The 144179-nt window shown below is 41.1% G+C and overlaps 1 protein-coding gene across 2 annotated transcripts; it reads right to left on the reverse strand.

Moving 5' to 3' along the window:
* Positions 1-9277: 9277 nt before the first annotated feature.
* ABCC3 (ATP binding cassette subfamily C member 3) lies at positions 9278-98052 on the reverse strand. 2 transcript variants are annotated; one of them, XM_075177968.1, is made up of 31 exons: positions 97665-98052; positions 49539-49715; positions 48006-48131; positions 46752-46889; positions 45382-45504; positions 45207-45268; positions 42263-42391; positions 41681-41899; positions 40743-40920; positions 38392-38553; positions 38051-38143; positions 36438-36641; positions 34070-34216; positions 33532-33619; positions 32030-32096; positions 30757-30883; positions 27853-28029; positions 26601-26768; positions 26214-26397; positions 24178-24283; positions 23935-24082; positions 22954-23161; positions 22529-22839; positions 21033-21232; positions 17922-18048; positions 17730-17831; positions 15961-16107; positions 14431-14589; positions 13032-13198; positions 11604-11798; positions 9278-9675 (listed from the first exon to the last, which is right to left on the reverse strand). In XM_075177968.1, the coding sequence occupies exons 1-31, from the start codon at positions 97710-97712 to the stop codon at positions 9567-9569; spliced, it is 4596 nt and encodes a 1531-aa protein (XP_075034069.1). In that variant the 5' UTR covers positions 97713-98052; the 3' UTR covers positions 9278-9566. The 2 variants fall into 2 exon arrangements, with proteins under 2 accessions (XP_075034069.1, XP_075034070.1); XM_075177969.1 differs by lacking the exon at positions 97665-98052 and adding an exon at positions 56414-56530.
* Positions 98053-144179: the final 46127 nt, after the last annotated feature.

Below are 144179 nucleotides of genomic sequence, written 5' to 3' on the forward strand. Positions count from 1 at the left end.
AGTTTATAGTGATTATAGCACACCTTGTTAGATACTCTGTCATGTTTTGTTGTTTCATAGTATCTCTACAACATGCCTTTGTGTTAAGCTGCTGACACGGAAAAAGTGGTTTACCCTGATCAACGCCCAGTTATTTTAGCTCATGTATCAAAAATCCACCTACAGACATAAGGTATTGTGCAGTTATTTAACAAGCAAATAATGGTGTGGCAGGCTGGAGAAATGTATCAGGTATTGTGAATCTCAGCAACGCTCCAGAGAAACTATATCACTTAAATCAACACTTTTACAAGTGTAAGGGCTTAGATTTTATAGACGGCCTGATGCCATGCCACTGTCCCCTTTGTAAGGATTAGCATGCTTATAAATGGGGAACTGAATGACCTAAAGAGTCTAACATTTTTCTTGATGGCACTCTTCAGCAATAAAAACTTTTGGTGGGTTCTTCTGATTTTCTATCTGCTTTTGCCACTACCTTCTATAGAAGGCTGGTTCCTGGGTCCACTAGGGCCTAGGCCGCTCTCAGGTTCTTCTCTCACCCCACATGATTTGGGGAAAGTGGCACACAGTGTCCTCTAGGCTGTCATGCAGAGCCCCATGGTGGGCACCATAGTGTAACCCCCATTTGCCTGGGTGAGTGGTGGCAGTAGTGTGTTAGACTTGTCCTACTTTTAGCAGCCTTTGATTAAGCACCCTGCTGTAGCTCAGTATCTCTCATCTTAGCATCCTGATGGTCAAAATAAGCAAACAGGTGTGGCTGCACATGCAAATTCAATGCAGATGCAGCAAGAAAAATTATGCGCTGTTACCACTAATGAAAGAATGGGCGTCAGGTCATCTTAATTCAATAACTGAATTATAAGAATTTAATTATTTACAGTCTTTGTCTTTCACCACTTGACAACACAAACCATGTTGTTGCATCACATTAATGTAATACCCTGCAAATCACAGTTATATTCATCATCATCATCATTTATTTATATACCGCCAACATATTCCGTAGCGCTTTACAATCGGGGACAAACACAATAAACTAATAAACAAACTGGGTAAAACAGACAAAGAGGTGAGAAGGCTCTGCTCGCAAGCTTACAATCTATGGGATTGTAATCCTTAGATTGTACGCTCCTTTGAGCAGGGTCTTCTCTCCTCCTGTCTTTTCCTCTTTTAACTCTGCTCGCCAGCTTCCCTGTCTTCCTCCTTGAGGACCCTCTTCTCCCGTCCCCTCTCGCTCCCTCCTCTTCCCCCTGGGGGTCTCCCTCTCATCCGTGCCCTCCCTCCTTGGTGCCGTTGTTGGCAGACCTTCCCCTCTCCCCGCCCCGCTGGCTGTGCCTTGAGCTCACTGAGTTACTGTGATTATTGTTTACTGTACTGTGCTGTCTCACCTCGTATTGTAATTTCGTTTGTTCCTGTACGGCGCCGCGGACACCTAGTGGCGCCCTATAAATAAAAATTAATAATAATAATAATAATAATAATAATGGGACAATGGGAGTTTGATACATGAAGTTAAGTCTACATTTTGCATTTCGGTCCAGCCAGACTGGAAAGGTAAAAGTGACTCATAAGGTAAATGATCCTGTCACACAACAATGTTGGTCAGGGGGTAGTTGTCTTGTGTGAAATTGTGTAACGGGTGGTAATAGGGTAATGTAGTGAGGTAAAGAGGGTGGTTGAGGAATATTATAAGCTTGTCTGAAGAGGTGGATTTTCAGAGAACGCTTGAAAGTTTGTAGACCAGAGGAGAGTCTTATTGTGCAAGGGAGAGAATTCCATAGAGTGGGTGCAGCCCGAAAAAAGTCCTGTAACTGGGAATGGGAGGATGTAATGAGGGTGGATGAGAGACGCAGATCTTGTGCATAACGGAGAACGGAGTTGCCGAGTTGGGAGATATTTTGAGACAAGAGAGGACATGTATGTTATATTACTGCATGCATTCATTCAGAGAACTACATCTCCCACCCTGCCTCTGGCAAGTTAATTGCATATTGCTTCAGCCATTTTGGGGTGGACAAACTGCAAACTACAGCCCCAGGCTGCTCACTAGAACCCCAGACTGCACTAGAAGCATGCAGAGACAGACACTGCAATAAGTTACAAAAAGCCTGCCCAAAATGGGCATTTTGGTGCCAGAATGTAGTAGAAGGCATCAGGGTATTCTTAGGGGGAAAGGGGAGGAGCATAAAACAGACTGTTAGAGGCTAGTGGATGTTTTGCTGTAAAGTGTGCTGTGAATACTGTCTGGGATAATGAAGGATCTTCATATAAGGAACCATTGAATTCTGTTGCTGAACTGTCGTCCTAAGAGATGTTTTTAGCTAAAGTATGTAAAAGCCAGCCCAGAAGAAAGAATCTTTTAAATAAACGTTTTCATTACCTGTTTAGAAGAGAGAGATTGCTTGGCTGGGTTGACTCTTTAGAAACCAGTATGTGAAGGGTTAACTGTTTAACTACCAGAGCACAGAGTGTGCGCAATTGGATACTTAAATCATAGGTTTGCTAAGGGCCTTAAACGTAGCTGGTGGCAGTTGCTGAGAGGTGTAAGCGTGTTCTGTGTTGGGAAAGGGACAGCTAAAATATGTTTGTGACGGATACAAGGGATCGGAAGAGGTTTCCTGACAAATTAGAGGTAACATATTGTTTGACTGTGAGAGAGAGGGCTATTCCTGACATACAGGAAAATACCTAACTTGCTACTACCCATGAGATTTCAGCAAGACTCATATGAAGACAGGTAACTTTATAGTTTATTTTGCTTTGCTATATTCAAGTTATTTAAGTAAGACAAACTGTGTTATTAAAACCTCAGATGAGGACTGTAATATTGATATTGAGAGGTCACACTGTCTGTAGGGAGAGTGTACTCCAGCCAAATCTGCTGTATTAAAAGTTACCTGCAAGCTGATAAAGTGTGCAAGGGACATAGAGAGAAATCATTTGTAAAAAGAGTTTGTCTATATTGCATCAGAAGTTTGATTCTATTGTGAAACTGCCTAAAATGGTTGCTGAGGAGAGAATTGCAAGTTGGATTAATCCTTGTTGCATCTCTACTGATTTTGTGTGGAAAGTGTATAATTGCGCTAAAAGTATATTGTGATTGATTTGTCTAGATAATCTGCTGCAGCAGCATTTAGTGTAATGGTCTAATTAACTTGTTAGCAACCGGTTGTCTCTCAAAACTATTTATTCAGTGAAACTCATTTCACTGAAGCACAGTACCTAACTTCAAAGTGAGATATAGTAGTTTCAGTGACCTATGTGTTGTAGTAGTTTATCTTTGCTTAATGCTGATATTGTTGAAACAAGATTCCTAAAATGTAATTTATTTTGTGACTTGTTGAATAACATTTCATATTGATGGTATTGTGGTATTACTTTCCTATGCTACTGGTAAGTATCTGCCATCGTGGCAAGACCTTACAACTCAAGAAAGACAATAAACCCACAAGTTTATGCAGTTTTAGCCCTGTGTTCCTTGTTTTATTCCAAAACAGCTGGGGGGGGCGGAAGGGGCTTTGCCTCTCTACTATACCACCAGACCTGTAGAATCCTTCATTACACTACTTCTGGGGTGCCAACCATCCGCCCCATTTCAATATTTTGCAGCATAAATCACTTCATCACATCCCTTTGCAGCATATCACTGGGCTCAAGAGCTGACACTCGCTTGTAATCCCTGATTGATCCTGCTATTTAACAGCACTGCATTGGCTTCACACTCTCTTTAACCTCTCTCTGGATTTTTGGCATTTTCTCAACTTATCCCTGAACTCGGGAGCATTCCTTTAATTATGCACATATTGCGCTCTACATGCTACTGTGAACTTGACTCCCTCAGTCACGGAACTGTCAACTCATCTCACATCAAACGTCATACACACTCTTTCCTGGGTTGATAAACTTATTTTTTTTCTTATTTCATTTGTAGCTGTACTTTGGCATCACAAGTTTCTGCCAAAATAAAATATTTTATTTTTTAGTATTTGCACGATTGTGCTTATATTAAATGTAGATATAAATAGTAAAGCCTCTGTGCTCTTAATTTTTGCTTCAGGTCCAGTCTTCCGGCCAGTCCATTGTATGGAATGTGTTTGTGATTTTCCAGCAGAATGACTCTTGATATTTGTAGATTCAGCTAGTTCATACAGAGGCTCTATTGTAAGCGAATTCTAATTATTGTTGTTAATTCCTGGGTGATTGCTCCAGACCATGTTCATAAATCTTTTTCTTCCTGTGTACTAATGATACAACTCTAACCTGTGGTTGAAGTGGAAATTTAGAAGTAGTGGTATGTAAAATATGAATGCAATTTGATAGTTTGAAATTAAATTTGGAAACCTCCATCTCCCACATAACATTAACCCTCAAGTCCCCACACCAGTCCCCCATTACACCAGTGGCGGATCCAGGGGGGGGGGGGGGCGATCGCCCCCCTAGCAGGGGCTTGCTGCCGGCGGCTGCACACTGTGCAGGTCCGTTAGGCAGTGATAATGTGCTGCCCGGCTGCTCTGATTGTGTTTTAAACACAATCAGAGCAGCGGGACAGCACATTATCACTGCCTAACGGACCTGCACATACTGTGCAGCCGCCGGCAGCCTTAGAAGTTAGAAAGGGGGCGGGGCTTAAATCGCCCCCCCCCCCCCCCCCCCCCCCAATATAGCCCGGGGTAGAAAAAATTTCTAGATCCGCCCCTGCATTACACTAACCCACCCCAAGCCCCCACATAACATTAATCCACCCACACGCCTGTTTTAATCATGCTGATACTATTTCTCCTTATTGGCCTCCATCCCATCACAAAACTGCAGGTCCCCTTCCCTGCTGCAATCAGAAGTAACAGCAGCAACATGGGAAGCACACACAGAACCAGGAGCCATGGGTGAATTCACCTTTCCAGTCTGGCTGGTCTCTCAGTTGTTGCATGGCCAAGCCCTGGAATGTTGGGGCCCAGTTTGGAAAATAAATATGTACTATTTACTGGAAAGTAGAGCAATGAGTTACAACACTAAGCCTCCCTCCACTGACATTAAAGCAATAGCACCTACAGTTCATAAATATGTCTCCCTCTCCCATACCAGCCCCACATTTTATCTACATTTAATAATAAGGCCTCTCTACCCCAACTATTCACAAAATGATATCAGTAGCATTCTTATTTAATTAATAAGTATATTTCCCAATTTCTATTCCCCTTGTTGCAATTATATACATTGATGGAATTGAAACTGCCCTTGATCAGCAAGGTGCTCTTCACACACTTATAGAAATAAACCACTAACTTGAGTTCAAATTCACGGATCTCCAGACTGGATGCATTCTCCTGGTTTTCCATCCTCCATTTGTTCTCCTCCAGTTCCAGGACCAGGGCCGCCCTAAGAAATTGTGTGGCCCTGTACAAATGAAGCTGACAGGCTCCCACCCCTTCTTGCTTATCCCCTCCCACCCCAATTTTTTATTGTCGCTATTAATCACAGGAATGTATGCCTAATCTTCAGAGCATTTTTTAAAATGCTCCTCAAAAGGACCCTTCCCCAAACGGCATAAGGCCATGTCCTCATATTGAACGTCAACACCACCAAACTGGTCAGGCTTCCGTCACAACACAGTGAACACCAGTGTTCTTTACTTATAACATGGCGGAACTTACACCTGTTATCACACCAGTCTCTGGCAGGTTGCTGGGACCTGAACTGCACAGGGTACACATCCATAGCACCTGCCGGGCACAGTGCAGGATGTGAGCAGAGACAGTGCAGGGCTCCAACCAGCCACATGAGAGGTCTTGTAGGACAACTACTACACCTGCTCTGCACATTTACTAGAGACAGCGTAGTGTGCATGGAATGGGCTTGTGGTGTGTATCATTCAGACCTAACCTGACCAGTGCACAGTCACATACCCAACCTCTGCTCTGCATACTGTGTTCAGACTGCATGTTACACTGGTTTACTCCACCCCTCCAATATGGGAGTATCTGCATCATTAAGGGGTACCTTTTGAAAGATTAGCTACCGTATATACTCGAGTATAAGCCGAGTTTTTCAGCACATTTTTTTGTGCTGAAAAAGCCCTCCTCGGCTTATACTCAGGTGATGAAGATCCAGACCTCAATAAACAGTACTGAACGTCACTCGCGTTACAGGAGAGCTTCAACGTGTTGGACTGTGGCATCTATCGGGTGATCAGTCGTAGAAACAGCCAGTCTGACGAGGACTCCGGGTCCCTGCACAGTCAGACGCTGTCCGAGGACACTGAGAGCTCTGCAGGAGACAGTAACTCTGTGTAAAATTCTGCAGGCTGTCAAAGAGACATGCGGGGGGAGGTGGAGCGGAATAGCAATGAGAGCGCAAACGGGAGAATGGGCTCGGTCCGAGTACCCTCCATATTCACAGATGAATGAGAAACTGTGTCTGACGAGCAGCACATGCATGATAAAATAAAGGATGGAATGAGCAACACACAACAATATGTACGAACTGACAGCCCCATTGCACCACGGTGGAGAGTGTCTGGATGCAGGTATGGGATCTTTTATGCAGAATTTTACACGTTAAAGCTCTCCTGTAACGTGAAAAGGGTTCAGCATCTGGCTAATCGCTAAACTTACATTACAAGCTGCCCAATATGACGTTCAGAAATATATGAGACAGATATCAGACATTGAATAACACAGGTGTCACAATCACTGATGTGTGTAACTATTGCTAATGCTATTGGAGTGGTAGGACCAAACGGAGCTAGGAACTTTCCTTCATATGACTTTGTTTCTGGACGGCTATTATAGGCTGCGCACCCAATCTGAATGTTTGCTTGCAATCTTTAAGGAATACCGCGGACGGACTGAGCACGGCTATCAAGAAATCGTGAGTTAAACACTCCCAACACTGCTCTGCATTGTTCCTTATTGTTATGTCCTATACAGTTTGGAGCCTCCGGATATACCAACATTCCCTTCAGTACTGTTTATTGAGGTCTCTCAATTAATGTAATTTTACTGGTATCTATTTTTAATTTTTGAAATTTACTAGTAGCTGCTGCATTTCCCACCCTAGGCTTATACTCGAGTCAATAAGTTTTCCCAGTTTTTTGTGGTAAAATTAGGTACCTCGGCTTATATTCGGGTCGACTTATACTCGAGTATATACGGTATCTTTTCTTTTTTTTTTTTACTATAGTTTTCATTTTTGTATTTGTTTCAATGTGACTGGTAAAAAATGGTAGAATTATATTGTCAGAAAGATGGCAAGTGGTCATGTTGTACTTATCGCCACTGAAGTGTACTTTCCCCCAAACAACCATGACAGCTGTGGTGACAGGGGGCAGCTCCAGGTGTCCACAGTCCTAGAAGTGATGCAGTTCCAAATCTCAAGTGCCCATCCTTACTTCCGTCATCACTATCAATGGCAATCCCAGTGACGTCCTGGCTGGGCAATGCCATTTTTAAGTTCTCTATTCACTTTGTCTGGACAAAACCCATGGGTATTCAGCATCTTGAAATTGGATCACTACATTTTGATCTTGATCTTAGGTTTAAGTCATATGTAATGTCTTTCCAACTGACACACATCTTCATAGATGGAAACAGCTCCTTGTGAAGCTGTCGGCTCTAGTGGCACATGACACGTCTCCTGCTTCAGCTTCTCCTTCAAATGCTTCTGCCGGAAAAAACGTACCTTTTCTAAGAGTCACACTGATGATGAGCCAACACAGCACACCATTGTGAATGCCTGTGACCCGTCATGCACTGTATCAAACTAATGGAACAGTGTATTAAATACACCCCTTACATGGTGGGCTCTCCAAGTGGCTAAGACAGTTCCATTGATGCATAGAGCCAGTTCTGTGAGCAGAAGTTTATGAGTTATAAAAGGGGGCTGTGCTACATATTATATGTACTTCAATAAAAATTATTCATAATGGGCCCGATGCAGAATTCGAACGCATTTTGTCCAAGACGTAGTCGCAAAATGCGCAATTAATTGTTTATGCTTGCACGGATCATAAGTGGGGTGTAACCCTTACTAACCAAATAGCCAATCGGGAGCAGTCTCTTACATCACTCAGCCAATTACAAATAAGAGATCACTCCCGATTGGCTGCCCGGCTATTAACCAGCCGTGCTCATCTGAGCTATACATTTCGCATCCAGTGTTCCTCGGCTTCTGTCCATCTCTTCTATGTATTTTTATTTTCTTTCCAATATGGATAATACAATTTCCAATTAGATTACATCGGACCAAGATAACATTAAGATATTCAGTAAGTATTTATTATGGGCACAGCTTTTTTTACAATTTTAAAGTGGAAAAAGATATTTTTTATGGGGAGCATGATTCATTTATTTCATATGGGTACATTATGTATTTTAATACTGGGACAATAGTCATTTATCACCGGGCTGCTCATGCAGTGCACACTTTCGGCAGTACAAGTGCAAATATAAAATTGTGCCCATGTTGACGCTGGTTATACAAGTGCCAGCTTGCCAGAGCCCTCATGGGCTGTCAGAGCATGCATGGCACTTGTGGTGCCACACGTTCTTGCATTATATTTGGACAATACTACAGTGGTACCCAATAGCCATGGGAGGTCAGGTGGCAAGTGCTGGAGGGGGCGTGTTGATGAGATCGCATCAGCGTTGCCCCACTACCTGTTGTGCAACGCCAGTGTCATTAATCCAGGGATCCAGGAGGGTGCTTGCTCCTCCGGGAATCCAGGAGGACTCAGCAAAATTCAGGAGCCTCCAGGAGCATCCAGGACAGTAGGTAATTAAGCTCTCTTTGCAGTACTAAACTGTGTGGATTGGTTGCTTTACACAAAGGGGCAGGGCCAGTGATAATGCAGTAACTCAGCCTCAGCTTTATAAGTTATATTAGATCCCAATGGAGCAGTGTCCTAAACATGTGGGAGGGGCTTCAGCTCTGCATAATGGAAAGTAATTTTTAACTTTGTAACAGGGCTGCAGTGGAATGTCAGTGTAACACTGATCCTTTATTGTTTATAACTAAAAATTTAAATTTTGGGCTCTAGCGGCCCTTTAACGGATTTCCTGTCTTAATGTATTTCAACATAGTGGGTTCTTATCCATTGTATTAACTAAAAACGTAATTACGTACAACGCAATTATTCTAGCTTTGTTATTTAACTAAGCAATATGCAGTCCAAATATTTTCTCTTTAAGGCGGATAGTTGCTGAGAATGAAAATGTAACAAAACATATATATTCCCTATTTTGTAGTTACACCCTGAAATTAACGGAGGAACAACAGCATGTAAAAAAGTGAAAATAATTTATTTGGCCTTTTGTAAGTGGATCTGCAGACGTACAGTATCTTGTACAACATTTAAATAGACATAACTTTTCTTATTTGCTCTGATCAAAATACAAGTGTTTTCTGTAAATAAAAAAAGACACCCCTTAGAAAATATTTATAGCTGCGGTTACTGTTGGGATGTACAATGTGTAAAAAGTAAAACCGTACTTTCAGCTTTTTGTACATGGTGGATGTATAATTAAGGCAGTCTGTAACATAATAATACAAAAATATATAATAAAATCATTTTAAGCTAATCCGGCGTCCTTTGCCATTCCGTAAAATATTCCTTTTGATGATATGAGATTGCTCGGAGTATCAAATTCAGCTATTTGCCCTTTGTCAAGAACAAGAACCCTGGAACAGAGAAAGATAATGGATGGAGTAATAGAAAAAAACATTAAATAAATTACTTTAGGAGCCTTTAAAGCAGCACAGTGGGTCAGTGGTTAGCACTTCTGCCTCACAGCACTGGGGTCATGAGTTTAATTCCCGACCATGGCCTTATCTGTGAGGAGTTTGTATGTTCTCCCCATGTTTGCGGGTTTCCTCTGGGTGCTCCGGTTTCCTCCCACATTCCAAAAACATTCTGGTAGGTTAATTGGCTGCTAACAAATTGACTCTAGTCTGTATGTCTGTGTGTGTGTGTGTGTATGTTAGGGAATTTAGACTGTAAGCTCCAATAGGGCAGGAACTGATGTGAGTGAGTTCTCTGTACAGCGCTGCGGAATTAGTGGCGCTATATAAATAAATTGTAATAATAAAATAATAATAATAAGGAAATACAAAGTGAAAAAAGAGAGTAACAAAATCAACTAACAACACACACTAAATTCTCGCAATGACAGATCTGGCCAAGTATTGAGATGATTCCAAAAATATGAGTTCATTTTAAATATTTGTAGGATGTTTACTATTTGAGGAACTACAGCTGGAGGGAACCAGGGAGAGAGCAGAACATGATGGATAATATGCTGCATGGTAGTTCTATTTTCTTTGCTGACTACAAAGTGCTAAAGACACTACTGTTTCCTTTCACATGTAAGCCTGCCTGATCCATAACAAAGATTAACAATAACAAAAATTTTCAATAACAAAAATGTTAAATTTCTGTAATAGAAGTTGATGTTTTACTACCAGATTCTGCCACTCCAGTGCTCGTTGGGGAACATTGTACTGAAAGTAAAGAATTTTAATATGACCTTAACATAGAGATGGTCTTTCATTAAATGTCCAGATAGGGTTTAAAATACAGACCTAAGATCCTAGATCACCACTCTCTGATCACAGTATGATTGGCAAATTGGTGGAAGATTCTAATCCCGGGACTGCAGACAGGGAGAGTTCTGAATGCTTATTGTACAAGACATACATCAGGGAATCTCTATATAGACCAGCGGATGTGAAAGTAGGACACCTATATAGGCATTACAGACCCACTGAGGGTTGGCAAAGGGCTTCATGATATATTCATATAAAGCACACCTATAGGTTAGTAAGATTCTATTATAATTTTGTGTTTCTAACTTTGAGAACGTTACACACTATGGTTAGTTTTTCTTCTTTTTATTTTGGCTCCTGACTTGCGTCAGGGCATTTCCATGATTTTCCAATCTGAACTATTTGAGATTGACCAATGGATAACTGAAAACAAACCATTTTTGAACAGTGTTTAATTAGTATCATGACCAGAAAATCTAAGGCATAGCACATGCTAACGCCAAATAAAGACTATGAAGATGTCGTTTACGATAGGGCTCATCATACACAATCTGCTCTTTTGTGTTGCAATGTACATACAATACCCCATTGTAACATGTAAACCTTGATTGGATGTCCCTAGAGTCCAGGAAAAGAATTTACTTTGCCTATCAAACCATCAAACACTTTTAAGACAAGTTGCCCAATTATGTGTCCAGACTCCCCATCCACGGATCACACAACACTTATCACCTTAGATCAATTTCCAAAAGTTTGCTAATGGTTTCTAAGTTCAATAAAAACATCTTGTCAGTCTGATAAATCTCCCTCTAGCCTAAGATATTTTAAAACATTTGGCATTTCATATTATAAGCATTTGTGGTATTGTAATGCATAATTTTCCTTTTCTTCAGCCAGAAAAAAACTGTATATCATGTATCCAAGACATGGCTCTCATTTACAGGTAACTATATATTTTGTCCTGACAAAACATTCTTTAAATAAGAAAATAACAACATACGTTTGTAACGATCGCACATGCGTATTTTCACCAGAACCACATTAAACATATATGATCTACAAACCTGGTATAATCCATGATTGTGTTAAGCCGGTGTGCAATGGTGAGCACTGTACAGTCCTCAAACTGTGTCCTAATGGTCATTTGTATAAGATCATCAGTTTCCAGATCAATGGCGGCTGTGGCTTCATCCAATATGAGGATGCGAGTTTTGCGGAGTAGAGCCCGGGACAAACAGACAAGTTGTCGCTGACCAACGCTGGGATAGAAAAAGCAAAAAATGTTATCAGAATTGTAGTAAGTGATAACAGATTTACTTAGTGTATTGTAGACAGAATTATTTACTACATATGTATTTTATGTCATTGTTCCATTTTTGGAATGTTGTGAGACTTTTTAGTAACTTAATAATAGTATAGGAGATGACACTACTGCACCTCCCTTTAATATCTGTGTCCTTTACCATGGTGGTAAATATAGGTGTGAGATGTATTCAAGACACAGGTATAGATATACCATTATTGTACCCCAAAAGTTGTATATTTGGTCTAGGTCAGTCTTTTGTTGGGAAGGTTGGCACCTAGATATGTCCTCAACCTTTTCGCTTTAGCTAAGATTGCAATTGCCAGGGTGTGAATGGCACGGGAGGGACCGGACTTTGGTGCTTGGTTGGTTCTGGTGAATGCCGCGGTGGGGGACGAAAGATTTACTTATCAGTCCCGGGGAACCATGTCAAAATATTACAAGATATGGTAAAGATGGGCGAAATCGAGGTACGCGATTAGTTCTTTGGCGGAAGACTTTGCTCCTATATAAGTTGTCATTTAGGCCCTGGCTGATATGGTGAAGTGCTCCATTCAACATAAGTATCATTGTATGAGACATTACTAACTAGTTTCCCATACATATGTATTCTCCGGGCAGTGTTTATTACTCATATCAATATTAATATGTCGCTTGAGTAAATAGGAATTTGAAGACCCATTCAGTATATTATATTATATAACACAATGCATCTTAGCATATCCTTATAAATTGTTACTAAACCGAACCATTTGTGTGCCATTGTAATGTCTTTTTGATAGTTTAGATAAGTTACTGGTGTTGAAATGCTTTTTCTTTGTTATGCAGATTGTAGCCTTATGTGGAACTACGTCATTTATCTTTGTACTTTTATTTCTCTTGTTTGATTTTTGTTTTGTTTTGTTTTTATGTTAAAAAAACTCAATAAAAAATATTTGTTTAAAAAATAAAGGTGTGAGATGTTACCTTTTTAACTCATTTTTTGCTTTGTACTTACATTATGCTTTATAAAATTGTTATTTAATTGGTGCTCTCGTGCGGTAATAGATGCGGGTTAAGTTTCCGCTAGCATCAAGCAATATTTTGTAAGTCGTGGGCAGTAGAAAGTCAGACTATATCACTGCCAGTGAATTAAGTGTAGCTGACACCCAAAATTCTGACCTCATCTTATCACCTGTCATATTCATACCTTAGATTTTCTCCACCCTCTGAACATTCATAGTCCAGCTTTTCGGTCTGACCGGACACAAACTTCTTTAAATTAGATAACTCCAGTGCTTTCCAGAGCTCGTCATCTGAGTATCTACCAAATGGATCAAGGTTCATTCTTAGTGTCCCTGAAAAAAGTACTGGGTCCTATGAGGAGAAAGCACACATGAAAATGACATAACGTACACAGCCAAAACTTTTACTTATTAAAAAGAAAACAAAAAGCCAACTTAAAATCAAGTTTATAGAAGATAAATCTGTCATAAGTGATGAAGCAACTGAAAAAGCAGTCTACCATGTAAAAATCAGAAGTCAATAGTGCAACCTGAGAAAGTTATAATGTACAGTTACTAACACATTCTGGAGAAAATCAATTATAAAAATTGTGACTTGTTGTCCATTTCTCCTGATTTTCAGGAGAACAGTGAGCGTTGTACACTAATCAGCTTGCCGATGTCACCAGTTCAAGATGTTGTCACCCCCTCAAAAAAACTAACAATGGGAATACAGAAATACAAGGATACTGTCACAAGCCGCGGCGGTACGCCGCATCCTGGCGTGATCTAGCAGCCGGGCGCGTGCTCTAGCTTCTATGCTCTGTTTTCATTCTTTGGGATTGTCGTTATGGCATAGATGTAGGAGGGTGTAGGGACATCCTCCAACTCCAGGGGGAGCTCTCATATGATTTAAACTGGTTTATTTATATTTTTATACATGCTTCCTGGTTTATGTTATTATTACCTATGCTAGTTCTAGCTAGTAATTAATTAGCAGCCTCCTGAGGCTGATTGTCAGCCCTGTTCTCCTCTATCCTGATTGGCTCTTAGTACTATTTAAAGCAGTGAGGTCTGAGCCTCACTGCCGGTTATAGCGTCCAGTTCCCTGTCTGCTAACCTGCTCCTGTGCTGTTTGGTGCATACCTTCTGGATTGAACTTCTGTGTATGACCCCTGCCTGTACCTTGGACCTTGCCAGCTTGCCTGTGACCATGATTTGTTTGCATGTACCTTGGACCCCGCTGTATTGCCTGTGACCCCGGACTTTGGCGTGTTACCTGATTATTCTGCTTGCTAGTGACCTCTGACCGCTGCTTACGTCTGACCATCCGCTGCCATCTACGCTGCCTCCTGGCCTGCTGCTACGGTTTTGTATTACAAACTTACACTACATCTGGGGGCATCTGAGTACCGGTGAGCATGTAAAGCTCTATGGGAAAGGCGGCTGCTTAAGGTGAAGACCTCCGCCATCTAGTTCTGTGAGTGTGTGAACAGACCGTCAGGGTAACAGATACACTACGCGTATGATGGTCGGTTTTCTATTCTCTGCTTGCAGTAAATGTCATCTATACATGAGAATGTGTAAATATAGAGATCAGTTTACCTGTGGGATTATAGTCAGCATAGACCTGAGATCATGGAGCCCAATCTCTGAGATATTTATGCCATCAATTGTGATTATTCCCTCTGCTGCCTCCAAGATTCTAAAGAGACAAAGTGTCATTGAAGATTTTCCAGCTCCCGTTCTTCCGACGATTCCAACCTGAAAAATGGATTTAGCAAATCACTATAGAGACTTTGGGTCTGATTCATCTTTGGTAAGTCCTGTTGCATGCTGTATCTTGTGTGCAATAACTCTGAGCATGCTCAGAAGCGGCCCTTACTCCAATGAACGCAATTACATGCACTTCATGTCCACACGCAAATGACACACTTACTAAAAGGCGGGCATGGGGTGGGAAGGGACAGACTAACATAGGCAGTGTGTAGTAAGGACGTGCCGAGATCGTGATGACGCAAATGCGGGCGATTCAAGTCCTGAGCTCCTCTTAAGTGCGTTTGTTTCAGCCGTATCATTCGCACCAGATACAGGGCACGTGTACATGCCAACTGATTGCGAAGACTGGCACGGCATAGACCTTGTTTGCAAAGCACACGTATGTGTTCCACTAGCTAGCATAGGACAATTTTATGCAATTGTATGTATAGTACGCATTAAGAACATCTTGATTTATGTATTTAAGTAAAAAAAAATCATAAAAAAATAAATAAAAAGATTCAACCAAATTTTTTATCAATGATTATACTGTTTAGAGTTGTTCATTTTATTTTCTAAAATCATTTTTTTTACATGCATTCTGACTTTATATTGCACATATGTTTGTTCTGTCTGTTAACATGCGGCATGTAACCATTACACCCAGATTCAAATCGAAATGCATCCTGAGTTCTGCTTGGATTTGAATACATAAGGTACTATGTTCAAGTTGCGTGCTCTTTATTAAAACAGCAACTTGCATACATATTAAGTTCTGATTTGAATCAGGCATAGTATCTCTGCAAACCTCACCTATCAGAGATTAACCTCCAGTCATTTATCTGTAGGAGGACCCCGTTAGCTAGGGGACCAACCTATGTGAGCACTCGACTTTATTAGCATTTGACAAATCTACTGTGGGAAAAAAAAAGGCATATGATTACTTTGGTAAACATTCAAATTATCAATAGAAAATCCATAATAATTTGGTGTTTTGCCATAGTTAAAGGTTGCCAGAATATACTGATAAAATTTAAATTCCTATAAATTTCAGTGTTTCTCAGTTTGTGAAACTTATTTTATTTTTAAACAAATTCTATGAAAACGTAAGATATATAAACAAATTTACAATCTTTTGTATGGCCTTCACTTTCTAGTAGTTCAATTAACAGTAAAGCATCTATGAATTGATTTGTCAAATGTAAAACTATTGACCCAATATGATGACTTTTTCCAAAAGTTGAACTTTAAGCGGTTCGTCCTTCTCTAGCCATGGTAATACGTTACCAACTTAGCATTTATTATTTAAATCCGGCCTTCTGTTTTATCATACATAAATCCCACAGTAATGCGCGTCATCAAAAATGTTAGATTTACCTTTTCTCCTCCTTTTACATTCAGGCTTAAATTTTTCAGCACCAGATCCAAACCAGGTCTGTATCGGACTGAGTAGTTGGATAACACTACTTCCCCATTGCTTGGCCAACCTGCTGGAGGTTTCTTATCTTCTATGGTCCACGAAGCCTGGAGACAATATATTGTTAAAAACAGATTAATATTAAACTCATACTTTATAAGCACAGACAGGGAAACTTACATACATAGTAGAAGCATAATGGGTTAAAACTCCTTTATTATACTTTTGCGATCTGAAATGATTATAACATACCTTCCAACCTTGACTCTTTGTCAATCTGGAAAGCGGGTGTGGCATGTAACAATGGGGGCGTGGTCACTTCAAGATGGGAGGTGCGGTCAACCCCTGGGGGCATGCCTAGCGGTTTTGAAATGCTAAGCTTGTCCGTTGCCTCCTCCCCTCCAAACCCCCTGACATGTAGAGCAGTAGTGAACAGACATTACCTCCCAAATTTCCCACCTGCGGACAAAGTTGTCCCGATCTTGATGGCAGAACAGATCCTTCAAATTGGGACTGTCCTACCCCATTTGGGACAGTTGTTATAAACTACTTTTAATCTGTCCAACAACCACAACGTACTTTGCAAAGGAAGAAATGAAAGTAAAATGAAACTAGTAGTTATTGGTTGTAATGTCCTTTAAAGGTAAAAATGTGCTATCTGTTTTGATGTTGTTTGACCTATGTTATGTTACATGTGACTGTGCTCTAGGCAGTTCCCCCTCTCTCGAAGGCAGGAAAGTGCGGTATCTTCTGCTCCTCTCAGTCTGGAAGTGCGGTGCTGGGCAGTGAGACTGTAGGCAGTGCCACTTTCCCAGCCCATAACGGACATTGAGGCTCAGCAGCTCACAGGCAAGTAGCTGCCGGGTGCATCCCTCCATATCAGCTCCGTGCGGAGGCAGTGGCATTATGTAACTCATTAAGGGCCTGATTCATTCAGGCACGTAAATGCTGATGCGCTGCTTTATGCATAAAATCGCTCTGCGCATGCCCAGAGATGAACCATGTCAGAGAATGCAGCAACGTCCAACTAATCTTCGATTGCAAAGGACCCTTAGTACAGCCTACGATTTCAGGGTAGGGAAAGGGGCGTATGCTCATAGTCAATGAACAGTAAGGGTGTGCCAAGCCCGAGCGCACGCTGCAGCAGCTGATTCAAGTTTTGAGCACGTGTTTTTCTGTTGTATCCCTTGCACCAGCTACAGGTCTGGTGACGGCTGTCTATGCCTGCTAGAACATGTGTTTGCAATCATGCGCATTACTAACAGGTGACATTAATTGAATATTTTTTTGCTGTGCGTCCTTTTGTGACTTTATATTCCACATATGTATTGGACGTATCCAGCGAATGCCTGATCTACATGCATTTAAAAAAAAAAAAACGCACAATGCGTTTGTTTTGCATTCCTTAATGAATCAGGCTCCCCAGTGTTTCATGCTCCCCCTAGGCCAGTGATGGCTAACCTTTGACACTACAGGTGTTGTGAAACTACAATCCCCAGCATGCTTTGCCAGTAGATAACTAGCTGATAGCTGGCAGAGCATGCTGGGACTTGTAGTTTAACAACACCTGGAGTGTCACAGGTTAGCCATCACTGCCCTAGGCACTGGCACCTTGCCAACTAGGGACTATTCCATGGAGGACCCAGCACTTTTAATTCCCAGGAATAACAATCCTGTAGTTTACCAACTTGTTATTATCTTTGGAATGTATTTATAGTACGGAACTCACCTCAGTTTCTGTCTCGGAATATTCCTTTACACGCTCAACAGCTACGATGTTTGTCTCCAGGTCAGAGGTCATCCTCACCATCCAGTTCAATGACATTGTCACCTGAAAAACAAAACAGTGTAGAGATTGGATTGTAGTTGCTGCACATTTAGTAGAGTTTCCTTTCATCTTATATGCTGAAAATAGATGTACCTGTAATGCATAGGATACGGATAGACCCACGAGCCCAGGACTAAGGCTCTCTCGGCCAATCACAGCGAACAGAGCAGCAAACAGAACCACACAGTTTCCAACAAACTCGACCCGGATTCCGAGCCACCTGTAACAACAAACAATACCAGCTTCATTTTTACATTTTGTTGTTCTTTTTGGAAGGGATATTTTTTTCCCCTGTGGTACAAATTGTACTTGTGAAGAACCAGCGTTAAAACAGTTTTTTTATTTTATTGAGGTGTAAGCACAACAAAATGGTTGCCAGACATATTCATATTCACGTATAACACATATTCACGAAAGCTCATTATATTAGAGTGGGGGTTTACATTACAGCGGATTAGTAATGTATGATATTGTATCATATTTACCTTCCAGAATGTCAAATAATCAGATTTCACGGGACAGAGATATTTTTTTCCAAGAGACAGTGGGCAAGTTGCAGAAAGAGAGTAGCAGATGTGACAGTTCCCTCATAGAGAGAGAGAGAGGGGGATAGAAAAGGGCTAAACAGCAGCAAAAAAAGAGAAAAGAATACAGAGAGGTCAGGAAAAAGTAAAAAACTGAATTTGCCAGAAAATAATATTTTGTACAATGTAATAATAAATTAAAAAAATTATTGTAAAAAAAATTAGCAAAGCATGTGTGTATTATATATTGCATAATTCACCCATGCTATGAAATATAATGATAGTCGGAGAGGTATGGGCTCATAGAAAGTGCAGGCTGAGTGCTTTGTAAAGGGCACAGTACTAGTAGTGGTCTTTACAAACAAATGAGAGTAAACTACCACAAAGCTAGCTGTGTTGTATGAGGTGATTCTGTCTGTACAGGCTCCTACATGGAGGCAGGGCTGGAGATGGACTGGGTGAAGGCAAGGAGCTTTGTGTATTGTGATAAGGCAAACCGAGGGGGGGGGGGGGGGGGTCCCTAGTGCCTGGAAACCCCCCTCCCAGCCTGGGGTACTGTATGCTTGATGTGGCTGGACCAGTCACTTTGCAGCTTGTGTGCAGATGGTTTCTGTCTGCACTGTTCACAGCCATCTCTCCCCAACAAGTATTGAAAGCAGCAAGAACAGGTAGGAGAGAGCAAGACAGTCTGTCAATTGTTCTGACACACTCAGTCAGGACTTTGTCCTGACTGTAGGGACAGTTGGGAGGTATGTCCTGCTTCACACGGCTCTGCTCGAAAAGGGAGAGCTGTGTGCACCTAACAGTAGTGCACGCAGCATTGCCCATGTATATTATGGGGATAGGAAGAGTTGGAGAGCAGCCATGCACTGTCTAAAATTGTAGCCATGCCTCTAAGCATGCTGGCCACACCCACTGGCGGCGTGGTGTGGAAACCCCTTTCTACAAATCCTGCGTTTGCCACTGTTGTGGGCATTGTAATCTCTACTTGAGATAAATTTGATAGCAGAAGAGAAGGGTGGAACAGAGAAGCTCTAGGTATGGTTTGGTATATGACCTGTAATATAGATGATTTTTGTCACTATCTGGAACGGATGAACTACTAAAATAGACACCATAGCGAAAGATATTGTTATTTTTGATGACTAGTGATGTCAGGCTGATAATGATAAGGATACCTTTCACAACTACTTATATAAGTATCCACAACACTCCTGTATTAAATTTACATTTCCTACAAAGACAAAGGAGGCTACATGCGGATCCATGTTATCTCTATGCTAATGTCCAAAATAACATAAAACAACTTCCAATTCTACAGTGTGTAATAGTCACATGTTAATACTTCTTAATGTGTTTATAGGAAATCACACCAAAAATAGCATGAAAAGCACAGGTATTTCCTTAATAAGCATCGAGAATCATAACACAAAGGCAAAATCTCTTCAATGAAAAGATTTAACCAAACTATTGTGTATCTACAGTATCAAAATAGACGTAACATATCCCATTGGGGAGGAACTATCCAGTCATCAGCTTGACAGACTTCAACCAACCAATAAACTAACAGCTACAGAGATATTTTCAAGACTTCTGTTTAGATACAGGGTAAGCTGACCAAAATGTTTTAGTGATAGACTTTGGGCCTAATGATTTAATTCAAGCTACAAATCAAAACTATGAATGTAAAATCCAAACGTCTGTCTTACCCCGATCTTCCACTGCAGCTCTATAATAAAAGATCACCCCCCCCCCACTCCAGTACAGACATGGGGTGCTCCATCCATCTTTAGGACAGTGCCCTGATGGTAGTGCCCCAGTGCCCTCCCACTCCTTGAAAGGGCAAATGGCCAATTATGGGGTCATGCCTAGCCAAAAGAGAGCATGAGTAGCCCTTTTCAAGTGCAACCTGGTCCTCGACCACTTTCATTCTTCCTGTTGTGGTTTTTTATTAAACTATATGGACTATGAGTCCAGGCCGTGGCTGTCTATAGCTGTCTGCAAAACCACAGTACAGCTTTTTATTGCTTAATTGCCCCAGAATCGCCACTGGCCAGCAAGCACCTAGCTCTCCATCCTGGATGAGGGCAGGTGTCACACCGCCCTAGTTATGGCTCAGCCCGATCTGAAACATTTCCAAAAGTTTGGACTGAATTGCTCTGTTTTGTTGCATCATTGGTCTTGCCATGAGTGTAAATCCACACTATGAATATGTAAATCTGCTGTGTGTTTGCCGTGTTAGAGAAATACCATCTTCCTAACATGGGGAATTGCTGTAGAACAATGGCAGGGAATAAAAAGTACTTATATAGTTATGCATCACTCCATTTGTAGTATTTAGCTACGTACATAGTCTTTGATATATATCACATAGTAACTTCCCTTGCTCCTTAAGTATAAAGTCTTTATATTTATAATAAGTTCCCATTCTATTACGGAACCTGGGATGTTTGTGATTATATCTGTCTGTGACTATTGCACTCTGTTGCCTTGTTTAGGAATAGCAATCCTTTCATCATCAACATTTATTTATATAGCGGTAGCATGCTCTGTAGCGTAGCATTCTGAAAATCCGATTTTCTGATTTTATTTCCAGGAGAATTATTAGTTATAAAATAAGGCAACTTTTAATTTAACTTTAGTGGTCACTGAGCAACTCATTAAACAATAAATGTTGTACCTGTTTGATACAATTCCTGGATAATAGCTCTTTTGATTGTCATCCACTTTTTTGTCACTCAGTAAAACAAAGCTGCTTTGCCTTCCATAGGCCCGGATGATACTGGCACCCGTGATAGTTTCTGAGAAGTGAGAGTATATCGGAGACCTGCTGACCGATTCCAGTCTCTTTAATTGTCGGGATGTTGCCACATAGAACCTCTGCAACAATAAGAGTAAACACAGTTAACTGACGGCTTTCTTTATATACCGTATTAAGAATTGTTTGCAGTATGGATGTGCAGGAGATCTAACAGCCTAATGTATGCATGACAGTGCATATATAAATACTAGCTACCTCACTTCTAATCCAGTAGCGGTTTGCAGCAGTACTTTTCTGTGTACAACTGTTGTTAGTATTTTAAAATAAAATAAAACATTTATACATATACTAATTTTTTTGAGTCTCTTATCTGCATGGATTGCTGGAAAAATATGGCATATAAAAAACAAATCACAATCCTGAATTGCTGAAAATTCAATATCATACGAGTATCTCATCTTTGGGATCTTTCTTTAAGGCATGTCGGTTAATAGATATAATATTTTAATATTCCTCAAATCCCAAACCATAATTTCTCAGGTGTATGTAAACCAGGTGCAATATTTCAAATAGCCACTAGATGTCATCAGAGGATGAGTACAATGTGAATTGGTTTACTCATGCCATAAAGCAGTAAAGAATAGTAGCTGCAAGGCACATTATTCATGCTGGACAGGTATTTTATTTACTGTCACTGCAAAATGTTTAGTCCAGTAAATGTTAAGGTGTTTTAAGAGGACAAATAAAATCAGTTTAGCATAGAAAAGACTCCTATGGTAAATTTGAAGGAAGGGTCCCTTTTCTTTTCAATAGACCAATAGTGAATCAATAACTATTCCACAGGAACATTGAACATTTAGTTATCTCTAACATAGTTAAGCTCTGGTGTTTCCTCAACATTCCGCTCACTCATTGGGAGTGTCTGGTGTCCGAATGAAACACACAAACTTGGCACTCCTTCCATTCGAGATGAAACGGTGGTTGTGAGAGAGGTCTTAAAGGGTTGTCCACTATTGTATAACCCCAACAGATATTTTCAGGACCCTCCTAGGACACCTCACTGTCACCTGAAACAAGAAACCAGCTCATTCTCCCTGCAGGACCGCTAAGTATTACAATCCGTCTAGTCCTCTCCAGTAGAACTCTGTTGAAGAGGGCTGCACGGATTGCGCCCTCCAGAACTGCAAGCTGCTTTGTTGCCTTATGTTTCGGCTTCAGACAACAGCGTCCTGGTGAGGGTCAACCCCTAGTTGTTGCATTTTTGTCTAAAAGTAGAGTTGAATAGAGGCCAGCAGGAAGACAGAGACTCGCGGTTAGATACTGGAAGGAGCAGGGTCCTCCAATACCCCTGAGTAGCGAATAGAGTTGTGACTTGGACACTTACTTTATTGCCAGACAAGGAGTCTGTTACTCACCTGTACAAATACATAGACAAACGCTAGGGGCACAATAACCACTGCAAACAGTGGTGTGCTGGATACTATAACAATCATGGTTGAGACGGAGGTGAAAAAGGTAGCCAGGAACATGAGGATGGTATGTGGTATCATTTCATCAATCACGTAAATGTCTTTGGAAAACCGATTGATAATACGACCAATAGGAGTGGTGTCATAGAACGCCTGAGGCGTGTGCATCTTATTGTCCAGGAGCGATACGTGCAACTTCCGGGCGGCACCAATCCCAGCCATTGCCAGCGTGAACGAGGATGCCATTACTAAGATGCCTGTTCAACAGAGAACAAAAGGATCTGTATTACAAGACCATGCTGGGCTAATACACTGAGTAAACTATAATATAAACATTTGTCATTTATTATAATTTCCCGACATCCGCTCACCTTGTAACAATCCCAGTGCTGCGTAAACTCCGACCCGCTTGTCTGTGTTCTGCTGGGTTCCGTTTATAACAAGCTCATTGGACCAGTCACTGAGCCACACGTTGGCTCCAATGGCTGATGCATTCTGACAGCAGTACAGGAAGCAGATGAATAATGACACCGCGATGCCGACTGCCTTAATATATTGCCAGAAAACCGTCATTTTTACCTAAAAGGTAAACAACATTAGACAAAGAATAACAATAATGTCATTAGTTTAATTCCATTCTAAAAAACTACAATCTATTTTCATATTCAAAAACTGGAGTTTACCAGGCTTCAAATATTACTGGACCAATTCTAGCTCGTGTTAAAAGCTGGTACTTGGCGTTTTTCGTTACATCCTAGATTTGGTAGAGCCAGTCCCAGCTGGTAGCATTAAAACTTATTTGTTTTTTTTTATGTGCAAGAAACACCAAAAACATGCAACACGTTTTGACAAGGACCCCTGAGTAAACTCTACAAGATGTATCTGGCTTAACATCTAGGATGGTAATCTGAATCCTGGTATCCTTCCTTAACACAAGCTTCCCCCAAGTAATGTAAAGGCCAGAGAACAGTCAGGAACAAAAGAAGTTACCCAACCAAGAGCAGCATGAATTTTATAATTATACCATAGCAGGAGTGCACACAAGGGGGGGAAAGGGGGGGGGGGGGCTAGTGCCTGGAAACCCCCCTCCCAGCCTGGGGCACTGTATGCTTGAGGTTGTTTGACCCGTGTATATGATGGGGATAGTAATTGCCTGTGTATATGATGGGGATAGGAGGAGTTGAAGAGCAGCCCAGCACCGTCTTAAATTATAGCCTCGCCCTCATACATACTGGAAATGCCCATTGGCGGCATGGAGTGGAAACCCCTCTCCTGCGTTTGCCCCTGCCGAGTCTAAAAGCTGCACAAAGGTGTAGTAAATGTTATTGGAGAAGGTCAGTAATTATACCTACCCTGCCGGTCTCTGCCGTTTCAGTCTGAATGAGTTTGTCCACTGGAGGCTTCTTGGCCGCGACAGACTCTGATATCTTTCTTTCACAAATCCTCCTCCGTGTTGACATTGCGTGTGACGGTTCTGTGTCTGAGAGAACACTGATTTGCCTGGGGGACAAATAAGTCAATTGGTTATTTCATCAAAAAAGAAATCTCTATCTATCTGGTCGGTGTCCTTGAAAATTTCGCTAAATATCCCTTACCTGATGAACTTTTTGCGGGCCTCATTAGCTACGGGCTCATTGTCTACTAGATCTGTGTGGTTGCTCAGTGTCTCCTCTGCCAATAACAGTTCTTCCTCATCTAGAACTGGAAACGATATAAAACATAAGACGATAAAAATGATGGGATATATTTTAAATACAAGGTATAAATCTCAGCAGAGGTTGGTGTTATTATAAAATAGGTAACAATAGGTAACAATTATAATACCAGACTTAGGGGTAGATTTACTAAAACTTCTAAAAAGAAAAAGTGGGGGTGTTGTAAATAGCAGCCAATCAGATTCCAGCTATCATGTATCTAGTACAGTCTAGGAAATAATAGTTGGAATCTGATTGGTTGCTGTGGGCCACACCTCCACTTTTCCTTTTTAGATGTAAGCTACTAAAGCTGTAAACAACTAAATTTGAAAGTTATGCTCAACATAAAACAATAAATGTAAACAATATATAGCATCACTGAAACAATAAGAGAGTTATGGATGGATTCAAGCTGCTCCATAGGAAGAATGTACAAATTCATATTCAGGACAGACTTCTGGAAAATGCTATTTAAATGGCAAACAATAGTTTTCCCACTAGGTATTCAGAGCATGGCACAGACATGTGCAGAGATACAGCTCCCACCTACAGAGAAAGAGGCTCTGCTCATAGCAGTCAAATTCTTTAAATGATTGGGGTGCTAAAGTTAACATAATCCCCCCCCTCCTCCATCAAGATGTCCCACAAGCTGCCCCCCAAATGCACATACATAAATCCCAAGTAATAAACGTTTCTCTCATTGTGCCTGCGTCCTGCCAAGCAATCAACTATGATGTTTGCCACTCCCGAGGCAAAAGTTGGGCGCACACGCAGGTTTGCAGTCGCTGGGGAGAACAAGCACTTAGGACCTGAGTTATTAAGGAGAGCAAAGCATAAGAAAGGAGTAACTTTGCACCTGGGCAAAACCATGTCGCATTAGAGGGGGAGGTAAATTTAAAATGTGGAGACATAGTTGGATAGAGGGATATAGTTGGGGTAGGGCATGTCCTAGATCAATTTTAAATTTCAGTGTACAAATAAAGCATTTGTGTGCTACATAAAAAAACAGACAGGATTTAACTTATGTGCAAAGCAATAACCTAATTATCAAAATAATAATCTAATCTAATCTAATGATCTAATTTGCTCCCCTCGCATTGTAACATGGTTTGTCCAGAAGCAATTTTACTCCTTTTTTTGCCTTGCTGTCCTTAATGACTCAGGCCCTTAGAGTGCAGACAGGGGGCAATTCCCGGTGAAGACAAAATCAATTAGGGAGTCACTAAGTGACATCAGTGAAATGTAGCACTCAGTCGTTTCCTTTATGTCTCACGCTCTTTTCTTTTCCAGGCCTTTCTGCTTATTACGCTCTCATTTCTACCCCCAGCTGAATTCTCTCTTTTGTCCCCTCTCCTATTTTTTTCTTCTCTTCCTGTTCCCCTACCCAAAGCTCACTTTTCTTATGGGGCCCTGAAACCGAGATTGGAGCTACCCTTTTTTATTTACCCTCCCCATAGACACCAGCTGAATGCTACAATGCTCCTTCCTTATGTGCAGGCCGACATGTGATCAGCTGTTCAGGCCTATCAGAGGAGCCGCACATGGCGTAGAACAGAATGTCAATCATCAGTTGCGGAAGACACACACCAGCCAATGAGGTCAGGCTCTTAATACGGATATAAGCTCCTGATGATTGGCCTCCTGTTCCACCAATGACAAGCTAGTGCCTATGGCCCTTGTTAAAGATTGTCAGTATAGGATTGTGTTCAGTGTTTAAAAATATATTAGCAGCCGCTATTAAGACGTTGACCTCGCTAAATATATCTTAGTACAAAAGACAAGAACCACATTTTGTGGTTGCTCAAATTGTCCATCTGTACTTGACAAACACATCTCTCTGGCATCAATCACGTTAAGAGTATACAGAAATGCTATTGAAGGCAATACCATTTTTAACACAGAGCATGTTGATATTGCCCAAAAGTGTAAACAATTACTTGTCAGTTCTTCCTCTTCCACGTTATCGTCGAAAGCGTAGTTCCGCAGGAATTCAGCGAAAGCTCCATTCTGCTTTAAAAGCTCCTGGTAAGAGCCCATCTCTGACACCCTACCATCCACAAACACAACAATATGGTCGACTTGGGGCAGGAAGCTGATACCGTGTGTGACCAAGAGCCGCGTCTGAAAGAAACATGAAGAGGGGGTCAGCACCTGTGTTTCATTGTCATTTGTGACCAGTCAGATAACATGGCAGCCACGCAGGCATGGGTATACATCTAGTAAACATGGCATATCTCTGGTTGTTTTGCATGTTTTTGGAGTGTGCAAATGGCTTAGTTATGTCAAGAAACATTTTAAATGGACATACAATCAATAATACTTACTTTCCCTCGAAGCAAACCGTCCGGGCCAACGACATTGTCAAAAATGTGTTTAGCAACATGAGCATCCACAGCGGAGAGAGGGTCGTCCAGTAGGTAGACGTCTGAAGTGCTATACACTGCACGAGCAAGGCTGACTCTCTGCTTCTGCCCCCCCGACAGATTAATGCCCTGCAGGGTGAAGTGAAAATATACTGTTTAAACAGATTGCACAGGATTTGCTATATACATGTCTACAATAGGTGACCCCCTACACTGATCATGTCTCTATTCAACATATAATACTCCTGCAAGTTAAATATATTATTTGACCAACACTGGATTTGCACAGGCAAGGATATTTTTTACTTTATTCACAAATCTGGCTTTTTTGCCATGTTATTTTCTCCAACTGGTAGAGAATTTACAGTACATTCCATGTTTGCATAGTTCCATAAAAGTAAGCAGTAAAGAAAGCATTTTACTAGGTCTGCTGGTGGTATCATAAAACAGAACACCCTCAATGTGTGCTGTGAAAAACAGCAGGACAGAAATGACATTACAAAGCAATCATTTTTAACAAAGCATCTTTTAAGAACGGGGGGTACTTTTTTTTTTTTTTTTTTGCTACTCAGTAGGATGAGTAATGCAAAACATATTTTTGGGGACATTTTTGAAAAAAAGGTTGAAAGGAAAAAAGTAGATACCCATCGCAACCGGATTGCAACTGACTTTTTAACACAGGTTTAGCGGGTACACTTGTACAATGGGATGCATTAAGCATGGTGGCTTAGTGGTTAGCACTTCTGCCTCACAGCACTGGGGTCAAGAGTTCGATTCCCGACCATGGCCTTATCTGTGAGGAGTTTGTATGTTCTCCCTGTGTTTGTGTGGGTTTCCTCCGGGTGCTCCGGTTTCCTCCCACACTCCAAAAAAACATACTTGTAGGTTAATTGGCTGGTATTAAATTGACCTCTCTATCTGTATGTTAGGAAATTTAGACTGTAAGCTCCAATGGGGCAGGGACTGATGTGAGTGATTTCTCTGTACAGCGCTGCGGAATTAGTGGCGCTATATAAATAAATGGTGATGGTGATGATACTGCCTTATCTTTTGAACAGGAGAGGTCTGGCAACATGTGAGCTGAGAATAAGTGAAAGACTACATACGTGGGTATTCAAATTACCTTTTTTTATGTGACTAGTACGGTACAGGTTAAGGTGAGGGTCAACTGAACACCCCCACGCCGCGCCACCTATAAATTTGCATACTATACCTTTTCCCCAATCTCTGTTTGGTCTCCGCCAGGCAGCACCTCCAGATCGGTCAGCAGAGCACAAGCTTCCAACACCTTTTTGTAGTTTTTCTCATTTTCTGGCAGACCGAACAAGATGTTGTCCTTGAGCGTCGAGTTCTGTATCCAAGCCTGCTGCGGCACATACGCCACGGATCCCTGGGGATAGCAAACACAGACGTAGCAAATATAAACTAATGAAAAGTTCTCACAACGCTTTCCTTATTTGATATACTTGAGTTTTACAATTCTACAAAACTGTTGTACAGCAATTTGCTCATTACACCGCCGATCTGCAGCAAAAGGAAAACTTTTTCGTAATTACAGTTAAATATTTTTCTCTCATACTGTGAGCAGACGCATTGATAATGGCTTATGTTTCATCCCCTAGAATGCTGGGCACAGTGTAGAAAAAAACTGAGGCCTCCATTCTTATACAACCCTTCTGTTCCATCTCCTTCTCAATTTACCACTAGCCTAGCAAGGAGACAAGACTCACCAGAGAAGCAAAAGTGAACAGAGCTAAAACATCTATGTGTGGGTTGGTCTGTGCCACCCCACAGCAGGGAAGAAAAGGATTTGATGGTAAGTGCAAAAATCCTCTTTTCACCTACTGTAGAAGGGGGAAATAGATGAAAAGATGTCCCAAAACGAACCCATATGGAAGCAGAGCAATACCTTAGTGTTCCCATGTTTCGGGTACATGAATGCCACCACCGACTTCTGGTTGGTGCAAAGGTTATTTATTTTGGTTGGAAATAAAACACGGTGCAGAGGACTGCCTTGTGTTTATGAAAAACTAAGTACAGGGAATGGTGAAAAAGAAGACACAGCTAGCTAAGACCATGACCAGGAGAAAGGTTACCTTCCAAGTGAGGCATCACAGGGGAACCAGGGTAAGGAGTGCAAAAACAGCGCACTGTACTGTCTGTAAAACAAGATTAAGGTCTCAAGGCAAAAGTGGAGAGAATGGAAGGGCACCTGAACATGCCCACCCCTTGCAGAGAAACTTTAATGACCGGAGAAGGGAGAAAAACAACCTACACCTTGTGATAGCTCTGGACCAGACCTTCTTCCAGGCCCCATGGACAAAAAGTAATAGATGGGAGATATAAAAACTTCAGATGGAAAAACTGTTTTGTGCACCAGGTGAAGTAGTTTCTCTAGACTCTGTAATAAACGCAGGAGGTACAAAGCTTCAGAGACCAGTAGCATAATCTAAGTTGGCATGACTCTTTTTTCTTAAAAAATGTGCCCTCAACAGCCATACCAGTAATGCTAACTTCTCCAGACCTTGAGGAATAAATGGGCCCGGAGACAGGACATCTGTCTGCAAAGGAAAACAATGAGGCTGGACGACTGAGAGGTCAACGGTTCTACCGGAATTATTCAGGCCAGTTGTGGTGATGATCAGTACTCTCTCACCTTCCTACCCAGGATCTGGGGAAATAGAGGGATCAGGTATGAATTGGGAAAGTAGCAGGGCACAAGATATGTCTTCGACATAGTGCTGTAAAAGGGAAAATTGTGATGTAGTTGTAATGCCAGATGGTTGATCTCTGCCGGCCTCTTCATATAACACCTTGGGATGAAGAGAGTAGTCGCACGTGTTGAAGATTCTCAAGTCTCCACCTCAGGAATGTAGATTGCAGGGATAGTAGGAGCAAATAGCTTCACCAGCTGGGATAGCATTGTCCATCTGAACCACTTGGTTAAGATGAACAAAGTGTAGTTGCTCAGAAACAGATAAATGACCCAAGTGTATATATCATGACCCCTGGACTCAGTGGTGACGGTAACCTGCCCCCCAGACATGTGGTGACCACTTGCTAAGAAGGCACCGAAAAAAGGTCTTGAAACTGATGAATGGGACTGATCCATCCACCTCAGGGAAACAAGAAGTCTTGGAGGAAGACAGATTGTTCTCGCAAGTTGCCTGAGAGACCTATAGAATGAAAGAATTCTTCCCTTTTGGCTTTTGTTGATGTGTTCTCCAATGGCCAGGGCATTTGCCAGAGGACTCCCGGCATCACCAACACATTAGCTAAATCTATGGACGGCAGTCCAGTGGAGGGCAGAGCCTGCTAAGGTGACAGAACAGTGTCAGTTGATGGACACTGGACATCTATGACCACCGTGCATATGGCATGGCAGTATTTGGGTAGGGAGTGCTGCCAATGCTGCAGTGGTCACAGCGATAAAAATCGCCTCACTATCCCTGGTGTCCAGTGTCCACGTAACTTATGTCTTAAGGCAGGAACGGAGATGGAGGTACAGAAGTCCCAAGTAAGTTTTTTTCCCAATGCCTTGGCTCCTAGGAGACGGTACATAATCTGTCATCTGAATCCTATACTACAAAAGGTAAAATAAATATTATAATTCTTTCAATAACCAAGGTGCAGGTGTGTTATTTATTTCAGTGAAGATTATTTATTAACACAGTGTAACATTCACAAATGTGTAACGACCCATTGCTACCAGTAAGTTTTCTTTTCTGAACTGCAAGAAAAATTACTATTATACTTTAATGGAGTTGTTTTCTAACATACTGTAGATTCAAAAGTACGAACGTATAATACCCCAACTTCAACCAATCAGCATTCTGCTTTTACTCATCCGGTGGAGCAAAAAGAACAAATGTTTGGCTGCCAATGAATTACTCCTATTCTCTTGTTTAGTTCAGCATCATATTAGAACTGGAAGAATTTCATTAAAATATTTTATTAATGATAACGTTTCATTATTGAGAGACCTGAAATTTTAAGCAGTGGTTTTCACTTGTCAAATAATATATCCACGAATGTGAGAAATGACCCTGTTGTCAACAGTAATAACTACATGTAGGTTAGAAAATATTTTAGCCATATTTTATGTAATGCTACTAACCCGCACTGAGACCTCCCCTTCCAGCTTCTCCATTTCCCCAAGAAGAGCTGACACCAGAGACGACTTTCCACATCCAACATGACCAACGATGGCAACCAGAGATCCAGAGGGGACCAGCAAATTGATACTGAGGATGAGACAAAGGCTTAGAATGTTGCTGTCTTCCTATAATATAATGATGTAAGATTCTAAGGAACAGTCAGATAAACTAGGCTGAGGCTATCTGCTCCTTGTAGCAGCTGCAGTGGGATATCAGGGAAACACAGTGGCTTAGTGGTTAGCACCTCTGCCTCACAGCACTGGGGTCATGAGTTCAATTCCCAACCATGGCCTTATCTGTGTGGGGTTTGTATGTTCTCCCTGTGTTTGCGTGGGTTTCCTCCAAGTGCTCCGGTTTCCTCCCACACTCCAAAAACATACTAGTAGGTTAATTGGCTGCTAACAAATTGACCTTAGTCTCTCTCTCTGTCTGTGTGTGTATGTTAGGGTTTAGACTGTAAGCTCCAATGGAGCAGGGACTGATGTGAGTGAATTCTCTGTACAGCGCTGCGGAAGTAGTGGCGCTATATAAATAAATGATGATGATGAACACTGTGTCTATGGTTCATATCTAGAAAAAAAATGCCAATTTGGGGGTTTATTGTTCCTTTATTAAATATTGCTCTTCTATAGCACACTGCTAGTACAGTGTTTTACTATTTTCATTTAATTGGTGAGTCATCAGTCTCTCCAAAATCCAACACCTTTATCTTTCTGACGCTTCAAGATATCCCAATAGGATATAATCACTCAACTAAACAGCGTGTGACCTCCAGGATCTCAGAAGATTTCAAGATGTTAAATTACTCTGCTTGTGATCCTGAATTATTGAATGGACCTTTTTGATCCACTGTACTTCATTTTCCCCAACTGTCCCTCCCCAAATACACTACACAATAGAGAACTTAAGTAAGACATTAATGGTCATGATTGCGATATTCTAAAATAATGCACTTTTGACTCCACTTTCATAAAAATATCCCAAATATATGTAACCCACTTCTTTCTACATGTCTTCCCATGCCTGCATCATGCCCACACCTCTCTGTATGTTAAATCGTTTCTCTCCCTAGTTTACACGTGTTCTACATGTATTCAACCTTTCCACGGGTTCTCTTGTGACCTGCATATAATATATCGAGAAATCCATGAGGACGTATATGTATATAATTTTCAAGTGGTCATTCATACAGGAGAGATGCCACGTCAACTGGTATGTTATGATCGTTCTTACTTTTGAAGAATCGGTTCACTACTTTTTGCCCAAGTGAATGTCCCGTTGTGTATCGTGATGGCATTGCCTGTCAGCAACAAAAGTAAAAATATTGTTAAAAAATGAATTATTATATAATAATTAAAGACAGACTCTGCAAGAGAAATGAGTATATTGTTAGTAGAGATGCTCAGGCTCAGTTCCTCAGAAACCGAACACACCCGATCTTAGGGGATCCGACTCGGCTCGGTACTTTCGCACTTTTTCGGATTCCAAAACGAGCCAAAACGTCATTGTGACGTCGTCAGATCTTGGATATCGCGCATTTTGGAATTTATAAATACCGCCCTCCACGGCGATCTAGCGCCATTTGAGAGAGGGATACAGAAGGGGTAGCATAGAGTGTAGAGCAGTTGGGCAGGCAAAGTTAGAGAATTGAAACAGGAGGGTGGTAGCAGTGTTAAAGACAGCTCCATTGCTAATTGTCATTGCTAAAATACAAATATACTAGTCCTTGCAGACTTTTCTTCTGAATTTGCACCAAAAAGTGTAGGGTGTTATATGTTAGCAGTCCACAGGTTCCACAATATGAACATACAATATTTCATGACTGTAGTTTCATGAAGTCACACTAGGTGGCGCTACACTATCTACATTCAAATATTTCTATTTTTCAGATGTTCTATGTTAATGCACTAACTCACTTAGCTATTATACTTGTTTACGTCAGAATTTATTGGGCTTTGTACTATCCTACAAAAGAGGCTTTACTTGTTTTGTTCAATGCATGGTCTTTATTTATTTGCTTATATATTATTTTTTTTATAATACACACATGGGGTCTGAATCCTTAAGGAGAGCAAAGCATAAAAAAAGGAGTTACTTTGCACCTGGGCAAAACCATGTTGCATTGGAGGGGTAGGTAAATTTAAAATGTGGACAGAGATTTATAGTTGGGATAGGGCATGTCCTAGATCAGCTTTAAATTTCAGTGGAAAAATAAAGCTATCAAGTATTTGTGTGCTAGATGAATAAACAGACAATATATAACTTATGTGCAAAATAATAAACTAATTTGCACCCCTTGCATTGTAACATGGTTTGTCCCAGAGAACATCTATTCCTTTTTTTGTCTCACTTTCCCTAATGACTCAGGCCCGTGATGTTAATATATGAGTAATCTCCTGTAAATAAAATCTGTATAAACATTGAGTTCTGATATAATCGCATATATAGTAATTATTTCTCATGCCATCACATCAAAAGAAAATCTTATGTTTTACAAGGAATAACGCACCCCTTCCTATCGTCCTATAAATTATTCTGGATATTAGAAATCCCTTTGTAAATCTGTGACTTGTATAACAGCAGTCCTGGCGTTATATGGCAATGGACTTCCTTGTTGACTTACGATACCCTTATAATTTACAGTATAGTATACATATACCACCTCATTAAATGAGTTGCCTTTTACATAATGTATGTTATTCACACAAATTATACATACATTTTTATGAACTTACCAGGTATTGTTTTATCTTTGTTCACTGCGCTGGGGTCTAACTCGTCATTAGCCAAGAAATTCTGGATTCGTTTAATGGAAACACTGGCCTGATATAAACAAGTCAAATCATTTGTAAGAAAATAATCAGTAACTCACGATTACCATCGATAATCAAGTAAGATAGGATTGTACATGACTAACTGTTTTGTCATGGGTTGTATTGCTATTTTTACAACAATGATTATGAAGAACTCACGTTGTTATATGCTAAGTAAATAAAATATAATAGTCTTGGGGGGTATATTTACTAAACTGCTGGTTTAAAAAAGTGGAGATGTTGCCTATAGCAGCCAATCAGATTCTAGTTATCAGTTATTTAGTGCATTCTACAAAATAACAGCTAGAATCTGATTGGTTGCTATAGGCAACATCTCCACTTTTTCATACCCGCAGTTTAGTAAATATAGCCTTTAGACCTTTTTTGTCATAGAACTTGTATTTACAATGCCTTTAGTTTAAACTGTAGTTTTCTACAGATACAAGTTCTATTCTCTTACCTGTGCTAAGTTGCTTATGACTTGAGGAAGCATATTAAGGGGGAATCTTAATATATTGAATAGAGAAAGGGACACAAATGCTTTCTCAGCGTCCAACACATTTTGGTCATCGATGGTGACATACACAGCAAATGTAGTCAGGGCCACCTAAAAATGATGAAGAAACACAGTATATAAAAAAACATCTTATCGTGAGCGAATTTAGAAAAAAAACCCAAATGAATGTGACTACAATTGTAATAACTGTTAATTAGAAAGCATGGATGCCAGAGTTAGGTATTTAAAGATATATAACCAGCACATTGGGAGAACCATTGGATGTTTTCAAAAACAGTGAATATTAAGGTCACACCGATTTTCAATCTGACTGTTTAATCTTTGCTGGTAGGTCAATATATGTCATTATTGTGGAATATATTATATTGGGATAGAAGTGATAATTGTGTGGAATTTTATGCTGGGAAACTACAAGTCCCAGCATGCTTTTCTAGCTATCAGCTGGTTATCTAAAAGCAAAGAATGTTGGTGCTTGTAGTTTCACAACACCTGGAGGGCCACAGGTTGGTCAGGCCTGACCTAGAGTTTATATGTTCCCCCTGTGCTTTGTATAGCATACTTGCCAAGTCTCCCGGAATGTCCGGGAGACTCCCGCATCTGCCCACTTCCTAGTGAAGTGGGCAGAATTAGGTCCAAAATGCCGCGATTCTCTGAAAAATCGCGTCATTTTGGACCCGCCCCCGTAACGTAATGACGCGTACGCGTAATTTTACAGCGGCGGGCGGATCCAAAATAACGCGATTTTCGGATCCCCGTACGCTGCACAACCAGTATGTTGTATAGGTTTCCTCCGGGTACTCTGGTTTCCTCCCACAAACATACTAGTTGGTTAATTGGCTGCTGACAACAATGGACCCTTGCATGTTTGTGAGGTAGAGAATTCAGGCTGTAAGCTCCAATAAGCCAGGGACTGAAGTAAATAATCAAATATTCTCGGTACAGCGTTGCGTTATGTGGCGCTATATATATATATATATATATATATATATATATATATATAAATTCAGTTACTATATGAATATACTAGTAGTGTGTTATTGGTACAGATGCTATATATTTTATAATTAATATTAGCTGTAGGAGATATAATGTTGAGTTTTTAATGGATGTGTTTTCTAAATGATATTGAATGAATGAATAAGTAAGTCTTTCATAAGCCTGAACCAGATAACTTATTTTTACTACCATTATTATTATTTTTTGTAACATTTATTTTTAGCGCTGATCATAGTGTCTGTGCCTTTATGACTACTCTAAACCCTAAAGCCCCATTGTACAGGGTTCGAAGACAAGCAATGTGATTTATGGACTGGTTCCCATTTCCTGTACCTGAACTCTGGGTCCATCCTTTTTGTTGTAGGTGTCCTTAAAGAAATCAAGGCCCCTCAAACACTTGCCCAATTCTGAGTAGGTCGCAGCAGATCACTGTTTTGCCTCTTTCCCCTTCCCCATCATCACTCTGCTTCGCGCTACCGACGCAATGGTCCAGTTTAATACTGATTGGCGCTGAGACTTAAAATGTCAACGTAGCAGTACAGTATGATAACGGGAACATGAGGCAAGGCCGACTGAGATCTGTAGGAGCCTACATTGTAAAGACACCAGAGATGTGGCAAGGGTTTCAAGTCTATAACCACCAGAGAACCAAGATCTCCATTGTAAAACCACCTAGGCTGGGGTCTGCATTGTATAGAGGCCTCCAGAACTGGGAGAACATTGTATAGTAGTCGCTAGAATGCTTTCTGTCTTGTATAGAGGTTACTAGAATATATTATGCATTGTATAGAGGCCTCCAGAACTAGGAGAACATTGTATAGTAGTCCCTAGAATGCTTTCTGTCTTGTATAGAGGTTACTAGCATATATTCTGCATTGAATACTGTTCAGAGGAGCTGTGTTGTATGTGATTATATTTCTTGGAACTAATAATTTTTCATATATTTTATTTGCTAATAAATAAATGGAAAATAATACCTACATTGGGCAAATCACATCCACAGACATTTGCCCATTTTGCCATTGAAGAGTCTGTCTGACACTTAGACCAAAAGTTAACAACCCTCCCCTGCATTCCCATTTGTAAATGATTCAGCCATATGAGCCAACATGGCTGGTTTAGTTACCACTAGCTGAAACTCACTGAAACCAGTCTGGTATTACATCTCTTGTTTAGTTTTGCTTTTACTGGTGTCATAATAAGCCCTCTTAAGACTAATTAGGTTTCCAGTACAGGCAGTTCTAGTTGCATCATGTTTGTCTAGTATTATTTCTGATTGACTGAGTTTCACATTTAATGAATAAGTTATCTTTACCAAGAACGGTGCACTGGTCCATGCAAAGGTAGATAACGCATTGAGGTACGCCGATTTCTTAAGGACATTCAGTTCTTTGCTGCGTATTTCCAGGACTTTCTGGGCGAACGAGGGCTCCCAAGCATACAGCTTTAGGACTTTGATACCGTTTAAAATTTCATTCATCAGTTTGATTCTAGAATCCTTGTACTGCATTTGCTCAACCTAATGGAAGCATAGCAAGAAGATCAAGTAGCCAAGAAATTGAAAGGCAAGCATCACAAAAATAATATGTATACATATGCTGTTAAATTAGCATCATAAGTACACATATTCATACGTATGCATACATTAATTCCATTTACAGTCCAATTCTACAGTTTTCTAAAATTTTTACATGTTCCATTACTTTCCAAGCTTCAGATAGACTAAAATAAAATTGCTAAATTCAAACAGGGTGAGTAAGTTCTATCATGTTTCTGCCTTTTGGAGCATAAATGAGTGTGTAGTTTGAGCCAAGCATAGTAATATTTGCATTTGAACTAAAAAAATAATATAAAATGAAGCCACACAAGCTCAATTAGGAGACATTTTACATTTTATTCTAAACTTCGTTTTAGCTGCAAATTCAAATTTAAAACAGTGGCTAGGTGGCAGTGGCAGGTGAAACAAATTGGATCGGCCCAAATATGGCGATTGTACCATGAGCAAGTTTGAGGACATGGAGCCGACCAAATTTGACCAATTTTCGAACCACTTAGAACACTGTTTCTGAAACCCAGTCCTCAGGGATCCCCTAACAGTGCAGGTTTTACAGGTCACAAGTGAAATAATTATACCACCTGTGGATCTTTCAAAATGTGTTCAGTTAGTAATGAATTCACCTGTGCTCCAGCAAAGAGATATGGAAAACCTGCACAGTTAGTGGTCCATGAGGACTGGAGTTGGGAAACACTGGCTTCGAATAATGTAATCACTTATTATTTGGTTCTTAATGATGTCAGAGTGTGACAAAGGTAATAGAAAATTTTGCAGTCCTTTGTGAAATCTTGATTTTCTCATGGGTTTCCTCAGCACGGAATAAGAGGGACCAAAGGCAGAACCCGTATTAAACAGATATGAAGAAGGAGCGAAAGACTAATCGAACCATCTAGTAGCTGGTTCCCTCCGAAGTTTCCCTCAGGATAGCTGCTGCTCTTCAAAAGAACATTTCCTAAAGTGGAAATGTGCTTTAATGCACAATTGACTGGGGAATTTATATAATCTTTCTCCTTGAGTCGTCTATTACAGTATGAAGAGGTTGGCTATTAAATATGCATTTAATATATGTAATTGTGTCCTCTATACAAAGACTGTTGTCATTTTCTGTATTTTTAGGCTGGGTAGTCACTCATTCAATGCAACTCTTCCCCAACCATAGTCTTGGGCACATGACTATTAACTGTGCTTGGAAAATTAGGTAGAAGCTCTTCAACAACTGTATAGAGTGGCGGAACTACCACGGCTACAAGGTTCGAAGGTTAAGATTGGGCCGATCCCCCCTTTCCAAGGCCCACGGAAAGGGGGGTCACCCCTGTCTGCATACTATGTAATCTCCCCAAATTTGAGACAAGTCTGTACATTGGAATTCTTACTTGAAAGGCCCTGGTTTTCATGGCAATAAAAGCATTAATTGGGATCAGTAGAACCATTACAGCTACTCCAGCCAGCACAGAAGGTCCCAGTGTCTGTATACAAAAAATACAAATAATTTCAAATTCTACAGCATAAAAACAGAGATGGATAAAATAACTAATTTGAGATCTGGCAGTTCAGACCTAAACAATAGAGACATTGGTTATCCAATAGCAACATCAATATCAAAATAAAGCATCATTTGATACTTAATGACTTCGGACTGGTTATGGGGATGATACTGATCTTATGTCCCAGTCAATTATAACTTGAAATACTCAAGAACAATGATATTTTTTACCTGCCAGAGAAAATAAAGAGCCAGACATATCTGCAGGGGAGCCGACCATAACATGTTGAGAAAGGTCGTCAAGTCTTGGAAACGTTGAGCATCTACCGACATCAGATTGACAACTTCCCCAACTGTAGATGAGCGCTTTGCTGCATTAGTAATCACCAAAGACTGCGGAAAACACAAACAGAATATTCAGGTGAGGCTACAGGTGTTGTACCTTTTTCCAAATCAATAGTTCATTGAATAAGTTAAATTGGTGAAACATCAGCGTCTTTGAGTGGAAATATTGGTTAAATAGTTATATTGGCTGATAGCGTTCAAATCCCTCACAGATAAAGGTATGGAATCTTTCATCCATAAACTTGTCATCTTGGAAATTTCTCAACACAAGAAAGAAAAACTAATCATTGGTGGTACTGGCATAAACATAGACATTAAGGGCCAATTTAATTCAGACACATTTCCGGATACTACACGATCCGACATCACAAATTTTCCTGCACACCTCTGTGGGGTGTAAGGAAAGATCAACGACATTGCTTAGCTGTGGAGTGCCTTGGCGACCATCCTGGGGTCTATGTGAGGAGCTCTGGTCTACAGGTGTCACAGATTGGCCAAAATGTGAACATAATTTGCCACCTAGAGCAGTGATGGCTAACCTGTGACACTCCAGGTGTTGTGAAACTACAAGTCCCAGCATGCTCCGCCAGCTATCAGCTAGTTATCTACTGGCAAAGCATGCTGGGGGTTGTAGTTTTCACAACATCTGGAGTGCCACAGGTTAGCCATCATTGACCTAGAGTGTGGAATTGAATTGGCAACCTGGTAATTACTAGGGACTCCTGCAAGGAAGTGGTGGGCTTTGCTTTGGAATTCCAGCAGGTCGTTCCCCAGACAGGGACTGTAAGCTGAAGGGGAAGAATAAAAATCATAGAACAAGGGTAAGGCAGAAAAGAATCGGGGTTGAAGTATAGGTCAAGGTCACTAACAAAAATAATACAAATAATTAAATATAGTCAAACTGCCCCAGGTAGAATGTACAGCACAACATAGAACTAGGCAGAATTCTGTTGAAAACTGTTGCTCGAGTACTGCAGAAAATAACTGGAATATATTTAACAGTGGGTACAGAATGCACATGACAGAGTGCGGCTAATCAGGGGCATCAATACAAGGTTCAGAGAGCTGGGTGCACTAGAGATATCTGCAATCAGGCATGTTCACAAGAAAGATTGCGAACAGAAAGACAACATCTAAGGTTATGCGATTGCATGAAGTGCTGCTAAATAGAGGGGTATGTCAATGGAAGTGTAGGGGAAAAAAAGCTGTAAATAATTAAAAAACAAAATGTCATACTGGCTTTTATTTATTGAAGCCTAGCCTGTTCCCAAAGTCAGATAACATTTGAAAACAGTGAATGCTGTATATGTCAATACAGTTGCACGCTATAACCTTGTGAAATGAATTACATGCCATGTGACAACACATCAAACAGATGATACTTACACAGGTTTGCTGAATCGCTTAGCTGCAGTTTATTCGGGGATGTCAGGATGGTACAGTCACAGGGCCTGAGTCATTCAGGCAAAAAAGGAGTAAATGTTCTCTGGGACAAACCATGTTACAATGCAAGGGGTGCAAATTAGTGTATTATTTTGCACATAAGTTAAAAATACTGGCTGTTTTTTCATCTAGCACACAAATACTTCATAGCTTTATTACTACACTGAAATGTAAAGTTGATCTAGGACATACCCTACCCAAACTATAAATCTGTCCCCACATTTTAAATTTACCTCCCCTCCAATGCAACATGGTTTTGCCTAGGTGCAAATGTTACTTCTTTTTTATGCTTTGCTCTCCTTAATGACTCAGGCCCAGCGAGTCTTGTAGTTTCAGCAATCACACAAACAAAAGTATTTACAATTTCCCACGACCCTGCGTCTAGCAAAACACACTCAGACACCTCGCTAGTGACCGACCAACTAACAGCGCCCACACCACTAACCCATCTATTTATGTTTCCTCCCCTGCTCTACTTAAACTATAAATCAGTCGCACCCATGTGCTCCACCTGTGCCACTGTGATCTGTGTATGGAGACGTGTGGAGACTTAGCCCTGTCTGCAGCATGAACCTGCAGACTGCCAGAGCAAGTGTGAGTCTCTCCCTTAACATTCTGTGGCAAACTGCCCATTTATGCCACAGCTAATACAAGATTACAAGAATTATATGTCTCACTGTGTCTTATAGTGAATAATGATAGGTGAAAGGAACTGTAGAATGTGACGTCAACTGAACGTTGACCGGCCCTTTGCTGAGCCCATCCAGCCACCACTCGCTGGAAGCAGAGCGTACCTTCCTGTATATAATGCCGGTGATAGCGCTCCTCAGCCTCATCCCTGTCACAAAGCAGTACTGGAAATGTTGATGAAGGATCAGTGTTTGAGCAATAGACGAAATGAACATCAACACCGCAATGCTGAATCCCCACCAAGATGGTGACGTCTTGTCTTTGGTGAACATTATCAAGATGCTTAACGAGACAAATGAAATTGCAGAGATGTTAAACCATATGTCAAGTTTCATTTAGAAATCATTTACAAAACATGAACAAATTAGCAAAAGTTTTTTTCAACTTTTAATTATTCTCATCATCCTCATCATCACCATTTATTATATAGCACCACTGATTCCGCAGCGCTGTACAGAGAACTCATTCACATCAGTCCCTGCCCCATTGGAGCTTACAGTCTAAATTCCCTAATATACACACACAGAGACAGACAGACAGAGAGAGACTAGGGTCAATTTTTATAGCAGCCAATTAACCTACTAGTATGTTTTTGGATTGTGGGAGGAAACCGGAGCACCCAAAGGAAACCCACGCAAACACAGGGAGAACATACAAACTCCACACAGATAAGGCCATGGTCGGGAATTGAAGTCATGACCCCAGCGCTGTGAGGCAGAAGTGCTAACCACTTAGCCACCGTTATTCTCAGTAGGCAAGTGCCTGGACAAAGGTTTTTACCCATGCTAATGCTGCTTGTATCTAACAATTTAGCAAATAACTCTGGTTTCTTATATAGTCCCCATATTTACAGGTTCATGACAATGTCCATAGTAGTATTTCATCATAGATAGATATCATACATATATATCACACAACAAAGCCTATTTACACCTAAAGTATAAATCCAGTCATGACCATTTATAAATGGACATAGGGAATTTAGAAAATGTTGACCTTAATGGGTTTTTGCTAACCATCTAAGTACATAACAGATCATTACCTTAGTAACTGAGGGTTCACAAAGGACAGGAGATCCTGAAAAAGCTTAAAAATTGACCCAATTAAAAAGTAGGGTCCAAAGGCCTTGATCAAAACTTTTAGGAAAGAGGGCTCCGCCTTCTTTTTGTTGTTCACGATCAGGACGTCTGACTCGGTTGGCTTTTCATCGACATGATTAAGTTCTGCTTCTTCAGTCTTAATGTATTGTACTTCCTTGGTCCTGAAATGCAGTATACATGGGGTAAATGACGTAAACTAAATCACATGGATATGTGGTAACTGACCACTAAATGTGGACATCAAAAAAATAGAGGTCCAACCCAAGATCCTAAAGGCCACTAAAAATCCAGTTTTAAATGCAGAATACACTAATTTACTAGTACATTTAACACTGCATTTGTATCTTAGTAAGGGGGGTTTTCTGATGTACACAATATTCTGTTTATATACAAGGTGATCAGAAATCCATTGGCACGTTAGTCAATCAAACAAATTATAATGTGACTTACATTAATAAGTAGCCTTAAAACCTTCTATCACATAACTTTAAAGTGGGTTCAGTATGACACTGTACATAAAGTACCTTAGCTTGTTTTTCTCTTTTTCCCACTCTGTAACCAGTTTAGAGACAGCCGATTTAGATGTATCGTCTTCATTCAGAGACCAAAGATCCTTTTCTTCAAGAGGTCGTTTGTAGCCCAAAATAGCCATCCTGTATGTATATGAAATAACCATCATTACTCCATTTCAAGTCTAACACTAAAAAAGACATGTATGGATCAAATAAACAGATATTGCAAATATTCTTACTTCAGTGTTGGCATGAGGTCATAAGAATTATTGTCAATCCAATGACAATTATACAGTTAAATAATTTAAGGGCATTTGTCAAGACAAAAAGAAGCATGCTAATGAGGCTAACAAAAAACATTGATTTTTTTTATAACCCATAATAAAATCATCATCATCACCATTTATTTATATAGCACTACTAATACCGCAGCGCTGTACAGAGAACTCACTCACATCAGTCCCTGCCCCATTGGAGCTTACAGTCTAAATTCCTTAACACACACACACAGACTAGGGTCAATTTTGATAGCAGCCAATTAACCTACTAGTATGTTTTTGGAGTGTGGGAGGAAACCGGAGCAAACAGGGAGAACATACAAACTCCACACAGATAAGGCCATGGTTGGGAATTGAAGTCATGACCCCAGTGCTGTGAGGCAGAAGTTCTAACCACTAGGCCACTGTGCTGCCCCAATAATGCATGTTTCTCAAATATTCACTATAGAATAAACCATTGTTGTTGATTGTAATGTTTCTTGCAGATGTATTTCAAAACAAAGGGTACAGATATAGCAAGTGTGAGAATTACATCTAGCACATCAAGGTGATTAATGTAAACTGCTGTGGTGGTTTAAGGAAATAGATCTGTCTGCAACAATCTCACACTTATCCATGATCTAATCATCTCTACTTCCTTCAGCCTATTTGCCATTACTGAAACTTGGCTCTTTGCCTCTGAGTCTGAAGCTCTCTCCAATGGAAGTCTCTCCCTCTCCTACTCTCCTGGACCAGGTGGCTGTCAACGTGGTGGAATAGGCTTCTCAATCTCCCCTAGCTGAACTTTCAATGTCATTTCTCCCAGCAACCCAACCTCTCCTCTTTCTCAGATACAATCTCGTTTCACAGTCATGTATCGTCCCCCTGCCCAGTTTCCAAACTACTTTACTGCTTTGCATCCAGGCTCTCTTAATTCCTATCCACTGGCCTTCTCATTCTTAGGGATCTCAACATCCCCTTTGGCTACCCTACTGATAGTGCTGCCTCTAAACTATTTTGACTTACTTTGTCCTTTGATCTCTCCCAATGGATGCCATCTCCAACCCATCAAGATGGACACTCCCTGGACCTCATGTTCTCTTGTCTCTATTCCATTCCTAGCTTTTCCAACCTGTCCTCACCACAATCTAACCACTAGATCCTTTGCCATACCCCCCCTCCCCCATAACAGCACACAGTGACACCTCAACACTCTTGACTGATCCTCTTCTCAACCTCAGGTGTACTACTCCTCTATCCTATTAATATCCTGTTCTGCCCTGATACAGCAGTCTCTCTCTACACTCCACTTACCACAGCCCTACCTCACATTGTCTCCAGTGATCCAAGCCGCAACTTTGACACTCCAAACAAACCTGCCTCCTGCAAACGTGCACCCAAAATGCTAAGTGTTATTGGAGAAAATCTCACTCCAATGTCAACTTCTTCCACTACAAATGTATACTTACTTCTTACTACAGTGCCCTCTATCTCACCAAGCAAACCTAGGTCTTTAATATCTACCCATACTAATAGCAATTAACATCTCACTGCATTTTTCAACTTGTGTCTCTGCCCCCCTCCTCCTTCCGTCAATGATCTTGACCTCACCATCTACTTCAAAAGCAAAATCTTCACTATCTGTCAAGAAATCTGCTCTAACCAGTTTCAGCACCCTACACATACACCTTGACCTTCACTCCCCTATGCACGCTCGTTCTTTGTCTCCTGTTACTGATTACATGGTCTTTCTCTTACCCCTCGACATAACTCCTTTCTTCTCTCCCTAACCCACCAATGTTTATCCCCATCCAGCACGCCTCTTCATCCTGTTCCACTCTACTGGCATTGTTACCTCCATCTTTACAACATATTTCCCTAATCTCTCCTATTCTCAATAAACCATCTCTCAACCATACCGATATCTCCACCTACATCTGGGTTTCACTCCTTCAGACATTGAGTTCCTTGCATGTCGCCTATTACTTCAAAACATTGCCATAAAAGACCATTTTATCACTCTTGACATTACCAAACCCCTTATGGATTCTCTCATTCTCTCCTGCCATGACTACTGTAACCTCCTCCTATCTTGCCTTCCACCCACTCTATCCACATTCCAATCTATCCTAATAACCTCAGTGAGATCTCTCTCTCCTGCTGTTTCGCCTCTGCTGCATGACTCTGCAAATTCCTAAAATTCCTACACTGGCTTCTCATAATCATCTATCTGTGACCTGTGCCTTGCCTCCACTTTGACTACCACCTCTTCATAACACCTCCAAGACTTCCTCTGTGCTGCCCCCTCTTATGGAACTCCTTACCCAGCATTACTCTCTCCCTCTAGACTTTAAGCTCTAAAGAGTAGGGCCCCCTCTACCCTATGTTTCATGTCTGCCCCTTCCCCGTCAACTTTGTATGTTCTTGTTCCCTTTCTCGTTATGATTTGCGTTTTGTATGCTTTGTTGTACCAACTGTTTGTTGCTGCCGACTTTTGTGGTGCCTAACAAATAAATGATGATGATGTATTTTATGAAACTAAAGCTTAGTGTATTTATTGTCATTAAGTAATGCTTTCAACATGTAAGAAAAGCAGCAAGCAGTAAAAGTACAATTAAACCTATACATTGAATCTTGCATTCCACATGCTGAGACTGATGAGGATGGTAATTAATTCACGTTAATTACATTATACTTACTTGGTAAACCACCAAAATGTTAATCTCGAAAGAAAACCAGCATCGGATTCTGGGCAGGGATTCTGAGATGCAAATTTACACACAGTTAGAAGCGGGAAGCTATTCCACAGATCTAGAAGTATATAAATTACATATACATACTAGTAGTATATACATTCACAGAGAGCCTACTCACAGGATCGGTGCTGACGAGAGAGAAGAATGGACGGGCCTCTTTGAAACAGGATAAAATAAGTTCCACCACGAGTAGAGAGAAATAAATAAAAAATGTAGTGAACCTGAATCTATCTGTAACAACCTGAACATAAAACAGAGAAGGGCAAATAATGTTGTTAAGCATTAGTGTATAATTTGCTCTAAATATCACTACTGATCTCCATGTCATCTGATAAAAATCAACCTTAAAAAATATTATTTTTATGCAAAGAATTTAGTAAAAAAATATGTTTTACTCCTAACAAATAGCGTACTGGAAATTGTTATGGATGGAGCGATCTAATATAGATGGAGCGATCTTATGTAGATGGAGCGATCTAATGTAGATGGAGCGATCTTATATAGATGGAGCGATCTAATATAGATGGAGCGATCTTATATAGATGGAGCGATCTAATATAGATGGAGCGATCTTATATAGATGGAGCGATCTAATATAGATGGAGCGATCTTATATATTTTTGGAGCGATCTAATATAGATGGAGCGATCTTATATAGATGGAGCGATCTAATATAGATGAGCGATCTAATATAGATGGAGCGATCTTATATAGATGGAGTGATCTTATATAGATGGAGTGATCTAATATAGATGGAGCGATCTTATATAGATGGAGCGATCTTATATAGATGGAGCAATCTTATAGAGATGGAGCGATCTTATATAGATGGAGCGATCTAATATAGATGGAGCGATCTTATATAGATGGAGCGATCTTATATAGATGGAGCGATCTAATATAGATGGAGCGATCTTATATAGATGGAGCGATCTTATATAGATGTAGTGATCTTATATAGATGGAGCGATCTTATAGAGATGGAGCGATCTTATATAGATGGAGCAATCTTATATAGATGGAGCGATCTTATATAGATGGAGCGATCTAATATAGATGGAGCGATCTTATATAGATGGAGCGATCTTATATAGATGTAGTGATCTTATATAGATGGAGCGATCTTATAGAGATGGAGCGATCTTATATAGATGGAGCGATCTTATAGAGATGGAGCGATCTTATATAGATGGAGCGATCTTATGTAGATGGAGCGATCTTATATAGATGGAGCGATCTAATAATTTAAAAAGAAATATTGCAAAAGAAATACAAGTCAGGAGTATGTTAACAGGGCCACGAATATTAGTCTGATAATGAACATAAATGGGCATGTATTTAGGGATGAAATACAAGAATACACCTTGGGTCCTCTTTTTGTCTCATGGCTTCAAAAGTTAACTAAGTGCAATAATTGTTTAGTTGAAGACAATACAAAGGTAAGATAAAATGACTACTTTCAATGAATGGCCGGTTTCATAGACTTACCTTATTTACAGATGACATGACCTTGGAGCGGAAGGGAATTATAGCGCAAAGTACCGCTAGGAACCAGAACATGATCAAGACACCTGAAGACTGCACACCCTTCAGTCTCTCATACTGAATAAGTATTGTCGCCATAATCTGCATTGATAAATAAAAAACGTGTAAATGGTTATAAAAGGAATAATACATAAGAAAAAACAAAAGTTACAAAAATGCATTTCTTAATACCAGGGGACACTGACATCTACACCTACAGTGCATTTGTAGCAACGTATCTGAAAAATATATCACACATCAGAAGTCTAGATAATGTACTTGACTGTTGTTGCCTCTCTAGCAACTTGAATGTATCTGGGTTTTAAATTCAATTTGCATGTTAACAGGAAATCGGACAAAAAATGTACCTATAAACATTTTGATTATTTTAAAGGAGACCATGCAGACAAAATTTTATTTTGTGTCTGCAAACCATAGTTTATCTCATCTGAATTGGGAAATGTGCTTGATTAGTGGTCCATTTATTTTTGGAAACAGTAAGTCAATGTACACACTTTTACACTGACTATAATTTTACATTGACTATAATTAAGTCTGGTTGACTAGTCACACAGATCCTGTTAATCTGGATTTACAAGGAGCACACATCATATAAACATAAGCATTGTGAGCTCCGGTGGAAAAACTAATTGTGTCCTTGAAAAACCAGGACACTTGGGAATCTGAGCATGGCGGTCAGCACTGTGACACAGTATTTAGCATGGCTATCTCACAGCACTGGGGTCATGGGTTCGATTCCACCAAGGCCCTATCTATGTGGAGTTTGTATATTCTTTCCTTGAAGTTCACAGAGGCAGGAACTCAGCAAGAGCACTGGGCCATTGGCCGCATCCCATATATTTAGAACTTTGTATTTTATTCTAACTCTGCGCCCTTCACCGAAAACTAAAGTTCACTCCTTATCTATAGATATCTATTCTATGCTCTTTTTATATCTATCTATAACACTTTTTTTTATAATCAGGGTTTACTAGAGTGATTCCATGGGGTATATTTACTAAACTGCGGGTTTGCAAAAAGTGGAGATGTTGCCTATAGCAACCAATCAGATTGTAGCTGTCATTTGTTTAGTACATTCTCCAAAATCTACAGAATCTGATTGGTTGCAATAGGCAACATCTGCACTTTTTAAACTCCGCAGTTTAGTAAATATACCCCCATGTCATGAACTTTTATAGAGACACAGATGATACAAACCATTGTTATTCCAACTATAAGTGGTGTGACGAAGTACACTGGCGGAGGGGGCTTGTTCTGAACCAGTTTATGGAAAGAGTAAAATAGGTCTGCCCAACACACACACCACAGTAGTACACCAAACACCTGAAAAAAAACACAAATTAATGGTTTTACAAATGAGGTCCAGTAAGACAATAATACACAATACTACTTTCCTGGATGACATTCTGTTGCACACCAATATATTGATTTATTAATTAACGCACCATTAAATGATTTATTCTGAAGCCACAGACAATACCTATGGCTAGATTTACTAAACTGTGGGTTTAAAAAAGATGGAGATGTTGCCTATAGCAACCAATCAGATTCTAGTTATCATTTTGTAGCATGTACTAAATAAATGACAGACAGAAACTGATTGGTTGCTATAGGCAACATCTCCACTTTGGCAAACTCGCAGTTTAGTAAATATACCCCCTAGGGTTAAGCTCCACCAACAGGATGCACAAGTGTAATATACATGGTGAGAACATTAGAGGTCATCTAGGTTTTCGGTGTTCACATAAAAGGTTTACTTGAAACACTTCTTATAATCAACATAAGGAGACAACGGCGTAACTACCGTAGTAGCAGAGGGTTCAGTTGTTAAAACCCCAGTACTATATATATACAGATTTTTGTTCACATGGGGTAGATAATGGGACCCTTCCAAATTCTATTCTATGGTGTCCATTCAAGTCTAGTTACACGTCAGGTTAGGAAATATGTTAATACTTTTAATACATAAGTTCTAGGACACGACATTACTAGGTCATGATGTGAGGTTCCTTTTCAAGCTGCTAAGAAAATATATCATAGGTTATATATTTATGAAAGTCTTAAGACCATACTTACCAACTATTAAAATTTGTTTTCCGGGAGCCTGCCGGGGGGAGGTGGGCGTGATGGGGGGCGGGGCTCCAAAATTGCGCCATTTTGGACCCACCCCCGTGATGTAATGACGCCATTTTACAACGGGGCCAAACGCCGCGATTCATGGTGAATCGCAGCATTTTGGATCTAATTTTGCCGACTTCACTAGGAAGTGGGCAGAATTTGAGAGATTGCCACACTCTCCCGGGAGTCTTTGAGATTCTCGCAAAATGCGGAAGTCTCCTGGACATTCCGGGAGAGTTGGCAAGTATGCTTAAGACATCTGAAAAATGAATTCATGTAGAGTATAGCTGGGGCGCACGGAGGATTGCGTGGGGGGGCAGCAGCTCCGTTTAGGCAGAGCTGTCCTATACAGCAGCCGCGACGCTGTCAAAGAAGCGTGCGCGGCGGTTCTGTATACAGTACAGCACCGCCGCGGACGCTTCTTTGACAGCGCCGCGGCTGCTGTATAGGACAGTGCCGCTTTAGTGGCCATTTAGTTAGCGCAGGGGGGGTTTCTGAAACTCAGAAACCCCCCCTGCGTGCGCCACTGTATAGAGAAGGGGAGAGAAAATATACAACAACAATACTGAGCTATATATATACACACATACAAATAACCAAAACAAGTCTTACCGTTTTCACCTTGCTTAACAGAGACAGCACAATGTATCCTCTTCTATTATATTTTAAATAAATAATATAAAACGGCAGCATAACCCAAAGATAGATACAGGGGATCCAAGCAATAACTGTATTTTGAAAACATGGGGTCAAGTCTGGGTTGTCTGTGTATAATGTGAGGTTGGGATCCTGCAATAAATCAGAATAAGAAAAATAATTTTAGTTCAATATCTTTAATGCTTTACTTTCTACCTTATCGCAGACAACAAATGAGGCAGAAATATGTATTTGTATGTTGATAAACCATTATCTTGCATGTTAAAAGTTGACATGTGCAATTTAAAGATCAATTGAATTCATCCATTTATAACCACATATAATGAAGTGTGTTTAGAAAATCTGAACTGTTATGATTTAAAACGCACCATTTGCCAGGATACAGTGGTGTAGGACATTGTGTGACCTGAAGAATTGTTATTAAGGTTATAGCCTATCAATTACATACACCCAACATTCCTGAGGCTTGTGAGACAGTCCTGGATCACGGCATCCAACTGGGATACGTTGTTAGGCCATTGTCTCTGTGTAAAATTAGGTCATTGTGGTGGACATCAAGGACATAGTGGAGTGCACTATTGGGTGGTACATAATTCGCTGGGGTCCAATCCCATAACTGAGACACATCATGATCTACATTTATGATTCACAGCCTCATTGATTGGATGCATTCTTATTGAAGCCACTTGTTCCTGGTGAATGGATAGGAGGCACTCTCAGCAATGTCATTGGTTCCTGGCAAGTGGATAGGTTGCATCTGTAGTGATGTCACTGGTTCATTGTGAATGGATAGGTTGCACCCACAGTGATGTCACTGGTTCCTTGTCAATGGATAGGTTGCATCCACAGTGATGTCACTGGTTCCTTGTAAATGGATAGGTTGCATCCACAGTGATGTCACTGGTTCCTTGTCAATGGATAGGTTGCATCCGCAGTGATGTCACTGGTTCCTTTTGAATGGATAGGTTGCATCCGCAGTGATGTCACTGGTTCCTTGTGAATGGATAGGTTGCATCCACAGTGATGTCACTGCTTCCTTGTGAATGGATAGGTTGCATCCACAGTGATGTCACTGGTTCCTTGTGAATGGATAGGTTGCATCCGCAGTGATATCACTGGTTCCTTGTGAATGGATAGGTTGCATCCGCAGTGATATCACTGGTTCCTTGTGAATGGATAAGTTACATCTGCAGTGATGTCACTGGTTCCTTGTGAATGGATAGGTTGCACCCACAGTGATGTCACTGGTTCCTTGTCAATGGATAGGTTGCATCCACAGTGATGTCGCTGGTTCCTTGTGAATGGATAAGTTGCATCCGCAGTGATGTCGCTGGTTCCTTGTGAATGGATAGGTTGCATCCACAGTGATGTCACTGGTTCCTTGTAAATGGATAAGTTACATCTGCAGTGATGTCACTGGTTCCTTGTGAATGGATAGGTTGCACCCACAGTGATGTCACTGGTTCCTTGTCAATGGATAGGTTGCATCCACAGTGATGTCGCTGGTTCCTTGTGAATGGATAAGTTGCATCCGCAGTGATGTCGCTGGTTCCTTGTGAATGGATAGGTTACATCTGCAGTGATGTCGCTGGTTCCTTGTGAATGGATAGGTTGCATCCACAGTGATGTCACTGGTTCCTTGTAAATGGATAAGTTACATCCACAGTGATGTCACTGGTTCCTTGTGTATGGATAGGCTACATCTGCAGTGATGTCACTGGTTCCTTGTGAATGGATAGGTTGCACCCACAGTGATGTCGCTGGTAACTTGTGAATGGATAGGTTGCATCCACAGTGATGTCACTGGTTCCTTGTAAATGGATAAGTTACATCTGCAGTGATGTCACTGGTTCCTTGTGAATGGATTGGTTGCACCCACAGTGATGTCACTGGTTCCTTGTGAATGGATAGGTTGCACCCACAGTGATGTCACTGGTTCCTTGTGAATGGATAGGTTGCATCCACAGTGATATCACTGCTTCCTTGTGTATGGATAGGTTACATCCGCAGTGATGTCACTGGTTCCTTGTGTATGGATAGGTTACATCCGCAGTGATGTCACTGGTTCCTTGTGTATGGATAGGTTACATCCACAGTGATGTCACTGGTTCCTTGTGTATGGATAGGTTACATCTGCAGTGATGTCACTGGTTCCTTGTGTATGGATAGGTTACATCCGCAGTGATGTCACTGGTTCCTTGTGTATGGATAGGTTGCATCCGCAGTGATGTCGCTGGTTCCTTGTGAATGGATAGGTTGCATCCACAGTGATGTCACTGGTTACTTGTGAATGGATAGCTTACATCCACAGTGATGTCACTGGTTCCTTGTGAATGGATAGGTTACATCCGCAGTGATGTCACTGGTTCCTTGTGTATGGATAGGTTGCATCCGCAGTGATGTCACTGGTTCCTTGTGAATGGATAGGTTGCATCCACAGTGATGTCACTGCCTTCTTGTGTATGGATAGGTTACATCTGCAGTGATGCCACTGGCAGATTGGTGTTCTTTTCTACATTATCTCATTTTTCCTATCAGATATTTTGTAAGGTATGCTGCAGGTTATAAAAACAGATCGACAAATATACTAAAGAAAATGAGCATCAAAACAATACAGTAAAAAAATGCATTTTTTAGTGATGATAATCAGGATAAGATGAGTCATCTTTCATTTTAACAGTAGATTAATTATTGTTACTGATTGCTATTTTGAGGATGATTTTTTAAGGAAATACCAAAGTCTTTATTTTAACGTTGAGCATAGACCAGGGTACAAAACGGCTGAAACGACTGACACATTGGCTAAGTGTTTAGATGAGCAAACCGTTCCAGACAGTTTGGAATTTTGTAGGAATATTTCCAGTTTTCCTGGCTCCAACAAATTAAAAAAATAAATAACAATTTTACTTTAGGTAGACTGAACTCGATTAATGCAGAGAAAATACAATTCACATCCATTAATAAAGAACAGGAAACTATGTCAGCAAATCCAAGGGATTGCATGAAACAGCAAAGAACAGCAAAGTTTACAAGTTAATTTATTTATTTTTATCTCAAAGACTCCCATTAGCAACGGGCAGTGTTCCCCATACCATGCTTGCTTTGCTTCACCACCCCCTGAAATTCTCATTATGTTCTCAATACCCTATAGGACAACTTTTGAGTTTAAATGAGAGATGAACAAAATTTTTCAAACTGTTATTTGCCAATGAAATTTGGCCTTAAATGTTCCCCATCCTATCCTGGCTACACCATTAACAATAAATCAACCTTTGCTGTCTCAGCTATATGCAAATTTATAAATACATTTTGGAATGGAAAAGAAAAAGTTAACTTCAAAGACTGTATTAAAGGAATCTTGACAGAAATCCTGATTTGCCTAAAAACTTGATTTCTGTGAATGTTTATGGCAACTAAGCCCGTGTCTGATTTAAAGTCCTTACTTCAAATGTATTTTTATTGTCATCAACCCTCATACTCCCCATATTTGCAATAAACAGAAATAGCTCCTCACATATACCCCTAACCAGAGGCTCAATTTATCTCCCACCAAGTCATAATTGCACCACTGAGTTGAGGTTGAGTAGGAAAGCTCTGTCCCACCGATCTCTGAACGCCCATAGGCAAACCGAGGGGGTTGGTTCCTGGTACCTGGAAAACCCCCTCCAAGCCTGGGACACTGTATAATTGAGGTGGCTGGACCCTGGCCTCGTTTCACACGGCTCTGCTTGAAAAGGGAGAGCTGCGTGCACCTAACAGTAGTGCACGCAGCATTGCCCGTGTATATTATGGGGATGGGAAGAGTTGGAGAGCAGCCACGCCCCCATGCATGCTGGTCACACCCACTGGCGGCATGGTGTGGAAACCCCACTCTACAAATCCTGCATTTGCCCCTGATGCCATTATTATAGTCTGCAAGCTTAATTGTTGCTCTCTCGGAACGCACTAAGGCTTCATCCACTCTACGTTTTCCTAGCGAGTTGGTGGCCCTTACATGTCTGAAAACATGTGGAAAGAGTTAGTGGAGAAAAAAATAAGGGTGAATTTAAGGGCAATTACATAGTAAAATTGCATATACGCCATCTATGGAATTAATGACTCATTAACTATCACATACTGAGATATCAACAATGAGGGATTGTGCACATGCTGCAAATCAGGTAACTATTGTGAGTCTGAATGAACAATCTGACAAATCTCACATTACCACTATTCATCCTCATTAAAGTGGATGAAGTTTATTTAGCTAAAGACTGATGAATGAGTTAATTGTTACATAATGTAAAACAGACCCTCAGTGTTACTAAGTTAAGTTAAAAGTTTTTGTCTATTTTTTTTAAATGAAAGTATAGACTGTAGCATCCCGTTATCGCTAAGTAATGCTGTGTCACAAATATTAATGTACAATACAGCAAAAGTGAACAACTGTAAACAATCTGTAGGCAATCTGGCTATGGTGTAGGTTTAACCTTTGTTTACTTCCAAGGAATATTGCATGTGGATAGATCAAACTAAGAGGAAAAATGACAACGAATCCATGAACATTGGCAAAGAAAGGAATATTTTAATATGGCTCCGTTAAATTATATAAATGAGAATGTAAATACTAATAAACGTTAATATAATTAATTACAGTGACATCATTTACTAAGGTCAGTCCCAACCAACCCAGGTTTTATCAATTTAACTTTTTTCTTAGCATGTACGTAGCATCCAAAAAGTTGACACGAAATACACCTGTGCTAGTGACTGGGATTGTTTCTTCCGTGCTGAATGGTGTCACCTTTAGGTCATGTGACAGGGGGTAGGAGAGGGCGTGGTGACGCTATTGTGTCACCATAACCCCGCCCCCTGCTATGGAACGCTAAAATTCTCTGCGTTTCAAAGCAGGGAGTGGGGCTTGATGAAGAGGAATAGCGTCATTAAGCCCCGCCCCTGTCACGGCCAGGAGAATGCCTGCTCTCCTGGGAGGACTCCCCGAAATTCGGGAGCCTCCTGGAAATTCCAGGAGAGTAGGTAAGTATGGAATATTGGTGATAAAATTATTCAGTGGTTTCACTGATTCCTATTGATAGGCTGCATTGTCATGAATATTGGTATAGCTTACAAAAACGGCTGCCTCTACTGCAGTTTCCAATGAATCTGTCACCTACAAATAGAGAAGGTATGAATATGAGAATGTAACCTACCAAATCACTATGAACTAGTCACATGGCAGAGACATGTGATATGATTAGTTCCTAGGGCTTTGACAGGCTGAGAATTGGTTTAGCCCACAAAATGGCTCCCTCCACTGTGAGTTGGAGACAGGTACATTTTAAAACAGTGCTCGTAACAGGTATACTTCAAAGGTAGGTAGTACTTGGTGGCTGCATTTCTATTTTAAAGTGCTGGATTAATTCTCAGGAACTTAAACTGTTATCTAGGATAACCTTAGACATGTAAAACAGTCTTTCAATAATTAAGTACCAGGCGTCAAATCTAATGGATAATATGAGAAACGTAATTAGAAAGGTTTAGCAATGCATTTGTTCTATCTATTAATTGTTAACTCTGTTTATTTATTTTTGTCTGAAATAAATTTGTTTAAGTAATATGCAAATAAGTTGGATAATAAAACACAACCGCAATTTCGCTAGAAAATCCACAGGACAAAGGAGAAGTGTTTCTAAAAACTAAGCTGAGCAAAACATCACTGGGCGCATTGATCTGAGTAATTGAAAGAAGCAAAATAATATTTAAGGGGCATTAGGTGTTTATTTATTCAATTATTTATTCATTTTCTCTGGTGAAAACGAATGTTTTCTCCAGTGAAAACGAATGTTTTCACCCAAAATAGGGTTTCTCATCAAGGCCACCTCACAAAAATGTGAAGCAGAAGGAGGATCTCCTACTTTCCAGGAAGACTCCCTAATATTCAGGAGTCTCCCGAACATTCCAGGAGAGTAGTCAAGTATGCTTTTAATGTACGATTCACAGGCTCTGAGTTTCCATACCTTTAGAAACATAATTTTGGTATTACAGACCCTTTCAGGTATCTCAGTATGCATTTGACAGCAATCTAATGTAGCTTCCCTGGATTTGTTGCACTGGCTGGTGTGTGCCAATAATCACATACATTAATGTCCCAACGGCACTTTGATAACGAATTCTTTTCATTTCCTCTATATCTGCTTCAGTAGTTGGACACATAGCTTTACTGATTTTTATACCCGTGTATACAGGTGTGTGGGCTGATATCAACTTTGTGAGCATACTTCCAATGTATCCAATGTAATAATACCTGCCTGCCTATTTTGTACAGTCCTTAGACCTAACAGTTGATGTGCTGGTCCTTGGTCTTTTAGCTTGAACCTCTCACTTAATTTCCATTAGAGCAGCATTCAGTTTGAGGCAGGGGTGGACCTAGACGTAATTTCTAGAGGGGGGGGGGGGGCGATTTTGCATAATCACGTCCCTACTTCATTCTGATTGGCTGGCCCCGGAAAACCCCGCCCACCAACCACGATTGGCTATGCTCCCTCCACTCGTTTTGATCGGCGCCTTGGACCTAAATTTAAAGGACTTGTATTGCTAGGGGGGAGGGGGGGGCGATTGCCCCGATCACCCCCCTGGATCCGCCACTGGTTTGAGGTACCAGCAGTGCCCACTTTGTTTTAGTCTGTATAGTGACTTTGTTAGTAAACATACTCACCTTTCCGGGAATTCCATGTTCTTATATATGCTCTTCTCTTAATTCCCCATTCAGGAATGCAGAATCAAAATGTAATTGGTGCAATTTTAAATCATACAATGCTGACAATGCTACCACAAGGCATAGGGTACTATACCTTGCAACTGGCGAGAAGATCTCTTCATAGTAGGTACCAGATCTTTGGGTGTAACCTTTGGCAACCAATAGGTCTTTATAGCGAGCAAGACCCACCAGTTTTGAACTTCTTGCAGAACACCCATTTATTTTTAATGGTTTGTCGGTCACTTGGTTTGTCCACAGTAATCCATGTGTTATTGTTCTTTAAAGCCGTCAGCTCTTTATCAATTGCAGATATCCATTCACTCCAATCACGACTGTTTTCTGCTTCCTGCATATCTTGTGGTTCACTGTGAATAAGGTTTGCAAATTCCTCATAGTACCTGTCTGGGTGTGCCTTTATTTTCCCTCACTGAACTTCTATTCTATGTTTGTCTATCATCTGTATGATCCCATTTCTCAGTAGTCGATTCGCACAAATCCACGCTTTCATCTATTTAATTTACCAGCAGTATTTACTGCCTCCACCCAGAATATTTTATCTAAAACTGCGTCACGGTGCAATGTTTGTGCTCTCTCAACAATTGTCCTGTTGGTTCTCTCACTGACGCCATTTTGTTCAGGAGCGAAGGTAATGGTCAGTTGATGCCATGGTTCTTTAAAAAAGCTGTTACACCTTTGTTTTCGTACTCTCCTCCATTATCTGATCTGAGGATTTTTAACTTGAAACCTGCTTCAGTTTCCGCCAATTTTTATATTCGATAATTTTGCCACAGAATGACTCCACTTCCATTGACCCGAACACGTCTGTATGTACTAATGCCAATGAATGCTCAGCTCTACTCGCTGTTTTTGGGAATAGACAGAATGTCTGTTTTCTCATTATTCAATTTTCACACACTGGTCTCATTATTTTGCAGTTGTTTCCGTCACCATGCCTTCCAGTAACTTTTGTACGTTATCAAATTCCATAGAAACATAGAAATATAAAATTTGATGACATTTTTTTAACCTATGGTAACCTCAAACCCTATTTGAACCTTAGTTCTTTGTAAGGATATCCTTATGTCTATCCCAAGGATGTTTAAATTGCTCTACTATATTAGACTCTGCCAACTCTGATGGAAAGCTATTCCACTTATCCACTACCCTTTCTGTGAAGTAGCTTTTCCCTCCAGTGTCAGTGCATGTCCTCATGTTCTAATGCTTCTCTTCCTTTGAAGAATGTTTCCCACCTGTACCTTGATATATTTGAACGTTTCTATCGTGGCCCCCTCTTCCCTTCTCCGCTCCAAACTATACATATTAAGTTCTTTTAGTCTTTCCGGGTAAGTTTTGTGCTGTAGGCCATGAACCATTTTAGTTGCCGTTCTTTGTACAGTCTGTAATGTATTTATATCCTTCTGGAGATATGGCCTCCAGAACTGGACACAGTATTCTAGATGAGGCCGTACCAATGACCTACACAATATTGCTAGCCCAGGCTGTCGTGATACATCCTGCACTATTGGACTATTACATTGTTATTGATATATTCTGGCCAGAATCGCATTTTTATGTTTCTGCATTTGTTTAATAAAGAAGTCCCCTGTTTATGTTACATGAATACACTTTCCCTCCTTCCCATACATATATTCACAGGCACCATTTCTAGCGCTGAGGCATCTCTTCCATTTGTTTACTCTGTATAGGAATAGGGTCACCTATACTTCCTCCTCTGGCAGCTTTTACATTATCCAACAGGGAGCGCAGTTAACCATATCCCTTGCTAGATCTTCCACATGAATGGCTGATTAGATAGATGCACTAACTAGCAGGTTTACAGGTACACCTAAGTAGACAGTGAATGCGTGTGCATGTATATATATATATATATATATATATATATATATATATATATATATATCTCATCATCAATATTATATAGTGCGAGCAGATTCCGTAGCGCTTTAAACTTGGGAACAAACAGTAACAAAACAATACTGGCTAATACATGCAGACAGAGAGGTAAGAGGGCCCTGCTCGTAGGTTTATAATCTATGGGACAATGGGAGTTTGATACACAACGGTAAGTGCTACATTATGTTGCATATTGGTCCAGCTAGAATGCAAAGTTAAAAAAAAAATTCCCTTCCCACTAATGACAGAATATACATGCTGCTGCTGCCAGGGGCAGACCCAGACATTTGCCCTACCCGGGGCGATTTTAGGGGGGGGGGATTTAGGCCCCGCCCCCTTCCCGTGTTCTAAGGCTGCCGGCGGCTGCACAGTATGTGCAGGTCCGTTCAGCAGTGAAAGTGTGCTGTCCCGCTGTTCTGATTGTGTTTAAAACACAAGCCCCTGTTAGGGGGGGCGATCGCCCCCCCCCTGGATCCGCCACTGGCTGCTGCACAGCAAAACCAATGGTGTCCATTGCTGTCCACATCATCTGCATTGGGAGTGTCTTCAGTGTCTTTCATATCTTTTCCCTCTTAAACTGCATTTACATTGCAAACTTCCATGTGACATAATGTAGAGAGCCTGCTAACTTTACAATACTCATACTCATGCTGTTGCTCACAGCTGTGTTATACATCTTTCACACACACATACACACACACACACACACTTTTGTGAAATCTTTTTTTACTTAGTTTTCTTTTTACTGATAGGTGGTCTTTCAGATTACTGCCGGCTTTCTGTGTCTTGGATGTGTATGGACAGGGTGGATCAATTTTAGCTATCTTATCTTCAGCAAATACAGCCTGGGCCCATAACCTGTTAGCAGATTATTTGTGCCTAGGATGCTAATGATAACACCGTGACCTTTGGTAAGTGGTGCAGTGTGAAATACACCAGTACCTTAAAATCTCTCACTAATGCTTTCCCCTTCATACACCTCTTACCCCAATCTCCAATCTTTCCAGTGCTCTCTCAAAACTCACCTCTTCACTATTGCCTACCCCATGATACCCCCATGGCCTCTCTTCTTGACCATTCCCTCTTCTTGCTCCTCCTGCCTTGTACACACTTATGTCTTTTGGTTCATTTTCTACCTGTGTGATTGTTGTTTATTTTTCAGTTTAACTTGTATTAGTTTATTGGTACAGTTGGTACTCACATGATTTGTCATTGTGGTCATATGCTATAGTGGCTCATGTGGGGGGGGGGGGTGCGGCCCCCTTAGCCCAGCGGCCTTCATTCCTTTAATCTGGCCCTGCTGGTAGATATGTCATTAGAACCAACATCTAACTCCTCACCTTAATTTAATGATTTAACCATGTATCCTCTATCTCTCTGAGCAGTGGCTCCTGGCAGCCGCCTGACCTAGAGATAAATTACATTAATCTCTTCCATAGTTGTACAGTATATTCTCAACCCATCTACATGTGTTCTGTTTCAAATGATTTAATATTGAAATAAATGCCAGGGCGCTTATTACTCACAATCCGACAATTATTGGTAGAGATCCTATTTTCAAGACAAAGAAATTAGCTCATAAGTAAGTAAAACTAATCGATGGCAGAACGCCCAAATTATAAGTGAATATTATTATTATCTTTTATTTATAAGGCGCCAGGCGTACACAGCGGATGAACAGAGGAGACATTTACAGTAATACACAATACGCAGACAGCTGCGGAAAATACATAATGACACTATACATAGTTGTCAGCTGCAAATTAACATAGAACAAAGAGAGAATACAGTATAGTACAGCATAGATCAAGTTAATGACCAGACTGTGAGCATAAGCTAGAAGTAATACCCACAGGAAGCAGGCCACTGCCCAGGAGCATGGGCTCGAGAAACTGGGCAGGGAAGCAGGTCTATAGGTGTAGAAGACCAGACAGAAGGTGTAATGGTTGAAGGAGAACATAAAGAAAAAGGGTGCTGCTTGTGAGAGCTTATATCCTAGAGAGAAGGAGTAGGCACCAATAGGGTGGCACTGAGTGGGGGAGGGGTAGATGTGGCAGAGGAGATACGAGGAGGTGTGGTAGGCTTAAATGAATACATGAGTTTACCTGAAAACAGGAAAGGACAACTCAATGCAACCATAATGTCCATAGAACCCAAAAGGAGTCAGCCATTGGGTCATGACCGAAGCGGGAAGCCTGTCATGTGTCCCACTGCCGTTCTGAGTGCATGGGAAGTCTAGTTGGTTCAGGAGGAGGAACGACCAGTTTTCCCCTGTAAGGGCAGCAGGTGGTATAGCTGGGCTTCAGAATCCCAGTATAAGTGGGTTTAAGAAAATGGGAAGGGAATATATATACATATCATCCTGGATGTATGCAGGGATTATGGGGATTAGCTTGGTTGTTTTATGACAGTATTGTGAAAGTTTCTCGTCAAAGAAAATCAATACACTGAGCTATGTTTTGTCACTGTAAGGACATGGCTTTATGGTTGTCATTAATGCTGTGCATACACTTCCTACTTTAATGGCCACTTTTAACGAGGAGCAATGTAAGGCTGGGTACACACTACAGTGTTTTCAGACGATTATCAGATCAATGAAATGATAAACGACTGTTCGGCCCGATATTGCATTTGTGTGTATGCTACAATGATGAATGGTTGTTGTTCCACACCACCTCGCATTGTTTCATTTGTTTTTTAAACAAAACTAAAAATGTCGTTCAACGATGGAACAATGTCGTTCCAGTTCTGCAGTGTGTATGCATTCAAGACCAGCAGTGTCCATAGGTCTCTATGGAGTGTGCAGAGTCACAATCTTTTCAGACGATGGTTGTGACAGATTATGACAGGATGACCCACCTATGCCATCCTGTCTGTTGTTAAGAGAAACTGCCCGGACTTACTTTGCCACCGTTCCCTTTCTTTATCCCAAATGCGCCCTCTAACATCAGTAGGAGGGGCTTAAGCTGCTGCCACCACTCGACTCAGTCAAGGCATCCAGAACTGCGTTCCTTGGGTAACTGTCGCTGCTAGTGTACCCCCTTGCTGGAGCACCTGGGCTGCTACCCCTGACATCTTCCTATAGATCAGGGTTGCTGTGGATGGATCCCCCCTTGCCTATCACACTGGCTGGAGCTACTGGGTAGTGGGCAGAGCGGTGGCACTGGAATGCTGGGTCTAAACCTCAGAACAGCTGGAAACAGATTAGAGTTGGGTCTAATCTGTAGGTCACTGGAAATTGCAGCAGGGAAGAAGTTGTCAAAGCAGGATCTTGAAGCAAGTGATGTTTATTTAGCTCCAGTGTCCTGATAAGGAAAGTTCACACTGGTTGAAGGCACCAGTGATCAGAAAGTAAGATTTAACAATAATGATATATTTCAGTACAAACCAGTGCTGTTTTATACAGTTTTGGACATAGCTTAACGGGGGGAAAGCCAGCCCCCTGAACTCTTTGCTGGCACCAAGAAGTCTGAGTTATTTTTAGTATCAGGATGCAATATGTTTCACCAAAACATGGATTTAAATGCAATGCAAAGTTTACAAAATTTACACTAATCTGCTATATCCAAAAACCTTCTTTGTGCATTATTCAGACAGGATCTAAGAAGCCACACAGACCAGGGGCGGATCTAGGCAACTGCTCGATTTTAGGGGGGGGCGATTTAGGCCCCACCCTCTTTCTAATTTCTAAGGCTGCCGGCGGCTGCACAGTATGTGAAGGTCCGCTCGGCAGTGACAGTGTGCTGCCCGGCCTGCACAGCAAGCCCCTGCTAGGGGGGGGGGGGGCGATTGCCCCGATCCCCCCCCCCCTGGATCTGCCACTGACACAGACAGAGACGCAGCACCCCCCCCCCCCTGCTGTGTATACAGGCTGAACAGATGTGTTGGCCACTGAGATGAGAAGGTCTAATTAACATGAGGGACTTTCTGTAGAAAAGTTATACAAATCCAATCATGACATTCTGTCTCAGAAGTTACAAATCAATACCTGAGAAATGAAGCCATTTCCTATACAAAGTGCCACAGGATATAATAAGTACATTTTGTCACGGGCACTAGGAGTCTTTACCCAGGGATCACCAGATGGTAGGCTTACCAGAGCAATGTAGATGGTAATAGGGTACTCTGGTAGCTGGGTGATCACGGAACATGAAATGATGGCCGATGAGATGCTCAGGAAAGTCTATGACTAGCAACACTGGTAATAATGAGGTAATGATACACAAGGAACTGTATGGACAAGGACACGTGAAGGTAGTCAGTGGTCTGCGATAGCAAGTTGTACCACTGCTATAGTGAGGAGGAATGTCCAACAGAAACAAGGAGGTGATGAGAGTCAGCGGTCTGCGGGTAGCAAGTTGTACCGCTGTCTGAGTGAAGGAATGGAATCCAAGTGGAGGTATCCAGGTAGACAGTGGTCTGCGGTAGCAAGTTGTACCACTGCTATGTGAGAGGATAATGGAACAGGTGATACCGGAAACAGGGATCAGTGGTCTGACATCAGCAAGTTGTACCACTGAATATATATGTGAGGAGGTGCACGGGGGAAGACTGCAACACAGGATATACACAGGCACCTTATACACGATCCACAGTAATATGCACAATATAGATATACATATATGTAAATGACTGATCAGGTCTGCAATCTAGAAAGTCTCTTGAAGTAGTCCAGCACAATGATAACACAGTCAATGATGGCAATAGACTCAGCGGATAGCAGACTCCAGAGAGAACCAAACACAGTCCAGCAAGATATGCAATACACAGCACAGTCAATGAGAAGTATGCATACCGTGGTTCAGCAGTAGCAGTCAGATGGGATTGCAGCGGTACCTGAGCGGCTGGAGGCCGACTGGATAGGAAGTCCCTGGATAGGTGAAGCAGCGGTCTAGCAGGTGCAGCGCACAGGTGAGTAGACCGACAGGGACACGAATCCACAGGAGTCAGCAACACGTGGAACTGGACTCATAGGAAACCCAGGAGAATGGAGATGATCCAGCAGAGGGTAGTAGAAGAGATACAAATCCAATGCTGACAGGAGGGTAGAGACCAGTGGAACACGTGAAGGCGTGGAGAGTGGATCAGCAGGAGATGGACGATAGCGCTGACCACAGCGGCAGGACTGAGCGGCACACGGAGGTAACCAGTAGCAACCACAGGAACCAACAGCGATGGGAAACAGGAGTGCAGCGCAGGGCAGGAGCTGTAGATCACGAAGTGTAGCAGATGGTAATGAAAAGCGGCAGTCTCGAGGAAGTCACAGCAAAGATGAGATGAGAGTGTAGTGCACGGAGGCAGCGGATAGTAATCAGCTGGCAGTCACGATGTAGAACACAGGCGAGTTGCAAGCAGGAGACTGTAGTGCACAGAGGCAGCGGATAGTAGTCAGCTGGCAGTCACGATGTTGAACACAGGCGAGTTGCAAGCAGGAGACTGTAGTGCACAGAGGCAGCGGATAGTAGTCAGCTGGCAGTCACGATGTTGAACACAGGCGAGTTGCAAGCAGGAGACTGTAGTGCACAGAGGCAGCGGATAGTAGTCAGCTGGCAGTCACGATGTTGAACACAGGCGAGTTGCAAGCAGGAGACTGTAGTGCACGGAGGCAGCGGATAGAAATCAGCAAACAGACTTGATGAGAAGCAGGTGAGTGAGGTAAAAGCTGGAGTGCACGGGGGCAGCGGATAGCAATGAGTAAACAGTCACATTGATATGAAATAACGTTGAAGTGGTGTAGAAGACTGTAGTGCACGGAGGCAGCGGATAGGAATCAGCAAACAGTCATGATGATACAGTTGATGGTAGAAGTGGTATGGAACCACAGTAGTAGAAGTGGTTTGGAAACCACAGGAATCAGCAGCGCTGAATACACGAGTAATACAGGAACACCTTCAGAGACTCATGAGGAATGAGACTCCAAGATCAGACAACGTGGTGGTGACCACAGGTGCTTAATATAGGGAGGTTGCCTGATCTGCCAATTAAGTTAAAGGAGTATACACTGAAGTATAGAAAAGGGCTGCGCATGCGCAGACCCTCAGGATGGCGGACGGCCACGGTTCCTAAATGTCCGGGAAGAGGCACTCACGGTCCGGTGAGTGACAGTACCCCCCCTTTTAAAGGTGGGCACAGAACGCCTGGAACCGGGCTTGTCCGGATTTTTGGAGTAAAACTTCTTCAAAAGGGCAGGAGCATTAAGATCTTCAGCTTTGATCCAAGAGCGCTCCTCAGGACCAAAGCCCTTCCAATGAACGAGGAAGTGGAGGACTCCTCGCGAAATTTTTGCATCTAGTACCTCGGTAATCTCAAAATCCTCCTCCTGATGAACTTGAACTGGCTGCGGAGCTGAGGGAGGAGTTGAAAAACGGTTGATAATAAGAGGTTTGAGCAAAGATACATGGAAGGCATTAGAAATCCGAAGACTCTTAGGAAGAAGGAGTTTCACACATACTGGATTGATAACTTGAATGATCCTATATGGACCAATAAAACGAGGGGCGAATTTCATGGATGGAACCTTCAAACGAATATTTTTTGTGGATAACCAGACACGATCTCCAATTTTTAGTGGTGGAATAGCCCGCCTCTTCTTATCAGCGAAAGATTTATATTTGACAGATGTCTTCTTTAAACAGGTTCTGACCTGAGACCAGATATTTTTAAAGGTCTGACCAACCGTTTCCACCGCAGGAACTTGGGTGGGCGGGAGGGCAGGAAATTCCGGAAAAGACGGATGGTGACCGTAGACCACAAAGAATGGAGTTTTGGATGATGACTCATGGTACATGTTGTTATGGGCGAACTCAGCCCAAGGGAGTAACTCTACCCAGTTGTCTTGATTGGCTGATGAAAATATCCTTATAAAAGTCTCAAGATCTTGATTGACACGTTCGGTTTGTCCATTGGATTGTGGATGGTAAGAAGATGAGAGTGCTAATCGTATGCCCAAGGTTTTACAAAGGGCTCGCCAGAATCTGGACACGAATTGTACTCCTCTATCAGACACAATCTCAGATGGACATCCATGGATACGGAAGATCTCTTTAATGAAATGTTCAGCCAGGATAGACGAGGAAGGCAAACCAGACAGAGGGATGAAATGAGCCATCTTCGAAAATCTGTCCACTACCACCCAAATAGTGTTATGGTTCTTACTAGGTGGTAAGTCAGTAACGAAATCCATACTAATATGGGTCCATGGTTTGGACGGAATGGGTAGTGGTCGCAGCAACCCTGCTGGGGTTCTGCGGGAGGATTTGAATTGCGAACATAATTCACAGGAAGCAATGAACTCTTTGACGTCTCTCCTCATTGAAGGCCACCAGTAACTTCGAGAGAGGATCTCAAAAGTCTTGTGTTCACCGGCGTGTCCAGAAAAACGAGAGGCATGGAACCACGAAAGGATTTTCCTCCTTAGAGTAGGAGGCACGAGGGTCTTCCCAAATGGTAGCGTTTTGGTGGATGAAGCAGCCAGTGAGATACATTTGGGGTCTAGAATGGTATGGTTGGAAACCTCTTCTATATCAGAGGACGTAACAAAGGCTCTAGATAAGGCATCAGCTTTTTTGTTCTTGGCAGCTGGTTTGAAGGTAATTATTAATTCAAAACGGGAAAAGAAAAGAGACCATCTTGCTTGACGAGGGTTCAAGCATTGGGCAGACTGGAGATATGACAAGTTCTTATGATCCGTGAAGATCGTCACCGGATGGCGAGCTCCCTCCAACAAGTATCTCCATTCCTCTAATGCGGCTTTGATAGCCAGTAATTCCTTGTCTCCGATGGTATAATTCTTCTCTGCGGGTAGGAGACCCCGAGAATAGAAGGCACAAGGGTGGAATTTTTGCTGTTCCGAGCGTTGGGAGAGAATAGCTCCTAAGCCCACATTAGAGGCATCTACTTCTAGAAAAAAGGGGAGTGTCACATCAGGCTGACGAAGGATTGGAGCCGAAGAGAAGGACTCTTTTAATGTTTGAAAGGCTTGAATAGCCTCAGTAGACCATTGCTTAGGATTAGCCCCTTTTCGAGTCAGGGCCACAATAGGAGATGCAATGGAAGAAAAGTCTTGAATGAAGCGTCTATAGTAATTGGCAAAACCTAAAAAACGCTGGATGGCACGAAGAGTAGTTGGCTGGGGCCAATGTAGTACAGCATTTACTTTGTCAGGATCCATCTTCAGACCAACTCCGGAAACAATATACCCCAAGAATGGAATCTGGGGTAATTCAAATGAACATTTTTCTAATTTACAGAACAATGAATTTTTCCGTAGCCTGGAGAGGACTTCTGCCACATGTTGGTGGTGAGAAGGCAGGTCCTGTGAAAAAATCAATATGTCGTCCAGGTAGACGACGACACATACATATAATAAGTCCCGAAAAATCTCATTGATGAAGCCCTGAAAAACAGCGGGGGCATTACATAGCCCGAAAGGCATTACCAGATATTCGTAATGCCCGTCTCTGGTGTTAAACGCCGTCTTCCATTCGTCACCGGAACGGATTCTGATTAAATTGTAGGCACAATGAAGATCCAACTTAGTAAAAATACGGGCTCCCTTGATGCGGTCAAATAGCTCAGTGATCAACGGAATGGGATACCGATTCTTGATAGTAATGGCATTGAGTCCACGAAAATCTATACAAGGGCGTAATGATCCATCCTTCTTTTTGACAAAGAAGAACCCAGCTCCAGCGGGCGAGGTGGAAGGTCGAATGAACCCACGCTGGAGGTTCTCCCGTATATATTCAGATGTAGCTTGAGTTTCAGGTAACGAGAGTGGATAGACCCGGCCCCTGGGAGGAGTCTTGCCAGGAAGAAGATCAATCGGACAATCCCAAGAACGATGAGGAGGAAGACGTTCAGACTGAGCTTTATCAAAAACATCGGTAAATGAAGCATATTAAGGAGGGGGTCCCGGTGAAATAGCTGAGATGGAAGCTTGCTGTACCTTGAGAGGGATGACTTGGGAAAGGCAATGATGGTGACATTCAGGCCCCCAAGACGTGACTTGAGGGGTGCGCCAGTCAATCTGGGGAGAGTGACACTGAAGCCATGGAAGGCCTAGGACAATCGGACTTGTCGTAACAGGAAGAATTAAAAACGATATCTCTTCATGATGCAGAGCACCAATCTGAAGGGTTACTGGAGACGTACTCTGGGTGATGAGACCGTTGATGAGACGTGATCCATCGATAGCCGTCACAGTAATGGGAGTTTTTAAGGTAATCATTGGTAGAGACCATTGATTAACTAACGATTTGGAAATAAAATTTCCTGCTGCTCCGGAATCAATCAATGCCTGTGACTCAAAGGTCTTGGTAGCAAAGGAAATAGTCACATCAAAAGCGCAGACTTTAGATTTCATAGACGATGGAGAGGACTCCAGGGACCCTAACTTCACCTCTCCAGAACTAGTTAGGGCCTGGCATTTCCCGATCTCTTAGGGCAGGAGCTGAGGACATGAGTGGAATCAGCACAATAGATACAGAGTCTATTCTTGACTCTTCGTTTCCTCTCCTCAGAAGATAACTTGGAACGTCCAATCTCCATGGGAATCACAGCGGGTGACACTGGACGAAATTGAGGGTTAGAGCGAAAAGGTGCTTTAGCAGAAGTCGTTTTCTCAGCCTCTCTTTCACGAAATCTCATATCAACACGATGGCATAGAGAGATCAAATCTTCAAGTGACGAAGGTAGCTCTTGGGTAGTCAGTGCATCTTTAATTTTATCGGAAAGCCCCTGCCAGAAGGCGGCAACTAGGGCTTCAGTGTTCCACTGAAGTTCAGAGGCTAAGATCCTAAATTGAATGACGTACTGGCCTACAGTATGAGATCCTTGTCGCAGACAGAGGATGCTGGAAGCAGCGGAGGTCACACGACCTGGTTCATCGAACACACTTCGGAATGTAGAAATGAATTTGGCACTATCTTGTAATATTGGATCGTTCCTCTCCCACAGAGGGGAGGCCCAAGCCAGGGCTTGTCCTGAAAACAAAGAGATAAGATAGGCCACTCTGGAACGATGGGTAGAAAAATTTTGAGGTTGGAGCTCAAAATGGACTGAACATTGGTTAAGGAAACCCCTACAAGTTTTGGGGTCTCCATCGTACTTTGACGGAGTAGGCAGGTGAAGCGTGGAAGCTATAGACACCTGGGATGGCAATGGGGAAACGGAGGAAAGCACAGGAGCTTCAGTAGTAGCTGTCACAGTCTGTCCAGATGTTCCTTGGGAGGTTAATGACTGATAACACTGAAGTAACAGCTGTTGGCGGGCATCCTGTTGCTCCACACGGCTAACCAGATGTTGCAGCATCTCTTTGGCGGTAGGTTCCACATCTGGGTCTGTCATGGCCTGATCTTACTGTCACGGGCACTAGGAGTCTTTACCCAGGGATCACCAGATGGTAGGCTTACCAGAGCAATGTAGATGGTAATAGGGTACTCTGGTAGCTGGGTGATCACGGAACATGAAATGATGGCCGATGAGATGCTCAGGAAAGTCTATGACTAGCAACACTGGTAATAATGAGGTAATGATACACAAGGAACTGTATGGACAAGGACACGTGAAGGTAGTCAGTGGTCTGCGATAGCAAGTTGTACCACTGCTATAGTGAGGAGGAATGTCCAACAGAAACAAGGAGGTGATGAGAGTCAGCGGTCTGCGGGTAGCAAGTTGTACCGCTGTCTGAGTGAAGGAATGGAATCCAAGTGGAGGTATCCAGGTAGACAGTGGTCTGCGGTAGCAAGTTGTACCACTGCTATGTGAGAGGATAATGGAACAGGTGATACCGGAAACAGGGATCAGTGGTCTGACATCAGCAAGTTGTACCACTGAATATATATGTGAGGAGGTGCACGGGGGAAGACTGCAACACAGGATATACACAGGCACCTTATACACGATCCACAGTAATATGCACAATATAGATATACATATATGTAAATGACTGATCAGGTCTGCAATCTAGAAAGTCTCTTGAAGTAGTCCAGCACAATGATAACACAGTCAATGATGGCAATAGACTCAGCGGATAGCAGACTCCAGAGAGAACCAAACACAGTCCAGCAAGATATGCAATACACAGCACAGTCAATGAGAAGTATGCATACCGTGGTTCAGCAGTAGCAGTCAGATGGGATTGCAGCGGTACCTGAGCGGCTGGAGGCCGACTGGATAGGAAGTCCCTGGATAGGTGAAGCAGCGGTCTAGCAGGTGCAGCGCACAGGTGAGTAGACCGACAGGGACACGAATCCACAGGAGTCAGCAACACGTGGAACTGGACTCATAGGAAACCCAGGAGAATGGAGATGATCCAGCAGAGGGTAGTAGAAGAGATACAAATCCAATGCTGACAGGAGGGTAGAGACCAGTGGAACACGTGAAGGCGTGGAGAGTGGATCAGCAGGAGATGGACGATAGCGCTGACCACAGCGGCAGGACTGAGCGGCACACGGAGGTAACCAGTAGCAACCACAGGAACCAACAGCGATGGGAAACAGGAGTGCAGCGCAGGGCAGGAGCTGTAGATCACGAAGTGTAGCAGATGGTAATGAAAAGCGGCAGTCTCGAGGAAGTCACAGCAAAGATGAGATGAGAGTGTAGTGCACGGAGGCAGCGGATAGTAATCAGCTGGCAGTCACGATGTAGAACACAGGCGAGTTGCAAGCAGGAGACTGTAGTGCACAGAGGCAGCGGATAGTAGTCAGCTGGCAGTCACGATGTTGAACACAGGCGAGTTGCAAGCAGGAGACTGTAGTGCACAGAGGCAGCGGATAGTAGTCAGCTGGCAGTCACGATGTTGAACACAGGCGAGTTGCAAGCAGGAGACTGTAGTGCACAGAGGCAGCGGATAGTAGTCAGCTGGCAGTCACGATGTTGAACACAGGCGAGTTGCAAGCAGGAGACTGTAGTGCACGGAGGCAGCGGATAGAAATCAGCAAACAGACTTGATGAGAAGCAGGTGAGTGAGGTAAAAGCTGGAGTGCACGGGGGCAGCGGATAGCAATGAGTAAACAGTCACATTGATATGAAATAACGTTGAAGTGGTGTAGAAGACTGTAGTGCACGGAGGCAGCGGATAGGAATCAGCAAACAGTCATGATGATACAGTTGATGGTAGAAGTGGTATGGAACCACAGTAGTAGAAGTGGTTTGGAAACCACAGGAATCAGCAGCGCTGAATACACGAGTAATACAGGAACACCTTCAGAGACTCATGAGGAATGAGACTCCAAGATCAGGCAACGTGGTGGTGACCACAGGTGCTTAATATAGGGAGGTTGCCTGATCTGCCAATTAAGTTAAAGGAGTATACACTGAAGTATAGAAAAGGGCTGCGCATGCGCAGACCCTCAGGATGGCGGACGGCCACGGTTCCTAAATGTCCGGGAAGAGGCACTCACGGTCCGGTGAGTGACACATTTCCAATACACAGTATCAAGAATCAGTACATTTGCAACAATATAAATTGGCACATTGTGCTAATAATTTAAATATATTATTACAATAATTTATTTATAAGTGATCCAGCCTCAACGATTAAGACCACAGATTTTACGGTAAATCCTGCAAAACTTCAATAGTGCGTACATAGGAATCAGCATGCTGATCGGGACTTTATTTCTTTTTTAATCGTTGCTAAAATCATCAATATCGCATCTGGAGAAATTTTCTGTAGTGTCTATCCTGCCTAAGAGAGGGACTGCATGCTGTTTCCGTCATGAGTGCTCTGATTGCTGCGGGATAGGGCAACAGTGGGAAAAGTGGGCTGCTGGCTTGCAAAGCATTCTTAGAATCTCAGGGAACCAATCAACATCAGAGTAAATTTAGACCCAATGCAGGCACTGGCAATAGTAGGCACAGAGATCAACATGGTTCAGCAGCTGTTTCCACTCAGTGGAGCAGATGCTATTGGAGGTGAAAGGCCTCACCCACTCCTGAATTGTAATTTGAAAAAAAACATAACCAAAGAGGGAGGTGGGGAAATTACAAAGACATTGGCACTACTGTGTCAGGGCTGTAAATATGAACTAAGAACTGGCAGCAAAATGGGTAAAATAGGTCCAGTCGGCAGCATGACGCTCCTAATAATATTTTCTCCATTAGTGGCATCATCACTATGTGAGGAGAAGCCAATGAATAGTCAGGTGCTATAAAGGTCTGAAATGGTGGTGGTGGCTTGAACGTGTTATTAGTAGATTGTCTTCAATAATGGTTTTGAGCTTTAATTGTAAGAGGTTTAGACAAAGAGATCTGGGTGAGAACAAAATGGATCCCAATGGTTAATAACAGATTAGCTGAGGCACTGTCCAGGTTCAAGTTCTCAGTATTTCACACCTTGGCCTTACAGGATGATGTGGTCCCTCACGGATGCCCTGCTAACCTTTGGGAGTTAGTGATCACAAGCGTGTAGAGTTGATTCGATCCTCAATAGCTTCGAACACATGGATCACTTACTGCAGACACTAGGCTGTCTGGGTAGGTTTCACATAAGCAAAAGGGTTATAATCCCTAGGAGAGTTTCAAGTAAGGGCTATAGGGCAATTGGTATTGGACATAAGAGAACAAAGAAATGCTGCCAGCTCAGAAGAAAGAGTCCTGGTGGGCATCTCAGTTTTTTTCAGTCATTAGACTGGCCAGATGTAACGAGGCAGTTTAATGTAAGGAGAGTGATGGCAGACTGAAGAGACTCACGTCAGTCCCAGTTAGCAATCACCCCATTAAGCCAGTGGTATCAGAGATGATTATGGATAGTCTTGCAGGATTGCTTATTAGCTGTCTCTCGGAAAGGAGGGATTGTAGGGTTATTTTTTGGGGAAACTCCAAAACCAGACTGGAAAGTGGTCCTGAAGATTTACCATCCCATGGACTGGATTATTATGACAGGGTTTTGGTTGTCACCAGAACAGAGGTTCAGGATGGGCACATCATAAGTGACCTTTGGTTTTGGTAACGGGAAAGTCTGAAAACTGGCCCTGATCCTAAAGAGTCCCCATCCCACAGTGTGGGTTATTACACACTAGCTTTGTTTGGTACTGGGTCAGAGGGTTGGATGGGCACGTCATACATGACCTAGGTTTTGGTTATGGGCATGGTTTTCAGTGGCCTTGTGTCAATTATTGTGAGTACCATTATGATAGAATTTGTGGGACAGAGTGACAGATAGCTCCCCTGTCTAAAGTTGTGTAGGCTTCTCTTAGATTTATGACAGTACCTTCTGGATATATGACAATGCCCAAATGATACAAACTTGTTATATAAATGTTTATAGCATTTACTAAATTTACCAAGCTCCCCAACTCCCCTCCTCCCCAGGTATTTTTGTAGGAAAATTTATACACTTCTAAATTTGCTCCATGATAGAACGCATAGGTGACAGTAAAAACAAACATACAACTTGTTATAGTAATTTGCCAGCTAGGGTACTGTTTTATTCAAGGCTACAAATCATATTCACTTTACCTTCTTTGAGAACTTGTCGCCCCAAAAAGATCATAGATATACTAGTTAATGTTTTTATATTTATTAAAAAAAATGCACATTATCCTCATCTGTTAGTAGGAACTGTAATTGCTGGTGCAAGGGACTTTGACATGAGAAGTCCATCTCAATCCCAGCTCTGGGCCCTGTATTCCACACCTTTACTACTGTTACTGTGAAAACCCTTTACATACTGTTATGCTCATTCCCCACCTTTACTACTGTTACTGTGAAAACTCTTTACATACTTTTATGCTCATTACACACCTTTACTACTGTTACTGTGAAAATCCTTTACATACTGTTATGCTCATTCCCCACCTTTACTACTGTTACTGTGAAAACTCTTTACATACTTTTATGCTCATTCCACACCTTTACTACTGTTACTGTGAAAACTCTTTACATACTGTTATGCTCATTCCCCACCTTTACTACTGTTACTGTGAAAACTCTTTACATACTTTTATGCTCATTCCACATCTTTGCTACTAGTACAGCAGATATCAATTTACACAACTTGATGCTCATTTCACACATCTACTTATGTTACTTTTAAGAACCCTTAAAATTAATATTTGTTTTACAAGCAAACTGTGAATTCAAAGGAATTCAATCAATACATAACAATGAGTAATATTTTCTATTCTAATACACTGCTAATCCAACCTTTGTTATCCTCTGAGTTCACTGTAATATTTACTATTCTGTTGCTTCAGTACTTTTATAGGCCACTTCTCTATTGTTAAACATTGTGACATTGTCACGTGAGTACAGATTACAGAACATTGCAAAAGACAACATGTGTTTGTAAAGCTGGGTACACACTACAGAAATTTCGATCAACTTTTAATGCCGAGCGATTTTACATGCGATCGATGTTCCGATCGCTCGGTCCATGGACTGCATACACACTAGTCTTGTTTAGGATGATAAAGGGAAGAGCGGACGTCCCTTTAGAGACTTTTTACAGCCATGTTGTCGTGAGCAGTGACTGTAATTTCGTACTCACTGTTGTGGATCGGTCGGAAGTTTATACACACTACACAACGGAAACGAGATTGGAACGTAAATATTAAACGGTACGACCAACCAAATGAGGCGATAATCGTCCATTTGGGCAGACTTTCGACCATCGTGTCACTGCACACACTGACCCGAGTTTTGAACGAGCGGTCGTATGTCGGCTGATTGAGCCGATTATTGGACGAAAACAGTGTAGTGTGTACCCAGCTTAAGAAAATAGAGTGAATATTTCCAACCTTACTGCATGAGGCAGTTCCTTTAACTTAAAGGGCCTGATTTATTAAGTAAAGGAAAGCAAAAAATTAGTAACTTTTCACCTTGGCAAAACCATGTTGCAATGGAGGGGTAGGTAAATTTAAAATGTGAGGACAGATTTATAGGTGCCAGGGGCGCTCGCAGGGGGGGTTTCTGGTTCTCCAGAAACCCCTCCCCTCCGCGAAGGAACGGGCACAAAACATTGCCCCTACACAGCAGCACTGTACTGAACAGCAGCCGCGGCGCTGTCACAGAAGTGTCCGCGGCGGTGCTGTATTGTAGTACAATACAGCACTGCCGTGGACGCTTCTTTGACAGCGCCGTGGCTGCTGCACAGTACAGCATCGCCAAAATGGAGCTGCTGCGCATGCGCAGAAGCTCTCTCTCTCTCTCTATTTTTTTTGGGGGTGGGATAAACCCCCCCTTAAAAAAAAACCTGCGTTTGCCCCTGGTTGCAATAGGACATGTCCTTGATCAACTTTAAATTTCAGTGTACAAATAAAACTATCAAGTATTTGTGTGCTACATGAAAAAGCAGCCAGTATTTATGTTATGTGCAAAATAATAAACTAATATGCATCGCTTGCACTGTAACATGGTTTTGTCCAGGAGAAAGTTCACTAATTTTTTTGCCTTACTTTCCTTAATCAAGTCCTAAGTGACTAATGAATGAATCAGGCCCTAAGTGACTAATGTGAAAAGGCAATTGTGTGTCTGAGAGTTTCTACACTACGACAGGAATTACGATGTTTGACTTTGTATGTAAACCTGTTACTGCATCTACAGTAATTACTGGTATGCTATTACGAGAGATCTTGATCATACTTGCCAACTCTCCCTGAATGTCAGGGAGACTCCCTGAAATAGGGGTGATCTCCCTCAATCCCTGAAGAGTCTGGCATTCTCCCTGATGCTGAGCCAGTACAAGACGTGGTTGGCTTCACCATCTGTGGCATAATGACACAGTTCACAAATTGTGTCCTATGTCCATGTATTGATGCCTGTGGAGGTGGCCATTTTCATGGAGACCAAGATGTAATCAAAGACTGACATGTAAGACAACATGACTTCAGTAAAGAAGACAGAAATGTAAAAGACACTTTAGTCTCTAGAGATTCATTAGCTGCCTTTATTTAATGCATAGTTGCCTACTCTCCCGAAATGTCCGTGAGACTCCCGCATTTCTGGGATCTCCCAGGCTCCCGGGAGAGCAGGGCAACCTCCCAGTTTTCGCTCCCGCAATAGATAAGTGGTGGGGCGGGACTTAATGATGTAAATATTGCGTCTTCTTTCCCCTACCCCCGTTGCAATTGGCCAAAATTGTGACAAATGTTTAGGGGGCGGTGCCAAAAGGATTATTCATCAAGCCCCGCCCCCACACGCCCACTTCCCCCGGGATCATCCTGAAGCCAACGAGGAAAAGTTGGCAAGTATGATTCTGATTTGTTTTGATATACTAATGAAAATGTTTGAAATTTGCTGTTTTTTACTGAATGGCTACAGACTGATTGTTTCGTAGTTAAAAAGTATGTGAAACAATTCAATATGTATTACCTTCATTTGTGGTGATAGATAGATAGATAGATAGATAGATAGATAGATAGATAGATAGATAGATAGATAGATAGATAGATAGATAGATATGCATAGAAACCTGAACCATGGTGAATCCCTTTGCACATCTCTAACCTTTAACCTTTAAACCTCAGATAGTCATTTTGATAGGAAATGAAGGTCTTCACTATTTTCCATCAACTAGTTTGTGAACCTTGTTTCATAAGACAGTGGTGCAGAACAGAGTGTCTCAAACAAATGTTCAGATGGATTATGGAAATCATGTAGCATGAATGCTCCTAGTGAATTATACTGGTTAATATATTCCTGGGAAAGAGGAAGTACTGCAATGACAGGTACATTGTCTTATCTCAAATTTGATTAATGCAGTGGAACAAAACAACATGACTAGTCATAGTGGGTATTGTGAAGTGTTAGTCAAAACAAAAGCAGCATTGGTAATTATGATGCATTGATAATGATAATGGATAATATGCTCAATAGCTTCACAAAGATACATACTGTGGGCCTCATGTAGAGTCAGATGTAAGTCTGACACATAAGCGGAAAGAGCTCTATTGGCTGCTGTGCATGCTGGATAAGTCTCAGACGTATCTACCACTTCATGCTCTTCCGTGCTAGGCTGAGGGTGAAGTAGCAGCAGGTGGGCCTCTTGGAGTCGTATCTATTGCAGATACTTCTCCCTGGTGCAATATCCATACTGATGATAATGACCATCAGCACAGACCTCGCTATAGTAAAAAATTAGAAAATTAATTCATGTAAAAAAAAATAAAAAGTAGAGTGCCGTTCCCAAACAGTATAACCAACCCTAGTGCTGCTGGACTAGGCCGGTGCTTGCAGAATCGTGGGTACAATAATCAAATTTGCTATTATTAGCACCAAGCTTTGCCAGCCTTGGCTGGTGGCACTATAGGAGGGAACCCGCAGCGAGGGGTCCCCGTGCCAAAATGCCAATCCAGCCCTATGCCTGTCAGCACGGGGCTGGTTTCCCTAGAGAGATCGAGCCCACAAAAAATGAACCCCCCCTAGGTCATACCTGCCTACTCTCCCGCGATTCCCTGATGCCCCAGAATTTCGGGGCGTCCTCATGGACTCCCGGAAGAGTAGGCAAAACCCACGAAATTTGGCGAAATTCACGGCAGTGAATGGAGGGGCGGGGCGTAATTGCGTCATTAAGCTCCGCCCCCTCCATTCAATGTCGGCTTTTTATAGTGGGGGCGGGGCTATGGAGACGCGAAATGTTACCACGCCCTCCTCCTATCCCATGTCACATGACATGTGAATCTTAAAAGTGGGCATGGTATGCCCTAGGTTTAGCCAGCCTCCTGCTAATAGCACTAGGGCTCTTCCCACATCCCTCAGGACTTCAATTCAGGCCGAGGGAAATCCCCATGTTATATATATGACTGTTTTGATGCTAAGACCTCATTTTTGATGGGAGACCTTAACAGTAGATCCACCACTTGCTGGTGGGGTTAAATCAGATGCCTGTGGTTTATTCATTTTGACACATGGCGTGCACAGATATTTATTGCTCTGGCTTGTTAAGCGGCAGCCATGTTTGCATTGCTTAATAATAATAATAATAATAATAATAATAATAATAACAATAATAATAATAATAATAATAATAACAATAATAATAATAATGCCTTCTGGGAAGCAAAATCTGAAAGTTCTATCCAGTGTTGTCAGTCTCCCATATAACACCAAATTGTATGAGTTCTATGTTACCATGCATAGGACTGAGGTGAATGTGGCAGCAAATGGTGGTCTTAAGCTCATCTTAAAGCTTGTGAGATCATAATTGAACAATTTAAAATGGTAACAGATTGAGTACTTTACTTACAGTACCAGAATACCTTGTAATAAATAAGGCTTTCATATATTAACCAGACTGTGCCGTTCAACTTTCCCATTTATTTCAACTTGAGACATATGCATTAAGAAAAACTAGGAAGTTGCGTGCATGCAAACGTCATTTATCACATAAATCTATAAATAAATATCACACCCAATAATTTACAAGTGGAATGAGTTTTGTAAACAACATAAGTACATTGCACATAGAGACATTAGTAAGGTCAATGTCCTATCCACCATTCAGTCATATAGCATATGTAACACGAGTATGTTTAAAATAAAAGTCTTAAAGATGAATTATCACCTAATCAGTACATTTTACTCACTTGAATCGCAGCTAGAGCCCTAGAAGCTGCTCCATGCAACCATTTTTGCCTAGGTTCCACGGTTTGTCTCACAATTCCATCTGAAAACCAGGCCTGTATATTGCTAAGGAGGATGTACCTGAGTGGGAGGGCCAATCAGAACCCCTAACGCCTGTGACGGTGTCTTCTGATTGGTCATCCAGCAGTCATGCCCCCTTTACAGTCATTTTAAAGTGGCAATTTTAAAAATGTTATCGGTTCTAAATGACGAAAACGGAGGAAGCCCTGAAAGACAGCTGCATGGAGGAGCCACTGAGAATCCAGGGAGGGCAAGGGACAGTTGAATAAAATTGAATATTTTGGAGGTAATGCAGATTTAATAGGTTGAACCATTCTCAGACCTTATTTTCAAACAAAAAAAAAGGCTAGCCAATCACTACACAGGTCCTCAAGATTCTCTTTATTTATGTTTTTAATATTCAAAATGAAATAACAAAGGCATTCCATTTTAAACGTCTGTCTTTATCAAATTTTGCAAAAAAAAAATCAATTGCCGCAAGGGATACGTAAAATAGGTCAATCAAGTATTTAAGTCACAAAGAACGATCTTTCATAAGGCGCAGAGTATAAAAACATATGTCTGTGATTTAATGCATTTCTTTTTTCTGCGGGATTTTGTTGCTGTAGTAACTGTCTGGGGTGTTTAATATCTCACTCTGATAAATGTTTTGTTACAATTTAGTGACATTGCTCAGAGAAAAATATCAAGGTCTCTGGAGAGAAAAATCAGTGCTCTCCTTCCTATTACCATAAAATATGTGCATATATACTTATTTATGCATGCAATAAAACAAGTAATCATGGTAGAAATTGCTACCAGATTTTTAGAGGATAAAATACCCCCTCGGCTGATTTTATTGGGCTGGTCTCTCACCTTAGCCGCAGAGCTCAATGTCTACCACAATCCAAGTACCATGCGTACAATATTAATATAATATATCATTTCTAAGATCAGCTTTCCAGATATGTGTGCATTTGTAAATCCAGCCTTGAATACTGTGTTACAAGTAGGTAGGCATGTTACGCTAATTTTCAGTGATTATATGTGTAATTCACATACACTACTGTGGAACCATGTTGCATATGGTAATGAGACCAGCAGAAGACTCTTTATTATTTAATGCATACTTACCTACTTTCCCGAAGCTCTTTCCGGGAGAGGGGCGTGACTGGAGGGCGGGAGGGGGCGGGGCGCGGCCAAATGCGTCACTTTGGCCCCTGCAACGAAAATGTCATTTTGTCGCAGGGGGCGGGGCCAAAATGATATGGGGCTAATTAAAATTAGCATACCGCAGGAGATATCAATGCTATCTCCATCTCCTGCCTTACTAGGCAAACTTCCATACAATACTGCAATTTAAAGTTGGGTCATCTTTAAACTATACCCTGTCGCCTAAAAACAGTGGAGGTAGCCATTTTATGGACTGTAATAAAATGGTAGTTTTGTTTTTCTAGTTTGAAATAGCTATCAAATTAGGACTAAACTTGGGAGGTATGCTCACATCCTCTTATCTATCTTTTGTTATACCTCTTTTTGGTTTTTTATTTAAATTTTTTTGGTCTCACTCCTTAAGCAGCACACTAAACTGATTTGTCATCCTGGCTTCTTAATGTTGCAAACCTCTAAGAGGTATATTTACTAAACTGCGGGTTTGAAAAAGTGGAGATGTTGCCTATAGCAACCAATCAGATTCTAGCTGTCATTCTGTAGAATGTACTAAATAAATGATAAATGATAACTAGAGTCTGATTGGTTGCTATAGGCAACATTTCCACTTTTTCAAACCCACAGTTTAGTAAATATACCCCTATATATTATTGTGATATGTACTAATTTGTGGTGTTAGTTAGAGCTGTGGGCTACGTTGTTTTTTTTTCACTTAGTTCTGCCAAGCTCTGTACATATTGTTGAAAATAAAACTGCATCTGTTTCAAATAAAATGTCTCTTTGTCTATTTGAAATGTAAGTTTGTATAATATAGAAAATATTGCTTTGCAATATGCACAATTACACATAATATTGTTCCCCATGCCTTGTGGAAGGTAAATTGCAGTCACTAGCTGACACTTCTGGGAAAATATTTTGCTTTTCTGCTCCGTGCTCTCCAGTGCCTCTTGTAAATAAATAAATACACACATATATTGCTATTTTTAAAAGTAACAAGAGACAGCAGCAGTTATATTTATGGAATGAATTCAGCAGAGGGCGCCAGCGCTGCGACTTCAGTCCACGACGATGATGATGATCATCATCATCATCATTTATTTATATAGCGCCAGTAATTCCGCAGCGCTGTACAGAGAACTCACTCACATCAGTCCCTGAAACCAGAGTGCCTGGAGGAAACCTGCGCAAACACGGGCAGAACATACAAACTCCCTGAAGATAAGGTCATGGTCAGGAATCGAACTCATGACCCCACTTGCTGTGAGGCAGAAGTGCTAACCACTAAGCCACCGTGCTGCTCGTCCTAATTTTACCCTCTGTTATTTTTTAGACAGGCTACTGTCTTTACATGAAGAGTGTAGTCATCTAATGAGGTGATTTATGCAGCTTTTCAGGATACTGGGGGTGCACAGACGAGAAAGAGATGCATTTGACAGATGCACGTTAAAAAAAGCATTCACCATTTTATCAACCTGCTATCTCACATATATTGAATATATATATATATATATATATATATATATATATATATGGTAAGTAAGGACAGCATATGGATACATATGAATGGTAAGGACAGCATACATATGGATGGTAAGGACAGCATACATATGGATGGTAAGGACAGCCATCTGTTCAGCATATAAAGTAACACACATCCTGTGACCCTGTCTTCTGCCTAGTCACCGGCCAACTAGTTAGCGTCGGTCGTCACGCCGACACAACAAACAAACAGTCTTTTATTCATCTCCCAAGCACTAATTAACCAGTAAAGAAAATAACAAACTAATTACACCCATGTAGTGCACCTGTGTGTCTGTATGCTGTATGAAAACATTAGTGGGAATGTAACCCTGTCTGCAGCCTATAGCTGTAGTTAGTTGGGATTTCACCTGTCCCTATGCAGGAGAAATGGGTGGCAAATAAACCTCTTTGTCACAAGTCCTTTAAGTACATCTACTAAACTAAACTAAACAAAACTAGTTTTTACTTCTTTTTTCTCCGGCACCTTGCCAACTTTAACATTCTTGTCCACGGTTAAGATAATGGTTTGAATTACTTTGTTATTGTTGAAAACTTCTACACATGGCTGATCAGCACTGTGCAGACCAGGGCCTCCTCCTCCAACATTCTCTGCTAAGTAACCTCAAGTGTCTGCTGTTTGGTCAAGCAGATCCAAGATACCAGACAGGAAGTAAGATTAATTGTGGAGTCTACGATCTTTAGTTAAAACTTCAAGTTCATGCGCTGTACTTTTTCTGTAATGATAGTATTAACATGATTAGACATATACCCTTTTGATTAGAGACTAGCAAAACTATTGTCATGTTTCAGACTTTGGCCATTGTGGGTGTTATTTTGTAACGCACAGTGTATTAAGTGTCATTGCTACAAATTGTATGTTATTTTTAATTTTTAATAAAGGTTTTTGGACAGTGTCCTGATGGGAACTTATACAGAGCAAAGGCTGAAAAAGTGGTACTGTGACATCACTGATCCCACCCTGGTATATGAATCCAACAAAACACAGTGCATTGCTGCACTGAAAGTCTGGAAAGTTGTCACTCACACTCTGTCTACTACAGACAGAGAAGCACCCCCACCAAACTGCTGCAGAGGAGTGACAGAGAGTGTGATAGAATTATTTAGTTGATTATAAACCCTTCAGTTATTTTCATGAGCTTTCAGCCTGTGATATTATTGCCATTTTTATTTATTGTTTATATTTGCTCATTTGAGATTGCTTTTTAGGTGTGTTTGACTAGGGTCAGATAACCTTTTTGTATATAGTGGTCTATTTAACATTGCATTGGTAGTCAGTGGACGACAGAAAGATTAATTTTGTATAGCTGCATACTGAAATTATCAAGCCAGGGCTCATTGGCGAACACCCCCCTCTCCCAAAATAACTAAAATTTCCAGCTGATTTTTTTTTGACTCATCGCAACTTAGTAAATTGACCCCATAATCTCCTGTTTCTCTAGGATGACCTATATTTCTTTTCAGATCATCAAAAGTGTAGAGCAGCATAAAGTATTTGGGGGGGATGAGTGTGCTCATCTTGTGGGAAGCAGGGTCCTTTCCACTTGTGTGACTATGTAAATAAGAGTGCTGTGTGCAACAAGAGTCATAATGTGAGGAGGGGGACGGAGGCAGGACGCCACAAAGAGAGAGATAGATGAGAAGTCCCCGAGCAGCATGACGTAGTGATGCATACCTGCATTTTTACATTTATATCATCTCCCTCCTCTAACCCATGGCAGTAATTTCCAGAGGTCAGGGAGGGATAGGGCAGTTATCGGAGCTCTGTATTACAGTCACTGGTGGTGTTCCCTCCGCCATCTAATTTGCTACTGGCAACCTATTAGTAATAATTGTTGTTCAAGATCTTATGTCATGTTAAATGTATAATAACATTATATTAAAAGTAGGTATTTCTTCCAGAGACAGTGGTTCACCCACCATCTATTAAAGGCTACCGCCGTGCAACCCCCTTGCTACCGCCGTGCATTAGCCCTTGACGGTAAAGGGATTCAATGGCTTTCTCTGCCAAAAGCCCATTTAATAAGGATCTCTGGATGGTGATAGCAGCACATAATGAATGGGCCAGTATGAGCTGTCCCATCAACATCTTCTTAGTCGATTGCGGCGATAGTTGATTTTCTAACGCTGCGGGTGGGTGTTTACGACCCTAATCCAATATTGTTCTAAGAAACCTCTCCTGGTTTGTGAAGATAAAGTGCTCAGAGTCTCAATTTCTGCCCCAAGGTCACTTTATGCTGTTGCATTCTATACATGATGTATTAGCATGGCAAATTAAATGTGTAATGGAGAATATTAATGTTGATCATGCCAAAGTGCAAAGTATTAAAATATCCATGAACTTGTTCATGATTTATCACAAGTAGATTCGCCAACATAATAGTAAAATATTAGTCTCTAAGGAGCAACATTTCATGAGATCGTACAGTTTATATTCTAAGACATTTATCTTCCAAACTTCACTCCTTATTTCTTGTTAAAAAAATGTCTTTCCTTGTAGTATATTTAGACATCCTATCCTTCAAAACACACATGCTGCCATAATTATCTTCTGTACCACTCAGCTCTAATCAGACAGTAAGTTTTCCCACCAAAGTACTATTATAGAGAAGGAGGACATGCACTCCACTCTGTCTAAACCATTTTCAATGAGTACTTCTTTACATTTTCATCTTTATTGTATACCTCAGCTCTTATCCCTCTATTTGGCACCTTTCCTAATTATTAAAGTCCAATATAGATTTTCCCCTTTGACAAGAACAGACAAACTCCAATATCATGTTTCTTTAAACGGCCAGGAAAACCTGGGGGTAAATGTATTAAGCTGAGAGTTTTTTGGCGGGTTTGAAAAACCAATCAGATTCTAGCTATCATTTATTTAGTACATTCTACAAAATGACAGCTAGAATCTGATTGGTTGCTATAGGCAATATCTCCACTTTTAAAACCCGCCGGAAAACTCTCAGTTTGATACATTTACCCCCTGTTGCGAGTTTTGCGAAAGTAGAAAATTAAGAAAAAGTCAAATGAAACACCTCAAACGTTAAGTGAAATAAGTAATAAGTACAAAACATACAGTGCAGATGATAATTGATAGCCTAGGTTTATCCTATCAAAGTTTGTTACTTTTTTGTTGAAGAACCAATGTTCAAATGCTAAATCTTTTCTTCTACACATCTTCATCAACCTCCAATCTAATTCCTCTGACATATCTACACAGAGCTGCCAATTCTTCTAGGCACCTCTGTAACTAGCATTAATGCATTAGAAAAGAGGGAATTAAGCAAGTGTTGTCTTATTAGTCATTAAGGAAAGTAAGGCAGTAAATGTTCTCTGAGACAATACATGTTGTAATGTAAGGGGTGCAAATTAGTTTATTAATTTGCACATAAGTTAAAAAGTAGCTGTTGTTTCATGTAACACACAAATACTTGATACATTTAAAGTTGATCTAGGACATGCCCTACCCCAAATATAGATCTGTCCCCGCATTTTAAATTTAGCTCCCCCTCCAATGCAACATGGATTTGCCAAGATGCAAAGTTACTCCTTTTTAATGCTTTGCTCTCCGTCATGACTCAGGCCCTGCATGTTTTAGACACAATTTTAAGACATGATCTATTCAGGGTTTTTTTTTTAGTACAAGTAAAGTCAGACAAATTCCTATTATTAATTTTCTCTCTGTTTACTTTTGTTCTTTTTAGCCTCTTCTATTCATGTAAGTGACGGCAGCTACATGATAAAGGATTCCAGGACTGTACAGTACAGTATGATGTGGCAGCACGATGGCTTAGTGGTTAGCACTTCTGCCTCATGGCACTGGGGTTATAAGTTCAATTCCTGACCATGGCCTTATGTGTGTGGAGTTTGTATGTTCTCCTCGTGTTTGCGTGGGTTTTCTCCGGGTGCTCCGGTTTCCAACCATATTCTAAAAACATACTAGTAGGTTAATTGGCTGCTATCAAATTAATCCTAGTCTGTGTGTGTGTTAGGGAATTTAGACTGTAAGCCCCAATGGGGCAGGGACTGATGTGAGTGAGTTCTCTGTACAGCGCTGCAAAATTAGTGGCGCTATGGTAATAATAATAATAATAATAATGTGATATATACATTTTCAAATGTAACTATTCCTTTCAGGAACTGTTATCAGATTACAGTGCACATCCTTATGTAATAAATATCTCTCCCTATAACAAAAGTTCCGAAAACAAATATTTGGTGGAAAACAGCTGCTACAATGTAAATATAATTAAAATGCAAAAAGTACACAAAAGCCACAGCGCTGACAAACTATCCATGACAGATGTTTGAAACCTCAGTGACACTTGTTGAGTGATGACCATGGGGGGTTGTCCATATTCTGTGTTCGTCAGAATGGTAAATGTTTGTATGTGTCATCCTGAGGAAACATTAAAGGGCAGGGAACTGTTTTCTCTCACATATGGCCTCCATATAATAAACATGGGAAGGAAGATTTTCTATCGGTGCAACAAGCACCCATAGGAAATCTTCCATAAGTCTAAATATATACGAGCATCATAAAGTAGGGTGTATTGTCCTGGAGATGTGCTGTAAATACATTGTGTATAATTATCATTTATTCCCAGACAGGTGAAGCACTTACTCTATTTTTAGCTATATTGACAGACAGAAAGGCAAATATAAAAAGCTCAGGGTAATGTCACATGTCAGTTAAATCCATAGGAGGGAAAAATCAATAATAATTGCATTAATGGTGATACTTTCTGCCCAGAGTGTATTTCCCAGCATGCCCTTGAGTGATTATGTCGGTGTAAGTGGAAGCAGTGAGGACCACTGATGGGATGACATGATCGGAATTGTTGGTAATTCCTCGCTTGTTATAGGCATTTGATGTTTCCATTCTAAGTGCAGGAACTTGAGTTAAGCAGACTTATAATTACTTAGAAGCAAAGCAGTTGGTGTAATAAAAATAGTTACATAGAGAGGAACGTTGTGATTTTTGGTGGTTAGAAAGCCATGTGATCCCTAAAATCTGTACTTTCTAGGTTTTCCATTTATGTACGGAAAATATTTCATTTACAATACTAATGTGTGACTGCTAATGAGACTACTGTAAATGAAACAAGTTGGATGCATGAACTGCATTTTATGTAGAGGTACTTTTGAACCAAAATCATCATCTATTTATATAGCACCACTAATTCTGCAGTGCTGTACATAGAGCTCTCATCAGTCCCTGCCACACAGGAGCTTACAGTCTAAATTCCCTAACACACACAGACCAAGAGAGACTAACACAGGGAGAGCATATCAACTTCACACAGAAAAGGCCATGGTTGGGAATTTAACTCATGACCCCAGTGCTGTGAGGCAGAAGTGCTAACCACTAAGCCACCATTCTACCACACAATGGTTTAGCATCAGTGTGAAAGCAACATTTCATCATCATTCTGTGCTCCTTCCATTATCTAACTCTCTGTCTGTGTCTTCATTCACCTTCATAATGAAACTACCCTTGTCACGCGCAGTCCTGTCCGCACTAACACAATCACAATCGGACAGGTCACTGTCTTTCGCTTGATTAGATCACTCATCTCCTGAAATACTCAGTGCAGCTATGAGCATTCTGATCAACTGATTGGCTACTTGTTTTTCCATTCCCGCCTACTTCTAAACTGGGGACACGCGGTCCTGCCCAATATGAAAAATAATAGCAAAATGGCGATCTGACCCTAGTACTGTTAAAGTTGACTTACTGAATCTGACACCTAAAATTAAGCTGTAGAACCAGAGAGAAAGAGAGTATGTCAAGGGGCACTCCGGGGTATTTAAAATAACATTTTATTGGTATGCGTTAAAAATATAATAATATATCTAACAACTAGCGAAATATATTAAAAACATGTGCTGTGTGAAAATAAAAAATGCAGATCTAACTGCAAATCGCTGTGTTGTCACGCTATTGAGTTATAGTAAATACAAAAAATTTTTATATTATGTATTATAGTATTAAATTATACTGCTGATTGGGTACAGTTGTTGTATAGTTATTGGTCAATGATATCACATATATGTTTTTATTATGATGAAACAAGGTGATAAATTATAGTATCTATAGATTCGTTAAGATAGACAACCTTGTTCACTTAAATGTAGAGACACTAATTGACTATCTAAAGCTGATATCAATTAATATATAAAATGACTCTGTTTGTGATTCAAGCTCATTACATTGTTATAGTATATCAAGATACAGGTATAATTTTATTGTAGTCGTTTGAATATACACCCTATGTTCTGATATTGTGTACTGGTTTATTTAATTGATGGCTTAATACATTTGACACTTTGGAGTTGCTACAATATAGATGGCGTGATTGGCATATAAATATGAATGCCGTTAGCTAAGCTGTGTATTGTCCTGGGGTTGAGGAGATCTATCTCTTTTCATTATATTCCCATTGACTAGCGTGATTGACCCCCAAGGTGTAATATATATTTGCCAAATCTGAGCTTTATCTAACTTGATATGAGTACGTTGATATCTAGCTAAACTGTTAGTGGGTTGAGAATATCACATCAGCAGAGCGTGAGAGACACAGCGAACGCCGACGCGCGTTTCGCTTGTGTGCTTTTTCAAGGCAAGACGAGCCTTAGCAATGATTGGATATTTAAGCTGTATACAGACCCTCCCTTCATCTACGTCATTGATAGAGATCCAATCCTGTGGCAGATCTCGCGGGGATGATGGACAGCGGTATCTGCCTATAGAATCTCGGATAGAAGGTGTTTGAAAATCTTATTGGTATCGAAATTAAGCCACTGGTGTCCTGTTAAGCAGAAGTCCCTTTGTACCTGAACACTGCAATGTTCTCTGCTCAAATAAAAGCATTTTATATACAATAAAATGGAGCAATTGAAGCTAAAAAAGGTAACATTTCATAAAATGTATTTCTTAAAGTGAATTTAACTTCGAGCTGCAAACTTAGGGCAAGATTTACTAAGCTGCGGGTTTGAAAAAGTGGGGATGTTGCCTATAGCAACCAATCAGATTCTAGCTTTCATTTATTTAGTACTTTCTACAAAATGACATATAGAATCTGATTAATTGCTATAGGCAACATCCCCACTTCTTCAAACCCGCAGCTTAGTAAATCTAGCCCTTAAACTCCAAACTACAAATGTGGCTGCTGCGATTGCATCCAAACAGAACATGCCCAAAAATCCTAATCTCTATCAATTTCAAGGTCCTCGAGACACCAAACTGGGTCAAATTTTGAATCATTCCGATTGATATGCGCATCTCTATGTAAGTACTGACAATGGCCCATTCATATGCTTGTAAAACATTACCTCTGTAATGGCAGATACATTGTCATAAAACACTATCTTGTAATCTCTGGATGATTAACAGAATACAGAATAACATTTGGAGAGCAGTAAAGGTCTTATTGAGCAATGCAAACCTATCTAAAAGCAATCAACATATGTTTAAATTATTTCCATGCTTTGATGACTGCACAATGATACAGTGGGATGTGACTGCCAGTTTTCCACTTTTATGCTCTCAGACTATTTACAAGAAGTTTGTTTATAGCTAATGCAATAGGCGCAGATGTTTGCCTGTAGGATTTATACGGGGGCCGCGGTTGGGCTGATTATTACAGATGTAGAGTGGCTGTGATGTCATTGACCTTTTGCAATCTTGAGATGTATAATGGGCGTTTCATGTTTTTCGGCTATGCTGCTTTACTGTAAGGAGGTAGATTATAAGAGCTTCAGTATGTACACACTTGTTCTATCACCGTTCCTTTCCAAAAAATTTTACCGTTGAACGAAGGCCAGACGACTCCCATAAATATAATGGTCTCTGGGGAGAGAGGCAATAATTGCGAAGCCGATGGCTGATAAGGGATGGGATTAAATATTCTATGTTGACTGCCCTGCTCTGTCCCAGGTTTGTCATCCAGGGGCTGGTTGGGCTGTGGGACAAGGGGGCGGTCCCATAGTGGGCTACCCTGGGCTGGGTCACTGGCCCACCTGCATTTTGTTTTCATTTAAAATGTAATCACCCCTCCGGGAGATCTCCAAATATGGCCATGTCTTGGGGGCATGGCCACACTAATCATGTCATTAGGCCCCGCCAGGATGACATGATTAGCCCCGCCCTCACCCACTTCACCAGCGAAGCGGGCAGGATTCGGGAGGTTGCCTCGCTCTCCCGGGTTCCCGGGGGTGCTCCCAAAAATTTGTGAGTCTCCCGGACACTCCAGGAGAGTAGGCAACTCTGCTAGAAGGCCACTCAGCCAAGTCACGGCCCTCGGGCTAAAATTTGCCACCCCCCCTGCAGTGGTATAGCACTTGTGTGGACTACACCGGCGTCCCTAAGAGACTAATTATCCTCCATTTTCCTTTCAAGTAATAGGCAAGCAGTAGTGAACAAATGTAGACTATATAGCCCAAAATTTTCTCAAACTAGAGATGACCAAAATTGTTTGCCAAGTTCTGTCATCCATTGGATTTTAGCCTGTTCTCGGTTCTCAAATAAACTGCTGATAATGTTTAGAGTCCATAAACCTAAAAATCAATATATAGAGTCCATAATCCAAAAAAAACAAAAAACAATATTATTGCATCTCCCCTGTAGTCAAATATGAGAAAATGTGTGTACATATGAAGTGTCATTTAAAATTTTTTGACTGTCTTGACATTATTGAGCACCCGCAAGATTCCCATTCTCCAGACATCTGCTACATAAGTCACATTTGCTCCAACTCGCCCTAACGTGTCCGACTGCCCCCCACCCGTTCTGGCTCTTCAGTTGTAAGGGGCCACATATATCAGTAAGAGCAATATACGTCTCAGTCTACATGTGGCTACAAATGTAACTAGTGCTTTGTGGGCATGCGGAGAAGTAAAAAAGCAGATTATACGCTGAAAACGCAGTTTGCGTCCAACTCTACATGGGCCCCTAGTGTTCATTGAGGTAGATATCACAGCACATAGCCGCCAACCTTGCAGGAGAATTGAGTAGATTTGCCTTCTCTCTGGAGTCCCTCAGATCTCACCCTAATCGGGAGTTTTCTAGACATTCTCCGCAATCTAGGAGTCTCTCGGACATTCTGGGACATGATGTAATATTAATATGAGACATAATGCTCTGAATCAGCTCACCAGACTGCAAGAATTCACAAGTGTTTCCTTACAGAGTGAAATCTAACTCCTCGACCTCGACACTCAGATATTCTACAAATGCTAAGGGGAAGTCGTGGTAGGGTCATTGTTAAATTAATTTGAGAAATGGCTTTTTGGAGAGTTTAATTGTTCATCCAGATGATTGCCTTTTCAGGAAATAATTGCTTTCAAAACACAAAGTACAACCAGATAGTGCTCTGTTTATATCCACAGACTCTGATGTCACCACTGTGTATTTAATTACTTTCCATGCACGACAAAGACAGCAAGAGATCCATAGCAATGGTACTTTAATAGAGTGTTATTCATTTTGCACAGATTTGGAAAAAAAACACAAGTGCTGTCTGATAAAGTGCTCCTGTGGGTATGTCGTACATTGAGGTACATTGAGGTGGCTCCATAGCAGCCGACAGTGTAATATTCCTGCAGTTTTCACGTGTTGCATTCCATGATGTTTATCTGAGTCCTACCATTTATTTAATGTCAGAACAGCTCTGTCTGCTCAGAATAAGATACATACATAAATTGTTCACTGCACGCTGCCATGTCATATCAGTGACTTACCAATAAAACCATGCCTAGTGAGGACCAATACCTGCTACAGCTGACTTTATTGCTCACATCTTTTACTTTCCACACTTAGAGAGACGCTAAATGACACTCAAAATGCTTTTTTTGTTTAACGGTGCTTAGTACAAAGGACTGCATATGCTACAGACAGTTCATACTTGTTCACTCTCTCGGAATGCCCGGGAGACTCCCGAATTCTAAGTGGGTCTCCCGGACTCCCGGGAGAGCAGGCATTTCTCCAGCATTCTGCATGATGGGAGGCCTCAATAAAGCGATTTGCGGTAAATGGAGACATTTGGCCCTGCCCCCACAACAAAAACACACTTTCATCAAGGGGCGGGGCCAAAATGACACGATTTGCTACGCTCTGCCCCCCAGCCACTCTGGGATCTCCCGGAGGCCAACTATACAAAGTTGGGAAGTATGAGATAATTTTATGCCATAAGCTATGAACAAACTCAGGGAGTTTTCTATAGCACCTTTTACCTGCTCAGGACACACCTCCAATAATGTCATACCCAGGGGCAGGCTGGGCTGGGGGGCAAGACTCCCATATTCGGACCAAAGTAGCCGACTATGGGAGTCTTGTCCCCTAGTCTAAAATTTGCCAGCCCTCCCCTGGCCATACCCTTAGTCATGCCTTTCCGCTAACCCACACCATCAAGATAATTTATTGTGAGAGGTTTATCACAACCCAAGTGAATGGGCAGTCAAACTCTGGCAGGAGATAAAGGGCCCGAGTCATTAAGGAGAGTAAGGCAAAAAAAGGAGTAGGTTTGCTCCTGGACAAACCATGTTACAATGCAAGGGGTGCAAATTAGTTTATTGTTTTGCACATAAGTTAAATACAGGCTGCTTTTTCATGTAGCACACAAATACTTGATAACTTTATTTTTTACACTGAAATTTAAAGTTGATCTAGGACATGCCTTACTCCAACTATAAATCTGTCCACACATTTTAAATTGACCTACCCCTCCAATGCAAAATGGTTTTGCCAAGGTGCAAAATTACTATTTTTTTTTTGCATTGCTTTCCTTAATGTCTCAGGCCCAAAGTGATTAGATTACATGGAACAGAAGGCAAACCATACAAACAAGCTTACTATATTTTTTCAAGAATATTTATATACCGTCATCCCTTAATATTTACATTGGACAAATACAATGGGAAAATTAAAAAAATAGCGTTTGAGTCCCTTTTAATATCCATTTTTAAAGCAGAACATTTAATTATTACAGTTCTCTATGCCTTCCATAAATTCATCACAGTACTGCTCACCCTGGAGTCTATTTATGAAACTGAGAAAAGCCTTGTTTTCATAGGAGAAACACAGCATCACGTCCTAAAATGTTGCCAAGTAAGGTTTTTAGGCAGTTTAAAATGGATGCTATTTTCCATTAGTTTAAGACAAGCCTCTTATTTGATGAAAGTGTTGACAGTTATATTTTAGAATGCTCCAGTAAACATATCAAGCAAATGTGATAACTAATAAGCATAACAGCATTTTTTCTCAAATCTTGACAATATTCAAAGCTACAAATCAGAGACGGAAGTAATAACATGCATGATATTATAATCGGTTTAAGAAATATATCATTAACACTCGAGAAATACAGGTAGCAGTAATCATGTCCCACAGGACTCATCAATACTTGCTGGTAAGTCTAACGCATGTGATAAATTATGACCCGTTAATGAGATTATTAGTCACTTATGACTTTATTGTATGAATACTTTTAAAATATTAATTGTTAATACAGGGCATTGGTAAAATCACTTTTGTGTATTAGTATTTATCAAACTCTGTATATGACTGAGTTAAGTGATGATCCTGAAATTACTGATTTATATATACTGAATTAGATTTATGAAGCATGTTGTTTGTCCTGCCTTTTACAGAAAGCAGGCATGACTTGGAAGGGGGTGCTTCTCTATCTTGTATCACTCCATGGCAGAGGAAAGTCATAGCTTTTGAGATCTTGTGTGACTGGTTTGCTAGTCTCCTAGGTAACAATTATGCTCAATACAGACTGAGGGCTAGTGGATAGATGCAAAGTTATTCCCAGAGGAGTTAGAATGTACATAAATGGCATGTAATGATTCATCCTAGTAGCAGTGTGCTGGGTATAACTATTTGAAATGGATGGTCTTTAGACTGCTTAATGAATTCCCTAACACCACCGTCCCCATAGACTACGGTAAGCTATTTTGAACCTGAAGAAATCTATGATTTCTCTGGTGTTAACCCATACTTGCCAACTCTCCGGGAAAGTCCAGGAGGCTCCCAAAATTCGGGTCAGTCTCCCAGACTCCCGCGAGAGCTGGCATTTCTCCCACATCCCGGAATTTAGTTGTGTAAATGACGCGATTCACAGAGAATCGCGTAATTTTGGCCCCACCCCCGCGACAAAATGACATATACCTCATGATATCCTTGTATATATTTCATTAAAAACTATTACAGTCACTTCAATGCTGTTTGATTACAAACTAACATTATGGTAATATTTAGAAAAAACTAATTAATTTATGCCTATATACCAAACTGTGTAAACTAAACTAAAGCAAGCAGTTGGCTATTATACTGCTTATTACTGTTCGTATCCTGTGGTATATGTTTGTTTTAGTGCTAGATTCTAAGTATTAGGAAACATGAATGAACACTCAACAAGTTCATTGTTATAGTTCTTGGAATGTGAAAGTTTAAGATAACATTCTGTGACTAACTTATCTCTCTCTCTCTCTCACGCTGATTGGCATTCAAAAGCCAGCACCCACTCTGTCACCGATAGAAACATATTATATGTTAATATCAGTGCTAATTGCTATGTTTGTTTGACTTTAATATACACTGAACTTTGTGTCGCCAATGATATAGTGGGCTGGTGATTTAACATTGTAGTTAATGCATACTTGCCTCATACTTGCCAACTTTCTGAACTTGGCTCGCGGCGTTTTGGACCTAATTCTGCCCACTTCACTAGGAAGTGGGCAGATGCGGGAGATTGCCACACTCTCACACGAAATGCGGGAGCCTCCCGGACATTGCAGGAGAGTTGGCAAAGCTCCCGCAATTGCTGAAATTCACGGCAGGGGTGGGGCTTAATCGCATGATTAGGCTCCACCCCCTCGACTTTTAATATAGTGGGGGCGGGTCTATGGACAATGTCACCACGCCCTCCTCCTACCCCATGTCACATGACTTCTCCCCCGGGAGAAGTCATGTGACATGGTATCCTTGCAAAATATTGAAATTGTTTTGAGTTTCTTATAAACACTGTCATTGAAGTGGATATATTGCATTTTTAAACAGATTTAAAGGGGAACTCTACCTTATACAATGGATCTACTATAAATTTGTATCCACTACATAGACTCATGCTTGCCTAAAAGATAGAATTCTCTGAAGCTTCCGATCCCCTTTAAGGAAAGTATTTATCTTTTACAGTTGATAAAGACACACATTTACACTAGGATTTTACTGTTTCATTGTAATACATGTAACCACATGAAAGAGTTGCAGTTGTTTTATCAATATCTTTCTAAATGACTTTACAGCTTCTGCTATGCTGTAAAAAATGTGGTGGCTGCATTATCAGTCATTAACTAACAGTTCTGTCTATGGTCTCGGAAGCCTGGACCAGGCTAATTATGTGATCAGAATAAGAGGTATTAGGGGAAACCTGACTTCTGTTGCCAAGACGCACACAGCTGTTACATAAAAAGGACATCAAGTACAAATTGTCTTATATAACAGATCTACTGATATCATTCCCTAACATACACGTAAGAGCTTCAGGAGCTTATCAGAACTGAAACTAACTGAGCTAGAGTTGATCGCAGCAGAGTTCCCTTCAGTAATGCAACTGAAGGACGCTACTACCTACCTCTCTTAGGGGCCTGTTTAATAATGAACACACATGATTTAGAGGATAAATACTCACATCCCTAATCTGTGTGCAGAGGGTAAGATGTGCTGGGTATGATGACAGTGGTTTGCTTTGCAAGTTAGTGATCACCATTTTATGGGCATGATTATGGTCATTTACCGGATAAAGGAATAGTGGCCATTTCCTCAGTCACTGAATGGCAGCCATTTTGTAGCGCACCACATGACCCAGACATTATCCACCAGTAATCACTGCTGACATTTGTTCTCACCAGAAAAGAAAATCTACTCAAATGTATCAAAGACTAGAGGGAATGCAGCCTGGTTCATGGGTAGAGAAAGGGGGCATCAACTTGTCATCAGCTGACTAACAAAAATGTTCTAGGTTCATTGTTCTTGACCTGTGAGGTAACAATGAAAAATTCATTGAATTTAAATATGCGGTATCATGTTTTCTTTCTGAATTGGGTTGCACTTCAAATTATAAAGCTGTGTAAGTGTACCCAAATATAGTAAGTTTGCAGAGGACATCTTGAGGGCTATTCTCCAGTGAATATTTATGTTGTACATTGATTGGCGTACAAGCACGCAATAGGCATATTAGTTTAATTCTCAGGCAAAATGTATCTGTCAGAGTCTTTCACACGCCATGTTCTTTTTCTGACTTTTAAACAATGTTGAAATGAAGGGGAGGGGGGTGCTAAGAGCGTGTTAGCCTAGGGCGGCTTGAACCCTGAATCAGGCCATGAGTGTATTATGCTCCCCAGCAAGTATTTCCATGTACACCTAACAGTTAGAAGGAGTCTGGGAGCAAACATAGGGCTTCATGTCGAGTTGGACGTACGATTTTAGCTCATTTTATAATTACGACATCTTAGACTTAGAGATGAAATGGGGGAGGGGGGAAGGGGACAGATAAGCGTAGGCCAAGTATAGTAATGACATGCTCACGTAATTGCGACTCAAGTGTTATTATGTTGACAATAATATCCCTGACTCTAACCCTAACCATATTCCTAAGCCTATCCCTAACCCTAACCACAAAATATTGTCTACATTTAAAATTGTTGACCTAATAATATTGTCGTCATTCGGATTGCCGACCTATTAATACTATCGACATTCGGATTGTCGATCTATTAATAATGTCGACATTTGAGTTGTCGACCTAATGTTGTCGACTTTCTAAATGTTGACCAAATCAATGTCTAGCCATAGACCTGCGTATCCTTGGCAAAATTTATAACATACTTGCCTATTCTCCCAGAATGTCAGGGAAACTGCTGAATTTCGGGGAAAGCGGGCCTTTCTCCTAAATTTCTTCCTAGTGAAGTGGGCAAGACAGGGGCCTCATTGGCGTGATTAGCTTTGAATCTGGCCCTGCCCCTGCGGCGTGATGATGTTATTGCAGAACTTTGCCGTAGAGACGACGCTAAAAGAACACAATTGGCCACGCCATGCCCCCTGCACTTGCCACTTGACCTACCGTCCTGGATCTTCCGGAAGTGAGAATTTCAAAGATGGTAAGTATGATTTATATTATATATTTGACATTGTATTTATGTTTGTTGTATAGCTGAGTTACCAATTACCAACCAGACTGTGACCTTCAGGAAGTCTGCTGTACGTAGGTAAAATACCAACTCCTGGTTACAACATTAATAATCATCATCATCATCATCATCATCATTTATTTATATAGCGCCACTAATTCCGCAGCGCTGTACAGAGAACTCATTCACATCAGTCCCTGCCCCATTGGAGCTTACAGTCTAAATTCCCTAATATATACACACACTCACACAAAGACAGACAGAGAGGGAGACAGACAGAGACTAGGGTCAATTTTTGATTGCAGCCAATTAACCTACCAGTATGTTTTTGGAGTGTGGGAGGAAACCGGAGCACCCGGAGGAAACCCACGCAAACACAGGGAGAACATACAAACTCCACACAGATAAGGCCATGGTCGGGAATCAAACTCATGACCCCAGTGCTGTGAGGCAGACGTGCTAACCACTAGGCCACTGTGCTGCCCTATAATCATCTAATTTACTATTGAAGTTATGTACAGACAGCGCATCTGATAGGAGGCTGTCCCTTGGACTTCTTTCTTACGTTAAATCCGGGTTCTAAAGGGGACTGTAGTATTATGCGGTCATTTGCCTAATGCAGGAGATATCTCCAATAGGCTTTTGTTAAATAGTTATTTTACTTAAAATTGCCTAAATCATGGGGAATAAAGCAGTTTCCACATGTTCTAGGACTTGATAAATAGGGACCTGATTCATTAAGGATATTAACTTGAGAAACTTCTTATTTCAGTCTCCAGGACAAAACCATGTTACAATGCAAGGGGTGCAAATTAGTATTTTGTTCTGCACATAAGTTAAATACTGCCTGTTTTTTTCATGTAGCACACAAATATCAACTTTACATTTCAGTGTACAAATAAACTATCAAGTATTTGTGTGCTACATGAAAAAAACAGTCAGTATTTAACTTATGTGCAAAACAGAATACTAATTTGCACCCCTTGCATTGTAACATGGTTTTGTGCAGGAGACTTAAATAAGAAGATTCTTAAGTTAAGATCCTTCATGAATCAGGCCCCTAATTCATATATCTTCAGTTCTGGTAAACTGAAATATTTACATCTATCGTCTTCGCTGTTATGGGTTACTCTTTTATAAAGGCCAACTTGTATTTTAGTGTACTGGTCCTATGTGTATGAATGAATTTCAGAGCCCTGTATCACATCTGTCATGCGTATGTAAAACAGCTGTGTCCTTGTCTGTACCTTCTTTAGTATACTGCAGCCAGCATGACTCCACTCTGTCTTTGCAAAATATACATCTTTCAAGCCATGGGACCCGAGCATGGCATTTACAGTATAAACTGAGATTTCTGCATCTACCGCAGCCACATGACAGTGCAAAGTTGTTTCTCCAGAACGCAATTGACCAAAAGAGAAGTAGAAACCAGCAGCACAATCAATCTCTCATGCTAAGTGTTAAAAATAGTGTTGCAACCTTATATTTGTAATGTATTCACTTGAAAACAGCTGTTTCCATTGTGTGTGTGCTGTGAAATGCACAATACACAATTTAACTTTTAACTGTAGTTTATATATATATATATATATATATATATATATATATATATATATATATATATATATATATCATTCAACACAATAGACTGTGAATGTGGCAAAATGAATTATCATAAGCAAAGTGATTCATTGTTACCTTTACCCCAATGCAATATAAAACACTCAATCCATCATACCTATATTGTGGCAAAATAGTAACAAAAGTATTAGGAATATGATACATTTTGGTAACATATTAATACTCCTGGTCTTGCAGCGTGTGTTACCATTTTAAGGAAAAGTTGGTTACAAAGAGTTGTCATTGCCATAAGTAAGCCACATGAGAAAATAAAGACACATAAAAGTGTTAGACAGGCTCTGCCAAATAGATTTTTTTTTTATATAACATTGCTAAATTCTTACCCAAAATTTAGAACCCAGATTCCCACCGGATCCACAAAATGTGTCCATGTTGCCGGAGACTCCGGGGATTATGAGTAGTAAAAGCTGTTCCCCACTAGGTACACAGAGGCAGTTCCACTTCTTGCAGACAGTAAGAATCTGCACAGACTGTGCAGAGACAGAATGACATTCACTCCAGTGAAAGGTAGCGAGTGACTGAGTGACTGAGTGACTGAGTGACTGAGTGGGTGTGTTTATTTTCTCTTTTCCCTTCTTGCTTATGCGTGATGACTGCAGAAACCTTCAGGCAAAGAGGAAGGTCTATCCTGACTTCTGCTTTTCTCTTTTTTGTAAAGATGGTTATATGATTGTAGAGAGTGCAGTTTTGTGCTAGCATTTCCTGGTTTGTACTAACTCCCCTCCCCCTTCACTACCCTAAGATTAATAGAATTTTGTAGTGCCTTTCGCTCCTCCCTTGATGTAACTAGTTTCCACACCCTGTTACACACTTACACACAAGCTGGAAACACATAAAATACCATAGGCGGAAGCCAGGCAAAAAATTCCAACATTTTACGCTTCCAAGATATTAGGTATTTTAGGATATGGTTTATAATAAAAATGGTAAATAAAAAAAAAGCAGGAACGGCTGAGCTTTGCTGCTCTGAGCAAATGGTTTCTGTAACCAACTTGTACAGCTTACAGCAGATGCTTCAACCGATAAACTTATTTAATCAGTGTTTACAGAGGAGTTAGATACTATAACACAGCTGTGCTCTTGTGTCAGCCTCGCTGTCTGACGTGGCAGAGATAAAGAGATAAGTTGAATGTCATTTACAAGGCGCAAATTGTCCAATGCGCAGGGCAAAGTTACTTTTGCTGTGCAGAAGGAACCTCGGATTGCACCCTTGGATGTCCTCGGTTGGCGTAGGTGCGCCTTTTTCTGCTAAATCATCATCATCATCACCATTTATTTATAACACCGTCAGATTTATATATTTAAACGTTTATATTCTATATCTGGAATCTCTACCTAAAGTAGCAGCGGCTAAATACTGAGCGGGCTATAATTTTCCCACCACAGCCCATATATATCTCATTGTCAAATATCTAAATATATATCATCCTCATCATCATCATATATTTAGATAGCGCCACTGATTCCGCAGCGCTGTACAGAGACCTCAATTCAGTCCCTGCCCCATTGGAGCTTACAGTCTAAATTCCCTAACACACACACACACACACACACACACACACACACACACACACAGACAGACACACAGAGAGAGAGACAGAGACTAGGGTCAATTTTGTTAGCAGCCAATTAACCTACTAGTATGTTTTTGGAGTGTGGGAGGAAACCGAAGCACCCTGAGGAAACCCACGCAAACACGGGGAGAACATACAAACTCCACACAGATAAGGCCATGGTCGGGAATTGAACTCATGACCCCAGCGCTGTGGGACAGAAGTGCTAACCACTTAGCCACCATGCTGCAATAACTAAATAACAGATTAAATGAGGAATTATGAAACAATGTTAAAAACACAGCTGCAGAATTAATGAACTGAGAGCATATATATATATATATAAGCAAATAAATTTAGAAGGGAGGCCAGCTCACTCCCCGTGAGGGTAATTATAGCAGAACACAGGGTCCATTTGCCGATCCACATTTGTTAGTAGAACTATCGCGTGACCCTTACAGTGGTAAGGCGTTTGATAACTCGCTTCACCTGTAGCAGATGATAATGGGTGCAAACAGCATTTATTCCTTCCCCTGCACCAGGGGTATTCTTTTAGCGGGTATGTGCTCCGCTGCGGGGATGTAACACGTAGCTGGATAGGGGATCTCGCGTCCCCTCGCTGTAATGTTCCAGCCCAAATAATTCCTGTGAAAGTAGTTACCGCAGTTGGTTCCTCATATGGGGAGACTCCGATATTCTCTGTCTCTGAAGTCAGTTGTAATAGAACATACTGAATGGAGATACACGATCTCAGACCTCTGACAGCAGGTACTAATGATTAAAGTGCACTTAAAGGGTAAATAAAAAACACAGTATATATTGTTAATCTCCAGCAAGTGTCCTTGCTGAAAAATATAGCTAAATTTGTTCGATTGGTTTGCTATTATATTATTACCATTTGCTTTTTCAATTTATGATCACATAAAAGTTATGTGGATTGTGATGTGAATTCATTGTAAATACACATGTAGCAAACATAATGCAAATGCTTCTAAAAGTACGTCAGCCTGTAGGTGTGTCTACGTTTGCGGAAAGTGCACACTCTTTATAGAGAGCGCAGTGCCATGGCGCTACCCCTATACAAATCGAAACGTACATTAAGAAACGGTTTGATTTGAACACAGCCGGAACTACGCAAAAGTTGCAGATTCTTTTTAAACACGGAAGTTACGCCCAATTTGCGTTTACGATTTGAATCAGACCCATTGTTTCACCTTATCGGCAGCCTTTGTTAGATGACTATATTAGTTTCACCTTGTATCATAGATTGGTACTTTTTGGTTTATATTTAATCTGCTTTGTGTGTAATTTTAGCTGATAATGTAAATTACTGTTTTTTTTTTTTATAAAGCGTGCCATTCTGTAAATTCCCTGAAAGATCCAGGAAGGGAAAATGAACATGATGAAAGACTTGTTCCTTCCTGTGTGTTTCTTTTCCCTCTGATGGGAAGGTTAAAGTATTATTGTTTCATTAGCAAGGCATGGGCTCACGTGGCAGTTACTGTGGGCGATTACTCTTCAATATGATTAAAAACTTGCATCTCCTCTGTGATATTTGTACTGCTTTGTCCTGGTATTCCCCAATCGCATTATGGGTGTGTTAATATCTAAATAAACAGCACAGCCAGATTAATGATGTTTCAAAGTCCATTATTGCTAGATGCCATGTTAGACTCTTCTTTGACACCATTTATTGTTAGAATTTGAACCCGTTATGCGCTGTAGTGGGGATGTTTTCAGGCCAGTTACTGTCACTTCTCTCCCTATGTGTTAGTACTGTCTGTTTTCCATTGCATTGAAGCATTTAATAGAACCCTACAACAGGATGTGCACTAGTTTTACTGTATCTTCTATATCATTAGTATTGAATTTGATCATTTTTCATTTTCCTATGAATTACAATGTATTATTAGTACTTAATGCAGGCAAAAAAGCTCATCGCTAGAGAATGGAAGAAGCAGGCTCCTTCAAATAGAATAGCCTTGTTAAATCATATATGGTTTGTCTTCTCCATGGTATACTTATCCAGCCAACTTTCTGCTATTCATAAGACTTGGAGCTATATGACCAATACCACACTCCTGGAAACCTTGTAAGCGTTCAAAGCCTCTGGTTTCCTTTCTGCCAATTCCACAACCTTTTGCTTCTCCCACTCTCACAAACACGTTTCTCCTCCCCTATCCCTCCACCACCACAATTCCAGACCCATTTAAAATCGAAAAAACTTTTGTTAACTTTGTACATAGTCAGCAACTGAGCTGTCGTGTTTTCTCTCATTCAGGCAGCACGGTGGCTCAGTGGTTAGCACTCCTGCCTCACAGTGCTGGGATCAAGAGTTTGATTCCTGACCATGGCCTTATCTGTGTTGAGTTTGTATGTTCTCCCTGTGTTTGCTCCCCCACTCCCAAAAAATATTAGTAGGTTAATTGGCTGCCAACAAAAATTAACCCTAGTGTGTGTTTGGGAATTCAGACTGTAAACAAAGCAGCAGGGACTAATGTGAACGAGAAATATTCTCTGTATAGTGCTGCGGAATTGATGGAGCTATATAAATAATTGAAATTGATGGGCAGCACGGTGGCTTATACCCCATTCATACTGCACCAAAATCCCGGGTTTTTGCCGGGGCGAGGTGCAGTATGAATGGTGTTTCTGAGCTGGGACGCTCCGAGCCCCGACAAAAACCCCGCTTGAAAAACCCGGGATATTGCCGGGGCGGCAGTATGAAAGCGGTATTAGTGGTTAGCACTTCTGCCTCACAGCACTGGGGTCATGAGTTCGATTCCAGACCATGGCCTTATCTGTGTGAGTTTGTATGTTCTCCCTGTGTCTGCGTGGGTTTCCTCCAGGTGCTCTGGTTTCCTCCCACACTCCAAAAACATATTGGCTGCTATTAATTTGTGTGTGTGTGTGTGTGTATGTTAGGGGATTAAATTGTAAGCTTCAATGGGGCAGGAACTGATGTGAGTTAGGTGATGATGATGATCACCCCTCTGCTATTGGGAACCTGGCATTTTTGCTTTTAATAATAAGCTTATTTGTCGCTCTTTTTACTACTGTGTTTTGTTCAGTTGTCAGTTTGCTTCTTTATATTTACTTATTGTATTTACCTAACTGTCGATTTCTATAAATAAAGTTGTTAAAAGATAAATAAATGTAAGCAATTAATTATAGAACTAGCTGAGTATTCTTAGGCCCTTTTTTATGCCATAATCCTGGCCCTGCCAATCAGTCTCTAAATTGTCAGCGGAAGGTCCACTTCCAGTTAAAGATCACTATGTTTAGCTTTCATTACTAGAAGCCTTTCTCACTGCTGTCAAAAACACGCCAAGGAATAGATATATATAGATAGAAAGCGGACCTCCAGTCAATAAGTAACTTCATTTATCTATAATTCCCACAGGAATGAAACGCAGATGGAATAAATGAGAGTTAATCTGAAATCCCAGTCTAAAGAATTAACCTGTTACACTTTTTTTAAACTCAGCTTTATTTATAACAGTTGGCATACATACAATGTAATGTAAACAAATACATCTCTTACATACAAAAGATAGGATTGCTAGTTACACACTTTATTTTGATATTTTGCGTCACAAGTGCATCCATAATACAGGCAAAGAAATATCAGGTATGTAACACACATCATATTGTTTTTGTATCAGAACTGATTAACTATATATCTATACACTTGATTTTATACCTCCCAACATTGCAGAACCTTGCAATGGGACAGGGACAGGGGGTGTGGCCATGACCATGATGGGCGTGGTGATGTCATTATGGGAACAAAAGATACCTCTTAACGTCCCCACCCATGGGAAACAAACATGTCCCTGTAAAGGGCAGCGGGGAAGAGCCCCAAAATAGGGGACTGTACTGACGAAATATATTGAAAGTTATAAAACAAATCTGACATCATGACATGCATATTTGTGAGATAAGTCCAATTTTATGGTCCGACATTAAATTAGTCTCAATGATTTTGCATTTAGTTAGCCATTTTCTCCACTACAATTATAAGAGGGTTTAAAGTCATGGAACCAATCAGATAGGTGGCATTGATGAAAAGTGGAATGTGACGAAAAATCCATAAGTCAACTCTGCAAATCTCAATGATCATAGCAGAAAGAAAAAAGTAATTTTTTTTAGTTATCTAAAATGCAGTCAGGAATGCACATCATTGTAGCAAAGAACACGTCAGGTCTGAACATAGCGCCCTATTTATCACAGTGACATTAACTGTCCCTCATCGCTGCAATATACCAGAACAATATCAGCATTGACAACAGCCAAGAGAGGTAACAGTTAACCTAGGCTTAAGGATTAAGGGCCTGATTCATTAAGGATCTTAACTTGAGAAACTTCTTATTTCAGTCTCCTGGACAAAACCATGTTACAATGCAAAGGGTGCAAATTAGTATTCTGTTTTGCACATAACTTAAATACTGACTGTTTTTTCATGTAGCACACAAATATCAACTTTAAATTTCAGTGTACAAATAAGCTATCAAGTATTTGTGTGCTACATGAAAAAACAGTCAGTATTTAAGTTATGTGCAAAACAGAATACTAATTTGCAGCCCTTGCATTGTAACATGGTTTTGTCCAGGAGACTGAAATAAGAAGTTTCTCAAGTTAAGATCCTTAATGAATCAGGCCCTAAGTTACCACTTTGCTTGACCAGCCAGATAGGTGCATGCATGAGCCAGCAAGTTCACTTTTAGAAAATGCTTTTTTCAAAACATGCATTTTTCAAAGCATTTTTTTAATGACTTTACTTTTTTTATCACCATCTTTTAGACCTTCGTTAAATTGGGCAGATAGTTGACCCATCGGTGAAATTGTCACTGACCTCATTCTCTTCCCGCATCGGAACAATTCCTCCATCCTGCAAAACTGACTGCCAGAATTGAATTCATTTCCATGATTTCAAATATATAAAACAAGTAAAAAAAGCAATGCATAAATAATAATAATAATAATAATAATAATAATAATAATAATAATAATAACTGAAATCATGCAAACATTCTAAAATTAGAAAATAAGTGTTTTTTTCCAGACCCTTTAATATTTTATTTGGCAACTACACCCAGGACATTCCTTAACGATTACTCAGGACTGCAGTCTCCACTGAGAATAAATAAATCAATAAAAAAATATATTGAATGTTGATAAAACAATATTCCCAAGTCATATGTCACATATACCACTTTGTATCTCACAATACTGATACATTATGCATTGATATCTGTATAACATCCTTCTAAAATGCACTATGAAAGGAAAATTACTTTCTGATTCTTATCACTTATAAATAGAAAAATATATCTGAACACATGGCTCCAAAATTATTTTATTTTGGGTCGAATCTATTCCAAAACTAATACAGTCATTAAGCAGAGTTTTCACATTTGACTGATAAGGAATCAGTGGAATGTAAGCCAAGCTCAATTTGGCTGAATGTATTAATAAAGATCACACAACCTTTAGTTGTTTAACTTGTAGTTGAGTTGATATTTCTTCATTAAGCCACGTCTTAGCCAGCAACTGAAAAAGGGAGAAAAAAAGAAATGTACTTATCGGACTGCATTACACTAATGTTTGACTGGCATTGACAGTCATAGAAGACTTTTGCAATGAAAACCAGACTCTCCCTGTATGAACAGTGGGGCATTTGACGAGAAGAACGGGTAGCGTGCCATTCATGTTATTTACTCTCTAGCGTGCTAATTGGTTTGCTTTGTGTGTATATGACAACAACCGGGCACTGTTAGGAAGTGCATATGATTGGCATGCGATCATTTTCGTCCTTTTCCCAGCATGGCACGTTCATATGCATGTTGCCCCCATATTCTGCATTATCTTGGTCTCTTTCTTGATATCTGAGGGCAATTAGTGGATCTGTTACTTTTGTGGGTGTGCCCTCTCCTTAATCCTACTGGGTCTTTCTTAGCTTCATATTGCCAGTGATAGTGTTTACACACTAGCTTCCTGGTTGTATACTTTCCACTTCAGTTGGTTCCTGGCTCCCTCCTGATCCCTAGCTATGCATTAGGGTGTTTTCTGGCTGCTGTCACTGGCTCTGCATTATTGTAATTTCCAGCTCTTGACCCCTATCACTACGTTATGTTGACCTCCAGTGAATCCTGACTCTGCATTACGCTGATCTCTGGATCCTCATCCCTGAATCTACATTATGGTGATCTCTGGCTCTGCAGCTATGTTGGTACTGGTTCCTGACTCTGGCTTCTAATTACAGTGCTTTCTGGCACATAGTACTCAGCTTGGTGTACAAACACCACATCTATCTGCATCACGCTACTCACAGGTAGCTGTGCTACAGTTACATACTAGAGTATTTACTCGTGGTTCCATCCACCCTGAGGGACTCCAGACATTCTCAGTTGTATCACTTTTATTTCTGAGTGCTTAACTGTTTGTGCGTTTTGAACTGTGTTCCCATCAGCCTGTCTGCATACCTGCCTCAAGGGATCATCATTTATACCAGAGACAGTTTGCTATTCTGAACCAGTGTCAGAGATACTTCTGCATTATCAGTGACTGTCTACTCTTATAGATTTCTGCTACACCGTGTATCTCTATATTATCCTGCCTATCATTATTGTCAGAACAGTACTGTGACTCTGTCATTGTTCCTTGTCTGGGTTTCAGTAACCTATATTTTATTGTAAAACAAGCTCATTCTTCCTGCCAGTGTATTGCTAACAGACTCTATGTCCCATGAAGTTTTTGGGCTTGTAACATGATGGGTGATGCTGATTTTGTGGTTTCATCAATTCGATAATTATGCAAAATAAGAATCAGCACAAACCCTGCAGCTCTGGAGAGTCAGAGTTACAAAATATACAAATACAGTTGAACATAAAAAGAGAACAAGTACAGACAAGGTTGGCCACGGAGTTACAGTCTAGAGGGTGAGTGCACAATAAGAAACAATAGGATCTAATGGGACACTGGAGCTGGTAGAACATGTAGAGGAATTACTATCAGTAAGGGTAGGATAGGCTATAGTGAAGAGGTGGGTTTTGAGAGAGTGCTTGAAAGATTGAAAGTTTGTGGAGAGTATGATCAGGTAGGTAGGGAGATACCTAAGTGGGGAGTAGCATGGGAAAAGTCTTGGCGTTGGGAGTGAGAATTGGTTACCAGAGGGGAGAAGAGACTTAGGTCAGAAGCAGATCACAAAGGGCGAGAGGGAGTATATCGCACGATGAGGTGAGAGATGTATTTAGGGGAGGGGATGATGGGGGTTTTGAAGGTGAGAAGCCTGAATTGAATTCTGGAAAAAATGAGGTGCCAGTATCAGAGCCAAGAATTTACAGAGTGGTACATTGAATGTAGAGCACAGAGAGAGGAAGATCAGTTTTACTGCAGCATTTAGGACAGATTGTAGAGGGCAATGACGGGAGGAGGGAAAGACTATACAGTAGGAGGTTGCAGCAGTCAAGACAGGAGATAGCGAAAGACTAGATAAGGGTTTTTGTAACATCTTGAGTGAAAAAGGGGCATATTTTTGCAATGTTGCAGAGTGAGAATGACACCAAGGAAGCAAGCTTGTGCAACAGAGGAGATAGTGATAGAGTAATCCTTGAGGAAGACTGGAGGAAGCATTGTAACAGTAGGATGGATGATGAGGAGATGATGAGCTCCATTTTGGACATATTGAGCTTAAGGTAGCATTGGACATCCGGTTGGAAGTGAACGAGAGGCATTTGGGCACATGGTATAAGAGAGAAAGAGAGGGGACAGGAGAGAAGAGGTAGATTTCTGTGTCGTCAGCATAGATTTGGTTGTGGAGGCCGAAGGAGTGTATAAGTTAATAGATGTGGTATAAAGCGAGAAAAGCAGAGGGCTAATATCAGAGCCATGGGGAACCCAACAGACAGAGGAATTGAATCTAAGCATGTGTTAGCAATATATGTACTGAAGGAGCAGAAGGGTATGAGGTGAACCAAGAGAGAACAGTGCTGTGAGGACCAAGGGAGTGAAGGGTGTCTAAGAGAAGAGGGGGGTCGATTGTATCAAAAGCAGCAGAGAGGTCATAGAGAATGAATACCAAGAAGTGACCCTTCAACTTACCCATGAGTAGATCATTGGTGACTTTAGTGAAGACTGTCTCAGTGGGGTGTAGAGGGAGGAAGGCCAATTACAGAGGGTGGAGAGGAGAATGAGTGGAGAGAAAGTTCGTCTGGCGTTTGTATACAAGTCATTCAAGTAGTTTAGAAGCAAATGTGGGGTGGTGGGGAAATGAGAGAAATGTGATGGTAGCTGGAGAGCGAGATAGGGTCAAGAGATGGTTTCTTGTGAATAGGAGAGATGAGCACATGTTTGAATATGGGGGTGAAGGACTAGTAGTGAGGGACAGGTTGAAGAGGTGAGCTAAGTTCAGATAAGCATCTCAGGTGGCATTGAGGGGACATGTTGAGGAGGAAGAGTCAGAAAGGAGTGCTAAAACCTTGTCTTTAATGAAAGAACTGAAAATGGGTAGATGAGTGGAGGAGAAAGTGAGTGTGAGGTGATTGATCTGGCGAGAGAAGATTTCTTCATGGATAGTGTTGATTTTGGCTTTGAAGTAGGTGGAAAATTCATGAGCAGTGAGGGAAGAAGTGGTGGGTGGTGGGAGTTGGCAGAGGAGTGAGTTGACAGTGGCAAAAAGGCGATGAGGGTTGGTTGACTGAGTTAATATTACAGTATGTTTGCTTGGCAAGAGAGAGAGGGTGCTATAGTAATAATACAGAATAAATTTGTAATGGAAGAAGTCTGAGTTGAAGTAAGATTATCTCCATCTGGAATGTGGGTGAAGGAGAGGCACCCATAGGAGAGAACTGTAAGGGAAGCATTGTCATAGGGAGGGATTCAGGTTTCAGTGATGGCAAGAAAACTGAAAGAGTGAGAAGAATAGGTCATGAATGGGTGCAGGTTTGTTGCAAGCAGTGTGGAGAGGTGGGGAATTGGAGAAATGAGAATGAGGTTGTAAGACTTGGATGAAAGTGAACAGATAGTGGGGTTTATGAGGGTTCCAGAGTTGGGGGAACTGTCACCAGCAGCCAGGTAGAGGAGGTGGTTGAGAAAGAAGACCAGGGAGTGATATATGATGGCGAGAGGGTAATTGCAGTTAGTGTATACTAGGCAGTGATGAGGGTGGAGGGAGCAGAGCATTTGAACTTCAAAGCAGGGGAAGTAATGAAGGGAAGGATGGAGCTGATATGCTGGAAAGAGGGGAGGTAAGTAGAGTGTAACAAAAGTTGGTAAAGTGTTTGTTGGGAGGTATTGATGAAAAATATGTACATGGAGGGTGGTGTGAGAGAAGAACCCATGTAGAGGGAAGAGAGTAGCTGAATCAACCAGTACATGGCAGAGAAGAGGTGGTAGTAAATAAGGAGAATGATAAGCAGAAGCTACAGAGGAAGTAAGCGATAACTGAGAGCAAGAATGAGGAAGTGTAATGGTTATTAGTAAACTGTGGTGAATAACAGAAGATCAGCAAATGTGAGAGAGAGTGAGAGGTAAGTAGTTAGTAAGGACTGAAAGTGAGGTCACAAAGAGCAACAAAAGCAAAAAGTACAAAACCATTGTAATAAAGCAGTTGTAAGAAGTATGGTTTGTAAACAGGGACGGCAGTTTTCGGGAGATGACTGAATTTTTTAAGTAAAATAGATATTTATAATTATATATCCACGATATCTGCTGCAGTCCCACTATTATCGTACACAAAAGCAGTTCCCATAGGTTGCTGTGAAGATGGCGTTAGCCATTGAGGCCTATAGGAGAGTATTGCGGTAGAGCGTCCCTCACAGCAGCTAGTAAGTATTTGGATATTTGAATGCAGTATAATTAATTGTTTATTTTTGTTTTGTCAACTTAAGTGTTGTCCTCCCGAAACACTTTCCTTCACAAATGTGATTTCCCCTATACCTGTTCAAAGTCTTCCAGAGGGGTCTGACATCATGGGCATACTAAATGTTTGAGAAAAAAAAACTCCCCCCACACACAATATATATATATATATATATATGCATGTGCCTCCAAAAACTCAAATTCCTCTGTTATTCCTTTAGCATAGTCTGACATCAGTCCTGACTTTCTGATGCCAGAGGAGACATGGTTTATGAGAAAGGGGAGGGAGCATGTTCAGATTCATAATGAGTATTAGCAGGGGCGGGCTGGCCCGGGGGCAGGGCCGCTCAGTCAGACCGCTATTAGGACCAGGGGGTAGGCCGGCCGGCCGCCCCGGATGCAATATTCCACGTTTGTATCCCCTGTCATGTGATGCGGCCGTCTGTGTGCCCCCCCGGGCTTCCCTCTCCCAGCCCGCGCCTGAGTATTAGGGACAAGGGCATTTTTATAATAAATCCTGTACTACTAATTGTTTAAGCTAAAATTCAATGTGGGAATAATACATTAGGAATGAATTAATTTATTATTTTTGCATTGTTTTTACTATTTTACATGATCCTTTAGCTATAGAGCTTTCAGCTTTCATTTGGTGGCTAGCAGAATTTTTTGGAAGCTTGAAGAGGTGGAAAAATATTAGAAATCTATACTTGCAATTAGAAGCATCCTTTAAAGTCCTTACTTTCTTCTGGGTAGCAATGTCCTCCTTTATAGGTGTTTACGTCTTGTATTATATTCAAAAATAGTAAGGAAATAGAAATCTAGGGCATGATTCATGTTTGGACATCCGTCCATTTGCATAGCATATCTTGATCTCACCAAGGAACACTGTATAAGAACATTAGAGGAGGACGCCATGTGTTTCATGTTAAAAAGGTAGGTAAAACTTTCACACATGGGTGTCATTAGCAACAAACTGAAAACAGCATGGTTTTTGTTTTTTTGTTTTTAAAAATTTGTTAGCATTGATTATTTTTTAATTATCCTTTCAAAGCAGTCGCACACATTAGCATTTATGTTGAACATTCCATTGGTTTGTAACCATTTTTTAAACTACCACCTTGATTCTATTAAATAGCAACGGAATATGTTATTATATAAAACATATTAAGTTTAGTTTTTTTATTGTCCCCACACAGAACCTGAATAAATATAAATTTGCCAATATGAAAGTTGTGCTAGTTGTCAGTATAATTTCTTTTATTTTTTTTTGCCCATCTTTCTCTCATATAGCCACACGTTGCACAGCAGGTGATTCTGGAGGGCGACAGACTCCGTTCACTCCAAAAGCAGCAACACAACATTGCCGCTCCAGGGACTATTTCTTTAGGCCTCTTTCGGATGTCAGATGCTGAGGTGATCCGTCGCTATTGGCTTCCACCTCACATCATCATGGACACTCTGCGCATTGTGTAGAGTGACCTAGAGCCTCTGCACAACAACCTTACAACAATACAACCGCTGACGAATCTCTTGGCGGTGTTACACTTCTGTGTGTATGGGTCATTCCAGACCACAGCGGGTGTGGCGGCAGGATTGTCCCAGCCCACCTTTAGTGGTGTGCTGAAGATGGTGCTTCAGACTTTCCTGTTGCACATCCATCAATGAATTCATCTACCACTCTATGAGTCCTTTGTGCCCATAAAGGACCACTTTGCCACTATAGCTGGCTTTCCGCAAGTTATAGGGGCAGTAGATGACACACGTATAGCCCTGATCCCATTGGATAGAAATTAAGCTATTTTTAGGAATATGAATCATTTCCGCTGGATAAATGTTCAGGCTATATGTGATGTATTTTTCCAGATAGGATGCTGGTTGCTAAATGGCTGGGGAACACCCATAATTCCTTTGCCTTTAGGCAATCAGCCATTTGGTAAAAATGAACACAGAGTCTAGAGACATCATAGCTCTATGTGTGATTTTTCATAATATTGCCATCCAGAGTGGGGTTCCAAGGGCGGAAGAGGCTGAGGTTGCTGGCCAGAAGGAATATACCGCCAATGCTGGTCCTACAGAATCACAGGACTATTCCGCATTCAAGGCATATATTCTCTTTTCTTTTCATATTAGTACCTTTTTAATTAGTTACAATTTTATACTTCCGATAATGTGGTAAATAAAAAAAGGAAACCAGATATAGGTGTGTACGTTTTGTAATATTTTCAATAGTAAGGAATAGAAATCTAGGGCATGATTCATGTTCGGACATCCTTCCATTTGCATAGCATATCTTGCATGATTACACAACACATGTGCCAAGGAACGGACAGTGCATCAATGTGTGCAATTGTAGTTAATTCATGTCTGAATAATAAGCGAAGCAGTAAGCTGAGGGCTTTAAAAATTATGTGTTGGATCTCTGAATAGGCACTTACCATTAGGGGTTAAGTTTTCTGGTGTTTACATTAAGCCAGCCAATAAGATGACTCTGGGAGGTTTTGTTTACTCTGCATAAATGCAGTGAGCAAGGAATATTGGTTCTTTCTTTTCCTAATTGTCGCCGATACCGCTTACCCACCCTACTTAGGTTTAGTAAGTTGTTTTAACATTTCTTCATTTATACAGAGGAGGAAAGTGGGTAGGAGAGTAGTGCAGTTGGCGACTAGTCGAAGGTGCTACCACTAATAGCAGTGCGTCACTGCCGCTTTCGAAGAACATGACTCTTGACCCTTTCTGCGTGGAGGGTCCCTTGGCATGCTTCGCGTGGCATGGCGATGTCGAGTCTTGAAGAGAGCAGTCACGCTGATGCCAGATTAGCACCGGCCAATTGCTAAAGATGAGATTCATGGTTAGTGGTTGAGCGCTTGTCCCCCACGGTTTATTGGTTGAAGCTTTGTTGTTAGCTGACTGCTACAATCTCACTGCCACCATGAAGGTTTAATATTTAAATAAACTGCGACCTGTAATTTTCAAAATATCTGTGTCTGTGTCTTATTTCAGGTTTACATTGTTACACACACTTAGCTAGGCTGGTATAGTGCCAAGTAAGAAAGATCTCGCAATATTATTTTGTACAAATTACACTTACGACTGGCCACAACTTGAGAGGCGAAATGGGGGAGGGAAGGGTGGTACTAATGTAGCCCAGGTACAGAATGGGCACTTCAACGCAGTTGTGACCGGTTCAAGTCCTGTGTTTGCCGTAAGTACGCTTGTTTTCAATCGTATCACTTGCACCTGCTATAGGGCAGATGTAACTGCGGATGGTAGAGATGACCAAACACAATATTGCCTCTCAGAATCTAATGGGGTGATTGCCAATTCACCTGGCTCCACTGATCTCACCAAGCAATGGTGTATAAGAACATTAGAGGAGGACGCCTTTTGTTCCATATTAAAAAGGTAGGTGAAACTTTCACACAAACATCATAGTGTCGTTTTGTTTTTTTTTGTTTTTTTTAAAGTTTGTTAACATTGATGTTTTTTTTTTTTGAATTATCCTTTCAAAGCAGCCACATACATTAGCATTTATGTTGAACATTCCATTGTTTTGCAAACATTTTTTAAAACTACCATCTTGATTCTATTGAACAGCAATGGAATATGTTATTATATAAAATGTATTAAGTTTAGTTTTTTTTTTATTGTCCCCCATTGACCTAACATTGTCTTTGTTATATTCCAGATATGTGTTTCTGAGATTATATTGTAATTATTAGTGTGGATCCACAGTACTTCTAATTATAATACTAAATTTGCGAATAATAATTGACATTTTTTTTTTATTTACAACTATAAATCAAATGGTGACAGCCATTTTCCACAGTTTGTCAAATAGACCCCTTTATCTGTTATATACAATATTAATTACAGTTGTCTTAAGCTAGGTACACACTACACAGTTTTCATCCAATAATCGGCTAAATTAGCCAACATACGACCGCTCGTTCAAAAGTTGGGTCAGTGTGTGCAGTGACACGATGGTCGAAAGTCTGCCCAAATGGACGATTATCGACTCATTTGGTTGGTCGTACCGTTTAATATTCTCAATCAAATCTCGTTTCCGTTAAGTAGTGTGTATAAACTTCGGACCGATCCACAACAGTGAGTACGAAATTACAGTCATTGCTCACGACAACATGGCTGTAAAAAGTCGCTAAAGGGACGTCCGCTCTTCCCTTTATCGTCCTAAACAAAGCTAGTGTGTATGCAGTCCATGGACCGAGCGATCGGAACATCGATCGCATGTAAAATCAATTGGCATAAAAAGTTGGTGGAAAATTCTGTAGTGTGTACCCAGCTTTACACAGTTAAGTCTATTACCTAAATTTGTGACCTTGTTGTCATATGGTAAATTGGTAAAAACTAAAGGGAAATAAGTACTAATTGCTTTGGTGTAGAGAATGACATCATGGGGAGTCTAGTTGTGTACAAGACATGTGAACCAGACTCTGAAAGTGTGTAGGCTGAATGCTTGGGGGAGGAGAGGGAAATTTCAAAAGAGAAAGGGTACTAGAATTTCTGCGTTTAGATGTTGACAATAGCATTACATACCACACCTTGGCTCTGATAAAGGCATCAGTCTAGTGTGTTCCTTAATCTGACACACAGGAAATACACAAGCTCTCTAGCTGCAGTTATGTATGCTAATGGTTTAAGGCATGCAGCATGCATCTACACTAACTTGGCCATATGTACAATGTGCATAATTTTTTTTTATTGTTGACAAAAGTACAAATACCCAGCGCACTAGACTAATGACCTTGCGGTTTGACCTCTGTGTGACCTGTGAATATGCAGGCAGCTCTTCAGTCCCTGGAAATATAAAGACCTCAGTTTCCTATTCATGCCGTGCTAATCACCTACAAAAGATTACGTGGTTAAATTGCTCTGAGCCAAAAGGGTTGTCCCTCAAGTCATCTTGTGCGCTCAGCCTCTTACTCAAGAGATGACTCAGATACACAAAAATCTCACTGCAGGTTACATATAGGGTCATTTCCAAACAGATGCCTCATCCCCTAAGTGTCACAATGACATTGCAAAAATGTATGTGTGAACCATGTGCTTACTTTTACAAAATTGCTCCTGAAGGTGTGCAAGGATAGGCCATACTTACCAACTTTTCTTCTCTTTCCCTCCAGATTCCATAGGAACACAATGAAGTGAAGGGGAGCGTGGCAAAATGACTCAATTCACAATGAATCGCGTCATGGAGGCTCCCATCCTGCCCACTCACTAGGAAGTGGGCAGAATGTGGAAGAATTGTCTGATCTCTTGGAAGTATGAAAAATCTACCTGGAATTCGGGAGTCTCCCAGACATTCTGGGAGAGTGGTCCAGTATGGGATACGCAAAGCAAGTATTTAATGGCAGGGTTGGCAAGTATTTGTGGGCAGCTCGGTGGCTTAGTGGTTAGCACTTCTGCCTCACAGCACTGGGATCATGGGTTCTATTCCCGAACATGGCCTTATCTGTGTGAAGTTTGTATTTTCTCCCTGTGGGTTTCCTCCGGGTATTCCGGTTTCCTCCCACACTCCAAAAACATACTGATAGGTTATTTGGCTGCTGTTAAATTGCCCTTAATCCCCCTTTGTCTGTGTGTGTATGTTATGGGGTTTAGACTAACCTCCAATGGGGCAGGGACTGATATGAATGAGTTCTCTGTACAGCGCAACAGAACTAGTGGCGCTGTATAAATAAATAGATTATGATGATGGGTGGAGATTGTGAATATATTATGTAATAAACATCGGCTGTAATATCTTAGACTGTGTGGTGCCAGCTAGGATTAGGGGGCTGAGTTACCCACTGTCGTCATGTGTGTCAGAAACTGTATGAAAAGAGCCCTGTTTGACCATGTTATATATTATTTCATCTGTACTTCTGGATGATCACTAATACCTCAAACTAGGACCTCTTGAGCTAATTATTCCTGCTTAAGGATCCTCTTACCAGTTGTAATTCCTGTGACCTACAGGTTAGACTACTCTAATCCGTTAATCAGGTGTTCTGAGGTTGGGGCCCAGCATCCAGTACCTACACTCTGCCCATTACCCTGCAGCTCTGAGCAGTGTGATAGGCCAAGAAGAACCATCCACAGCAACCCTGATCTGAAGGAAGAGGCCAGGGGTACCAGCCCAGGTGCCCAGCTAGGGGGTGCACCAGCAGCAAACTTCCAATCACATTCTGATATGGGGATTTATTTCATCTCTTCTATTTCAGATTTACTTGTTGGTGACAAAGCTTTGGTTATTTTTGTACTTTTGTCAACTGGAGTATTTACTGGTTTAGCATCTGTTATCCCGTACTTAAGAAGTATACACTCAATGAGACTTTGCTGGTCTATGGTGACAGTCCCAGCATTCAGATTGTGTGACATTCTCATTTCCAACAGGTGACGTGCAGGACCGAAGTTTTTCAATATGATTTTTTTTCCCAACAGACTTTTTATACAATCTATGTGATTTCCTGACCCGCAAGCAACAAGTCATCCACATATACAACAATGATGAACAGCTTTATAGCTGTCATTTCATGGTATAGACAGCAATCAGTCTCTTATCGTACAAAGTCCATGTCAACCAACCTAGTGGGGTATTCAATTGTCAGCGAGTTGTTTTTTTTTGACCGGGTTAAGTCATTTTAATGCTGTTTTTTATCATTTGCAAGCGGGTTAATTTTACCCGCAATTCAATGCCATTTTTAACGCTACATTTTTTTTTTTCATTAAACCGTCCTCTCGCGCTCCAGTAGAAAGTCTATTGAAAATATAGGGTGTGCGAGACTCAGCCGCGTTAAAAGCTATTCAATTATAAAATAGGAAAATATGCTGTTTTATCTCGCACCTCCTTGGGGTGCGTTAAAAGTAAAAAACTTCTGAAAAGTATTTAAAATCATGTAAAAATGTGGAAAAAAAGTTAAACTTATGTTTATCAGTAATGCCTAACTTGTGTTAGTTGATTTTCTTGTGAAAAAATAATGAAATAAAAAAAAATAAAAAAAAATACATGAATCACTAATTAATTATATTTATGTATGTTTTTGGTACGAATATGAATGTAGTAATGTGTTTTAACATGGTATAGATGATTGTATGGTAAAAAAATAGTTCAATTAAAAAATATGCTAAAGAAAGTACTGTAATGTAGATATTATCAATGTGTAATGCAATCTAATGTATGGAAATGTATGCAAAACCTTTTTTTGTGTTACACATGACCGCGTTAAAACTCCCCTTCACTCCCCTAAAAACTCGCAAACACAACGTTCCCTCTTTCTCAATTCAATTGCACATGTTTTCCCACTGTGCTAGCTCAAAACGGTCGCTATTGCCGTCAATAACATGCAGGAGGTTTTTTTTTTTTACGCATCGGGGAAAAAAAAACAAAAAACAAAAACTTGCTAACAATTGAATACCCCCCTAGTGTCCAGAGAAAATTTCCCTGCAATCAATTCCAGACCTTTGAGTAAATCAGTTTGCAACAAGATAAGTTTTGTAACGGACAATCGATCCGTCTGCATTTGACTTTTTACCCCAAAAAATGTTTTTAATTGTTTTACGGTGGATTGGCCTATTGACAACAAGATTTGATTTTCATCTAAAGATGTCATCTCTTTATCTACGGCTGATTTCCAGTATTCCCATTCCTCATTGAATCTTACCTCCTGTTAATTTTGTGGTTCTAAGAATGCAATCTTGGTATATTCCTTAGTGTGAGGCCTATTTATCAATAATTTTTTTGCTGTAAATCCCCCGAAAACTGATGTTTTTTCGGGCAATAGCCACCAACCTAAGTACTCTTCAAAGTTATTATTGGTGCATCACAGCAAATATCATAGATATCTGCTGCTTTGCATTTTTTTTTCGAAATACATAGCAGTCCCCATAGATGTCTATGGGGACTGTTTTGTTCCACAGTTTATCAACTTTGGTAAAAACTTTTACACATGTGGTAATGTACGCCAGCTTGACTCTTTTCAATTGGTCAACATAATTCAATATATGATCAAATGTATCGGAGGCATAACTTCTAGCAACTGTTTACTAAAATGATGTGCTGACTCTGCTCATGGCCCAAATGAGACTAAACGTAATATTTCGAAAGACTTTCAATTCTGCTTTACAAGTACTTGACCTTTAGGCTACGGTCGTGATTAAATGTGGAGTTATGAAAATGAAACAGATTAGTCTCTCGCTGTATCTAGTAGTGCTAAAAGTTCCAGGCTCTCTGAGTTATGATGCAGACATGTGATTCAACACAATTCTACCTAAGAACACAAAAATACATATTTTCTGGTACAACAAATAATGGAGACCCTCACAATAAAAAATACCTAATTAGGCAGCTGACTACAAACCTCCGTGATAAAAAAAATAAAAAATGGATCAAATATGAATGTACCGTGCAAGCACTAAACAATGAAATATTCACTCATGTCTGTGATTAAACGTGAATCGTTATTTATTATGCATAAAAATACACAATAAAAAATAAATAAATTAGATAACAAAATCAAACTGGTACTGGTAAAATAATGTACATAACAGTTCTTTCAGCAAGCAAGAACTCAAATCAGGTTATGTCCTCTTTTAGATCAGCAAAATTCTCCTTCCATGGGGGTATATTTACTAAAATGCAGGTTGGAAAAAGTGGAGATGTTGCCTATAGCAGCCAATCAGATTCTAGCTGTCATTTTGTAGAATGTACTAAGTAAATGAGAACTAGAGTCTGATTGGTTGCTATAGGAAACATCTCAACTTTTTCAAACCCGCAGTTTAGTAAATATACCCACTGACATCACCCTGCACAAACTGATATATGAAGCCCTTTATGGCTCTTAATTTACCATCAGATTTTATCAAAAACCAGTTTGGAGTGTCTATTGGTGTGATTTATCTTTTCATTGACTTCGGATTGCCATATAAAATATTAATTTCGAATTATCATGTCAGCTTAAAAATCATTGAAAGATAGAAATTGCATTGAGATTGTGCTCTTTTAATAATACTATTATAAATTTGACTAGAACAACAAAATTCTCCTTTAAAATAATTCTGTGCATTGGCTGCAACGTTATCTTCTTAGAAGATTAGTTCTGTATCTAATACCAACGGATATAAACAACAGCCTAGATCATATCATAGTTTCAGTGAAAAGAGATAAGCAGATTTTGAATAAAGAATCTTTTTCAGTGTTCATTTTTCTTAAATATAATATATCTATATCTATCTATTTATCTATATTTGAAAGCTCAAATCCCCATATATCTGGAAGACTTTTTTCCAGCTATGTTATGATTCCTAGTAAACTCAGCAAGCAGCCACGGAAGTATAATACAAATGTCTTTATTCCAGCAAAATATATAAGCAAGGATTCAGTTCCAGGAACATGCAGGTTTTCATAAACAGGTATAATGAACAGGTATGGCAGGAAGGTACACAGAAATAAATGGTTCCACAGAAAACTAATATAGTTTGAATGCAGGGATAATAAGGGTGAGTTACCCAATTCCAGGATGCAAAAGTTTAGTCCAGGAAGCAAACAGAGTCCAGGCAAAGTAAATGTCACAAGCAAACTTGCATAGTCCGGTAATCAGGCCAAGGTCTAAGGTAATGAGAAGTCCAGCAGTATCCAGTATCCAGGCAAAGGTTCGGGGTCATGAGCAGACAAGCATAAACGGTAAACAGGCCAAGGTCACAACAGGAGATCAAATATCAGCAGAATCAAACAGGAACAGGAACAGGAACAGGAACAGGAACAGGAACAGGAACAGGAACAGGAACAGGAACAGGAACAGGAACAGGAGGGGAGGGGGGGGGGGGGGGGGAGGACACAAGCAGCAGCCAGGTATACAAGGATGAACTGCTCAGAGCACAGCTTGAGGCAGGTACTTAAAGCAGTGCAACAGGTGCAGTTCCAATCAGGCATAATGAAAGGTGATTAACTCCTTCAGGCATGTAGAAACGTTCAGGAACAGAACAGCAGCACCTCTGGTGGTATGAGGTACTGCTGCTAGGTACAAATGACAGACGGAGTTGTAACAAGCTAACTATATGTGGATTTCCAAAGAATAGCTGCTGTTGTGGGCAAATTCTGGAAAATCAGCATTTGAATATTAACATACTAATATACAGTATATCTGCAAGAGTTATTTCAATAACACACTGAGATGAAAACCAGTGAACTTTAATATATATTTGTAAGAGTTGTTGAACTAACACGCTAGATTAAAACCAATAAACTAATAGCCTGCATTGTTGATTACAATCATTGTGTCACGAATAGAACATACATCCCAACATTTATCACATGAGCTACGGGAGATTCTGGAGGGGAAGTGAAGTGTGAGGACGGAGGGGAGCGGGGCGTGGCATAATATACCATTTTGCCCTCCCCTCCCATGCTGCAATGATGTGAATCGTTCTCCCTGGTAGATTCTGGTAGATCTACCTGAATTTCAGGAGACTCACGGTCATTCTGGGAGAGTGGATAGGGTCGGACTGGCCTGCCGGGGAGTTGGGGTATTGCCCGGTGGGCCCCGATGCCTGATGGCTCCGCCCTCTTCATTGGTGGGGGGAGCAGGGTACTTAAAAAAATAAATAAACTCCCATGACAGCGGCACCGGTGCCCCTCCTTCCTGCTCCGTTCGCATCTGAATGTCGGTGCGTGACGTTATCACATCACGACCAATATTCAGTGAGGAGTAACGCAGAGAGGAGCCAGCAAGCAAGAAGACAAGAAGAGAAGAGAAGAAAGAAGCCAATAGGAAGGTAAATAAAGGAACGGAGGCATGGGGAGGAAAGCAGGATGGCACATAGTTATGAATGGAGGGTGGGGAAGCAGGATGGCGCAGAGTGATGAAGGGAGGGGGGGAGCAGGATAGCATAGAGTGATGAGGGGGGAGGAAAGCAGGGTGGCACAGAGTGATGAAAGGAGGGGGGAGCAGGATAGCATAGAGTGATGAATGGTGGAAGCAGGATGGCACAGAGTGATGAAATGGGGGGGGGAAGCAGGATGGCACCGAGTGATGAAGGGGGGAGCAGGATGGCAAAGAGTGATGATGGGTGGAAGCAAGATGGCACAGAGTTATGAAATGGGGGAGGCAGGATGGCACAGAGTGAGGAAGGGGGAAAGCACGAAGGCACACGGTGATGAAGGGGGGAGGAAAGCATGATGACACAGAGTGATGACTGGGGGGGGCAGGATGGCACAGAGTGATGAAAGGAGGGGGGAAGCAGGATGGCACAGAGTGATGAAGGGGGGCAGGATGGCACAGAGTGATGAAAGGAGGAGGGAAGCAGGATGGCACAGAGTGATGAAAGGAGGGGGGAAGCAGGATGGCACCGAGTGATGAAGGGGGGAGCAGGATGGCACAGAGTGTTGAAGGGGGGCAGGATGGCACAGAGTGATGAAGGGAGGGGGGAAGCAGGATGGCACAGAGTGATGAAGGAGCGGGAGCAGGATGGCACAGAGTGATGAAGGAGCGGGAGCAGGATGGCACAGTGTGATGAAGGGGGAGAAAGCAGGATAGCACCGTGTGATGAAGGGGGGAGCAAAATCAGCATGGCACAGGGTGACAAAAGAGGGGCCAGGAGAAGGGAGGATCAAATGCAGCATGGCACAGGCTGACAAAAGGGCCAGGAGAAGGTAAGAGCAAAAGCAGCATGGCACAGTGTGATAAAGGGGGGCAGGTGAAGGGGGGAGTAAAAGCAGCATGGAGGACGCCGTGTGATCATAAGGGGGCACAGCATGGTGATGAAGGAGCACAGTAATGTGTGTGTGATTGCACAGGGGGCTTGTGGCAATGTAGTGTGTGTGTGTGTGTGTGTGTGTTTGTGGGTGTGGATGTGAGGTAGGTGGTGGCTAATTAATGGGTGCTATTTTGTTTGTGGGGTGATGGTAGGGCAATTTCATTTTATAGTGTGGATTATTAATTTAAGCTTAGGTGGTTTGGGGGCTATTAATTGAATGTGGGGCTGAGTTTGGAGAGCATGAGGTCTATCTATTAAATGTGAATATGAATTATTTAGTGGCAAAGATGTTTGCAGGAAAAAGGTATATTTATTATACGTAAATTCTATTTATTTTTTGCTGGGGTTGTTTGGAGGGAGTGAAATAGGTTTATTTATTAAATGGGAATGCTATTATTTTAATGTTGGGGTTGGTTGGAGGAATATAGATCCATTTATTAAATGGGAATACTATTATTTTAATTTTGGGGCTGGAGGAAGGCCTAAGTATTAATCGTGGGTCCTATTGATTTAACGCCAGGGCTAGTTGGAATTTTCTAAATGTACCCATTTTTTTCCAAATAGGGCCCCCAACATCCAGGATCCAGACAAGCCGCAACTAAATAAACCAGTAGCCACAGGTGGTGAAAGTCACAAGAACAGGTAGTAGAGAGCAGGATAGTCTGTCAAATGTTCTGATTCTAGTGGCACAATCCCGGTTTTTGGTGACTGTTTCGCCCAATCTAAAGGGCAGGCCAAGACTGTATACTCTTTATGTACACACTACATTCTTTATATGCTATGCTATGGTGCTAGCTGTCCTTTGTGGGTTTACCCCACCCCTTCTATTGGTTTGGTTATACCTCTCTAAGGGGAAGTCAGAAGTCAATTAAGGGGACCATTATTTTACTTATTTATAACTAAGGGATTTTATATCTATGATATCTACTGCAGTCCCACTCTCTTTGTTCACAGAAGCAGTTCCCTTAGTTTTCTATGATGATGGCATTGGCCATTGAAGTCTATGGCGAGAGCATTGCATTAGAGGGGTCTTTGAATCCCTCACCGCAGCTTACCTGCTCTCCCCTCCAGTTACTATCGCAAATATGTCTCTGAGCATGCGCAAAGCAACGTTGCCATAGAAGGAGTTTTAAGGTAAACCCAGGAGAACCCCCTATCAGATGTGCTGTCCCAGGATGATTTTTTTATTAAATGGGGTCAAAAAATCATCTGTCATCGTACCGTTAATTAATAAATATGCACCTAAGGATCCTTAAGACTGAATGCTAAGTTGTGCTCCTTAGAGATTCAATTCTAATAGCATTATCTAACTTTATTTGTAACGGCAATAATTACTAAAGGAAGTAATGTTTTGTATATGTGTATTGATTTTAATCATTTAGTTATTTTCTGTTTTTAATAAATATTGTCTCTGAGCTGTTCTGGCTATACTTTCTTGATAAATTGCATCGGTAAGTAATTTTTTATCGTCACAATAAGCAGCGTTAAAAAAAACATCCTGATTGTCGTATTTTGATCAATAGGAACCTTAGCACTGTGTATGTTTAATATATATATATATATATATATATATAGGGGAATTCAATTAGTCGCGAAGTGTCTCCGGAATGTCCGTGAGACAATTCGCGGCGGAGATTTTGACAGAAATCTCCACTCATTTTTCCTCACACCCCATAGAGGTACGGGGAAAAATGAGCAGAGATTTCTGCCATAATTGCCGGCAATGTGCACGGTGCGATATCCGCGTGCCACATCGTCACCAGTTGAATTCCCCCACAGACAGTATGCTTAAAAGTAATTTGGGTCAGAACCCATTAAGATTACGATGTCACGCAGTAGAGTCTGGATCATAGAAATTCCTCGATATATCGCCAGTTGACTGTCATTGGTCAGGTAACAATATGGTGAGCATTTTAGAAAAAGACGGTTAGAAAATATACTGGTATGGGATTTGGTGAAAAATGGCGCTATGGTGGAAAACAGTTCTACTCTTCTCATATAAGTGCTGCATAGAACAGTTTAGTTATATACATAGGATCAGCCACTGGAGTCATAGAGGAAATGTCCCCTCTGAGGGAAAGATAATCTCATTACAGACATCTGTGTTGGCTCCAGCTCAGCGACAACGTCAAATTTTGTTTCCTGAATGTGACAGCACAAAAAAATGTTAAAACTATAAATACAGGTTATCAGCTGTTTAAATTTTCACGAAAATGTAGACATTAACAAAGTTGCAGTGAAATCTTTTGCATTATAAGTACTGAATGCTAGATGTAAAGGCTGTTATGGACATTTTAGAAATAATTAAAAAACGAAGTCTCTACCTGATGTATGCATACTTCTAGCTCCCTGCTCTGTCTGATCAATGACATGTTTTCCCTTAACTTTAGGTGCAACTATTTCTACTGCTGGCAGTCTCAATGCTGCAGCAATCACAGCTTCAATTATGGCAAAAAAACTGTAATTTGTATGTAGGTATGGTATACCTTATGTCATATCCTCAGACCAAGGAACTCATTTCACAGGACTAGTGTTCCAGAGAAAATGTGTGAATTAATAGGAATTGATCAACAACTTCACACACCTTACCATCCTCAGAGTAGTGGAAAAGTAGAAAGATACAATGGGACAATTAAAAACAAATTTTCAAAAATATGCAAAGAAACCAGGTTACTATGGCCCGAGGCATTGCACATAGTGCTACACTTAATTAGAGTAACACCCAGAGGACCCTTGAACATTTCCCCATACGACATCTTATTTGGAAGGTTGCCAAATATTGTTGTTTCTCCCACATGTGAACTAAATACCACAAATGACCTAAGTGTAAATTATTTGATTTCACTCAGCAACCAGCTTAAGGCAATTCACATTTGTGACAAGCACACAGGCGATACCAACGGAGAAAGCTTGTCATGATTTTCAACCAGGAGAGGAGGTAATGATCAGAAGCTTCCTGTGATCTGTCTCGTTGACTGACCGGTGGGAAGGAGCTTATTTGATCCTGTTGCCCACACCTACGGCAGTAAAGGTGAAGGAGAAATCTGCATGGATTCACGCATCTCATTGCAAGAAGGTAAATGCTTTACTAAAAGTACAGTGGCTGCAGAATATTTATTGGAAGACACACTCATCCTTTACAACGAGGGAGCAGCAAGTGATCCTATCTACAAGTGAGTGATATTAATATATTTTACTAGGATCATAATAAAATCGTAGCACTCACCAACAGCAGAGACTCTGATTAATTGGTCGGAAATGGCCTAAGCACGAGCTTTGCGAAGATAAGAATAGATAAAATACATCACTCTATCATCTAACATCCATCTAACAACATGGCAGGGCAAAGAACTCCCAGAGAAGAAACGGTGTATCATTGTATGTGCATGGGCTATAGTTGCAGTAATATTATTCATTACAATTGATGTCACTGTCATAGTAGAGCATAACAGACAGACATATAATTCAAACACAGGGGCAGGGGAAGAAGTTCCAAAGAAGTCATCGATGGGAAGATTTAGAGAGCGTGAAGAAAAGTGTCATGACTTATCCCCTATTGAGATGTGTGTTTGTAAATATTGTGTACCAGCTCCAGAGAAAAGGAGTGTCAAATGATGGAAGGATGCCAAAGGTCATGAGATAAAGAAAAGGGAAATGCATATGAAAATTGGAGAGATAGAAATGTCAAATTCTGCATTGGAAATGCATAGCAAGATAGCTTTAAAGTTGAATGCGAGTGATTGTTGGGTATGTACACATTTGCCAGTAAGCGCTAGATCAGGTATACCTTTAGTAGCACATTTTCTTACAGAAAAGGATATAGATGAAATGGATTGAATTTGTGCTGCTGCGTTCGCGGCTGAAAAGGTTCAGCTAGAGTACAAGGCGTGCAGAGAAAAAGCAGACCCATCATTAGTAGAGGTAAAAATACAATGGAAGAATGTGACAAAAGAGTCACTACAGAGGTCTCCAGCAATTACAGTTACAGTGTTGAGCAGGGGCGGACCCAGACATTTGTCCTACCCCGGGCGATTTAGGCCCCGCCCCCTTTCTGTGTTCTAAGGCTGCCGGCGGCAGCACAATCAGAGCAGCGGGACAGCACACTTTCACTGCTGAACGGACCTGCACAGTGTGCAGCTGTCGGCAGCAAGCCCCTGGTAGGGGGGGGCGATCGCCCCGATCGCCCCCCCCACTGGTGTTGAGTGGTATTCCTCAGTTTTGCATAACAATAAGGGATACAGGAGTAATAGGCCGTAGACTAAGGAACAAACGTTCAAAAGAGTTAGTAGGGGAAGTGCTAGGTAAGGAGATGGGGTATACTAAAAGTTTGCAATCAAAATTTGTGACTAAGTTCCCTACAAAGTACAATTATGAAGGACTATGATGGTACAATGTAGCCAAGAATGGAAGCTTAGTTGGGAATCAGACATTGAAGGATATTCAAAGGAAAAATTGTGATTTCAATAATGAAAACTTGAACACCATGAAGGGAAAGAATATAGCTGTCTTTATGGAAGCGTTTGGTACTGTATATAATGGATACAGAGCACTTCCATTGCCAAAGGGCCTATATTGGATTTGTGGTAATAAGGCTTATTTTTGTATCCCATGGGGTGCTATAGGATAATGTGCCCTGTCATATGTGTTTCCATATGTTAGAATTGGAACAGTATCCTAGGAATAATCCTGTAGAACATGAAATGATTCCTGCAGGGATGACCTATTTGACTCACAGAGAGAAAAGAAGGCAGTCAGAGAAAGAAAATGATGTATTCAGGTTCAGTGATGGAGAAAGAACCACAGGTACCATGTTCCCATTATCTACAATATATTTGATGGAAACAGCCTTGACAAAGATCATTAATATAATGGATTACATGGTAGGTGAGACAGTATCCCAAATCAGAGATGTTGCATTACAGAATAGAATGGCTTTGGATCAGATACTAGCTTCAGAAGGAAGGACTTGTGTACTTGTAAGGCAAGAATGTTGTACTTACATAAAAGACAATGAGGCAGAGGTACATGATCATTTGTCTACGGTTCAGGAATTACAGAGCAGTTTGTAAGAATTTGGAAGGGAAGGATGGGATCCCTTTGGTTGGCTTGGCAGAGGATTTGCTGCAATGGTGAGTGGAATTTTACATTACGTGGTGGTGGGATTGGTGTTTATCGCAATAGTCTATGTTTGCTCTAAGTGTTTTTCTTTGTGCTGTTTAGGGATAGGACAAATTTTGAAGACAAAGGAGGAATCAGTTGAACACAATGAAGGGGAATATGTAGGAATGTGTGCGTTAGAGTAAAGAAATGATTATGGTCAGTTTCAGGCTCAGATGAGAGTAGAATATGATCCATTGTATGATGATATTGTTGTTCCTCAGATGGGATGAGAAAGAAATAGCAAGGAATTGAATATCCATATAAAATAATATAGTATAAAAAGTAAATACATCTATGATCCTATATAGGGGCTCCCTATCGGATATTAGGGAGCCCCTATATAGGGGTTCCCTATTATCCGATACGGCAAGTATTGGTGATTAACCTGTCACAACTGCATCTACCCTTTCCTTTATTGTCTGTCTCCAATAACCTCCCTTAGGATCGAGAAAGGATCATGTGATTTGTGTGAATTGTTGTAGTATGTTGCTATACAGCAACAGAGAGCTGAATGATATGGATAATCAATTCACACAATATGGAAGTTGAATTAAAGCTGGTTATAAATAATAGGATGTGTAAGAGTTAAACAAGCTACAGTGCATATATATTGACAAATTAAGGTTTTCTGTTTTTCAGACATTAGACAATGTTGCTTAAGGTGTGTAGGAAAACTTGTCTAAAGTATATTGCATAGCGTAACGTATCTAAAACGATATGTGCCCACCTTTGATAATATCAGAGAACAGGGAAGCTGTGGTACATTAAGTTAACGCCTGATAAGATATGGCAAGGTCTACTTGGATGTCTGCCTATATCTGGGGGATGATGGGAGATGTTGAGAGACCCTGATATATGGAGTGATATTATTGGTCTAAGATCTTATGTGATGCTTTGTCTACGCATTAATTTTGTGGACTTATGACATAAAATGCTTGCAAAAGTAATGTGAAATAACCATTGTTCTATTTGAATTGAATGGTCTGTATTGTGTATACATAATAAATTGAAAATATTCTGAGGAGACTTTGTTTTTGGATTATTTCTGAAATGTCCATAACAAGGCATATCTCTTAAAATTGCATTGCCATCTAGGACAGGTCTCACCACCTATTAGCCAAGGCCTAGTGGGCTGCTACATACAAAAAAAATTCTCTCTCAGCCGCAGCTGAAAACCAGGGGAGAATGAGAGTAGGAGCACCAATCCCAAGCTACGTTCAAGAGATCAAGGTTTATGATTGGTTCCTCCTCCCCACCACACTTCCGCCACCATTTAAAGATGGTTAAGAAAATTAATTTGTTGATTCTGTAATACAAAGGTCGGTTTATTTTCTATAGGCCAGAATGCATCTTTGCACCATGTTACTAATGAAACCTAATAATCTTGCAAAAAATAAATAATTTCCATGAATATGCCATTTTAAGACTGCACAGCTACCCAGGGACAAGAACCACAGCCAGGACCTACATAGAGTGGCGGAACTACCACCAGGAGTTGCAGTCGCTACGGAATTCAGAGGCGAGGAACGGTCCGCAGCGGCTGCTGGGGCTCCCCAAAAATTTGCTCAGTGATTTAGTGTAACGCTCCTACCTACATAGACACTTTGGACTATTCTCCAAATTGTGTATAGAGGAATAAGAAGATGAACTGTAGTTCAGATTGTAGTTTGCTGTGCTAGCTTCCTGACAGTAAGCTTCAGGGAAAACACTGGGAGTGGTGAGAGGCACAGGTATTTATTGCATAGCAGGGGCTGCCAAAGATAAGTGGGTGGGGTCCGTTATTGTGAAGCTAATTTGACTTTACAGACAAAAAAAACCCCGACATCTATAACAACGACATAAATTAAATGTAGACATACAATAAAACAGACAGAGAACTTTAACAATAACAGTGGCATGTAGACTGCTGCAAATTCCAAACATACTGCATGCCTAGCAGTTCATTTTGACGTCAGATAAGAAAGCTTCATTCAGATGTGTGTATTTAAAACGGCAATCAGAGGGTCTGGCGCCTACCCTTAACCGTAACCCTTAGATTAAATTGTGGAGTTGCTGGGTCCTCTGATTGTGCAGCAAATATGGCAACACGCCCCTGTTGTGCAACAAATATGGCAACAAGCCCCTTCCCCACCCAGTTCACTCCCCAAAGTCGAAGGCAGTAGTAAGTGTCCCTTACTCTTGCTTTCGCATTGACATTGCATTGGCTTGATCTGGGCATCCTTTAAGCCCTGAAGCTTGGAGAATTCCTGCTTTAGAGATGACAGGGATATGAAAAATGTAATAAAGGTTGAATCTTACACTTTTTTTTTATACTTTTTTTCCCTCTTAATTTAACCCAGGAGCTCTTATGACCACCAGAGTTACTTCACTCTTATTAGCTCCTTGTAAATTCCCCTTCTGCCAATGTATAAAAACAACCACACCCCACATGACCCCACATGACATGTGACACAAATAGACCATTTCAAGTTGGTGACTTAAGTGACAAAAGAATTTACATGAGTAATTATTAGCATTTTAGCCCCGGGATGGGACTTTGTACAGTTGGATGGATGGATGCTATTTACTTGATGAATATCATTAAAAATTGTGATTTTCCAGTTTAGGCCTCTACAAGAAACAGCTAATTCCAGACTAATAATATCCTTTGTGTACCAGCCTAAAGCTACACTTTGTGTCCTGGCTTGTGTGATTTCATTGATGCCAAGTGAAATTAGATTGTATCTAGGATTTTGTCCAGAGAAATACAAGACACAACATGTAAATAAATACCTGAATTTTAACATTTAAATTATTTCAGAATTTTAAAGTAACATTTCAGATATTAGCATTAAGTAAAGGACACAGCTTCAACCAGCATGTATGTAAGGTAAAGGATGACTACCTAAAATGAGAAATATCAGTTTTTATTAGTTTGGTACAGTAAGGGAAAAAAATCTTACACCTTAATCTCTACAATACAAATTATGCAAAAAACACTTTTCAATCTGTTTTTTCCTACTGTCAGTCAGGAACATCACCCCAGTCACATTAATTGGTATATCTAATAGATATTTTGTAAAGAAAGCTACTCTAAGCTACTCTGTTTACTAAACTGCGGGTTTGAAAAAATGGAGATGTTGCCTATAGCAACCAGATTTTAGCTGTTGTTTTGTAGGATGTACTAAATAAATGACAGCTAGAATCTGGTTGGTTGCGATAGGCAACATTTCCACTTTTTCAAACCCGCAGTTTAGTAAATATACCACTAAGTCACTTAAAATTCACGTCCACCAATTAATATAACAATTTAAACTTATTATTATAATGTACGTTCATACTTGATGGAAGAATAAGCATAGTGGAAAGTGTTTATCTGTAAACACTACTTGTAAGCTAGAGATTGCAGCCAACATGTGTCAATTAGGTTTGAAAACATAGCAGTCTGTGCTCTCACATCTCACTCTCCACTATTCATTGCAATAGAAAATGGGATGCAGCCAAGACAATTGTTTTTTCAGCTCACCCTTTGTCATCTTGAAAATTATCCCCTATTGCCCCTCACCTTTATCACGCAGGCCTTTAATCATCATCATCAGCAGCTATTTATATAGCGCCATTAATTCCGCAGCGCTGTACAGAGAACTCACTCACATCAGTCCCTGCCCAATTGGAGCTTACATTTTAAATTCCCTAATACACACACACACACACACACACACACACACACACACACACACACAGAACTAGAGAGACTAAGGTCAATTTAATAGCAACCAATTAACCTACTAATATGTTTTTTGGAGTGTGGGAGGAAACCGGAGCACCTGGAGGAAACCCACGCAAACACGGGGAGAACATACAATCTCCAGAGGCCTTGCTGGGATGATATTTTACACCCAATGGAGGAGAGGGATGGAGGCTCTCAGATTTGGCTAGACAACCGAGTGTGTGACTACATGCTTGGCTGACCATATTATAAAGCCCTTCCTCTTTCGGTCTTTAGACCAGAAGAGAGCAGCAGGAATCGCAATTAATATTCTGCAAGATTTCACTGACCTGCAATACTTAATTTTAGCCTTGTCCTAAACATATAGTTCAGTGTTCAGTTGTCATTGAACACTACATGACTCCAAACTATGGTCATTGTCACCCTTGGAGGAGGGGCTAGCTTTCCATACTGGTCAGCTAAGCATGCAATCAAACTGAAGCTGGGTTCCTATTGCTGTGAGCAGGGCAGCCATCAGAAATTGTGGGGCCCAGTACAAATGAAGCAGACAGGACCCCACGAGGACCCACCCCCATAAAACACCCCCCCTCCCCCCGATGAACCCACCCTCCCCATGAACCGCCCCACCAACTCCAGTAGCATTTAAAATGTTTTTTAATAATTAGTTGAAATAAACAGAAAAATAAGAACAAAAAGGGGATAATAACATTTCTTTAAAATATACTTACCAAGATGTTGCAGCTGCTGCTCCTTCTTCTGCGGCGGCGGGAACATCTGTGTGACGTCAGGTCACACCACACCATCACTTACCGACAGAAAGAAGGGAGGATCACATGATAGCAGGGACAGAGCAATGATTCCCTTGCAATCACGATTGACAGCTGCCTGGCTGTCACAGGAAGATCACATGATCGCAGGGGAATGATTGCTCCGTCCCTGCGATCGCATTCTGCATTCTTCCTTACCAGGGTGCCCGCTGTCCTCCAGTCCCGGCGTCTCCGCTGCTGTCTTCAGTCTGGCTGTCACCGTGACAGCTAGGCTGAAGACAGCAGCGGAGACGCCGATTCTGGAGGACAGCGGGCCCCCAGGTAAGTGTGTGCCACTGGGCCCCCTGGTGAGCCCAGGCCTGGTACAAGAGTACCCCCTGTACCCCTCTGATGGCGGCCCTGGCTGTGAGGTAACATACACAAGGGTGGGAGTAGATCAGGGGATACAATTACAATGACAGTCATATTTCTAGGGTATACTGTACCTTTAAATGTCGATTTTCAACAGTTAAACAGTAGGAAAATATTTGAAAATAATATATTTATCAATGGTGGGAATATAAAATAAATAAATAAATAATACTGTAGACATAACCTTTACGTTTGAAAAAAAGCACTCAGGATTCTTGAAACAACAGTGAGCAGTATACTATCAACCTTCTGCATTAAACAAACCTTCACACTTCCTCACTGCTCATCATCTCAGTATCAAGATTTCACACAATTCCTGGGAACTGTTCTGTGTAACATTTTGACATAAATATTAAAGTATTTCATGACACATCCAATCTGGAGCAGGGAGGTTACCTTACATTGCATTGTGGAATGTGAGAGGGTGGAAGGTAGCTATAGAGAATTTTGCAAGCTTTTTCTATGTATTCATTTATTTAAACAGCAGAGTTATGGGCTGGGGGGTATGTAACATTTTTACTTTCAAAGTCATTATTTTACTCAGAGCAGACTATTTATTTATTTAGAAAAAGTTTCCTGGATCCATCACATTCACCTTGAGAAGAGTGACATTTATTTAAACTAATTTGTGGAATATTTTTCTCATTACTCAATTGGCTGCAGAAGTTTGACAGTCAGAAATTGGCCTTAAGAGTCCCTGACAGAATGCCCAAAATGATGAAAGGTGTTTTTAAGAAGGTGCTTTGAATAAAAGAGGCAACGATTAAAGGGGGAAGATATAAGGGGGCAATAATAGAAAGAAAATTATTAACGGGAGATTTCATGACAGCTCTGTCGTTAAATGAACTACAAATTACACGGGGAAGGCCATTACTGGCAATTACATTAAAGTACAGAGACTTCTGTAATGGTGGATTTCAGCGGGGATGAATTAGTATTGTGTGAGGATGATTTACACACTGCTGAGGGTGAGGATGATGTCAGTGTAGATTGCAGGAGCTGGGATCTAGCTGAGAGAGGGGAGCTAGCTGATGCTGGTATGCTTGTTAATATTTTGGGTAGAATGGCATGTTTTGAGACAGTAAACTTTCACCTTTATTAGAGAGGTGTTTTTTTCTTTAAAAGGTACAAGCATTGTTTTTTACATTTTTGTTTCCCTGACTTAAAACCACTGTGCACTTGAACATATGCTTTAACATATGACGTAGAGGGATTAGTATCATCATGATTGAGACTGGAGAGTGACAAGAACACTGCCACCCCCTCTTTCTGTATGAGCTATGGCACAGTAGAATGTCACTGGAGGCTTTTAATTACACTGCCAGCCCTGTTATTACAATTTTGCTTTCAGCACTGAACTGGAGACTGGCAAGAGCTCTGTCACCCCTCCTCTTTCTGTTTCATTAATGACGTTGCTGAACTGCACTGGAGAATGCCAACAACCCTGCTACCCCTTTTGTATCTCTCTGTGAAATGACGCTGGATCTCCGTGGAGGGCGGTACTTATGGAATCCAAAACGCGAGAGATCCAATGACGCAACAATGATGTTTTGCCTCGTTTTCACTGGCAAGGGCACGCAAAAGTACAGAGCCGGCTCAGCGAAGTTTGGGTGGGCTCGGTTCTCGGAGAACCGAGCCCGAGCATCTCTAGTTGTAACCAGTAACTCCTGCAAATATTCCCCTATTCGCATCTTCAAAAGGAGCTGACTTTGCACATTTTTCCATCTCCCAGTCCACAGTCTTTTTGCTAATGTTTTTTTTCTGGCTTTACTTAACTTATTGCACTTATGGTTATTTTGGCATGAAGTGGATGGAAGGATTTCAAGAAGGTGAATTCAGAGTGCTCTTTATAAGTGGAAAAACCTCTGGAAACCATCAGTTTTGGCATATAGCATATCTTTTATTTATCATTGCCAACATTCTGCACTCAGAAATACTGGAACGATTTGAAATGATTTACAAGTGATACCCAAAGTGGCTGCCTTGATATGTTCCTATGGGGGAAGGGGGGTTCTGTGATGTTATTCCATATATCTCAGGAGCTGCTATGATTTATTAGGTCTGTTATACCTGTCCTGGATGACATTATAAAGCTGTGTTTTCAAAAGCGTCTGTGTGCTGTACCTCACGAAGCCAATCCTGCCACCAGTAAGCAGATTGTATCAGGTGCTGTGTGAATGCTAGAAAAGCAACAATATTTCTAAAAATAAGAATGTCTTCTGATTAACAGTAACAACTTGTTGGCTTGATCTCAAATTTGTTTTTCATGGAAACACTTCTGAAAGTGTTCTTATGAAGTTAAAAAAAATGTTTCTTGCCTCATATAGAGATAAACCAAATGTCTTTTTTTAAGTTTATACAAATATCAGTGTTTCATGGTTGGCATATGGTTCCTAATAGTCACGCAGAAAAATAATCAGGATTGGACACAGAGATTGTGTTCTCTAATGCCGCTTTTGGGCCAAGTAAATAAGTACTTTAGAAATAACTTTTATGCCCTTTAAAACTTATTTTTAATTGACTTCTTAGCTTGAAACGTACGAAAAGATTGGTGAAATTATTTGCAGGAAATAAATCTACTGGGTCAATATTGGGAATCATCCCATGAATGGAACTGCAGGGGGTATATTTACTAAATATGCAAGTTTGAAAAAGAGGAGATGTTGCCTATAGCAACCAGATTCTAGCTATCTTTTTTTTTTAGAATGTACTAAATAAAGGATAGCTAGAATCTGATTGGTTGCTATAGGCAACATCTCCACTTTTTCAAACCTGTAGTTTAGTAATTATACCGATAGGAGTTTTGTATCTCTAGCCCCATCTCTGTCTATCAAAAACCCAGATGTTCTAAACTTCCTTAAGCCAGGGCATTTAGATGTACCTTTATTACCTCATTGACAGTCCTTTAAAAAGTGAGGTAATTAGTAATTGATGTAACTTACTTAAACCTTAAGTAACAATTGAGCATTACTTGGGGTGTTAAGTTAGGCACTGCTGTCACATAACAAACTCTATGCCCGGCTATGCACTCTTCCGCCCCTAAACCCATGGATAGATCTATGTTCTGTTGCTTTTCATATCCTCTCACGGAGCATAGTGTAGTGATACTATCTGCTCAAATCACCCCCTCTACAGTTCATTTAGACTGGAACTCTCTGGTATACTCCCCCCCCAATTCCCCACTCAGTTCAGTAAGCCTCTCTTCACATTAGGGAAATCCAAATCAACTGATTTTTCAGAAACCTTCAACTCATTCATTGTTCTTTGCCAATGGGAAAAGGTTGATATACGAAAAAAAAAAACGCCTTCCAGCCTTTGCAACCTCTACAGCATTCCATGGTAAATCCAGACCCGATGACCGCTGTCCAAAAAGACAACTCTCTGTTTGGTTCCACCCCATCCTGAAAAGTTTTGTTGTATAGGAGATCATCATCAGCTAATTATATAGCGTCACTAATTCCGCAGCGCTGTACAGAGAATTCACTCACATCAGTCCCTGCCCTATTGGAGCTTACAGTCTAAATTCTCTAACATACACTGACCGAGAGAGACTAAGGTCCATTTAATAGCCACCAGTTAACCTACCAGTATGTTTTTGGAATGCGGGAGGAAATCCACGCAAACATGGGGAGAACATACAAGCTCCACACAGATAAGGCCATGGTCGGGAATTGAGCTCATTGTGCTGTGAGGCAGAAGTGCTAACCACTAAGCCACCGTGGTGGCTAGACTTATAAATAAGTTGTGTTAAAACTTGCAATGAAATAGAAGAGGTAAGGCAAATGGAAAAATAGATACAATTATTTTTAGTACTGTCACCTTGGCACGTCCTGATAACGCTTTGCATGTTCCAAGATTAATTCGTGACAATAAGCTATAGTTTCCTGGGACATCAGAGAGACAAATATTGCAGAATACAAGGAGAAGAAAGACAGCTGGGATAGTATATAAATTTGGATGTTAAATTGGTTTTCCCCTCCATTCAGATCTAATGTTTAGTGTCTGCATGTGGGTGTCTGGGACAAGGACAACACAGATGCTTAAAAATAATATTTTCACAGATATGATGCTGATCTATGACTTTGCTCTAATAAAATTCAAGGCTCTGAAATATACCACACTTGCAAATGTTTCTGTTGAAAAGCCTGGTAGAAGCTCAATTTGTGAATTAAAAAAAAACACTTTATGAAATGAAACAGAATAAAAAGGCTGACAGTTTTATAAACAGTCTTATGTTCAGTTTATAGCACGGCCAAGCACAGTGGGAGATAAAAAGCAAACTGATAAAATGATTTCATTGCCGTATATCATAGCTTGCAGAGATTGCATGGGCCCTTGCCCAATACTTGGAATGTACATATTTTACTATGAAATCTGTCAATTGCAGAAACAAACTGCTAGGAGAGCTTTATTAAGGCTGCATGAGAATCAAGTTGCTTAGTTCAGATTGTCTTCACCTTTAGCAGAAGTACTGAGCGTGCAGTAAGTGATAAATAAGAGTGCTGCATCATCCAGCATGATTTTGTTGTGTAAGGTGATGCTGCTACAGTTGTCACAGATGATGGTGCAGTGGCACCTGTTTTCTGGAGCCAGTGATGTGGAGAATCCTCCCAGATTCTTATCACCGGCTCTTCATCCTAGTGTGTCTCTCGCTGACTGAGCTAATGAACAACTCTCTGCTCTTTAGGGAAATCAATCCCTCTATATATAATTTTACTATAATCCTGTGAAAACGACCATCATAGAATTTACGGCATAGAAAAGTTTCATAAATAGGTCACTTAAGGGGGTATTCAATTGTTGCTCCAGGCGCGTTAAAACTATTACCGTTTATACGGTAATATTGCGCGTAATTACTGTTCATACGGTAATTTACTCGCTCAATTTCAGGGAGCTGCGAGCTGAAATTGAGCGAGTAATTACCGTATAAACGGTAATAGTTTTAACGCGCTCGTTCCGGCGGCGCCCAGAGCAACAATTGAATACCCCAGTTAGAGTTTATTAAAGGTTGAACTTTATGGACCTATGTCTTTGTCATACTTACATTTTCCATTCTTGCTAACTATGTAAATGTACTGTACATTTATATTCTCTATGTTAAATGGAAACCAATATGCATTCTTTATTCAAGGTCTGATACAGCAGTGTCAAAGTTTTTATAAGATACACAAGGTCTCCTTTCATGTAGTTGTATTCTTGATGATATCTCGTATTTTCCACTGACAATGAGAAAGACCAGTTAAAAATACTGTAAACCAATTATCTTGAAATGATTACCTATGCAATTTATCTGATGCAGAAATTAACTAAATCTTTCAAAAAATATTTATGAAATAGCGCAGCCCATATATAAACATTGCCAATGTAGCCTTTTTTGTTCAATTTGAACTCCATGAGCAAGGGGGAGCAGTCTGAAGGCTGATTCTATCTCTAGTTTGGCCATCATTGCACCCTTGCCATAAGCTCTCACCAATCACCTCATCAAACAACTGCTACTGCACCTGGCACTACCCTTTACATGAATTATTTAAAACCACAAAGACAGAACGTTATTGAATGGGCTTTAATAAGATGAAAAAAGTCATAATGCTTATTAAGTAAATAAGATAATAAATTGCCATTCAAGAATAGATACATGTAAAACAGTTTTTCTTTAAGAAAAAAACCCAGAAACGTACTCCATGTGCAATTATGCTGCCTCGGGGAAGGCTTGAAACTAGACAGAACCTCGGTAGCAGACTGACCCCCAAGAACTGGCCATTTGTAGCAATTTTCATTACCTTTAATTAAAAGTCAGTCTTGCTGACCCCTTCCCTCTCCCCTTTGATGAAAGAAGTGAGTCTTTGTATATATTATAATAATCTTTTTCTATAATCCGAAAACCTCGCATCTGGAGCTTAATATAAATATATTACATCCAATATCACATGCACATATGAAACATGCATATGCTAGATTAATTCTTTGGAGAGTTATAATGCCTCAATAAATTCTTTAAACAGCTGACATCTGTGGTTGACACCACATGTCATGTAGCTCATTTCACTGTTTATAAATATGTACATCAGTCTTCTCAATTAAGGATTGTGAAAGGTATTGTGTTGATGCATGTGATATTTCCTATAAAATAGAGGAAGTGACCACAGCTAGTGTTCTTATAATCACAGCATCTGGGCTGTGCCATAAACCATAGTCAAAATGCTGATCTTATCTTGTGGCTGGGTTACAGGCATCTCTAAAATATAAATTACCCAGCTATGTGACAGGACACAGACACTTCTAGATTCAGCGCTCATAGACCCCTGTTTTACTTACTCACAATGACTTCACATATCTTTGGGAGTAATCATCACCGCATTTATATATTCATTTCCTAAACCCTGATTATGCCATAATCACGACTGTCTTATAACCTGCCTCAAAGAAATGATCAAACTAGTCTGACCACTTCTTCATGAAGGGGGATCCTAGCTTTGTGTGCCGGCACGAGGGAGCTGCTGCCTGGGTGCTTTGTTCTTGCCGAGTAGTAAAAAGAAGGTTTGAGGATAGAGCAATCAAAAATGAATATCGACTGAACCTCTGAATTGGGGATAGGATAAAAGTAAGTAGGATAGCAGCAACGGATGGATTGAGAACAGAATGTTAAGCGAGGCCATTTTAGCTGAGGGCACTTAAAATGCATGGATTATGTGTTTCAGGCCCTTACCCATTCGGGGTTAAAGTTGTTTCATTCCCAGCCAATAGAATCCATGGGGAGTGGTTTAGTCACCACAATATGAACTCCCATGGATTGCTAGATCTTTTCTTCCCGCACTTTCACGGATGCCTCCCCGCCCGCCCAGCTAGTTATTTGTTTGATTCTAGCAATCTTTTTTACAGAGGAGGCGCAGTTGGTGGGAGAGCAGTGCAGTCAATGACTAGTCACAACGGTGGTTAGGATATTTGGCCGCACGTCACTGCCCCTTTCAAGTAACATTACTCTTGATCCTTCTTAGTGGAGGATCCCTTGCCGTGCTTTGCGTGGCCGTCAATGTTGAGTCCAGAAGGGAGCAGTCATGCTGACGCCTGTTTAACACCGGCCAATGTTAAGGGAGTATTCCTTGGTTAGTTTGAATGCCATTTGGGCATTGCAGTATTTGGTTAGATGATTAGTTGTTTAGTTGACTGCAGTTTGCTCTCGCCACCACCAGGTGACTTTCATTTAATTGGTTTATGATTAATAAAAACTGTGACCTTTTGCCAAAGTAGCTATATGTGTCTGTGTCTTTATTTCATTAGTTTAAGTTACACTTATAAGGTATGAAGGTTGTTAAGGTGCGTGAAGGAAAGGACATTAGCCATATGCAGTTTATGGGAATGGAAGTGAGGTGTAAAACAATCATGATACACAGTAGTGGAAGAGGAATGGAAGTGGAATAAAAGCAAGAAGTAGAAATGACAAAGGAAGAGAAACCAGCAGCTGCAGAATTAACAGACTGGGTGTGTTTGAAAGGAAGGGGAAATGAAGCAGGAAGTTTTGTTAAGGTAAAAAGTAAAATGTGAGCAGAGGTTCAATGAAAAAAATCTGTGAAATGAAATACATCAAACAACTGCCACAGTCCTGAGTCTAAGCTGCTCTGTTCCACTGCTCCAATACAGAACCTCTGGGCTGTTTCCAGATTGAAATCAGCCCTGGCATTTAAAGCACACAGGCCCACGTGTTGTGGGCTCCATGCACTATATTGTTGCACACTGATGCTGGCGCAGTACAACATGATGTAGTGTGTGTGTGTGTGTGTGTGTGTGTGTGTGGGGGGGGGGGTATTTATTTCTCCTAATGACCCTCAACATTACATTATTAGTACCCCAATTACATCAATAAACACCATGACAATACATTATTAGTACCCAAATTACAGCAATAAATAACCCCCCACACACACTCCTACTACATCAATCACCCCCACATTACAGCAACCAGCATTATCCCCCACATTACAGCAACCGGCATCACCCCCCACATTACAACAACCAGCATCACCCCCCACATTACAGCATCCAGCATCACCCCCCACATTACAGCGTGCAGCATGACCCCCCACATTACAGCATCCAGCATCACCCCCCACATTACAGCGTCCAGCGTCACCCCCCACATTACAGCAACCGGCATCACCCCCCACATTACAGCGTCCAGCGTCACCCCCCACATTACAGCAACCAGCATTACCCCCCACATTACAGCAATACCCTCTCCTACTTATTAGCAATACTAAGCCCCAAACACACTTCAACATTGCCACCAGCACGCCACCCCATACTACAGCGATACCACCAATTATACAGGCGCCACTGTAGGAAACAATGTTTTGCTTTTTTCAAATCTCCCACAAAATAGCAACAACGAACACTTACACACACATATAGGTAACAGGTACCCTTTTCCCTCAATTAAATAGTAATGGAAGAATTTTCATGAATCATTCCACATGAAATAAAACTAACATATATCTAAATAAAACATAACTATTGAATGATCAGTTGAACCCACATGGCCGCATTAAAAGTATTTCCATCTACAGCAAAATGTCAGAGAAAAATATTTTTGTTTTACTACAGTAATTGGATATGCGTCTTTTCTATTCATTTTAAATAACACAGTATATAAATTAAGGGGTATAGAGGAGGTGGGTGAGAAATAATTGGATGTGATCCATCAGTTTGATTAGATAGGAAACATTTAGATTATTTACCTGGAGGCGTCTACCCCCTTGACTCACAGGCAGGGCTGACAAGAGGAATTTTGGGCCCCGATACAGCAACTTCTTTGGGCTCCCGTCATATTCAACAATGAAAGACTTGCCTTTGGCAGAAGTTCATATGATGCCACACTGTAGTGTGCCCAGTTCATATTATGCCACATCATAGTGCCCCAAGGTCATATTATGCCACATAGTATTTCCCTCAATTCATATTTGGTCATGCAGAAGTGCCCCCAAATCATTAGTAAAGCTCAGATAAAAACTCATTCACAAATAAAAATTGGTACAGCATATCAGATACTGAGTGTGAGTCCCAAGAGCAGCTTAATACATCATTTACAATGCAAACAAAAATAGATATATTGACACAATTACAGATAAAATTTATGACAAGCAATGTTTTTTCCTCTTAATTAAAAATCTCTGTACAGATAAATATGCAAAAAACATTACAGCGCAATAATGAGCAATACATAGTGTTAAACATTATTGGATACGCTGTAGTGTCCCCAGTTCAAGAAAGGATGGTTAAAAACATATTGCACACGAGAAAATATATGAACTTTCCTGATTATGGCATCCTGTGTTCTGTTCTCCTAGTGGGCGCGCTGGGCGAGGAGGGATCAGCAGCTGTCAGCTCACACAGGCAGTCGGGAGCAGGAATAGAGGGCAGTGGTCGAAGCAGAAATTTAGGAGTGGGGGTATAGAAAATATAGGTGAATGGAGTATGAAGGCTTGATTTTTTTATTTTTTTTAACACTTGTCCCCTCTGTGCATTTCCATTCTTCATTACTACTTGTTATTTATGATGGCTGCATCCCTGACATTCCCATTCTTAAGATGTCTCTCCCTTTACACTTTCTTTTACCTATGCCCCTGCACCATCTTCTCCTTTGTCCCTCTCACTTAACCCCCTGCACCACCTTCTCCGCTGGCTCTTACACATCTTCCTGTACCACCTACTCCCCTGGCTCTCTCACACGTCTTCCTGCACCCTCTACCCCCGGCTCTCTCACTCCCTCTCCCAGTGCCCCCTTCCCCCTGGCTCTCTCCCCCCCTCTCCCAGCACCCCCTGGCTCTCTCACCCCTTCTCCTAGCACCCCCTGGTTCTCTCACCCCTCTCCCAGAACCCCCTTCCCCTTTGGCTCTCTCACCTCCTCTCCCAGCACCCCCTTTGGCTCTCTCACCCCCTTTCCCAGCACCCTCTGGCTCTCATCCCCTTTCCCAGCGCCCCCTTCCGCTCTCTCACCCCCTCTCCCAGCACCCCCTTCAGCTCTCTCACCCCCTTTCCCAGCACCCCCTTCGGCTCTCTCACCCCCTCTCCCAGCACCCCCTTCAGCTCTCACCCCCTTTCCCAGCACCCCCTTCGGCTCTCTCACCTCCTTTCCCAGCACCCCCTGGCTCTCATCCCCTCTGGCTCTCTCACCTCCTCTCCCAGCACCCCCTTCGGCTCTCTCGCCCCCTCTCCCAGTACCCCCTGGCTCTCATCCCCTTTGGCTCTCTCACCCCCTCTCCCAGCACCCCCTGGCTCTCATCCCCTTTGGCTCTCTCACCCCCTCTCCCAGCACCCCCTTCGGCTCTCACCCCCTCTCCCAGCACCCCCTGGCTCTCATCCCCTTTCCCAGCACCCCCTACGGCTCTCTTACCCCCTCTCCCAGCACCCCCTGGCTCTCACCCCCTTTCCCAGCACCCCCTTCGGCTCTCTCACCCCCTCTCCCAGCACCCCCTGGCTCTCACCCCCTTTCCCAGCACCCCCTGGCTCTCACCCCCACGCCCCCCCCCCGAAAATCGCGGCACCCCCGCGACCCCTAGAAAATCGCGGGCACCCCCCGGAAATCGCGGCACCCCGCGACCCCCCCGAAAATCGCGGCACCCCCGCGATCCCCCCGAAAATCGCACCACCCCCCCCTCTTCAGTAAAAAAAAAGCAAATAAGAAAAACAGGAAACTCACCAGTGTAACTGGCTGCACAGCATAACGGGGGAGGGAGCTGGGGAGCGCGCAGCAGAGGTGGCTGGTTCCTGGAACCAGCCACCAAGAAGACAGGGCGAGTCGGGCCGGCCCATATAGCCATCGGCCCTTCTGGCATTTGCCAGAAGTGCCAGATGGCCAGTCCGGCCCTGCCTGCAGGGGGAGAACCCATCCTATCACTGATTTGGGTACGAAATCAGAGCGGTGGAAATGCCGACACTTATACTGTCGAGACGACAATGTCGACAGGATAAATGCCAACACATCTGTAATGCCTACATGCTGAAAATGTAGACGTTGTGATTGTTGACAGTAGAAATATCGACAGTCACAATGTCGACATTAAATAAGCAATGCCAGTGGGTTGGGTGGCTATACAGCCACCAGACCCGCCGGCACAAAACACATATAAAAAACAATTAAAACAGTAATGAAGGTTAAAACTACCCCGACACCTTCCCAAAACACCTAAAATCTTGTACTGGCAGTCAGTGGACCCGGCGGCAATGTAGCCGCGGACCCGCAAGCTGCTAGCACACAAAATGTTAAAAAAAGAAAGAAAGAAACCATGCCCCCCTGCTCCCCAATAAGATTAACCCTAGTGCTGCCAGCCTTGTTTTGGTAGTAGCAAAATCGGGGCTACAAGACGTCTGATGTCTCCCGATTTTACTACAACCACCACTAGGCTTAGTCAGCTGGAGCTGGTGGCACTAAAGCAGAGGAACCTGCAGCGCAGGGTCCCCCTGCCATGATGCCAACAACGTCCAGCTGGTCAGCACCATCCTGTATTCCCTAGGGATTTGGGGTCCACACAAAAAAAGTGCACCCATCTTCTTTGGGGGAACCCAACCCTGTCCTGAAAAGCACTAAGGCTCTCCCAACACCCCTAAGTAGTTGGTATGTTGCAATAAAAGTGTTTATTTAATTTTAGACACTATTTTTATTAGTGTAACTACAGGTCCCAGCAAGCCCAAGCTGCCATTAACAGCCTGGGCATGCTGGTGCTTGTAGAACTACAAGCACCAGCATACCCATAGCAGCCAGTGCATGCTGACACTTGGGGAATCACAAGAGCCAGCATGCCCTGGCACCCAGGGCCTGCTGTGGCATGTTAGCTCCACAAGATTTTAAACAAAGCATTTTATTAAGAAATAAATAAACCCAGAAATTACTATTCAAATCTTCATCTGTACGATCCAAGTTTTCTAAGCTTTCAATCCAATAGCTTTGTTAAAACCCAAACACATTCCAGGAGGTATATTTACTAAACTGCGGATTTGAAAAAGTGGAGATAACAACAAATCAAAGTTTAGTTGTCATTTTGTAGAATGTACCAAATGAATCATAACTAGAATCTGATTGGTTGCTATAGGCAACATCTGCACTTTATCAAACCTGCAGTTTAGTAAATATACCCCTAGGCCCTGTAGTTGTCCATAAAAAAAAAAAAGGATTCTAAAGGTGTACCCCAAATAATCTTCTTTTCTTCCTCCTTGAATGAACCCAAATATTCCACAGGAACCGGTTTCACAAAAATAAATGAAACCATTTAGACGATGAATACTTGTTTCTAGCTACAGAAGCAACCGCCGCAGAATGAAAATATGAAAGATGCGAGGTCTATTTATAACTAGAGATGCTCAGGCTCAGTTCCTCGGAAACCGAACACACCCGAGCTGAGTCGGCTCGATACTTTTGCGCTTTTTTGGATTCAAAAACGAGGCAAAACGTCATTGTGACATCGTCCAATCTCGGATCTCACAAGTTTTGGAATCTATAAATACCGCCCTCACAGCGATATAGCGCCATTTGAGAGAGGGACACAGAAGAGGTAGCATGGGGTGTAGAGCAGTTGAGCAGGCAAATTTAGATAATTGAAAGAGGATGGTGGTATCAGTGTTAAACAAAATAATCAGTGACATTCAGGAGAGCTCCATAGCTCCAGTGTTAAATCTCATTGCAGAAAATACAAATAATAGTGCTTACAGGGTTGATCAGGCGCGGGCTGGGAGAGGCGTGGCCGGGGGGCACACAGGCGGCCGCATCTCATGAAAAGGGATGCGGCCGCGGTGGAAAGTATTGTATTTTGCATCCGGAGGGCGGCCGGCCAGCCTACCCCCTGGCCCTAATAGCAACCTGACCGAGCGGCCTGGGGGGGCGCTGCCCCCCTGCCCCCCGGGCCAGCCTGCCCCTGGGGTTGATGTAATTCTGCAGTCCAATTCTACTGTGTTAAATAGGTAACACACAAAACGAAGAGCTGCGTTGGTAATTCTCATTGCAGAAAAATACAATTACTAGTGCTGTCAGGGTTCGTGTAATTCTGCAGTCAAATTCTACTGTGTTATATAGGTAACACAAAAAGGAGAGCTGCATTGCTAATTGTCATTGCTGAAACAGAAATACTAGTCCTTGCAGGCTTTTCTTCTGAATTTGCACCAAAAGTGTACGGTGTTAAGTGTACAGTGGGTAGAATGGCATTTTGTAGCCCAATAATTAAATTTTTATGAACCTTCTGGTAGAGGGGAGAAATAGCTTTTCTAGTAAAATGGTGTTGTGATGGAATTTGGTAACAGGGACACAAGACCTCAAGTAATTATCTAACACCAGCTGCATTAATAGTGGATACTGGACGCAGATCCAATACTAGCATAGTACCAATGGCGTCTGTGATCCGCTTGGCAACTGGGTGACAGATTTCTTATTTTCTTCCTCTAGCAAAGGATTGTTTAACAGTCAATTGTTGTAAACTACTAGTAGTCTTCTTCTGGGTTGAAGATCCACCCCCAGCAGCAGCAGCGGGACTAATGCTCAAAAATTCTTCAGAGGAATCATGGTTAGTGGAGGAGTCATCTAGCCTTAGCAACTTGGATGCAGGACTAACTCCCATCACTTGTGAATATATTGATGATGAAGGT

The sequence above is a fragment of the Mixophyes fleayi genome, chromosome 6 (genome assembly GCF_038048845.1).
Source record: "Mixophyes fleayi isolate aMixFle1 chromosome 6, aMixFle1.hap1, whole genome shotgun sequence".
NCBI classification, from domain to species: domain Eukaryota; kingdom Metazoa; phylum Chordata; class Amphibia; order Anura; family Limnodynastidae; genus Mixophyes; species Mixophyes fleayi.

Coding starts and splice junctions, on each gene's coding strand:
- ABCC3 (XM_075177968.1), bottom strand. CDS start 97,712: ATGGACACATTTTGTGGATCCGGTGGGAATCTGGGTTCTAAATTTTGG. Junction 46,890..48,005: donor TTATAGTTGGAATAACAATG/GTTTGTATCATC, acceptor TTATCAATGCAG/ATTATGGCGACAATACTTAT. Junction 45,505..46,751: donor TCATGTCATCTGTAAATAAG/GTAAGTCTATGA, acceptor TTTTATGTTCAG/GTTGTTACAGATAGATTCAG.